The 144,179-nt window shown below is 43.0% G+C and overlaps 1 protein-coding gene across 2 annotated transcripts; it reads right to left on the bottom strand.

Annotated features, from left to right (window-relative positions):
* Nucleotides 1–91,233: 91,233 nt before the first annotated feature.
* On the bottom strand, nucleotides 91,234–120,805 carry MDFI (MyoD family inhibitor). 2 transcript variants are annotated; one of them, XM_043962885.1, is made up of 5 exons: nucleotides 120,680–120,805; nucleotides 118,096–118,206; nucleotides 98,831–99,022; nucleotides 94,851–95,099; nucleotides 91,234–92,371 (listed from the first exon to the last, which is right to left on the bottom strand). In XM_043962885.1, the coding sequence occupies exons 2-5, from the start codon at nucleotides 118,193–118,195 to the stop codon at nucleotides 92,115–92,117; spliced, it is 798 nt and encodes a 265-aa protein (XP_043818820.1). In that variant the 5' UTR covers nucleotides 118,196–118,206; nucleotides 120,680–120,805; the 3' UTR covers nucleotides 91,234–92,114. The 2 variants fall into 2 exon arrangements, with proteins under 2 accessions (XP_043818820.1, XP_043818819.1); XM_043962884.1 differs by lacking the exon at nucleotides 120,680–120,805 and adding an exon at nucleotides 118,655–118,690.
* Nucleotides 120,806–144,179: the final 23,374 nt, after the last annotated feature.

Raw genomic sequence — 144,179 nt, 5'->3', positions numbered from 1 at the left:
ATAGACATATGTGCAAGTACAAAATGGGGATATATGGCTAGACAGCAGTTTACCTAAAAGGGATCTGGGAGTCTTAGTAGACTACAAGCTTAATAGAAGTAGGCCACTAAACAAATATAATTATCAGCTACAATAAGTGAGGCACAATGTCTGGAATGAAGGTGGTGCCTCTATTGTCCTTTAACCTGGTCAGATCATATCTGGAGTATTGAGTGTTCATTCCTGGGCCCACATTTTAGGAAGGATTTGACAGACTGGAGCATATCCAGAGGAGGGGGAAGAGCATGGTAAAGGACCTCAAGACTGAGGACATTCAGTCTGGAGAAAAGAACGTTAGTCTTAGATGGGGCATGGTGGCTGTATCAAAGTATATGAAAGGCTGTCGTGTGGAAGAGGGATTAGACTTACTATATTTGGACCTAGAGGGCTGAACTAAGAGTAGTGGGTAGAAAACAACTAAGCTTAGCACCAGGAAAAACTAACTTAACAATTTTGTTGTTCAGTTTTGTCCAATTCTTCATGACCTTATTTTAGATTTTCTTGGCAAAAATACTGGAGTGGTTTGCCATTTCCTTCTCTAGCTCATTTTATAAATGAGGAAACTGAGACAAACAGGGTTAAGTGACTTGCCCAGGGTCACACAGCTAGTAAGTGTCTGAGGCTAGATTTGAACTCAGGAAGATGAGTCTTCTTGACTCCTGGCCCAGCACTGTATGCACTATGGTGCCACCGAGATGCCTAACATAACAATTAGAGCTATCCAAAGGTAGAATGGACTGATGAGAGGGGAAATGGATTCCCTCTTTTTGTTTTCCTTTTCTTTTTCTTTTTTAGTGAGGCAATGGGGGTTAAGTGACTTGCCCAGGGTCACACAGCTAGTAAGTGTCAAGTGTCTGAGGTCGGATTTGAACTCAGGTCCTCCTGACTCCAGGGCCAGTGCTCTATCCACTGTGCCACCTAGGTGCCCCCTTTCTTTCTTTCTTTCTTTCTTTCTTTCTTTCTTTCTTTCTTTCTTTCTTTCTTTCTTTCTTTCCTTCTGATTCTCTTTTCTTTGAGATTGTCCAGTCAAAATTTGTTGGGGAGATGGCAGAGCTGATGTCCTTGTTCAGCAACAACTTGGACTTCTGAGGTCCCATCCAACTCTGTGATTCTATGAAGTCAAAGAGTTTTTAATCAATCAAATAAGCAAGCATTTGCTAAATGTCTATTTGTGTGCCAGGCAGTGTGCTAGACACTGACGATACAGGGACAGAAATTAAACAGTCTCTGTCCTCAGGGATCTTACATTACATTTTATCAGGGGAAACAACATGCACCTATATAAGTAAATGCAAGAAGTATACAAAATAAATACAAGGAATTGTGTGTGTGTGTGTGTGGGGGGCCTCTAGGTGGCATGGTGGGTAGAATTCCAGGTCTGAAGTCAGGAAGACTCATCCAGCCTCAGACACTTACTAGCTATGTCACCTTAAGCAAGTCACTTAACCCTATTAGCCTCAGTTTCCTCATCTGTAAAATGAGCTGGAGAAGGAAATGGCAAACCATGCCAGTATCTCTGTCAAGAGAACCCTAAATGAAGTCACAAAGAGTTGAACATGACTGAAAGATAACTAAACAACCACAAAATTGTATGTGTTGGGAGCAATATGGACCTCCCTCAGCAAGTTAGACTGTTGTTGTCCTTCATTCTTTGTGTGTGTGTGTGTGTGTGTGTGTGTGTGTGTGTGTGTGTGTGGCAATTGGGGTTAAGTGACTTGCCTAGGGTCACACAGCTAGTAAGTGTTAAGTGTCTGAGGCTGGATTTGAACTCAGGTCCTCCTGACTCCACGGCTGGTGCTCTATCCACTGTGCCACCTAACTGCCCCTGTCATTCATTCTTGAAGAGGGTGATGTCATGACTTTCACTGAACTAGATTTAAGTGAGGGAGGGCTGTGCAAGGTCACCAGCCAAACTCTCTCCAAAGCCCTCTGGGTCCAGTGGCAAGATATACATCAGAACAACTGGAGATGGCCCTGCATGTTTTAAGGCAATTGGGGTTAAGTGACTTGCCCAGGGTCACAAAGCTAGTAACTGGTGAGATTTGAACTAAGGTCCTCCTGATTTCAGAGCCAGTGCTCTATCCACTGTGCCACCTAGCTGCCCCAGCAAGTTGGACTACTTTTTCCTTAAAAGGCATTGAAATCTTCTTTAAGATTTGATTGGCTCAGGCTGTTAACGTTATTTTCTCATCACCTGAGTACAAAGCAGTCACAAGGAGCTCGAGGCTTATTTTTTTTAATGCTTGTCTGATGGAAAAATGATAGGTGACTCAGGTAAAGGAGCATTTCTTAACTGAATCATCTTGAAGAGTCTTCTATTCCTAACCTTGCTGAATATTTGGTATCACTAAGTAAATCTCCTTCTGTTAACCTTTGAATAATCTACAAGTGTCTCATTTTATTCCAATATTGAACTTAAATTGCCAGGGGACTGAACCCAAGACAGGGAAGGGAGCAGGGAAAGAGGAAACCCTAGATTCTCACACCCTGTGCTCTCGATGTTGTACTTCCACCAAAGTAGTCTTGGAGCCCATCAGCTTGTGGGACTGCTGAGTCACACTGTTGAACTGAGAAGCCATGAACACCCCCCCAAAAAAACCACACACACACACACACACACACACACACGCACGCACATTTCAATTCAGTAAACAGTATTAAGCACTCACTAAGTGCAAAGAAAGGAACGAAGGGAATAAGCATTTATTGAGTGCCTACTGTGTGGTAGGCACTGTAGTAAGCACCTTACAGATATTGTCCCCTTTGTTCTTCACAGCAACCCTGAGAGATAAGTGGTAGGTGGGGAGGGACCAGGGAAGGCCTCAGGTTGAATGTGGTGCTTGAACTTAATTCTGAAGGAAACTAGACAATCTAGCAGGTTGGAGGTAAGGTAGTACATTACAGGCCAGCTAAAGTCAGCCTGGCTGAATCATCAGGGCCCTCTGAGGGAGAGACAGGAGGTGGCATGTGCCAGACCACCACTACCAATTTGACCACCATCTCCCATCAGACCCTAGTGGAGATAGCTCAGGATTCTGAATCCAAAAGTCTTGGGAAGAGCAATTCTTCCAGTCCAACCCTCTATTACCCTGGGCAGCAGCCCCTGTGGAGAGGCAGCCTGGCTACTATTCCTTCAGGGGTGGCAGCCACAGCTACTGAAGACTTATCACCTAAGTCCTTGGCATTGTCAAATAGTTCAAGATCAGAAACCAAAATGATTTTAATCGTGTAAAAGGCATTAACAAGGAAGCATTAGCATCTGCTTTGTACCCGAAGGATCACGGGATCTTTCTATCTGATTTACAGTTGAAATGTTCTATATGTGTTGTCTCCTCCATTAGAGTGTGAGCATCTTGAGGGCAGGGACTGTGTCACTTTTCAATTTGTATCCCTAGTGCCTAGCACAGTGCTTTCTATGTAGTAAATGCTAATAAATGCTTCATTCGTTCATCCATCCATCCATCCATCCATGCATTCATGCATCCATCCATCCCTCCATCCATTCATCCATCCATCCACTGCAAGTATGGGTCTATGCAAAGGTATAAAGATAGGAGATGGGATATGGGAGTTGTTGTGAAGATTAAATGAGATAATATTTCTAAAGCATAGAGCCTAGCACATAATAGATGTTTAATAAGTATTTATTAGGCAGCTAGGTAGTGCAGTGAATAGAGCTTGGAATAGAAAGACTCATCTTTATGAGTTCAAATCTGTCCTCAGACACTTACTAGAAGTAACACCCTGGGAAAGTCACTTAACCCCTTTTGCTGCAGTTTCCTCATCTATAAAATGAGCTGGAGAAGGAAATGACAAGATACTCCAATATCTTGTCAAGAAAACTCTAAAATGGGCTCATGAAGAGTTGGATGTGACTGAAACAATTGAACAATAACCACCACTACTACAACAAAAAATGCTTATTTCTTTTTATTCTCTTGAGGAGCATAAAAGAAAGCTAATTTGACTGGAATGGAGAGTTCATAAAGGGGTGAAATGTATAATAAGGCTTGAAAAGTTGGGTTGAAGCTAGGTAGTGAAAACAACTTAAATGTTGAACAAAGGAGTTTGTATTTGACCCTAGAAATAATAGAAACTGACTAGAGCAGGGCTTTGATGTGTTCAAACCTATACATTTGGGAATATCCAGTCTCAGACACCTTCTAGCTGTGTGACCTTGGGCAAGTCACTCAGCCCTGTTTGCCTCAGTTTCCTCATCTGTAAGATGAGCTGGAGAAGGAAACAGCAAACCACTCCAGTATCTTCACCAAGAAAACCCCAAATGGGGTCATGAAGAGTTGGATTCAAGTAAACAGGAGGATTTGTGATTTCATCAGGGTGGGGAATTCTCTGTGGCAGGGATACTGGGGTGGGAATTCTTTTTACAAAAGACATGTCCATGCCAGGGAATTAGTTAGTTACTTGAGATATATAAAGGTTGGGGGGCAGCTAGGTGGTACAATGGATAAAGCACTGGCCTTGGATTCAGGAGGACCTGAGTTCAAATCCAGCCTCAGACACTTAATACTAGCTGTGTGACTCTAGGCAAGTCACTTAACTCCAATTGCCTCACCAAAAAAGCACAAAAACCAAAACCCTATGGAGATATATAGAGGTTATGTGACTGCCTAGGGTCTCACAACAGTGAATCCAGGTCATGCTAAATCCAATTTTCATGCTGTATTTACGTTCCTTACTATCATCACCAAAACATACTAAGAATGAGTCTTTGTATTTTATAAGATACTTTATGGTTCACAAAACACTTCCATATTCTTTATCTCATTTTATATTCAAAAATAAGGAAGAGAAAGAGATGCTTTTCTCATTTTGAACATCTATGTAAGGGAGCCATATTAGAAGGAAACTGAGACCTAAAGGTGAAGGGTCAAGGTCACTCATCTAATCAATGAAAGAGCCAGACCTAGAATCAAGGGCTCTTCCTGAATGACTACTGGGGCAAGGATGTGAGAACCAGAACATAGTTCCTGCTCTGAAGGAGAACTTTTTTTTTTGTGAGGCAATTGGGGTTAAGTGACTTGCCCAAGGTCACACAGCTAGTAAGTGTCAAGGGTCTGAGGCCGGATTTGAACTCAGGTCCTCCTGAATCCAGGGTCAGTGCTCTATCCACTGAAGGAGAATTTTTAATCCAGCTAGAGATCTAACACTTCCACAGATGAAAACATGGCTGATCATACAAAGCCTTACATGCCAAACATCCAGCAAGTGATGTGACCAGTCTATGTTCCAGTATCTCAGAATAGGGAGAGACCCCCACCAGCTGGGGTAGTCAGGGAAGGCTTCAGGGAGTTGGTGGGTATTGAGCTGGGCCCCAAAGGGCAAGAAGGACTCAGATAAAAGGGGAAAAAAGGGAGGATGCTATGGAGGAGGGAAGTAGGAAAGAGCACGTGTCAGAAATGGAGCAACAGACAAGACCACACACACACACACACAGATGCCTCACACCCAGAGGACTCTGTACATTAGACTGTAACAGTTTTCAGATAATGAGCAGGGGGTGGGGGTAATGATACTGACCTAATTGAGGATGTCTCTTTCATAAATACCTAGGACCTCACCAACATGTTGGGGGTGGAGTGCTGACCAAGGAGTGGGCATTGATGGAGGTATCCCAAGGCATCAGAGGGTACTCAGTGGGCTCCAGTTCATTTCCCCACATCCCCTCATTGCCTCCCCCATTCCCTTCCTGTCTCAGAGCTTGGGGCAGAGATCTGACCTAGTTAGAAGAGAGGTGGCATCCTGGGTTGGAGCGGTTGGGCCTGAGGGACCAGGCACAGTTCTTGGAAGAGGACCTGGGGAGATGAGTAGATGAGGGGAGGGAGAGAAACAGTGGCGTAGGAGAAGCCGTAGGAGGAAGCAGGCAGGGAGCCAGGAAGATCAGGATTGACGATGGAGAGAAGGGACCTAAATCCCTAGTTCTGTTCTGGCTCCTTCCCCAGCAGGGATTTCTGTTGTCCCTGGGGGTGTCAACACTATGAGATTGCAGTGGGATTTTAAGCTGATCAATTTAGAGATCATATAGTCATGCCCCTTTATTTTTCTTTTAACTTAAAAAAAGTTTTATCAATGCTCTTTTCTTTAAAAAAAATACTTTCTAATGATTCTTTCCATTATAGAATCCTCTTTGTAACAAATAATAAGCGCTAACATTTATATAGTGCCTACTATGTGTCAGGCACAATTATCATCTTATTTGATTCTCACAACAACCCTGAGAGGCACGTGATATTATCATCTCCATCTTATAGATGAAGAAATTGAGGTAAATAGAAGTTAAATGATTTTCCCAAGGTCATATAACTCATAAGTGCCTGAGATTGGATTTCAATGCCATTATTCCTGGTGGGTAGAATGGATAGAGCACTGGACATGGAGTTAGGAAGACTCATCTTTCAGATACTTTCTAGCTGTGTGACCTTGGGCAAGTGACTTAATCCTGTTTGCCTCAGTTTCCGCATCTGTAAAAAGAGCTGAAGAAGAGAATGGCAAACTGCTTCCATATCCTTGCCAAGAAAACCCTAAACAGGGTCACGGAGAGCTGAACACAAACTGAGAAACAACTGAATAACAACTTCCTGACTCCAGGCCCAGCACTCTATCCATTGCACCATCTAACTGCCAAATAATTGCAGTCAATCAAAACAAATCAACAAACCAACTAGTACTGAAAACGTGTGCCTCCTTCTGCACCTCCCATCCACCGCCTTATTGCAAGGCAGAAAGCATGCTTCACCTTCAGGTTCTGTGAAGTCAAAATTTAAGCCCTTTATTTTGCAGAGGCTAGTCAGATCTTGTGAATCAAAATCCCCTGTTCTTTCCCTCACATCATGCCCTTAGCACCTGACCCCGAGATGCTCTTGAGAGACTAGAAGTTGAATCCCAAAGTTGCTGCCTCAAAAGGTTGGTTATGAGCACAGCCTTCTTCCCTCTCAAGTCTCTTTTATATTCAGCCACTCACTTCAGGCAAGTAATTGTTTCACTCAAGAGCTGTTTGACCTTAGCCCAATCACTTCTCCAAATCTGCATCCCAATTTGCCCTTCTTTAAAATGAACGGGTTGGATTACATGATTTCTAAGATTTCTTCCATCCCTCCCAGGCTATGAGTTGGGTTTTTTTTTAGGCCTATGATTTCATTAGGGGCAGGGAATTAATAATGAGGACCCTCTTTTTGCCAATACAAATGGGTACCTGCACCGCAATTTATAGTCCTAGAGAATTGTCTGGGGGTGCAGAGAGGTTAAGTGATTTGCCCAGGGTCACAGAGGCAATATGAGTAAAAGGCAGGACTCAAACTTAGATCCTTCTGACTCAGAGGCCAATTCTCTATCCACTTTACTAGGCTGGCTCTCAGCAACTGGAGGTCTATAGACAATAGCTACCAGAATTTTAATTGGATGGTAGAGATGAATAGCATGAGCTTCAGAAGGCAGGTTTTCCTGAGTGATGGAGGTAGGGAGGGAACCTGGAAGTGGCAATAGGGAACTTGGAATAAATAATGCAACTACCTTGCCTCAACCATTGAGTCAAGGGGAATGAGTGAAGATGTAGCCAGGACTGAAAAGGGTAGCCAGGAAGGCTGTACCATCAAGAGAGAGCCAGAACTTGGTGATTATAAGAAGATGGAGTCACAGAGGAAAAGATTTAGAATGAAGGGCAGTTTGTTGCCTATGGAACAGGCATCCCAGAGGGCACAGTGAAAGTGAAGGGTGTCTTTTGGTTGGAACTTTGGGACAAAAGGGTTGGAGGGGAAGGTAGTAAAGAATCAGGTGGTGAGGGATGGGGAATAGGGTTTTCTTTCTTTTTTTTTTTTTTTTTTTGGTGAGGCAATTGGGGTTAAGTGACTTGCCTAGGGTCACACAGCTAGTAAGTGTTAAGTGTCTGAGGCAGGATTTGAACTCAGGTCCTCTTGACTCCAGGGCCAGTGCTTTATCCACTGTGCCACTAGCTGCCCAAGGGGAATAGGGTTTTGATGAGGACCCACAGGGCTTATGAACAGTGGAAGGTGCCACTCCTTTTCCCAAAGGCGACTGCAGACAAGGGCAGCATGGGATGGAATGCATACAGTCAGATGGGCAGATGGGATACTCTATTTTATTATTCTTTTTTCCCTCCAAAACCTGGAGATTAGGCAAGAAACCGGGCAGCAGGAGGTAAAAGCAGAACCCATGCCATAGGAGAAGGTAGTCCAGCCTCTCACTGACTCTCTCCTTCTTCCCTCAAGGGACAGGTAGAGCAGGAGATGGGGGGCCTGGGGTCAAAAGGAGGGTTGCTCCTCTTTGCACTAGGAGTTCTCCACATCTCTTATAGGAGACCAGGCTGGCGGCAGGAGATGGAAATGTCTTGTGCTGTCACAGACAGAAGTCGGTCCTGCCTAGTCCCTTGCCACCTTCCTTCAGGGGACACAAGCAGCAGGAGATGGAAAGCGTGTGGTCAGAGGAAAGTCTGATTCCTCTTCTGGAAGCTCAGGAAACAGCTAGTCATCTGGTTTGGCTGGAAAGGAGAGTGTATAGAGGAGAGTGATGTGAAAGAAGGCCAGACGGAGAGATTTCGGAAGGTCTTAAATGTCAGGCTAAGGACTTTGTGCTGGATCCTATGAGCAATGGGGAACTGTTGAATATTTCTGAGTAGAGGAGCAACAGGGTCATTCCTGTGACTTAGAAAGATTATTTTGGCAGCTGTGTGGAGGATGGATTGGAGAGGCAAGAAACTGGAGCCCAGGAGGCCAATGAAAAGGCTGCTGGAGATGTCTAGGTCAGAGACACAACTGGTAATTCTGTCACTTGAGTCAAGTACCACAAAATGCACCTACGTCAAACTGTAAGACAAATTCAATTGTGTGTGTGTGTGTGTGTGTGTGTGTGTGTGTGTGTGTGTGTGTGTGTGTGTGTGTGTGTTCCTAGGGAGAGACTTCAGCCCTAGAAACATTAGGCTCTGGAAGAGGAGACATTGGGACACAAGGAGGATGGGCCTGGAGAAAGAGCAGGCCAGGCCAGGCCAGGCTACAAGAGGTTATCTGGAGTGTTACAGGAAGGGGGAAGTGGAAAAGGAAATCTGACATCTGGTAGATTCCTCTTTTAACTAATTATTCATGTTAAATAGGTGTTAATCTCAGTTGTTTCTAACACAAACCACAGCCCAGGATTTAGAGCCTTCTACAGTCTGGTTCAGAAATACCTTTTTTTTTTTTTGGTATTACTTCCCTTTTTGTCCTCTCTGGTCCATTCAAACTCATCTGCCAGTAATTCTCCTAACACAATACTAACTTTGCTTTTCTTTGCTTTTGCACTAGTGGTTCCCCTATGTCTAGAAAGGGGTTCTCACCTCTGACTAGTAGAACCCCTAGTTTCCTTCAAAGCACAGGTCTGGTGGCACCTCATTTGAGAGGCCTTTTCTGACTCCTCCCGTCACTCTTTCTTCCTCTTAAAATTACTTTGTACAGAGGAGGCAGTGTGGCATGGTGGGTAAAAGGCATCAGGAAGAACCGGGTTCGATTCCTGTGTGTGACACACAGTGATACATACTACCTATGTGACCATGGGTAAGTCAATGAACACCTTAGAAGGGATGGGGAAAGGAAATGAGTAAGCATTTATTTAGTGTCCACTATTCACCAGGCACTGTGCTAAGTGCTTTACAAATATATCATTTGATTGTCACAACCCTTCGAGATGTGTGCTATTATTATCATCCCCATTTTATAGTTGAAGAAACTGAGGCAAACAGAGGTTAAATGATGGGTCACATAACTAGTCCCTGAGGTTGAATTTGAACTCAAGTTTCCTGACTCTTAAATTCGGTGCTATCTCTACTTTGAGACCTACCTGCCTTAGAATGCCCAGACAAGCCTCTAGAACTCTAAGTTATAAGTTTTGCCATCTACATCAATGGAAGAAGGTTCTACAGTGGGAGTTCCCTATACTAATTAAAATCAAAGAAAACAAAACACAAAGACCGCCCCCCCCATAACTTTGTATATACTTTGTACCTTGCATTCCCAACAGGATGTAAGCCACTTGATTGTAGGGATGATTTTATTTGTCTTTGTCTTCTCAGTATTTTGCTTAATAAATATTTGTTTAATGAATTGTTGAATTGAAGAAATTTAGATTTTTTTGTTTTTTGTATCTTTTGGTGAGGCAATTGGGGTTAAGTGACTTGCCCAGGGTCACACAGCTAGTAAGTGTCAAGTGTCTGAGACCGGATTTGAACTCAGGTCCTCCTGAATCCAGAGCCAGTGCTCTATCCACTGTGCCACCTAGCTGCCCCAATTTAGATGTTTTTAACACCCTCTAAATTTTGGTGTCCTTAGGCAAAGCCTTGGATCCCTACCCTCCTCACAATTTTCTCAGTAAAGTAGGTGGAGGTATCAACATCTGCTGAGAAAGTTGGATCAGCTAGGTAGCACAGTGGTCCTGGAGCCAGGAGGACCTGATTTCAAATCCAGCCTCAGACATTTATTAGCTGATGACCCTGGGCAAGTCACTTAACCCTAATTTCTTCCACCAAAAAAAAATCTGCTGACAGAGGGGTGGTGAAGGAGGCACTGAGGGCTTGAGGAGAAAAGGTTTGGAGTAGTTACTGAGAATAAAATATTTGCCACATATCAGTGAACACCCCATTGAGATGAAAGAATGTTCATTTGTAGGGGATCCAGTAGCCACTCTAGCTTCATTCAGAAGCTTGGGAGTATGAACCAGAGGGCAGATGATGGGGATGAGCCAAGGTTGACGTTTGGCAGGTCATGTGTGACAGTAGGACAAGGGGGGCAGGGTATTCAGGGCTAGTTCAACTGCTCAGCTACAGAGGAATGAGACTGTGAAGAATGGAAAGTGAGGTCTGCCAAGAGATCATGTGCCCTCTTTTCTTTAGGACAATGGGTGGCAGGGGAAGCCAAATGATATAGAGACTCAAAGGTCTGTCCTTGCTTCACCTCCAAGAAGTAGAAGCATGATCACATGCAAGATATTTTCAGCTCTCTGTGGCTTGGTTTACTCAATTGTCAAATGAAGGAATTGGGCCAGATATTTTCTAAGATTGTTTTTGTCTTTCTTCTTCTTCTTTTTTTTTTTTTGGTGAGGCAATTGGGGTTAAATGACTTGCCCAGGGTCACACAGCTAGTAAGTGTCAAGTGTCTGAGGCTGGATTTGAACTCAGGTCCTCCTGACTCCAGGGCTGGTGCTCTATCCACTGTGCCACTTAGCTGCCCCTTGCCTTTCTTCTTATGCTTAGTGATTAGCACAGTGCCTGTTGGTCCTGGCACATAAGCATGTATTGATTGATTGGTGATTGATTGATCAATTTCTCCCAATCACTTCAATTCCTACCTCTGGGGGCAAAAGTCTTTCTAAATGATGATTATGTGGTAACTCAGCATCGACATGGCAAGAAGGAACAGAGAAATTCCATTTGCAAGACTTATGTGTCCAAATGAGGTGTATTAGAGGTTATTCTGTAGAGCCAGCTATGGTCTCTGGAGGGCTACAGATAGAAGATAAGTGTTGAGGTCCTCCAACTCTGAGTTCAAACTGAGGTGGTGCTGTGACAGCTCCAATATGACTTCCCAACTTTCCCTTTTGTACAGGAAAATCTTCATCTCTGGTGTGTGTTAGCACTCCTTCCTTTTGGGGGGGGGGGTGGAGGCTTCAGAATGGTAATCCATGGAGCTAGATATTATGTTATTTCTGCTTCCAGACTTATGTTTTGGAATCTTTAAGAACAACATTTTATTGAAGGAATAGGAGAATATAGGACGGGAATGTTTCCCCATCTTCTTGCGGTTTTTAGGGGTAGAAAAACAAAAGAAAATGAGAAGTAATCAAAACTACAGAGGCATACAAGATAGAAGTAAATTAATATGGCCATGAATCTTTCCAGAAGTTCTGCCTGGCCATTATTGAATGGATGGTCTTGGTCTGTTCCCTCAAGTCAGGATCAAAGGCCTTCTTGTGGAGGTGCTTAGATTTCTCCCAAGGAATTCTACAGATGAGAATGCTAACCCAGATTTTATAGGGGAGGGAGGTGGAGAACAAATTTCCCATACACCAAGATCATGATGTGAAGGAATAGGACTCAGTTATGAAAATGGTTATGTATAGATGTGTGTATGTTGATTTTCTAGTGAGCTAAATATTAGTCCATTTATATTCCCTAGGAAGGAGAACATTCAAAGTTACCAAATTCTGAGAGACAAACATATCCTTATGTGCAGCATAAGAAAGGTCACAGGAGGCAGCTAGGTGGTGCAGTGGATAGAGCACCGGCCCTGGATTCAGGAGGACCTGAGTTCAAATCCAGCCTCAGACACTTAACACTTACTAGCTGTATGACCCTGGGCAAGTCACTTAATCCTAATTGCCTCACACACACACAAAAAAAGCTTCCCCTCTTTTAGGGGCAGCTAGATGGCACAGTGGATAGAGCACCGGCCCTGGAGTCAGGAGGACCTGAGTTCAAATCCAGCCTCAGACACTTAATACTTACTAGCTGTGTGACCCTGGGCAAGTCACTTAATCCCAATTGCCTCACACACACATAAAAAAAGCTTCCCCTCTTTTAGGGGCAGCTAGATGGCACAGTGGATAGAGCACCGGCCCCAGAGTCAGGAGGACCTGAGTTCAAATCCAGCCTCAGACACTTAACACTTACTAGCTGTGTGACCCTGGGCAAGTCACTTAATCCCAATTGCCTCACACACACATAAAAAAAGTTTCCCCTCTTTTAGGGGCAGCTAGATGGCACAGTGGATAGAGCACTGGCCCTGGAGTCAGGAGGACCTGAGTTCAAATCCAGCCTCAGACACTTAACACTTACTAGCTGTGTGACCCTGGGCAAGTCACTTAATCCCAATTGCCTCACACACACATAAAAAAAAGCTTCCCCTCTTTTAGGGGCAGCTAGATGGCACAGTGGATAGAGCACCGGCCCCAGAGTCAGGAGGACCTGAGTTCAAATCCAACCTCAGACACTTAACACTTACTAGCTGTGTGACCCTGGGCAAGTCACTTAATCCCAATTGCCTCACACACACACACACAAAAGCTTCCCCTCTTTTAGGGGCAGCTAGATGGTGCAGTGGATAGAGCACTGGCCCTGGATTCAGGAGGACCTGAGTTCAAATCCAGCCTCAGACACTTAATACTTACTAGCTGTGTGACTCTGGGCAAGTCACTTAACCCCAATTGCCTCACAAAAAAAAAAAAAAGAAGGTCACAGGAACCACAGCCTAGATATCATGAAATGAATTGCCATTAGAGTTTAATGGGGCCCTACAACAGGGTGGAGTATGCAGTGTGAGGATAGGCTTGACAGGGTTCAAGGAAGGTATAGCCTTAGACAAGGGAGAATGGGGGATGGGTTTTGGAAGGTGCTGCCTCTGTATCCTGTTACTTTTGGTCCAGAAAGACTTCCTAGATTCTTCTGGAACCTCTTGAATGAAAGAGATTTGGTGAATTGTGTTTTTTTGTTTTGTTTTTTTTTGCAGGGCAAGGGGGGTTAAGTGACTTGCCCAGGGTCACACAGCTAGTAAGTGTCAAATGTCTGAGCCCGGATTTGAACTCGGGTACTCCTGAATCCAGGGCTGGTGCTTTATCCACTGTGCCACCTAGCTGCCCCCCCCCCCATTTGGTGAATTGTGAAGAAACGATCAAGGTATTGGGATGGAGTGAGAAACAAGAATAATAAACCATATTTCTCTAATATTTTAAGGTTTACAAGGAGCCTTCCTCACAACCTTGAACTAGTGGGTAGTATAAATAACTCTAGCAACTCCATTATACAAATGAGGATATTGAGATTCAGAGAGGATACCCAACTTGTCCATGGTCACCCAGTAAGTATCCAAGCTAGGCCTAAGGTTGCTGTGGAGTGCTCAGAGCTTGGTCAGACATAAAAGATACCAATGTCATCCATCGCATCCTGACTTTTGCCTTGCCTCTGGATTTTGATGACTCTGAGAGAGTGAAGTGGGGCAGCTAGGTAGCACAGTGGATAGAGCACTGGCCCTGGAGTCAGGAGTACCCGAGTTCAAATCCGGCCTCAGACACTTAACATGTACTAGCTGTGTGACCCTGGGCAAGTCACTTAACCCCAGTTGCCTCACTTAAAAAAAAAGAACAAAAAAAGAAAGAAAAGAGAGTTAAGTGGATGACTGTTCTACTCTGCTGCATTTATATCCAATTCACATGTAAGTCTTCATCACCCTGTGATGTTATTGGTCTTTGAAAGTGAGAGATAAACAAATTACGCCTAGGATCTTCTAACTTTCATTTTCATGTTCTTTATGCTTTTCCTACTGAATAACGGTGCCTTTCTCAATCTTCCTGGAGACCCAAGAATCCAGAAACTTGGGTTCCAGTTCAAAGTCATCCAGTGGCATCTTGGGTTACACTGAGCAAGCTCAGGCTGTTGAACTAGCTCAGGAGTTGAACTCGATAGTTCTGAAGGTCCTTTTCAGTCCTAACATTCCATGCTTTCTGTTCTAAGTTCCCTTTCATAAATATGTACAAGAATCCTTTTCAGCTCTAACATTCCATGCTCTATGAGGCCTTCCTAAAACAAAATATAGCCCCATCTTAGCAATGGTTTTTGCTGTTGACAGATATGCATAATAAAGGCAGCTGCACTGATTAGAGAAAAAATGGGTGGAGAACAATAGCCTTGTTTCCTTAGCTTGTGTTCTTTGGTCCCATTCCTCTGCTCAAAGGAACCCAGAATCTGCCCCTAGTACCCTAGGCTCTAATAAGTCAGCTGCTTCTTCATCTTGCGTGGAAACAGGCCACCATTTCATTTGGCTATTTCCAACTACGTTGCCACACATGGACTCACAGCCACCTTCCTTTCTTTCCAACTCTATTTCCCCTGTATGTGCTGTCTTTCTGTATTAAAAAGCTCCCTGAAGGCAAGAGCTGTCTTTATTGCTGACAGGGTTTGCAAAGCATTTTACGTATATTATTTGATGTGGTCCTCAAGACTCTGTAAGTGCTTGTATGCTTAGCACTGAAAACATAATAAATGCTTTTTCATTCAATTGTTATACCTCAGATTCATCTGCATGCTAATCTTGAGAGCATTTTTGGAATTTCTAACCCTATGTGAGGAAGTTATCTGGAACAGAGGGATTTAATAACTTCCCAGAAACAAGGGCAAAAAGAATATTTAGTCTTAGCTCTAGGTGCAGGGACCAGAAATAAAGAACTATCTGTATGACTTTTATTAGGGAGTGTTCTAGCTAGTAAACTGGAACTAAAATGACTGTCAGATGGCCCTGAAGAGATGAAACCCATAAAATGGTAACAGGGAAGCCAACAATCTCCACCATGGGTCAGCAGAGCCAAGCCTAGCAAGATGACCAGTGTGCCCACCAGAGACAGACACCATACCTAATGAGGAACAGGTCCAGCAAAAGCAACACAGTGATATTAACAGAAGACACCAGTAGCATAAGAAAAGACCACTTTGGGAGGAACGAGTTGTCGGTTTCCCTGGAAACAGGTGTTCCCTCTTACATGATTCTGATGTGTGCCCACTTTCTGCACTGATAACTTGTGTGGAGGTGGAAGAGTGAGCTCCAAGCCTAAGTGGGGGGATGTTCTATAGTTAGTCTGGTAGTGTCAAACTCAAATGAAACAAGGGCCACTAAACTGAGCATGAGGATTCCTTTGACCACATACTGGCTTAGAAAACTTGTATTGGGGCAACTAGAACACTGGCTCTGGAGTCAAGAGGACCTGAGTTCAAATCCAGCGTTAGATACTTACTATCTGTGTGACCTTGGACAAGTCACTTACCCTTGTTTGACTCAACAACAACAAAAGAAAACTACATATTAACATTCTCTGTGTTTAAGTGTTTTATTATTTATTTTGTTAAATATTTCTATATTATATTTTTATTAATTTTAGTGAGGCAATTGGGGTTAAGTGACTTGCCTAGGGTCACACAGCTAGCAAGTGTTAAGTGTCTGAGACCGGATTTGAACTCAGGTACTCCTGACTCCAGGGCTAGTGCTCTATCCACTGCGCCACCTAGCTGCCCCTCTATATTACATTTTAATCTTGACTGGGTAGCACTGGGCTGTGTTGCTGTGGCCCTATATTTGATACCTTTGGTGTATTGGATAGAGTTCTGAACCTGGAGTTAAGAAGATCTGAATTTTGACCCTGTCTCACATACTTTATAGCCATGTGACCTTGCCCAAGTCACTTAACCTCTATGAGCCTCAGTTGCTTCATCTATAAAACAGCTCAACTTACAGAGTTGTAAGGACCACATCAGATAATATATGTGAAAGGTTTTGCAAACCTTCAAGTGCTATATTTTTAGCTATTATTTTATTTTGTTTTTTCAGGGCAATGGGGGTTAAGTGACTTGCCCAAGGTCACACAGCTAGTAAGTGTCAAGTGTCTGAGGTCGGATTTGAACTCAGGTCCTCCTGAATCCAGGGCTAGTGCTTTATCCACTGCACCACCTAGCTGTCCTTAGCTATTATATTATTCTAACTTTTCTTACTAATGCCTTTCAGACCCTAGCTCACCTTCATCTTTCCAGCCTTCTTACACTTTATAGCACCTCCCTCCGCCAGACTTTTTGACCCAATGTCGTTGGATACCTTGTTGTTCCTCAAACAAGACACTGCATCTCTTGTCTCTGGTCCCCATGCCTGGAATACTCTTATTCCTCATCTCTACCTCTGGGCTTCCCTGGCTTTCTGCAAGTCCCACCTTCTACAGGAAGCCTTTCCCAGTCCCTGTTAAGTATAGTGCCTTCCATCTGGTGATAATTTCCTATTTGTCCTGAATTGTTTAGACCTAGTTGTTTGCATGTGATCTCCCCTATAAGACTGTGAGCTCCCAGAGAGGATTGTCTTTGCTTTTCTTTGTATGCCCAGTACTTAACACCGTGTCTGGCACATAGCAGTCACTTAATAAATACTCCTTGCCTGACTGACTAATGCAATTTCAATGAATGCGTCTGCTTTGAACTAATTACATCCTCTGGACAACCAGAGAATAAGTTTTTAAAAAATTGGTTGAGGTTCATAGATGTGGCCCCACAGAATCCCTTGGTAATGATTCTGGAACCCCATGTGTGAAAGGGGTGTGCTCTTAGTATTACATATGTTCTAAGGCCCCTCCTAGTTCTGACATTCAGCCTCCTACAAGAAGGCTGAGTCAAAAGCATGACTAGACAATGGGTGGGGTACTGAACGGTTTGTCTAAAAGCCATAAGGAAATGAGGTCATCTAGGGCAGCTGGAGGGCTTAGGAGCAGAGGTGGATGATCTCAGTTCTAATCCAAAGGTTAGAATAATTGGGGCAGGGAAAGGGGGAGGACACACAAACATTGGCAGCAACAGGTATAGCAGAGGGGTGAGCACTACCTGGGGTGGTTTTGAAGGATGTTTTAAGCTATGCCTGTTCCCAAGTCTCTCCCCTATTATGGCGGTACCCTAACCTCTTAGTTTTTCTGAAAACCCCTGCTCCCTGCCCCCAGTTAGTATCATAGGATCTTGGGATTTGGAGCTGGAAGCAGGGATATGCTGGAGCCAGTTCAAACTGGTTCCCCAGAGTCAATTGCATTTATGTTCCAGAAACAGGCAAACACCACAAATCAGGGTTTGATTAATGTGCCATTGGTTGTCTAGATTTAAGAAAATTATAGAGAAAGTGTAATGCAGATTAAACTTAGAAGCATGTCATGCATATATCCATTCATCCATCCACCCATCCACCCATCTATCCATCCACCCATCTATCCATCCATTCATCCACCCATCTATCCATCCATTCATCCATCCAACCATCCATCCATCCATCCATCCATCCATCCATCCACCCATCTATCCATCCATTCACCCATCCAACCATCCATCCATCCATCCATCCACCCATCCATCCATCCATCCATCCATCCATCCATCCATCCATCCACCCATCCATCCATCCATCTACCCATCTATCCATCCATTCATCCATCCAACCATCCATCCATCCATCCATCCATCCATCCACCCATCTATCCATCCATTCATCCATCCAACCATCCATCCATCCACCTATCTATCCATCCATCCATCCATCCATCCATCCATCCATCCATCCATCCACCCATCCATCCATCCACCTATCTATCCATCCATCCATCCACCCATCCATCCACCCATCCATCCATCCACCATCTATTCATCCATCTATTCATCCATCCATCCATCCATCCATCCATCCATCCACCCATCTATCCATCCACCCATCCATCCATCCATTCCTGTCTGTCTGTCTATCCATCTATATATCTACCAATACACCCCTGGTGGAAGTGACTTATTTACAAACCCCCTATTTTACATAGGAGGAAACTGAGACTCCAAGAGGTTTACAATGCCTTCTCTGAGGTCACAGAGGAATAATAGGTATTAGAATCTAGTTCATCTGATTTCAGTGTACTTTTAGGGTGGACAACAAAGGTGATGGCATTATTTCCTTAAAGAAATAATTTCCTTAGTGTAAGTAGGTCTAATAGTCCTGAACACCCAAATTGCATATATTCTCTTCTCAGCTCAACTTCTTGAGAAAGCTGTCTACAATCCATGCCTTGATGTACTCTCCCATCTTATCACTAAGGATTTTTAGTGTTTCCTTTCTGTCTTCCACAGGCCTCATTTAAAAAAAGAACATGCATTTTAACATGTACATGCCAGTAAATATCTCATGTGCTGCCCACACAGGGGTGGAGTCTATCCCTATCCCCTTTACCCCACCCCAACAGGCTATCCTTTTGCACTTTTGAACTGTCACTGACCGTGGACATCACCCAAGTCTGTGCTTTTAAATAAGTAAGTTAGTGTCAGTCCCTGTCACCTGCATCACTAGTTGTCTTAATTTTGTTCTATCCCTTCCCTTTCACCTTCTCTCCCTTACCCACCCACTTCCAGACATAGGCTATAGTTTTATTTGATTCTTTGGGATTTTCACCCTGCCCAAGGCCACTGTGTCAAGAAGAGAGATGAGGGGGCAAGCAGGGTAGGTTTCAGAGAAGAAAAAGGGTGAACAGGAGACTGGAGGCCAAGCCTCTTGAGGAATCTTTGGGGAATTTTCCACCCTAAGTCTTTTGGCATTATCTTGGATCATTGTATTGTTGAGAAGAGTTAAATCTATCATGGTTGATCATCACATAATATTATTGATACTGTGTACAGTGTTCTCTTGGTTTTCTCTTTATTTTCTAACTTGAGATCAACTTCTATAAGTTCAGTTACCATTTCTATAAGGTTGACTCCCAGATCTATATATGTAGTACTAGTCTCTCCACTTTGGTTGTTGAGAACACTGTTGATGGCTCTTCTGACCTTTGAAGATCCCAGGGTCCTAACCTGGTTCCATACTCATTCACCTAAAATCAAATCAAGTGGATAAAGCACTGGGCCTGAAATTGGGAGGACCAGAGTTCAAATCTCACCTCAGACACTTACTGGCTATATGACCCTGGGCAAAGTCACTTAACCCCAATTGCATTAAAACATCTTGGGCCATCTCCAGTCATTTTGATATCTATCTTGTCACTGGACCCAGTTGGCTCTGTGGGAGAGAGTGAGGCTGGTGATTTTTCACAGCCCTGCCTCACTTAAATCCAATTCACTGCAAGTCGTGACATCATCCCAATGTCATGGTCCTCTTAGAGAATGAAGAAGAAACAACAACAATAACAACAGCAACTAAAATCAGGAAAGACTAAAACAACAGAGACAGAAGGAACAGAGGTGGCCATGTGTTCACAGTCCCATAGTGGCCAAGTGAGAGAAAGGCCCAAGGTTCCTCCCCTATCTGGAGACAAGCAATTCCTGTATTGTGCACCACCAGGAATAAGCCACCAATTGCCTATGAACATTTAGAATTGGACATCCCCTAAACATCTTTTTTTTTTTTTTTGGTGAGGCAATTGGGGTTAAGTGACTTGCCTAGGGTCACACAGCTAGTAAGTGTTAAGTGTCTGAGGCTGGATTTGAACTCAGGTCCTCCTGACTCCAGGGTCGGTGCTCTATCCACTGCGCCATCTAGCTGCCCCCCTAAACATCTTTTTAAAAAAATCTGTGAAAGTGAACTCTATGCTTTCCCTAAACTTACCCCTCCTCCAACCTTCCTTATTACTATCAAGGGCACCACCATCCTCCTCTAATCAGGTTCACAACCTTATTGTTATTTTTGACTTCTTTCTTCTACTCAGTGTCTTATATTCAGTTAGTTGCCAAATCCTTTTGTTCCCACTTCCACATCTTTAGTGTGTATTTCCTCCTTTCTAATAATTCATCCACAACCCTAGTTCAGACCCTCATGCTTAGATAAGAGGTATCAGACATGTGGGCCTAAATGTGGCCTACAACACTGCCCAAGTGTGCCCCAAACCAGATTAAAATGCAATTGGTGGGGGGGCAGCTAGGTGGCACAGTGGATAAAGTACCAGCCCTGGATTCAGGAGGATCTGAGTTAAAATCTGGCTTCAGACACTTGACACACACTAGCTGTGTGACCCTGGGCAAGTCACTTAACTTTCATTGCCCTGCAAAAAACAAAAACAAAAACAAAAAAACCCAAACAAAAAAATGCAATTGGGAAATATTTAACAAAATAAATAAAAATACAACAGGGCATAGATAATGTTAATATGTGGTTTTCTAAGTCAATGTGCAATGCACAGAGATCTTTACATATGATTTAGTGGTTCTTGTTTCTATTTGAGTTTGGCACTACTGACCAAGGCAATTGCAAGAATAGCCCAAATCTCTTTCCACTCTGAACCATCTTCTACATAACCTGACAGTGATTTTCCTAAAGTACAGGTTCAATCATGTCACTCCCCTACTCAAATAATTCCAGTAGCTCCCTCTTACTTTACATATCAAATATATTGGTATTTAAAAGACAAATACCAAAAATACCGGTATTTGAAGTTCTTTAAAACCTGGCCCCTGCCTATCTTTCCTGTCTCACACATTAACTCCCCGCCCCACCCCCCCACATCCCCATACTCTATGGTCCTGTCATATTGGCCTATTTGCTGCTCCTCACATATCATGCTCCATCTCTTATCTCCTCATCTCTGACTCTTTGAATACTTGGCTTCCATTGATTCTCAGTGTAGGCTCTACCTTCTGTAGCAGGGCTTTGACAGTCCTTCCCAGTGGCTAGTGCCTCTTAGCTACTTTGTAGGTGTCTTCTACCATAGAAATCTGTGTGAGTACAAGTCATCTCCCCCATTAGAATGTAAGTAAGGTCTTTGAGAGTAGGAGTTATTCCATCTTTGTCTTTTATTGTCAGCACTTAGCAGTGGAGCACCATCTGCCTGGCAAATAGTAAGTGATAAATAAATGCTTTCTGATTGCCATATTCTTGTTCAGAAAAACAACAACAGGGAAAGACCTATATCTTTAGCATAGATGAGTTTATCAGAGTAGGATCATGGGATTTGGGATTGGAAACCACCTTAGATATCATCTAGTGAAATTTACTCATTTTATAGAAAGAGAAAACTGAGCCCAGAGAGTGAAATGACAACTCTATACTATATCTCTCTACTTTTCATCTCTCATCTATCTGACTTACTTAAGGGTACAGGTTGTATGTTGCAAGGTCAAGATTTACACCTTTGTAATCTGATTTCAAATCCAGTGTCCTTTCCAAGAAGTGAGTTTGGAAGGCACAGATTGTGGATTTCTGTGAGGGGCATGAAACACAGTACCTAGCATGGGGATTATACATGATGACTGTTCAATAAATGTTTGATGAATGAATACGGAATTGGTAAGTTTCAATCTGGGTAGAGGAGGAGGCAGCTTATGAAGTATGACAGGACAAGCCTTGGGTGGCAGTTGAAGAGAAGGATGTGGTGTGAGATGGAATGTCTTCTTCCTTCAGGGGAAATTACAATTATGTCTCTTGTAGTCATTGTGTATTTAGTCAGTTAATAAACATGTATTAAGCACCTGCTATGCACCAGGCTCTGTGCTAAGCACTGGAGATGCAAAGAGGCAAAAGACAGTCCCTGTCCTCAAGGAGTTCACAATCTTATAGAGGAGACAACAAGCAAACAAATATTTACAAACAAGCTTTATTCTGTACGTACAGGATCAAGAGGAAATAATTAAAAGAGGGAAGGCACTAGAATTAAGAGGGTATAAAGTCTTCCTGTAGAAGATGGGACTGCTATCCTTTTAACACTAATATTCTTCTGGTGATGCTATATGATGGTGAGTCACAGAATACCACATTCTTTGAAGAATTGAAGTGGGGAATGACTCATGAGGCAAGGAAGAACTGCATGGGAGTCATGTAGCATGGTTACCAATGAAGAAGTATACAGAGATGTTAAGACCAGAAAAGGAGGTGAACTGGTTATGTAGTGAAAAAAAGGAACAACCTTTGGATATCTCACATGTTCCATTGGTATTCCTCCAATATAGAAATAGCTAGAGGATGGGTTCTAGCATGTTGGTGGGGGGCGGCGCCTCCATGGAAGAGTGACAAGAGGATATGGACAAGAGTCTGGAGGATGGGCTGGGATCACAGATACTTTGAAGCATCAAAGATGACAGTGATTTGATTCTGGGAGGCTACTCCCCTATAATACTCATCTGAGAGATGAATCAAACACAAAACCTACAGCTGTGGTTAGAACTGGTAACTTGAGGCAGGAAAGGTTAAGATTCATAATTACTGGCTCAAACACTTCATGATGATTTATGAATGCAAAGAACTTTATTAGATATAAGCTTGATTCCATATTTCTTAGCAGAAGGCATCACACATCTATTTCCAAAGGACTGTGAACATTTGCGACACCTAAAAGTAGTATATGCCAATCATGCATTTATTTACTTTGTAATAAGCATTCATATGTATCACAAAAAGTCTATAAACATATGTATCACAAAAAACTATAAACACTTATGAGAAAATAAAATATCAGATGAGGAGCAAAATGGGGTTTTCAAAAAGTCAAGGCAATATAAAGGGAAACATTATTGATTTGGTAATTATGGAACATGCTCCGCAACATGTACCCTTTTCTTTGTGGATTATAGCAAAGTCTTTTGCTAGTTTGACACTTAATGGCTTATTCGTGTACTGCAAATATACAAAATAAATCTGTGTACATAGTGAGACTATTAGAGTGTTTGATGTCCACGTGGAAAACGATTCTCTCTTTAAAACATGCCAGCAGCACAATAATGTCAAGAATAATTCATTTTTTTTAAAATGGAATTTTTCATGAAGTTAGTTTAAACCCGTTATGCTTATTAAAAGAATACAGCAGGGAGGGACTGAACTATGCCTGCTCAGAGAAACTGCTGCAACTATGATGAATGTACTGCACTCTCTGCTTCTCCCATCTGTTTTATTACTACACATATTGAGCAGCATTGTTTATTACTAAATGTTTCTCTCTTCTTCTAAATTTGCTTTCTGGTTATATTTTTAGTGATGGTTTTTCTAGATAAAGATAAGATCATTTTCATTGTGTCCTGTGTCTTTGATACAGAGAAGGTGGGTGGAGGCTGGGGAAGAAGGCTACCTAGAATCTAATTGGCTGGGAAATCTCATTTCTAACCTGATGGCCAAAGATCACTTGAGGATTCAGAGCTTTATGTTAATATTTTGTTAATATGGATTTTTAAGCTTTCCAACTTTACAGTAAAAAGCTAGTACTTTGAACCAGGACCCTTGTCCAAGATTAACACTCCTATGAGCTAATCTTTTTATCTTCCAGATAGCAGGTTGCTTTGAAAATATAGACTTCAAGCTTTCATCCCCCCCCCCATTCCCTGTTTCACTCTCCATGGGAGAGTAGGGAGAGGGAGTAAGGGTGGGGACCTCAGGAGATTAGACCCCCAAGCCAATTCCAGTGGATGGAGATAAGCATGGCAAGGAAAATTCTGTTCCACTTACTCCCCCTGAACAGAAGTGGAGAGAAGTGCTCCCCAGTCAAACTACCCTCCACAGTTATATTTGCTAGGTTATACATAGGTGAGGAAACTGAGACTCCGAGAGGGTCTTAAGCATCTTGCTTAAGGTCATATAGCAACAAAGCCAGGGTTAGAATAGAAGCCTGTGAATCCAAATCTAATTACTTTCCTCACTACACCACGTTGTTGAATGAATGTCATTTTGGCAAATTGACTTATAACCCAGCTGCTCAAAGAGTGCAGGAGCATTCAATTATTCATTCATTCATTCAACATTTATTAAGCACCTCATATATACAGGTCCCTCTATCAGGTGACAAGAAGGATACAAAAATAAAAAAGAGGCATCCATCCTATAGGTAGTCGGTAGAAAAGCCAAAACTTAGCACAGTGCCTGGCACATAGTATGCACTTAAATGCTATTTGTCTGACTAATTGAAGAGTTCCAACTCAGGTTCTCCAATTCCAAATTTAGTACTTTCCTCTCTCTCTCTCTCTCTCTCTCTCTCTCTCTCTCTCTCTCTCTCTCTCTATATATATATATATATATATATATATATATATATATATATATATATATATATCATACTGTCTCTGGACAAATGCCTGAATAACTTTGAATTAAGCTGCAGAGCAACCCCTCCAGTTCAACAATCCCTTTTCACCACAGAGAAACATTGACAAGTTGCCGTTTCATTCAATATTCAGTCATTTGGCAGACATTTATTAAACACCTACTGTGGAGGAGGCATCTTGGAAGGTACAAAGATAAATAAAAAAGGTTTCCTGGCCTCAATATAGTCTATCTAGAATAGGAGAGGAGAAGGGAGAAGATAATAAGGCATGTACATAGATAGAACATGTAGTTGGGGAGATTTGGTTCACATACCCAGACTATCTTGTATTTAAGAACTTTGTTATTAATTTTTATTTATTATTTTAGAGGGAACTAGGTGATTGGATAGAATGCTACAACTGGAGTCAGGAAGACATCAGGAGTTAAAATCCAGCCTCAGACACTTGCCAGCTGTGTGACCCTGGGCAAGTCACTTAAACTCTGTCTGCCTCAGGCTCTTCATCTGTGAAATATGGATAATAACACTATCTCTCAAGGTTATTGTAAAGATAAAATGATATAATATTTGTGAAGCATTTTTCAAACCTTAAAATGCTATATGAATGCTGGTTATAGTTAGCTATCATATTTATTTTCTATATATTTATACATGTACTTGTCTCTGCCATTAAAATACAAGCTTCTTGAGAATAGGGATTGTTGGGGGGGGGAGTTGGTATTTGTGTCTTCATCCAGAGCCCAGTACCAGTGCCTGGCACCTAATAGGAGCTTGAGAAATGGTTGTGGATTGATTCATTGACATTGTTAGGTGTTACCTGAATGAGAATTTTTCACTTGCTGGGATATACTATATATACTGGCACAGCCAAATGGATGAAGAATACCTACTAGCTAGATTATGCCAAGAAGTTGGATGGATACCCCATAGAGTTAGTCTGATTGATATCTTTTGGATAGGTGCTGCTGATGGATGATAAGATAGGCCCAGAACTGGATGAAAGGAGAAGGAGATAATGTTGGTTTATATTCTGAGAAATTTATGAAAGGGAAGATTTATGGACATGTCATATATTAAACAAGATGAGTAGGCAAGGATAGGGTTGTAGTCTGCTCTGGAGAAGGGAGTGCCCATATGGATGGGATACCTTTGAACTGCTGAGGCTAGTGACTGGCTACTAAGCTTGTGCCACCTAGGCAGGAAAGGTGACTTGGGGGAAATAGTAAGCAAATGTAGAAAACCATTAAGGTTCCTTCTGATTCTGAAATCCTGTGATTTTGTGATAATGCAGATAAATGTAAAGTCTTACAGTTGGGTTCAAAAACTCAACTATATAAGTACTAAATGTGGAAGACAACCCTAGACAGCAATTTTTCTGAAGAAGATGAGGGCAGGGGGGGGGGATATGATTTATGCTATGAGTGAAGGCTGGCTTAGCATGAATCTACAATGTAATTTGGGAGTCAAGAAGGTGAATGCAATCTTAATCTGAATCAAGAGGCATAGCATCCAGGAATATGGAGAAGATAATCATGCTACATTCTGTTCTGGTCAGACCACACGTGAATTATCATCTTCGATTTTAGGTGTTTGAGTATGGACCTTGATAAACTTGATAGTCTTCAGGGGAAAGCAATTTGAGTAGTGAAGGTGATTAAATTACTACAATCTCAGATTGATTGAATGAACTAGGATGTGTAGCCTGAACAAACCAAGATAGTCGTTTTCAAGATTTAAAGGGAAAGATGGATTAGATTTGTTCTGCTGGAATTAGGCAAAATTAAGAAAATCGTATACACAGCTAGGTGGTGCCATAGTGCATAGAGTGTAGGGCCTGGAGTCAGGAAGACTAATCTCCTGAGTTCAAATTCAGCCTCAGACACTGGTTGTATGACCCGGTGCAAATCACTCAACCCTGTTTGCCTCAGTTTCCTCATCTGTAAAATGAGCTAGATAAGGAAATAGCCAACCCCTCCAGTATCTTTGCCAAGAAAACCTAAAATGAGGTCACAAAGAATCATACATGATGGGGCAGCTAGGTGGCTCAGTGGATAAAGTGCCAGCCTTGGATTCAGGAGGACCTGAGTTCAAATCTGACCTCAGACACTTGACACTTACTAGCTGTGTAACCCTGGGCAAGTCACTTAACCCTCATAGCCCCACAAAAAAAAAAAAGGAAAAAAAAAGAATCAGACATGACTAAAAAATGACTGACTACACAATGACTACCACAATGTAAATAAAAATAGCAACAACCAAAAAAGTGAACTTTGTTTTTTCAATTCTATTTTATTTTATTTTCAGTTCTTGGTTCTCTTCCCACCTCCCCTTTTGCCACCCATTGAGAGAGCAAGAAAAACAAAACCTGTTACTGATATGGACAGTTAAGCAAAACAAATTCTTATATTAGCCATGTTTAAAAGAGAAAGAGAGAGAGAGAGAGAGAGAGAGAAGGAAGGAAGGAAGGAAGGAAGGAAGGAAGGAGAAAATATGTTTCAAATTTTACTGAGTCAATCAATGCTTTATCTGAAGGTGACGATCATTTTTCATCATGAGTCCTCTGGAACTGTGGTTGCTTTCATTGCGCTAATCAGTTCCAAAGTTTTTCAGAGTTGTTTGTCTTTATAATATTGCTGTCATTGTATAAATTATTCTAGTTTTGCTCACTCCATTCTATGTCAGTTCATATAAATCTTCTCAGGTGTCTCTAAAACCATCATTTTCATCATTTCTTATAACACAATAGTATTTCATCACATTCATATACTTTTTTCAGCTATTGCCTGGGTGATAGGCACCCCTCAGTTTCCAATTCTTTACCACCATGAAGAGTTGATACTTTCTTACATATGAATCATTTTCTTCTTTTCTTTGATCTCTTTGGGGTATAGACCTAGTAGTAGTATTGCTATTGATTGGTCAAAAGATATGTACAGTATAATAGTTTTTGGGGTATAGTTCCAAATTGCTTTTCAGAATGGCTCTACTACCTGCATTCACTCCTGTTTTCTCATAGGCCCTGGAGCATTTGTAATTTTCCTTTTTTTGTAGGGGAGGAGCACTTGCCACTCTGATAGGTTTGAGGTGGAACCTCAGAAATCTTGAACTCTTTGTAATCATAAGAATCGAGTTTTGCCAAGAAGTTCAAAGAAATGAGAATGCAATTTTCTTGCCTTTGCAGAAGTGAAGAACGATGGGTATCAAAAGTTACATATATTTTTGTCTGGAGTGGTGTTAGTTTTGTTGAACTGAATTTTTTTTTCTTTTTTCTAGTTTATTATAAGGAATGGCTCTCTGGGTAAAGGAAAAGAGATGTATTAGCAAATGAAGGTGATTTATAAACAAAAGATATCAATAAACAAATGATAGGAAGTTTTTTTTTAAAAGAAGATACCTGAGAAATATCCAAACTTGCCTCAGTTGAATTAAGTGGAAACATTTTTTCACATCCAGGGAAGCAGAAAGCGGAGGGGGGGGGGTTAATATGTAGAATCAGAGAATCCTGAGCATACTGGTTCCAGAGCCCAGAAGAAGAGGGTAGAGCTTACAAGGACGAAAAGTGGAAAGTCAGGAGGAAGAATTATTACCTACATAAAATGGGAATAATGGTATTTTCACTAGCATCACAGATTTGGAGCTTGGAGATCATCTAGTCCCACACACTCATTTTGCAGATAAGGAAATCAAGGCCCAGGGGACTCAGGTGATTTGTTCAAGGTGATAGACTACTTACCTTACTTGGTTCTGTTAACATCAAAGTGTTACAGAAAGTTGATTCGTTTTCATCATTAGCAACCACCAGCCCCCAATGAATGGAGTGTCCACAGGGGTCAGAGGTGTTCCTGAGTCCATGTATAACAGAAGTTACAGGTTAGTTAGAAAGGATTAAGGGCAGCTGGGGAAATAGTGGGATGAGCTCCTAGAATGGTTTTGTAGTGGGGAGATAGGTAAAAGTCATCTGCTCCTAGAACTGGGGTCAAGGGAAGTAAGTAGGAGAAAGGGTTTACCAATTCTCCCTCTCTGTCTCTCTCTCCCCCCACCTCCTTGTCTCCTTCCTTTCCTCTCTCTCTGTCTCTGTCTCTCTGCTCCCTGCCCCTCCCTACAGTGCTCTCCCCACTCCAAAGTCCTTCCATTTCAGAAGCCTTCAGCATGGGGGTCTTTCAAGCTTCCCTGACAAGGGGGACTAATTAAATCTTAACTGACACAGCACTAATTAGCTTCTTAATTACATGGAACCATATAATTAACTACACAGTCTACACTAATTGTTAATTAAGAAACCAGTCATCCCCCTCCCCACACTGATTCTCTCCTTTTCTCCTCCTTCTCCTCTCATACAAGGATTACTACTTCAAGGAGTCCAAGAAGAAGGAGGTAATATCTGGGATCAGGCTTGGTACCTATTAACTCCTTCCTGTGCCCAGTTGTAAAGCCCCCAAATCAGTGGGGGAAGATGGACAGTTCTTCCCTCCTATATTGGGCAACATTAATCTTGCCACTCCCCATCAGGTTCAGTTCCTTAGTTTTTAACCCTGATTCTTATCAGAATGGAATCCAACCCTACTACTCCTGAGCCTCTGAATTAGAGCCCACAATAATGGTGGACTCTGAAGGCTTTTCCATCTGTGCTAGTTAGGTCTGGGATTTCGATAAACAGAGGCAAAATTTCAGGGAACTTAGCTACAGGCAGTGGCATAACCACTGAACCTGAGAAGTAGCAGATGTGGAGAGGGGAGGAGAACCATGTGGTCCAAATGGTGGGAATTCCCAAGTCCCAGCTTTCTGGGATCTTTGCTGTTACTATGTTATTTGGATGGAGCAGTTCTGATGGGAAAAGGGAGTGCCTTTCTGGCAACCTCAAGTTAATTTTAGGGGGGCCCATGCTATCAGGGGAGTCCCATAAGGCTGTATAGATCTCTTATCTATATCAGTTTCCTGTATAGAAGTGGGACTCACCAGAATATCAGGTGGTTTCCTATGTAGAATTCTTTTGTTTGTTTGTTTGTTTGTTTGTTTTTGCAGGGCAATGAGGGTTAAGTGACTTGCCCAGGGTCACACAGCTAAGTAAGTGTCAAGTGTCTGAGGCTGGATTTGAACTCAGTTCCTCCTGAATCCAGGGCTGGTGTTTTATTCACTGTGCCACCTAGCTACCCCCCCCCATGTAGAATTCTTAAGTTCACTGTTCTTCCAGAGGGAGTCCCAGATGCCCATATAGGTCTCTAGGGTGAAAGTGGAATCTACTAGATTATTGAGGGATTCACCCTTTAGCAATGCATCATTTATTTCCCTTCTGTAGCAAGGGCATAGAATCTGATCCCCCTCCCTCCTCTCTCCCCTCTCCTCCCCATCCTTCTCTCCCCCTTCTTCTGTTTCTGTTTTTCTGTCTCTTTCTCTCTCTTTGTTTCATCACTCAACCTGAACCTATGCTGGCAGGTTGAGGATTACAAAGGTATTGGTCATGGCAACAACTAACTCTCAAGGTCATGATGGTAACCCTACTCAGTGGCTATATACTCCTGCTACTGTACACCTTAACACCTAAACTCCCACTTGTATGATTCCCATTTAACAAATCAGCCAGGTGAATAGCATTAAGTCTTCATCAGAAACATTTATGATACAGAAAGCAAAGCAAAAAGAATAACAGCATAACATTCTAGTCATAAACTGAGGATACACTTTCCCACTGAATTCCTCAGTTTCTGTGGGGGGATAAAATGGATACAAACTTATAGAACCATAGCTGTAAGAGGACACATGTATAGGGAACACATGTGCCATGGGCATCTCCCAGCTTGGTACTATAGGTCCTGATGGCTTTTCTTTCTCTCAGGAAGAGTCTATGCAATGACTCACTGATGGGCGGGGCTGCTTCTCTGCTGGCTGCTTGAATTCTTTCTTTCTTTCTTTCTTTCTTTCTTTCTTTCTTTCTTTCTTTCTTTCTTTCTTTCTTTCTTTCTTTCTTTCTTTCTTTCTTTCTTTCTTTCTTTCTTTCTTTCTTCCTTCCTTCCTTCCTTCCTTCCTTCCTTTCTTTCTTTCTTTCTTGCTTTCTTGCTTTCTTGCTTTCTTGCTTTCTTGCTTTCTTGCTTTCTTGCTTTCTTGCTTTCTTGCTTTCTTGCTTTCTTTCTTCCTTCCTTCCTTCCTTCCTTCCTTCCTTCCTTCCTTCCTTCCTTCCTCCCTCCCTCCCTCCCTCCCTCCTTCCTTCCTTGGACTATTGAGGTAGAACAAAAGGCAGAAACGCTTATGATCTGCCTGCGGAGTGTCTCCAGGCTAGTTCCCTTGGTTGGATTCCAAACAGTCTCTACCCCAAGCAGTATATGGCAGAGCAGAGGAAAAGAGGCAAAATGTATGAATTTGTTTTGCTTGACTATTCATATTTGTTATAAAATTTTTTTTGAATGGGAGTAGGGATAGGTTATAGGGCTCGAGGGAGCTGGGGTTCAGGAATAGGATTTCCCAGGGAAAAAAGAGAAGAGAACAGAAGTAAGGCAAAGAGGAATCACAGACAGGTAGGATGGGTTTGAAGGATATGCCTTGAATGTAAAGAAAAGCAAACTCTACATAATAGAGATCCATGGTTTCAGGTATAATCCTTTCCTTTTCTACTTACTTATATGGAAATACTCATTTTATGAAAGTCTGTCAAGTTCATAATTTCAAAAACCAGAATTAAAACCAAAAAGTTTTAAATTTTTAATTGTTTTAAATGGAAAACTTTTGTTTTTAAAAAAGGAAAGCCAAAACCTTTTTCTTCCACCAGTCAGCTCATCTAAGCAGCAGGTGGCAGTGTAACCTCTGAGGTCTCTTCCTAGACTTGACAGTTTCTCCCAAGATCAGCATTTAGCTTCAAGCTTTTCTATGAGCTCTAAGTTTAGTTTAGTCTAGATCAGCTCATTTCAGCTTAGCTCATCTTGGCTCAGCCAATGCAGCCCTAATATTCCAAAACAGTGTCTTTTCAGTTAAATGATTCAACCCTATCTAAAGGTGATAAATAAAAATCTAATTTTTCTCATCTACAACATAACTAGGCAATATACATTTGTCCCATAGTCACCAAACCATAAAAATCAGGGTTTCCCAGATATTATCTTTAAAGTCCTTATGTCAGTCGTATGTGAGTTAGACAATAGGAAGCAGGACACTTAGGACATCTTTATCCAAAGTGCCTTTTTTTCCCTTCTGGGGTTTCTTTCATTTTTTTCTCAATGTTTCTGCCACAACTATGCCTGTATAGTCTCCTTGTCCACACCTGAAAGGGGCACCCCTTTGTATTTCCAAGGGAGATCCAAAACACAGGATGTTTCTATGAGTCCAAAGGATGGAATAAGCCCCAAGGGAAATAATGAAACTCACTAGAGAGGGAAAGGGAATCATATAAACTATTTATAGGCATTATAGGTTTTATTCACCTGCCCTCATCAGCAGTATTCCCTTCTGCAGCCCAGACTGTTTCCTTAGAATTAACAAACTCCCACCTCACTTTACTCTTCTAATCCTGGTCATATTGAATCTCTAAGTGCTTAAAAATGAATACTTCTCTCCCCAAGAACCCCTTCCTGTTCTCTCATTCCCATCCACTTCAACCGTACTACACCAATGACTCACTCCAGCTCTGCTTACCCCTTCAACTGGGCCATCTGAGATTCCCTATCCATATATGTGTATATATATATATATATATATAATACAACAATAACTTCTTTCCATCTTTAGACCTCTTCCTTTCATGACCCTACCTTCTTTTGGAATTCATTGAGACCTAGCTTCCCCTGAATGACATGATATCCCTGGTCATCCTTTCCAGGACTGGTTGCACTTTTTCACATGTTGTCATTGTTCAGTCATTTCAGTCAAGCCCAACTCTCCCATTTGGGGTTTTCTTGGCAGAGATACTAGAGTCATTTGCCATTTACTTCTCCTCCTCATTTTACAGCTGAGGAAACTGAAGCAAACAGGGTTAAGTGACTTGCCCAGGGTCACATAGCTGGTAAGAGGCTAAGGCTAGATTTGAACTTTGGTATTTTTGTCTCCAGTCTCTATCTACTGTACCACCTAGCTGCCCAATTGCCCAACCTTCTCACATACCCCCTGAGACACTGATCATAGACAAGTAGTCAACATACTCTTTGTTCCTCATTGCCACTTTCATGCTATTTGCCAAAAACACTCAGCAAGGGGGCAGCTAGGTGGCGCAGTGGATAGAGCACCGGCCCTGGAGTCAGGAGTACCTGGGTTCAAATCTGGCCTCAGACACTTAACACTTACTAGCTGTGAGACCCTGGGCAAGTCACTTAACCCCAATTGCCTCACTAAAAAAAAAAAAATCACTCAGCAAATTCTCCTTTGGGATTCACTGTCTCCAAATTTGTCACCCAATTCAAATCCAAGTGGCTATTAGTCTATGAGCCCTGAGGTCATTCTCTCTCTTTTCTTGTGAAGTTCACTGCTTGTCTCACAGGCTTTCTCTCTAACTTAACTCCTGCTTTTATACTAAGATACTTCAACCTATATGTTGGTGCTTCCTGGAACATGTTAGCCTCCCAGTCTCTCAGTCTGCTCAGCTCCCATTGAGCTGATCTACTCTTCCACTCTACCCTAGCTATACACAATCATGGTCACACCCTTTCACATGTCACTACCCATGAGTGTTCTAATTTCATGATTAAAACCTCTGAAATTCCTTTATCTGATTATAACCTCCTCCTATTCCATTTCTCCCCTGCCTTACTCCACCTAAACCAATTCTTCATCTTTCCCAATTCCTCTTTCCCTCGGAACTTTGCCAAACTATCACCCTTACTCTGACTTAACTGTCATCTCTTCCCAATCCTTTTGGTTCCTTCCTTTTGGTTCATTTTATACTATCATCTACTCTCACATTCTTTGCTCCCTTGTTCCATCATCATCATTTGCATTTTGTCAAACACCTAATCCTGGAATGTTCTTCCTTGTCTCTGACTGCTGACCTCCTTGGCTTCCTTTAAGTCCCAACTAAAATCCCGCCTTCTACAGGAAGCTTTCCTCAACCCTACTTAATTCTAGGGCCTTCCTCCTGTTAATTATTTCCTATTTATCTTCTATATAGTTTGCTTTGTATATATTTGTTTGCATGTCGTCTCCCTATTAGATTGTAAGTTCCTTGAAGGCAAGGGTGTTTTTTGTGCATGATAGGTGCATAATAATTAATTATTGATTGATTGATTAATACTGGATTGCTTCCACTACCTTCCTCCTCTACCCTTACTTGCATGCTATTGAATGTAATTAGAGAAAGTCATGAGACCTATTCAACTGAATCCACCATAAATTTATGTTTGTATGTATCTAAACTTTGGGGGGGACTCTCAACTGGGTGGGCTGCAACAAAGCCCCCTAATTGATTTCCTGTCCCACTCCCCAAAGAAGCTGATGAAAACCTTCTCTTCTATAATTAAGCTATTCACAACTTACTCTCCTGCTACCCTCATAGTTAAAGGCCTTACCTAATACTTGACTGAGAAAATAGAGGCCATTTGCTGTGAGCTCTCTTCTCCCCACCCCCTCCCTACCTCCTTCTCTTCATCTCATAAACCCTTAACATCATTCCACTTTATTCCTTTACTCAGACTCTGAGGAAGAGGGGGCCCTTCTCAAAAAAGTCACTCCCTCTTCATGTTTACCCTTTCTCTTATTCCCACCTACAGGTTGCCTCCACATTCACCATGCCATCTGTCTAATATTTTTTTTCTTCTTTTTATTGGCTCCTTCCACATGGTATACAAATATGCTTGTCTCCCCAGCTTTAAAAACAGAAAACAGAAAACACTAGACCCTATCATACACTCAAGCAATCATCCCATCTCTCCCATTTCTCAGCCAACCTACTTGGGGGGAAAAAAAGCACTTTATGTTCTTTGCCACCAAATCTCCAACCCTTTTCAATCTGGCTTTCCACTCAGTCACTCAAGTGATACTGCTCTCTCCAAAGTCACCAATGCCCCCCCCTTTTTTTGAGGGGCAATGAGAGTTAAGTGACTTGTTCAGGGTTGCACAGCTAGCAAGTATCAAGTGTCTGAGGCCAGATTTGAACTCTGGTCCTCCTTTATCCACTGTACCACCTAGCTGCCCCCAACCAATGCTCTTTTAATTGCTAAATCTGATTGTCTTTTCTCAATCCTCCTTCTTACATCTCCTTTTGAAGACTCAACCCTCTCAGGGTTTTTTGTGAACTTAATTTCTTTTAAGTGACTGCTTGTCTTAGTATCCTTTCCTTAATCATTGTCCAAATCCTGCTCCCCAACTCTGCTCTAGAACCCTTTTCCTTCTCTGCACTCTTTCTTCGTTATTTCATCAGGGCAAATTTTAATTATCATCTCTAAATAAAGAAGGGCATCTAGGTGTCACAGTGGATAGAGTACAGGGCCTGGAGTCAGGCACTCATCTTTTTGAGTTGAAATCTAGCCTCAGACACTTTCTAGCTTTTTGACCCTGGACAAGCCACTCAACCCTGTTTGCCTTGGTTTCCTCCTCTGTAAAATGAGTTGGAGAAAGAAATAGCAAACCACTCCAGCATCTTTGTCACGAAAACCTCAAATGGGATCATGAAAAGTCAGACACAACTGAAATGACTGAACAACAACCAAATATAGATTACTCTCAGAACAATATATTCAGAGCTAGTCCCTCTCCTGATCTCTAGTCCATCACAAACTAAGCATTGGACTTTTTGATAGATTTAAAAAAAATTTTTAGCATGGGACATTTTTAACTGAATGTCTAATAGATATCTCACACTTAACCTATCCAAAACTGAATTCATTATTTTCCCCAAAAACCTAACCCTCTGACAAACTTTACTCTTTATGTACAAGGTACCTCCCTCCTTCCAGTCACCCAAGTTTGCAACCCCATTGTTATCTCCAAATCCTGTAGTCACACAACCAACTCTCTAGGTGAGTACCTCACCTCACCTCACTACCTCTATCCTGGGCTATTGCAATTGTCACCTAATTAATCTCACTGCCTCTTCTTTTTCTACTTCAATTTATTCTTTACATTGCTACCTAAGTGATTTTTTTTTTTACTAAATAGTAGGTGTTACTATGTCTTCCTTTTATTAACTACTGTAGCTCCCTATTATCTCTAGGACCAAATATAAACTCTATTTGACTTTTAAAGCCTTTCAAAACTTCCACAACCTACCTTTGCAGTTTTCTTATACATTACTCCCTTTTACCTACAATATAGTTCAGGCTAACTGGTTTTCTTACTGCCCCTCACATATGGTATTCCATTTTCATCGTCTCTCCCTTTGCATTTGCTGTCTGTTCATAGCTAGCCTCACTCCTTACCTTTATTTCTTAGAATCCACCATTTCCTCCAAGGCTCAACTCAAATACTACCTTCTCCATGAAGTCTTTCCTTATCCCTTCAGCTGTTGGTGTCTTCTCTTGAAAAAAAAAATCACTTTTTAAACTAATCTGCATATTTTTGTATGCATTTTGTACTCACGTTGTTTCCTCAGGTTTTATATCCCCAGCACCTAGCACAGTGCTTGGAACATATTAGGCACTTAATAAATGCTTGGTTCTTTTCAAGAGAGTAGACTAAAGGCTATCCTGTATCTTATATGCATAACTTCCTTGAGTGCTTATATAGGATTTGGGCAACAAACTAAAAGTATAGAGGGCTAGACTTGGAGTCAAGAAGATCAGACATTTACTAGCTTTGTCACCCTGGGCAAATTACCCTAAATATGCCTCAATTTCCTTGTCTACTAAATGAGGGAGTTAGACATAATAGCCTAGAGGCCATTAAGTCTAAGATCCCTTCCAGATCTAAATCTATGATCCTATGACATTTTTACTGACATCTATGGTCACCTGGACACAAGATTTATTCCGTGATTTCCTAACAGAAATTCTGGGTGGCAGCCAAATGAACCATAAAGCTACGACCTGGGAGGAGCCCCTTAAAATTGGACCTAATTCATATAAGCTCAGAGTCTCCTGTTCTGGGGCATGGCTTACATATGAACTTACATACATTTGATTCTTGCAATGACCCTACTATGAAATAGATATAAACATGATTTCCCTCATTTTACAGATAAGGAAACTGAGGTTGAGAGTTTAAGTGACTTGCCCACATTTAGCCAGTAAGTTTTTTCATTTTTTGACTGAAATTTGAACCTTTATCTGTTCTGACTCTAGCTCTAACATACTTGTGACATATCATGCTACTTCTCACTAAGCAGGAACGTGAGGCTCCATAAATGTCTGCTATTGCTCTGATGTTTTTTGAACAGAAATAAGATACATTGGACCCACAGACTGCTGTCTGACAGCTATGTGGGACAATGGATACGCGGCTTGGAGTCAGGAACACCTGAATTCAAATCCAGACTCAGATACTTCATTAGCTGTGGCCCTAAGCAAGTCATTTAATTTCTGTTTGCCTCAGTTTCCTCATTTGTAAAGTAGAGATAATAGTATTACCTGATTCTCAGGATTGTTGTGAAGATCAAATGATATAGACTTGCCTCAAAGATATTGCAGGTTCCGTTCCAGACCACCACAATAAAGCAAATATTGCAATAAAGCTCGTCACACAAAATTTTTGTTTTCCCAGTGCATATAAAACTTATGTTTACAAGGTATCATAGTCTATTAAGTATGCAATAGTATTATGTCTAAAATGTATATACCTTAATTTAATAATATTTTATTGTACATTATTGGTGGAGTCATGAACCTATCCAACCATTCTGGAAAGCAATTTGGAACTATGCCTAAAGGGCTATAAAACTGTGCATACCCTTTGACCCAGAAATACCACTACTAGATCTATATCCCAAAGAGATCATTAAAGGGGGGGGGGAAATGATGCACACATACAAAAATATTTATAGCTGCTCTTTTTGTGGTGGCAAAGAATTGAAAATAGAGTGGATGCCCATCAATTGGGAATGGCTGAACAGGCTGTGGTATGTGAATATAATGGAATACTATTGTGCAATAAGAAATGACAAGCTGGTGGGCAGCTAGGTGGTGCAGTGGATAAAGCACCGGTCCTGGATTCAGGAGGACCTGAGTTCAAATACGTCCTCAGACACTTGACACTTACTAGCTGTGTGACTCTGGGCAAGTCACTTAACCCTCATTGCCCCGCAAAGAAAAGAAAAGAAAGGAAAGGAGAGGAGAGGAGGGGAGGGGAGGGGAGGGGAGAGGAGAGGAGAGCAGAGGAGAGGAGAGGAAAAGGAAAAGGAAGAAAAGAAAAGAAAAGAAAAGAAATGACAAGCTGACAGATTTCAGAAAAACCTGGAAAGACTTAAGTGGGCTGAAGCTGAACGAAGTAAGCAGAACCAAAAGGACATTCTACATAGTTACAGCAACATTGTGTGATGATCAATTGTGATAGACTTAGCTCTTTTCAGCAATATAATGATGCAAGATAATGCCAAAAGACTCATGATGTACAATGCTCTCCACATCCAGAAAAAGAACTATGGAGTCTGAATGCAAATTGAAGCAGACTATTTTCACTTTTGTTGTTGTTGTTTTGTTTTTTCTTTCTTGTGGTTTTCCCCTTTTGTTCTGATTCTTCCCTCACACCTTGACTAACGTGGAAATATGTTTAACATGATTGTACTGTATAACCTATATCAGGTTGCTTGCTGTCCTTAGGATGGAGGAGGAAAGGGAAGGAGGGAGAAAAATTGGGAACTCAAAATCTTACAAAAATGAATGTTGGGGCCAGCTAGGTGGCACAGTGGATAAAACACTGGCTCTGGATTCAGGAGGACCTGAGTTCAAATCCAGCCTCATACACTTGACACTTACTAGCTCTGTGACCCTGTGCAAGTCATTTAACCCTCATTGTCCCACAAAAAAAAAAACGAATGTTGAAAACTATCTTTACATGTAATTGGAAAAAATACTATTAAAATACTTTATTGCTAAAAACGCTAATCATCATCTGAACCTTCAGTGAATCATAATCTTTTTGCTATTGGAGAGTTTTGCTTCAATGTTGATGGTTGCTTCCTGATCAGGGGGGTGGTTGCTGAAGGTGGAGTGGCTATGGTAACTTCTTAAAATAAGACAATAATGAAGTTTGCAGCATCACCTGACTCCTCTTTTCACGTGAACACTTAAGGGCCATTTTGGGGTTATTACTTGGCCTAATTTCAATACTGTGTGTCTCAAGTAATAGGTAGGCCCGAGGAGAGGGACAGAGACAGGGATGGCCTGTCGGTGGAGCAGTCAGAACCATACAAAATTTATCGATTAAGTTTGCCATCTTATATAGATGTGGTTTGTGGTGGATCAGAACAATTGCAATAGTAACATCGAAGCTCACTGATCCCAGATAAACATAACAGATATGATAATAATGAAACAGTTTGAAATACTGGGAGAATTACCAAAATGGGACACAGAGATGATGTGAGCACTCGCTCAATGCAAGGTTGCCACAAACCTTCACTTTGTAAAAACAAAAAAGCAATATCTATGAAGTGTAATAAAGCAAACCTCAATAAAACAAGGCATGGCTGTATAATAATTGTAAAGCAAGAGGTCAGCTAGGTGGCACAGTGGATAAAGCACCAGCCCTGGATTCAGGAGGACCTAAGTTCAAATCTGACCTCAGACACTTGACACTTACTAGCTGTGTGACCCTGGGCAAGTCACTTAACCCTCATTGCCCCACCCCAAAATAAACAAATAAACAAATAAATTGTAAAGTACTCCACACAATAATTGGCATAAATGTTAGCTGTTTATTATATTGAAGAAGGAAGAGGAAGAGGGAGAAGCAGGTCCATCCAGCATGCTCCAGAGTTTCTGTGCCCCTGTCATTGGACAACTGAACAGTCTACAGGTATGAGGTCAGGTAGTATATAGCACGATCTATTTAAACCATCACTGATGGATGATGATTGACAGCTCAGGCAGCCAGTGACCTAATTCTTTCTGGGTGTCCATTAGTACAGAACTCCTGCATACATTCCCAGCTGGTTCCTTAGTCTTCCTGAGGACTACCTGGGTACCAGGCACTGTGAGGGACACTGAGGAAAAAAGCGACCCAATTCCTCCTCTTGTGGGGTTCTCAGTCATATGGAGGAAGAGACAGAATACACATTCACTAGCTCATCTCAAGCTGGTGACTGAAATGAGATACTATATGTAAAGCTCTTTGTGATCTTTAAGGTCACTACTTATATAACTGCTATGATTATTCTGTTATCACAAGGAAATGGGAGTGTATGTTCAAAGGACTTTGTAGATGGCTTTCCTATGCACACCCTGATTCCTTCCCTTGGGTGCCTATGGGCTTCTGGGACAAATTTCAAAATGAATTCAAACACTAAGCCTACTTCAGCCTTGGCTTCTTTACTCATTTAAACAGAGGTGGTGTATGTGTGTGGGGGGGGGAGGGGATGTGAACATGACACATGAGCATATAGAGGTGTGTGCATGTGTAGCAGGCATGAATCTGGGTTTTTTGTTTTGTTTTTGCAGGGCAATGAGGGTTAAGTGACTTGCCCAGGGTTACACAGCTAGTAAGTGTCAAGTATCTGAGACCGGATTTGAACTCAGGTAATCCTGAATCCAGGGCTGGTGCTTTATCCACTGCGCCACCTAGCTGCCCCAGTAGGCATGAATCTGGAGGAGATGGTCAGCTTCCTCCCTCTCGTGTCCTCTTTACAATGTCTGAATTCCCTAGAAGAGGTAGAACTTCTCCTTGTCCTAAGCACCTCATTGACCAGGTCCTTGTCCTGGCACTGATTCAAGTTGCCAGTTCGTTCACGTGCCTGAACTATACTCTTGGACTTGGACCTTGAAGACAGGGCTACAGAAAGCTAATCTGCTGTCATTCAGGGAACATAGTTGACTTCCTTTATCCTCACTGTCATCTTCATTGTATCAAGTCAAGCTTGCTTGGCTCTGAGGAAGGAGCTTTGGTGTGGTGGAAAGAGTGCTGGTTCTAAGGTTAGAAGACCTGGGTTACAATCCTACCTTGGACATTTGATATCTGTGTGACCTTGGGGAAGTCACTTGCGGGCAAGCCCATTTCCTGGACCTCAGTTTTCTCATTTATAAAATGAGGGGGTTGCACTAGATAGCCTCTGATCTATAATCCCAGCATCATATCAGTTGAGACAAGAAGTAAGGGAAATTGGGGTAAGGAAGGGGGCAAGAGGGGATAATGGTGGAGAGGGAAAGAGAGGCCCTTTTAAATTGCAACCAACAGCATGAGCAATGTACAGAAAATCTTTTCAGCAAAACCCTCAGGGGGCAGCTAGGTGGCGCAGTGGGTAAAGCACTGGCCCTGCATTCAGGAGGACCTGAGTTCAAATCCGGCCTCAGACACTTGACACTTACTAGCTGTGTGACCCTGGGCAAGTCACTTAACCCTCATTGCCTTCCCCCCTTCCCCCCCACCCCGCAAAAACCCTCAACCAAAGTAGGAAGGGAAAAGGCTTTAATGTGAGAGTCAACCTATCAGGCAAAGTGGCTGGGGGCTCAAAGTCCTGCTGCTCTTCCTTATCTACTAAAAAATTCCATAGATCCTTACTCCTGAACAAAAAAAATTTCCATAGTCCCCTACTCTTGAGTAAAAATTCCAAATCACACTAAACTCAAACTACTCTATGCCAAAGGAAGCTTCAGACTCTCCCTCTATTACTTCAAGAATAAACAAAGGTGGACAACTCTAGGTCCACTGGATAATATTTTCTTAATGGCTCTCTGAATTGTTAAACTTCATTCTTTTTTTTAGGCAATTGGGGTTAAAAACGACTTGTCCAAGGTCACACAGCTAGTAAGTGTCTGAGGCCAGACTGCAACTCAGATCCTCCTGATTCCAGCACCAGTGCTTCATCCATTGCATCACCTAGCTATTCCCAAATGTCATTCTGTAATCAGATAGCTCTGTATTCTATACCCTTATCAAATTTTGATGGCATTCAGTAAAAGTCACAGGAGATCTGTTCCTTTAAAAATTGTATAGCTGGGGCAGCTAGGTGGTGCAGTGGATAGAGCACTGGCCCTGGATTCAGGAGGACCTGAGTTCAAATCCCACCTCAGACATTTGATACTTACTGGCTGTATGACTCTGGGCAAGTCACTTAACCCCAACTGCCTCACCAAAAAAAAAAATGTATAGCAGCTACCACTTTGTTCCAAGATGGTAGAAACAAAACTAGATTAAGTTGAAGGATTTATCTTGGGATTCTTTGGTTAAATGTCCTAAATTTATTTGGTATTTTAGAATTTAGCAAATTCTTCTGAAAGTGTAGATCAAGCAGATGTGAAATATTGGAGTGGACAAGTTGAAACAGAGAGTTCACTGTTTTAGTCAATTAAGCTCCTACTGTGTCAGACACTATGGGATTTATAAGAAAGGGAGAAGGCATGGTTCAAGGAATTTATAATCTCAACAGGGAGACCAGATACATACACATGAAAAAGAGAACTAGACATTATATATGATTAGGTGCTAAACTTTAGGATGCATATACTGAGTGATCCAGAAGTCTAGAGCAGGAAAAAAATCAGTGGAACCCAAGGGGTCCAAGAAGGATTCATGGAGGACATAAGACATGAGCTGGACCTTGAATGATGAATATTTGATGGGGATGGCTGGAGAAATGCAATAGTGTGTAGGGTAGGAATAGTATGGGAAGAGGGAAGAGCAAAAGCAAAGACAAGGTAATAGGAATGTGACATTTGTACAGACCAGGAGGAGACCATTTTAATTCAACCAACATTTTAAAGGGTTTCTTAAAATAGCATTTCATTTTTTTCCAATTACATGTAAACATGATTTTTAACATTCATTTTTAAAATAAAATTTTGAGTTCCAAATTTCCTCCCTCCCTCCACACCCCTCTAAGACAGTAGGAAATTTGATGTAGGTTATATATGTGCAATCATGCAAAACATATTTCTATTAGTTATGTTGTGAAAGAAGAAACAGAACAAAAGGAAAAACCATGAAAAAAATAAAACAAGAGTGTGCTTCACTCTGCATTAAGACTCCATCAGGGGGCAGCTAGATGGTGCAGTGGATAAAGCACTGGCCCTGGATTCAGGAGTACCTGAGTTCAAATCTGGTCTCAGACACTTGACACTTGTCAGCTGTGTGACCCTGGGCAAGTCACTTTACCCCAATTGCCTCACTAAAAAAAAAAAAAAAAAAAAAAAAAAAAAAAGACTCCATCAGTTCTTTCCCTGGATGTGCATAGAATTTTTCATTATGAGTCTTTTGGCATTGTCTTAGATCATTGAATTGCAGGGAAGAGCTAAGTCAATCATAAGTGATCATCAAATAATATCGCTGTTACTGTGTATAATGTTCTACTGGTTCTGCTCATTTCGTTTTGCATCAGTTCACGCCTTTCCAGGTTTTTCTGAAATCTGCTTGCTCATCATTTCTTATAGCACAATAGAATTCCATCACAATTATATATGAAAACTTATTCAGTCATAGTTTCTTACAGCACAATAGTATTCTATTACATTCATATACCACAATTTGCTTAGCCATTCCCCAATTGATGGGCATCCCTGTAATTTCCAATTCTTTGCCCCCACATAAAGAACTGCTATAAATATTTTTGTACAAGTGGGTCATTTTCCCTTTCTTACAATCTCTTTAAGATACAGACCTACTAGTGGTATTGCTGGGTCAAAGGGCATACACAGTTTTATAGCTCTTTGGGCATGGTTCCAAATTGTTTTTCAGAATGTCAACCAACATTTATCGAGCACCTCCTATGCTCAAGGCAGAGTCAGCATGGTGTAGGAGCTAGAGGTCAATCCTCAGAGCCAGGAAGACTTGTTTTCAGGTCCTGTCTCTGATGCAAACTGGCTGTGTGACCCAGGACAACTCACTGAATCTCTCGGTACCCCAGACAACTCTTTAAAACTAAAAGTTGAAGGGGCAGCTAGGTGGCGCAGTGGATAGAGCACCAGCCCTGGATTCAGGAGGACCTGAGTTCAAATCCGGCCTCAGACACTTGACACTTACTAGCTGTGTGACCCTGGGCAAATCACTTAACCCCAATTGCCTCACCAAAAAAACCCCAAAAACTAAAACAAAAACTAAAAGTTGCAGAGAAAATGTTGACATGCATTGATGTAGGCAAATTTTGACCAAGAATCATGAAATTGCAGGTGTAGGAGGGCAAAAAATGCCCTAGACATTGAGCCAGATACTGGGAATGCAAAGACAAGGACAAAATACCATCTGCCCTCAAGTACCTTATAGGGAATATAATATATATATACAAGTAAGTAAATGAAGCATAATTTCAAGAGAGAGTGAATATTATTAATTATAGGGAGTCATAAAATGCCTCTTTTGCAGGGCAATGAGGGTTAAGTGACTTGCCCAAGGTCACACAGCTAGTAAGGGTCTAGTGTCTAAGGCTGGATTTGAACTCAGGTCCTCCTGAATCCAGGGCCAGTGCTTTACCCACTGCACCACCTAGTTGCCCCATAAAATGCCTCTTACAGGAGGTGATGCCTATGCTGATATTTGAAAGTAGCTTAGGGATTATACCAGAAGACCAACTAGATTGGACTGGAAGGGCATAGTGGGAAATAAGGTCAGAGAAGATGAATTGGGGTCAAGAGATGGAGAATCTTGAATGCTATGTGTTGTTTCTACAGGAAATAGAGATATGCAATTCTCTCCTCTCCTCTCCTCTCCTCTCCTCTCCTCTCCTCTCCTCTCCTCTCCTCTCCTCTCCTCTCCTCTCCTCTCCTCTCCTCTCCTCTCCTCTCCTCTCCTCTCCTCTCCTCTCCTCTCCTCTCCTCTCCTCTCCTCTCCTCTCCTCTCCTCTCCTCTCCTCTCCTCTCTCTGTCTCTTGCTCTCTATATAATTATGTAGAATCCTAATGGAAATTCGGGTGTGAGTCCAGATAGTCTGGGACCCATGAATTTGGACAGTGACTGGCATGTAACTATTGGTTTTGTCATTTAGAATCATAGATATTAGAAGGGACCTTAGAGACAAACCATTTAGTGTAACCTACTCATTTTGTAGATGAAAACCCAAAGGCCCACAGAGATGAAGTGACTTGGCTAAGGTCACACTGTGTAGAGTCAGTACTGGAACCCATGTCTCCTTATTGGTAATCCAGTGCTTTGGGGGGATGCTAGTCCCTGCTACGAAAGGATCAAGCACTCTGTGTCTGTTAAGTACTTTTAGCAGTGACGCTGTCAAGACTGATTCCATGGTCTTCTAACTCTTTTTGTCCCTACTCTGGCTCCAGTTGTTCAAGCCCTTGGGAAAGAAGAAGGGCCAGCTGTGAGGAAAGAAAGAAAAGGAAAGAATTTAGCTGGAGGGGAGGGGAGAAAAATAAAGTGAGGATAACTCATAATTTTTCTAATTTGATAAGGGGTTTTCCTAATTAAGGTTCAATTATGTCCTCAGATGTCTAATTGGGGTCTGGGTAGATTCTGTGGCATGCTAAGTAATTACTGGCCAGGAATTCTATTAGGATGGAAATTTGGAAGAAACACCTTATTACCACATTTGAATTCTGGCTGTGCTTTAGGGCTAGTCCAGAATCAGGGAGCTAGCTGCTCTATGCAGGGATTTCAGGGGGGAAAGGAGAATTCACCATCTTGTCTGTCTCTCTGCCTGCCTGCCTGCCTGCTTGCCTGCCTGTCTCAGTCTTTCTCTTTCCCCTCACATCCTTTCCTCTTTTTTTCTTTTTGGGGTCAGTACATTCCCTGTGTAGTTGTTGTTTATCTGTCTCTCTGTCCTCTTTTCTCCTACAGGCACATTCTTTCTCTTCTCCTCATAAGATCATAGAATGAGGCCTGGAGGGAACCTTGGAGTCTCTCTAGTTCATTACCCTCCCATCTTATGAGCAAACAGGTTCAGAGAAGAGCAGGGCTTGGTAAGGCTCACAGAAATAGTAGGTAGACAGCTGGGATTTGAACCCAGGTTCTCTGGATGAATCCAAACCCAACTTTCTTTCTCTTCCACCATGCTGCCTTTGCCTCTTCTTCCTCATCCCTTTCTCTCCATCTGTCTGTATCTCCCTCTTTTTTTAAAGCAATAAAACATTTTTAATTATAGCTTTGGATTCCAAATTTTATCCCTCCTTCTCTCCGTCCCCTCCCCCCTCCCTGAGGTGGTAAGCAATCAGATATAGGTTATACATGTACAATTATGTAAAACATTATTACCATATCAGTAATTTTGTATATGAAAACTTGAATAAAAGATAAAAGAAAGAAAGTGAAAAATAGCATGCTTCAGTCTATTCCATTAATATCAGTTCTTTCTTTGGAGGTGGATAGTATGTTTCATCAACAGTCCTTTGGGATTATCTTGGATCATTGTATTGTTGAGAATAGTTAAGTCCTTCACAGTTCTTCATCAAATAATATTTCTGTCTCTGCACAATGTTCTCTTGGTTTTTCTCTCTTCATTATGCATTGTTTCATGCAAGTCTTTCCAGGTCTTTCTGAAACCATCCTGCTTGTCATTTCTCTCCGTATCTCCCTCGTCCTTTCTCTTCCTTCAATTAGTACATGAATACCTGTAATGTGCATGGCCCTGTTTAATGGGGTTCCAACACATTTTGCTTGTGGTTGTATCCACAGAAGGAGCAAGAACTCCAGAATGGCAAAGAGAAAGCTGGGTTCAATGTTTTATAAGGGACTAATGGAATTGGTATCAGAATTTCTTGGAGAGTCAGCTAGGTGGCACAGAGGATAAAGCACTATCCCTGGATTCAGGAGGATCTGAGTTCAAATCTGGTCTCAGACACTTGACACTTACTAGCTGTGTGACCCTGGGCAAGTCACTTAACCTTCATTGCCCCGAAAAAAATAATTAAAAAATAATAATTAAATAGTAGCACAAAGCAATGTTTGTTTAATTGTCAAGAAAATGGTACCAACAATAAATGATTTTAAGGGATTCAAGGATGGGAGAGATGGTTAATATTTGGGAATGGTCATGAAGGATGTGTGGGATTTCTATAGATGAAGGGTAGGAATGGGGAAAATGGCATGATTAATTTGGAGCTGGGAGGAAGCTTGGGGTATTTGGACTGATAACTCCATAAGAAGAAATGCCTCCTGTTGAAGAGAGGGTGGGGTGGGATGACTGTCTTAGGCTGGGATATAAAATGACTTCAATTCAATTCAATTCCATAAGTATTTCTTAAGCACCCTACAAGGTGGCACAGTGGATAGAGCATTGGCCCTGGAGTCAAGAGGATCTGAGTTCAAATCTCACTTCAGACACTAGGTGTGTGACCCTGGGCAAGTCATTTAAGCCCAATTGTCTTAAACATCTGGGACCATCTCCAGTTGTCCTGATATCTATCTTGCCACTGGACCCAGATAGCCTCCGGAGTAATGAGTGAGGCTGGTGACCTTGCACAACCCTCCCTCATTTAAATCCAATTCACTGCAAGTCATGACATCACCCCAATGTCCTAGTCCTCTTCGAGAATGAAGGACAAACAACAACAACCAAATGGGAAAGTTGTACGCTTTGATGGAGCATACATGCTGGATTGCTGTGAGCAGGAAGAAGGAAGGGTACCCAAGAGAAGAGAAGAGAAAGTAAGACCTAGGAGGTTGGTTTTAGAGAAGTCTACCCACTCCGGGTCCTATAACAATAGCAGCAGAAAATTATCTCAGGCAAGTGGCAACAGTAGAGCATATTTGGGAGCAGTTCTTGGCTGTGGGCAGGAAAGAAGGTTGCCTGACTTGGTTAGAGAGGATGGGGGGATGGGGCTTAGGACCCAGAGAGGGCTTGTGGCCTATAGCATGGGACTTGAGAATCCAGGAGGATAGATAGATGGAGAGCTAGGAACTGGAGCAGGGGGGCAGATGAACCTGGGGTGGCCAGCAGAAGGACTGCTCCCCATTCATCTGGCACATGGCAATTATTGTTATTATTATTATTATGAAGCGTCTTGCGGCTCCCAGCTCATCCTGGCCTGGCTGGGCCCCCCTAATGGCTTCATAAATCCTGGCCATAAAGAGTAATGGGGGGAGACAAATGAGATAATTAGGAATAAATCTCAGCAAGGTCTCTATTCATCAGCGTCCCCGGAACTGGCCAATCTTCCAAGCCATTAGCGTGGCCCCTAATTAATGCCAAGCTGGCTTAGCCCTAATGAGGCTCAGGGGGTATAAGGGAACCTGGGGTTGGTAAGGAAGCAGCTTCCCTCTTGGGCCCCCAATTCCTGGGCTTTGGGAGGTAACTAAATGACTGAGAGTCTGCCATTCTTTCTGCGTGTGTGTGTGTGTGTGTGTGTGTGTGTGTGACTGTCTTTGTGTATCTGTTTCTGTCTCTCTCCTCCCCTGTTTTCCTACCTCAATGTCTGTCTGCATCTCTGTATTCCTTTCTCTGTGTCCTACTCTGTGATTTTTTTCTTCATTAACTTCTGAGATTCTCTTTTTTGAAACTGTCATTGACTCCACTATCTCAGGATCCCAGGATCCCAGAAGGGACTTCAGAGATGATCTAAACAACCTCCCAGCCAAAACAAGAATCGGATCCTGACAGGGGATTGATCATCTGGCCTCTGCTTGAACACTTTCAATGACAGGGAGCTCACTGTCTCACCAGGTAGTCTATTCTGTGATTAGATAACTCTAATCATTAGGAAGTTCTTCCTCCTACTGAGATGAAATATCTTCATGACTTGTTCCTATTGTTTCTGTGATCTGCAGTTACACAGGACAAATCTGATCCTTCCCCGCCCCCCCCCACCCCAAGCGTTCAAGTATTTGTAGGGAGCTTGCGTGTTCCCTGCCCCCAACCCAAGTCTTCTCTTCTTTGAGGGATTGGAAATCAGACCATATAAATGATTGATGGAACTAAAGGTATTTAGCCTAGAGGAAAGAAGACTTGGTAGAGGGCTTGTGGAGAGTGAATGTGATGACTATCTTCAGGTATTTATAGCTGTCTTATGCAAGAGGGATTAGACGTGCTTGGCTTGTACCAGAAGGCAGAACCAAGAACAATGGGCAGAAGCTTCAGGAAGGAAGGTTTTAGCTCTACACAAATGAAAAACATCTTAATAACCTCACAATCAGAGCTGTTCAAGAGTGGAGTGAGCCACTACAAGGGCACTAGTTGAGTTTCCCCATCACTGGAGGTCTTTAACTAGAAGATGGATATCCATCATTTGGTCCCCTTGTTGTGGAAAGGATTCCTATCCAGATATAGATTTAACTAGATGATCTCTGAGATCTTCCAAATCTAGGATTCTTGTGACCTCTGGGTTAAACCACTAGAGACCTTGATACAGGTTCTGTTCCATCCATTAATCAGTGTTCTTTGGATATATTGTTTTCTTTAATTTTAAAAATGAAAATAAGTTTATTTTATCTCCATCCCTCAACCCCCCCACCAACCTCCCATGGGAAAAAGAAAAAGAAGACCTTTGTATTTTATTTTATTTTTATTTTTTTAATTAAAAAATGTAATAAACATTTTTATTTATAGTTTTGGGTTTCAATTTTTATCCCTCCTTCCCTCTTTCCCCTCCCCCCTCCCTGAGGTGGTAAGCAATCAGATATGGGTTATACATGTGTGGTTATGTAAAACATTACCATGTTAGTCATTTTGTACAAGAAAACTTGATTAAAAGAAATGAAAGAAAATGACAAATAGCATGCTTCCATCTGTTCCATCAATATCAGTTCTTTCTTTGGAGGTGGATAGTATGTTTCATCAATAGTCCTTTGGGATTGTCTTGGATCATTGTATTGTTGAGAATAGTCAAATCACTCACAGTTCTTCATCAAACAATATTGCTATCTCTGTGCACAATCTTCTCTTGGAAGAACACTCTTGTAACAAATATGTGTAATCAAGCAAAATAAATTCCCTCGTTGACCATGTCCAAAAAACCCCCACCCATATCTCATTCTATATTTGGATGGAATTATTCAAACATCAATAAGCACATTTAATTACACTATCATCCAGTCTATATTTTTTCAACCTTATTTCTCCACAATGAAATTGCTACAAACCAAAAGCAAAACCAAACAAAAAAACAACCTACAAAAAAAGGATTTTCTGGAACCTAGATGTTCTTTGTCTGTGGCACTTCCCCGATCTACCAGACTTATGGTCATAGATTGAAAGTTTTAAGGACCTTAGAGGTCATCTAGTTCAAATCCTTCATTTAACATATGAGAACCAAAGCCCAGAGAGGTGGCTGACTTGCCTAAGGTTAGTTGGTCAGTCAACAAACACTTATTAAGAGTTTACTATAGGGGGCAGCTAGGTGGCAGCTAGGTGGCAAAGTGGATAAAGCACCAGCCCTGGATTAAGGAGGACGTGAGTTCAAATCTAGCCTCAGACACTTGACACTTACTAGTTGTGTGACCCTGGGCAAATCACTTAACCCTCATTGCCTTACTGCCCATCCCCCCCCCACCCAAAAGAGTTTATTATATTCCAGGTACTGGGATAAGTGCTGGGGATACAAAGAAAAACAAGACAGTTCCCGCCCTCAAGAAGCTTACATGCTTAGGCATATGGGTGGTAAGAGGCATAACCAGAACTTGAACCCAGGCCCTCTGACTCCAGGTCCAGGATTCTTTCCACTGTACCATTCTACTTCTAGCCTGGTATCCTGGGAAAGAAAAGAGACATGAGCCTAGCCAAGCATGATTTCTTAGTGAACTTCTGCTGGCTCTTATTAATCACCAATTCCTCTTCTCGAGAATCATCCATTCAGTGTCCTAGAATTTTTTCCAGGGAGAATTGTCAATCTGACTAGTCTATAGTTCCTGGGATCAGCCTTTATCTCCTTTTGAAAACGGACACTTTTGTCCTCTTTAATTTTCTAGTACCTCTCTTATTCTCAATGATTTCTAAAGATTCCCAAATGATTCTGAGCTTCCATCTGCGGATTCTTTCAGTCCCCTGGTGTGTCATTTATTTGCACCAGGATTCTTCTTTAGACACCCCCCCACCCCCATGACTACAGAGGAATTACCCTTTAGATTTTTTACTAGAAGCAACTGATTGTCTCCAGGGGCCCATGACCAATAGCTTCCTTCCCTCCGTAGACTTTACCCCTTTAATCCCAGCCTCCCTGGGACAACCTCTATGTAACTACTAGACAGCTCCCCTTCCAGGCTGCCCTTATTGTGTTAATGGCAGGAGCTTTGTAGGTCTTGTAAGTGTGGTGTGAGGGTGAGGTTGGGCAGGGGGCAGGGGACGGTCCTCTTCTGATACACCTATTGCACCCACTCTGCCCCCGCCCATCCCCACAATTAGACCAATTAGAATCACCTCTCACCTAGAAGTCCTCACTTCTTTTTTTTTTTTTTTTAGTGAGGCAATTGGGGTTAAGTGACTTGCCCAGGGTCACACAGCTAGTAAGTGTTAAGTGTCTGAGGCCGGCTTTGAACTCAGGTACTCCTGACTCCAGGGCCGGTGCTCTATCCGCTGTGCCATCTAGCTGTCCCAGTCCTCACTTCTTCTTCCACAATCCTTTTGGATTTAACCAGCCATCAAGGTGAGAAGAGGCAGTAACCTCCATTTTGTAGATGAGGGAACCGAAGCTCAGTGATGTTAAGAGGTTTGCCCCTGGTCTTCTGGCTAGTAAGTGCTGGTGCTGGAATTTTACGAGTTCCACTCCACATCCTACACACTTTCAATAGCATCATGCCACCTCTCTGACAGGAGTTCTATAGGACCTCCTCATCAACAAGGAAGGAAACCCCTTCCCTATTGTCCTCTCCACAGGACATCCTCCATTACAGTGGCCAAGACCTCTGGCAAGCATGTGTCTTCCTGTTCAACATCTTGCTCCTTACTGATAATCAAAAGAGAAAGTTAAATGAGATAATGAATATAAAGGATTTTGCAAGCCTTGAAGAACTATGGAAATGTTAACTAGCTCTGAAGTTGCATTTATCAAAGATTTTGAATGATTTTAATGTATGAAAGAAGGCTCCATAGCACAGTAGATAAAGAACCAGTTACAGAGCCCAGAAGACCAGGACCCAAGTCTAGCCTCTGACACATACCAGTTATGGGACCCTGACTAAGTAATTTAACCTCTCATCAGTGCCTGAGGCTGTTAACAGATGAGCTGCTTGGCCTACATTCAGGTAGGTAGGATATCAGGAAAACCTGGGCTTGGATCTAGCCTCAGGCATTTTTCAGTTGGATGACCTTGGGCAAGTCATTTAAAGTCTATAAGCCTCAGTTTCCTCATCTGTAAAATGGGGGTAATAATAGCACTAACATCACAGGGTTGTTTTTAGAACCCAATGGGATGATACATATAAAGTACTTTGCAAACCTTGACAAAGCAATATATAAATTCTAGCTATGATGATGATGGTGGCAATGGTGGTGGGGGAGTTTTGACACAAGTATTTTCCTACACAGATGAAGTCACAGGTCTGGAATCACTAATGGAGACACTTTAAAGCCATATTTGCTCAATCTAGTCAAATACCTTTTTAAGATTTGGTCATCAACTGTATCCTGTATTCTCCATGACTATAAAGATGCAGTCTATTTGGAAAAAAAAATGCTTGCCAAAGCCTAATTATTTTGTTTTTCATATTGAGGAACTGCTGCTGGGCCCACAGAAATGTAGCATACTGTACCCACTCCCTGTTCTGGACCCAGGAATGTGGTTTGGATTTTGATTTGAGTCAAGTCCTGGGGGAGCGTAATTGCTAAAGGAGAAGATGGGGTTTGGGTCCCTGTTCTCACACTCTTTGGTTTATTCAATGCCCATCCAAACTTCTGGGAACAAACTTGCTTATCACTTAGGTTACAGCTCATATCCAGGCTTTCTCCCCAAAAGGGGAAGTTAAAAGGTACTTACTTGATGTATAAAATGAACCAGAAATGAGACAGGTAACTTATTTGTATATACAAAAGAAATGCTAAACACAAAAAGTTCACAGAAAATGACAAAAGAAATCCAAACGTTTAACTTATAACTACTGTTACAATCTTCTGAGAAACTGATACTTAAACCTCATCAGAACATAAAATCGTTTTCTGGACTAACTGAGCATTTTACATTTCATTTCAACTTTATATTGTCAAACAATTCCAGGCACATGTCTTCTGATAAAATGTCCAGGCTCAAGCTCTCTCTCTTCTTGTTAGTGGTCATCTTCTCCCAGAGCACTGGAGTAGTTTCCAGAGATGGTAGCTGAGTTCAAATCCAGCCTCAGACACTTGACACTTACTAGTTGTGTGACCCTGAGCAAATCACTTAACCCTCATTGCCTTACTGCCCATCCCTCCCACCCAAAAGAGTTTATTATATTCCAGGTACTGGGATAAGTGCTGGGGATACAAAGAAAAACAAGACAGTCCCTGCCCTCAAGAAGCTTACATGCTTACCATCATTCATTTCTGGGCTGATGGGAACCAACACCTCTGGACTCTTGGACTTAAAAAGTGGCCTCCAAAGCTGAAAAAGCCCATCTCAGGGTACTTATTCAATTAAGATTAGGAAAGAAAAAACCCAAAATCAAAAAAGGGAGCCAGGGACCTTGGTCTAAATTCACAAGGAATGCATTCCTTGTGAATTTAGAAGATGACCACTGACAAGGGGCATTGAATGAGCCAAAGAGTGTGAGAACAGGGACCCAAACCCCATCTTCTCCCTTAGCAATTACGCTCCCCAGGACTTGACTCAAATCAAAGTCCAAACCACATTCTTGGGTCAAGAACAGGGAGTGGGTACAGTATGCTACATTTTTGTGGGCCTCATGTTCCAATGGAAGTCTCAGAGTAAAAATAATGATGCCACTTGAAAAGCTAGAGGAAGAGAGCTTGAAGTGGAAACTCATGCAGCATCCTGCTCCATTGCCACTCTCATGGGGTTGGGAAATCCAAGAAACCATTCTGGGTTTGTCATGTCATACTAAAGTGCAAAGTCCTTTCAGTACTGGGTCATTATATGGTCCAAACAGGGCAAAAGAGGCCTTAACCCTTGTCCCTGGGGAAATGAGGTAGAGAGAGAGGGCAGCAACAAAGGCCAGGCGTAAGTGGGGTAGTGAGAGGACCATACCTTTGAAGAAGAAAGAGGAGGAGGAGGAGGAGGAGGAGGAGGAGGAGGAGGAGGAGGAGGAGGAGGAGGAGGAGGAGAAGAAGAAGAAGAAGAAGAAGAAGAAGAAGAAGAAGAAGAAGAAGAAGAAGAAGAAGAAGGAAGAGGAGGAGGAGAAAGGAAGAGGAGGAGAATGATTAATCTGGCTCTCAAGTGGCTCCTGCTTATTAGAGAAAATGTTTCTTGGCATATTAGTCTCATGCTGGCAGTAATTAACCCTCCCTCAAAGCTTAGAGGCAGCATATTTTCTCTAGTCAAAGTACTCTCTCTGGAGTCAAAGAACCTGGAGTCAAATCCCTTTATCTCTCTGTCCATCCGGTTATGTATTTTATAAAATGAGGAGGTTGGATAACATGGCCTCTATGGTCCCTTCCAATTCTAGATATATGATTCTTAAGTCACCGGGTTTTTTTCTCTTGGTGGGGAGGTAATCTGCTTTCACTGACTTTAAATACTTATGATGATTTCCAAATGTGTCTCTTCCTCTAGCCCACATTTGTTGCACATCTGTGGGCTAGAAGTAGGACAACACATCACAGGATAGTGTGAAAGCATTGATTTACTGCCCTGGGAAGATCTCAGCTCAACGTCTCTGTGGCCTCTGGGGTTCAAGTATAAGACTGACATTTCAGCTATCCAGTAGTCTACAAGGTGTGGACAAAGTCTTGACTCCTCTTGAGTGTGACATCAGGCATGTTGAGTCATGTTGAATGATAATTCATAACATCACTTTGGGTCAAGCTATACTCATGTTCATCAGTTAGGGATAGGGAAAGAAACAGGACCTGTGATTTCATTGGTTTAGGGAGCTCTCAGGTGAAGGAGCTCCCTCTGTCAATGCAGGGTTGGGACCTTCTTTGCAACTTAGAGAGTTGAATAGACCACCGAGAATTAAAGTGAATTGCCCAGGGTCACACAGTCAGAGGCAAAACCTGAATCCAGGCACTCCTGACTTTAAGGTCAACACTTCACCCACTCTACCATGCCACCTCTCCATCATCAAGAAAAGGGAAGGACAGAGGGCAGATAGGTGGTGAAGTGGATAAAGCAGTGGCCCTGGATTCAAGAGGACCTGAGTTCAAATCTGACCTCAGACATTTGGCACTAGCTGTGTAACCCTGGTCAAATCACTTAACCCTCATTGCCCCACAAAGAAAGAAAAGAAGGAAGGAAGGAAGGAAGGAAGGAAGGAAGGAAGGAAGGAAGGAAGGAAGGAGAAAAGGAAAGGAGGAAAGAAAAAAAAGAAAAAGGAAGGGCAGGGCACACTCATCTCAGTGTGTCAGGGGATGTCCACAATGTCAAACAAGTCTGGGATGGATATTGACAAAAACCAGAAAGAGTAGGCAAGAAGAAAAATACCACTTAAAATTATGTTAGTGCATTAAAGTTTGGGGAGTTAGCTTTTTTCAATTGCTCTTACTCCCTTCCCTCCTTTGGCCATGCCTGTTTTACCTACCACTTTACCCCCACCATGCTAGGGTTTCAGGTACACAATGTTTTCTAGAACCCTTGCTCCCTGCTTTAGTTTTCACTGTGTATTGGTTCGAGTTTGGAACTGCCACGTTGGATACATCTAGCATTCTTTATGGTGGGGTAGTATTCCATAACATTCATATTTCATAATTTGTTCAGGCATTCCTTAATCATTAGGCACATATTAAAATATTTCTAGCTTCTCATCATCACAAATAATGCTACTACAAATATGTTTGTACATATGGATCTTTTCTTATTGTTAATAACCTTTTTAAATATAGTCCCAGTAGGGGGATATCTGGGTCAAAGAGCATGAGTTATTTTGTAATTTTGCTCACAAATTCCAAATAAATTCTCAAACAGTTCCACCCAAATTAAAATCATTTATCTATCTTCCTATAGACACCCTTCCAATATTGAGTCTTTCCATCTTTTTTTTTCTTTGTGGCAAATTTGATAGTGGTGAAGTGATAATTTGCATTTTTCTGATTATTAGCAATTTTAAACACTTTTTCAGGGCATTGTTTTTCTTTTCCAGGAGTTTGTTTTCTTGTATTTAACAAACTCTAGACCACTATGTGTATTTACTTCTAAATCTTACTTATCTATTTTCCTTTTTATCGGACAATTTTGATAATTACTGTTTTGTAATATTTTAGATCTATTATATTAAATACCACTTTCCTTTACTTTTTCATAGTTTCCATAGGAAACTTTCATATTTCATGTTTTTCATATGAATTTAGTTATATGAAATATATGGATTGCTAATCTTTTGTCTAATGTAAATTTTCCCCTTGGCATTTTTGATTAGCACAGTATTTAATCTGCAGATTATCTTTTTTTTCAGGGTAATGGGGGTTAAGTGACTTGCCCAGGGTCACACAGCTAGTGAGTGTCAAGTGTCTGAGGCTGAATTTGAACTCAGGTTCTCCATTATCCACTGAGCCAACTAGCTGCCCTCTGCAGATTAATTTGATTATATATTGTCTTTATAATATTATCATAGTATAGCCATAAACAGCTAATACCTTTATAATTATATAGGTATGTCTTAATTTCTGTATAAGTTGTTTTCTGTTAGTATTTATATGTGTAATGTTGGTAGGATAACTCCCAAGAACTTAATGCACCATTATTTTAAATGCTATTTTTCTTTTTTAACCACTCTTTCTGGTTTTTGTCAATATGCAGAAATGCTGATGATTTTTGTGGATTGATTTTATAACCTACTACTATTTTGCTAAGAATTTTGGCATCTTCTTTAATATTTTTTGTTTATTCACTTAGGTTTTCTAAGTAAACCATCATGTCACCTATAAGGAGAAATTTGGCTCATTTTTGCCAGTACTTATTTCCTAATTTATTTTACTGTCATATGGCCGAGTGACATACCATATTGCATCATTTGTGGTCTGAATAAATTATACTCATCACCAGGTTGACCACAGAGGGATGCATTTTTCAGGAAAGCAACTCCCAATAACCTTCTTTTAAATAAGTCACAGAGAAATTGCAATATGCAGCTATAGACGGAAAACCCACACTGATCAAATCACAGGTCATTGGGGTATTGAAGAAAAATTATTATAGCTACCATTTCTAGTGCTATGTCAAATTGTAGTGGTGAGAATTAATATCTTTGGTTCACTTCTGATCTTAATGGGAAAATTTCTATCCTTACTATTACAAATAGTGCTAGCCCTTGGTTTTAAACATTTTCAGTCATATTAATATGTCCCTTTATTTCTATGCTTTCTAATGTCTCTACCATAAATGATTGCTGTGTTTTATCAAATACTTTTTGTACATCTATTGATATAATCATGTGGTTTTGCTGTTAATTATATTTATTATGAAACTAACTTTCCAAATATTAAACCATTATTGCATTCCTGGTATAAGTGCACCCTGGCCATAAGGTTTTAGAGATATTACTGTAATCTCTTCCCACTATTTTATTTAGTATTTTAGAAGCAATATTCATTAGTGATATTGGTCTATAATTCCCTTTTTCTGAATTATCTTACTCTAGTTCAGGTAGCAGGATTGGAATTATATGAAAAAAGGAGTTTGGTTAAGTACTTTCTTTCCTTTTTTTTTTTTTCCAAGAACAGTTTTAACATAGAGATTATTTGTTCTTTCCATGTTTTCTAGAGTTCTAATAAATCTGTCTGGTCCTGGAGTTTCCTTCCATGGAAGTTCATTTATAGCTTGCTCAATTTCTCTTTCTGAGATTGAGTTGTTTGGGTCCTCTGTTTCCTGTTTTGTTAATTTTTATGTTTTGTTTAGAGAGTCATCCATTTCATTTAGATTTCCAGTTTTATCTGCATATAATTGGATTGGGCAGTTTCTAATATTTTTTCCTTTCCATTCATTGTGAATTCTTTCTTATTTAGATTTTGGTTATTTGTTCTCTCTCTGATCAAAAATTCCAAGTGATGTTCTAGTTTTCTCAGTAGTTTTTTGACTATTAATTAGCCCTCTCCATTACCTCCACTACACCGTACTGTTTTCTTTTGCTTCTCATTCTTATTTATCTCGTCTGTTCCATTGATTTGTATTTCCCATTTTTTTTAACCAGTACCAAACAGTTTTGATGATTATTGCTTTATAACATAGTTGAAGTCTGGTAATGCTATGGCTCCTCCTCCTCTTTGATCTTTGCAACAATCTTGTGAGGTAAATAGTTTATTATATTTTCCACTTTAAAGATGAGGAACCCAAGATCCAGAAAAGTAAAGTGATTTACTGAAATTTTCTCAGCTTGTGAAAAGTAGAATTGCACTAGGCTCCAACCTAAAACTTATTTCAAGTTCAGTGTTCTTTCCAGGTTGGTGTTGAGGAGGTAGATACACATTTTTTAGAAACAAGATTCAGTTTCTTTCAATTCAACAAACAAACTTTTAAGTGTCTACTATGTGTAAGGCACTGTATGAGAAACTAGACATATAAAAACCATAGGAGACTTATCATTGGAAGAGACCTCAGAAATAATATAATCTAGTCCTTACATTTAAAGATGAGGAAACTAAGTCCAGAGTGACCTGTCCAAGGTGATAAAGATAACAGAGTTTAGATAAGTATGACACAGAACTTACAGTTTTGAGGGAGGAATGCATGGAGATATATACACAGATAACTATCATGCAACAATAGAGTGTTAAGTGCCAAAGATGGCGATACCCCCAAAAGAATCATTAGAGAGAACTGGAAGTGACCTCAGAGGTTGTTTAGTCTGACTTCCTTACTTTATAGATAAAGAAACTGCCATTTCCACTATGATCTAGATGGAATGTCTGCATACAGGTGATCTAAAACCCTTAGGAGTCTTGGGTATCAGCATGGTCAGGAGTGGAGGTTGTCGGATACCCTTTACACCTCCAATACAAAAATGTTCCAAATTCCCTGGATAGTTGAAGAAGAGTTAACTCTGGGAAAGCTACTGAAGCCCACTGCTAGTGGCAAAGTGGATACAGTGCTAGACCTGGAGTAAGAAAGACCTGAAGCCAAATCCAGTATCAGACACTTTCTGACTGTATGATCCTTAATAAGTCACTTAATTTCAGTCGGCCTCCATTTACTCAACTTTAAAATGGGTAAAATAATAACACCTCCCTTCCAAGGCTGTTGTGAGGATCAAACAATATAAAGTACCCAACACAGTGCTCAGTAGTGCTCATGGGGCACATAGTAGATGATTAATGAAGGTTTGTTTCCTTCCTTCTCACCTACAACCCTGAGGTAAGTGGGAGGAAATCAAAGGATCATGTAATTTTAGGCTATACGGTTCTATAGAGATCACTTCATTTCACATGGAAGTCCATAGAGTTTAAGTGATTTGCCCAAAGCCATGAAACAAGCACTGTGGAGTGCTTAGAGTGTGGTCATCCAACAAAGACACCAAGGCCTTCCACTGCATCCTGGACCATCATCTGTTGTTCTGAGTTTTGTTTTGCCACTGGATTTCTTTTCTTTTTCTTTTTTTTTTTTTTTGTGGGGCAATGGGGGTTAAGTGACTTGCCCAGGGTCACACAGCTAGTAAGTGTCAAGTGTCTGAGGCCAGATTTGAACTCAGGTACTCCTGAATCCAGGGCTGGTCCTTTATCCACTGCGCCACTTAGTTGCCCCCTTGCCACTGGATTTCGATGACTCTGGAAGAGAGACCAAGGCAACTTTGGCCCACTTAAATCTAATTCATAAACAAATCAAGGTATCACCCTGTGGAGTTATTGGTCCTCTGAAAGGAAGGACAAACAACAACTAGTTGAGTGGGAGAAGCAGGATTCCACCATCCCCTTGTCCCTAACTCAGTGCCCTTTGCATCCCCCCTGCTCCTTCCCAGTGGGAATGTCATGGTCAAAGAGAGGGTGGCTTGATAAATCTTGGGGGTAGTCAACTTACTTGTAGTAGAGCAAGGAAAAAGAAGAAACAAGAGCCTGCCCTTGTCTCTTTGCTGGGAACCACCCCTCTCCCTTCTGCTTGCGTCCAGAGATACCAGTTAGTCTTCATTTTTCTAGCATTAAGGGACCTACCAGTAAGAACAGTATATCAGCACACCTGGACTATAATTACTGAATCATAGAGCTTTTAAAACTCAGAGAAAGCTTCAAGATCTAATACAACCTTCTCCTTATAGAGATGAGGGAAATGAGGCCCGTAGAGGAGACCTGACTTGCTCAGGTTAACTGGCTGAATCAGTGCCAGAGCTGGGACTGAAATCCAGGTGTCCTAACCTCCAACTCAATAGTCCTTTTCTTTTACTACAGTTTCATGATTATTTACTGAGAGTGTACACCAGGGTGAATGTGCCAGAAAGGAGTGAAAGAAAAGATGTCCTAAGTTTTACAGTGTTTTCTAGACTTCAATTCAGAATCCAATACAATTATCTGGGTGTAACATTCCTGCTCCACCTCCAAAGGCTTTCAAAGGGCCCATGATTGGTTGTGATTAATCTGGGGGCAATGAGGCAGGGCACCAATGGGTGAGTGAGGCTACAGAGAGAAGTGGCGCCTAGGGTGGGGGGTTGAGTTCAAGGATGGTATTTCTAGGGGTCACCATTATAAATTATCCTTTGAATCAGCAGCACCTTCAAAAGCCCTGAAGCCTGGAGTAGTTTATTACTGCGACATTTATGATTCATAGAGCCCTTTCTCCGTCTGGTGCCCTTGAATCATGTCGTTTTGATGCCGCTATCTTTAAGCTTATGGAAGGAAAGAAAGTGTATCACCATACTAATTTTCTGGTGTGTTTGTTGCCCATGTAGGTTATGTGTGTCCACATGGGTTTATCTACATGTGGTTCCCAAGGAGTCGTGAATAAATATCTCTAGAGTCTCCTACACCCATCCTTCTCCAAGGGAGACTTGGATTCTTGCCAGGAGGGAAAACAAGAGATTGGGGCCATGAGGCTAGCTCTGCTCTACTCAGAGAGAGAATTCAGGGCTAGAATTATATCTATTCCCCCTCCCAATACTGTTAGTCTAGGGAAAACAATCTTTAGATTTAAATCATTCTCCTGATCCCTTAACAGGAAAGGTTATATCCAAGAGCTTGACTCCCCACCAAATACCAGTTGCACAAAGACTATCACATGTTGCTCTAACAAATAAACCCATTTATCTAAGCCAGTAACAAAGAGTAATCAGTGAAGCTGTACAGATGAGGATATACCAGACAATACACAGAGTGGATGAGCTCTCCCACTAGGAGCAAGATCTAAGCTCAACCAAGTGAGACTCTTCAATATCACCCAAGGGGGACAGTCCCTAAAGTCTCTAGGGAAGTAAACTAGGAAAAGTGACCTACTTGAGGCCCTGACTCCCCGACATAGGCTGCTTCCAGGAGTCTTTCTCTTTCTGAGGAGAGCTTAGAACTATATGTATCTTCTATTGAGGCTGGAAGTCAGAAGAACTCAGATCTCTCTTGCCCCAAATTCTAACCAACCAGAATCACACACCTCACACAAACAGAAAGCTTTGAGAAATCATTCTCCACAGAAGAGAGTCTTAGGCAAATAGGCTTGAGTTCCAGGTTACATTCCTTTTCTGGGCTGAAACTTTTTGCAGTCCCTTGCAAAATCAATTGGGCCAGGCTTGAGACCTGTGACTATACAGTATAAACACAAATAGTGCTTTAAAATAACAAGGATGATTTTCCTGGTCCCCCAAGTAACCAACTTGTGCTACCACTGAAAACAAAATAAAACAAATGTGCATTAACAGTACATGCAAAAGAGTTGGCACTGTGCAGAGCATCATCTGAGAGATTACTACAGTGACAACATTCCTAACTATATCCAGGACAACACATGCACCTCTCAAAAGTACATGCATATTCATAGTACAACATGCTATAAAACAAAGTGAGCTACTCACAATAATAACACAATTAGTAAGCCTATTTTAAAAATACAGTGTATATACAAAATAACAGACATTTCTCGAGTATGAATATGCTACAAAAGAGTCAAATGAACAGAATGGCAAGATAAAAAAAAACAAGGAAAAGCAAATATTCAGTAATTTACAGGTGGAGCAATAAATATATGTAATTATATATAAAGCATATTTTACATGGACAATTTCTAGTATCATCACTTAGCTAAGTATATGACTATTTCTTCAGGTTTACTTATTATAACTTAGCCTAATGACTAAACATTTACTAAGTGACTACTATGTACCATTCACTGTGCTAAGCACTGGGGATACAAAAAGAGGCAAAAGACAGTCTCTGCACTCAAGGAGTTTACAATTTAATGGAGGAGACGACTGCAAATAGATACAAATCAAGCTATAAACAGAATAAATAGAAAACAATTAATAGAGGGAAAGCATTAGAATTAAGAGATGTTGGGAAAGACTTCCTGTAAATGATGGGATATTAGTTGAGACTTAAAGGAAGCCAGCGAAGGGCAGCTTGGTGGCACAGTGGATAAAGCACAGACCCTGGATTCAGGAGGACCTGAGTTCAAATCCAGCCTCAGATATTTGATACTTACTAGCTGTTTGACCCTGGGTAAGTTACTTAACCCTCATTGCCCCCCCCCAAAAAAAAAGGAAAAAAGGAAGCCAGGGAAGTTGTCAGTAGGCAGAGTTGACAAGATGCCTTTGGGTTCAATTTTCCTGCCCTGTATTAAGATACACAGGCTCCTTCACTAAATGCATCTTTTTCAGACCCATACTTGAGCCAGAAAATGTTTGTACAATGGGTAAACAGTCTCTTTTTCCCAGCCTTTGCTGAGGCAAGTATCCAACTAATTCTCCCATGGGCAATAGATCGTTGCATTTAATAGTTCTAATAGGGCCCCTAATGTTCTCTAGAGCTATTTTGTAAACAAGCAAATTGCCCAGTCTCTCAATAGCTTTGTATGTGCTATCTTTCTGTCAGCTACATTATGAGTCCCTCAAACACCTTTTATTCTCCAAATAAGATATCTGAATTGCCCACCAGATGGCATTCTACTTGAACCACCAGCCTAGGGATCTCATCTGAGTTCATCTAGAAGGATAACCTTCTTAAAATTTTTCAGTTTCCCCACTGGTTATCAGAAGTTGCTCAGCTTGTAGATGCCTAGAGTGGTCTTCCTACTCCTAACCCCAAGGCCTCAGAAGCAGTATTGTCTGGTTCCAAAATTAAGTTGGGGATTGAAATGGAACATTACTCAAAATATAAAAAAAATGAAATACACAGTATCTACACAGCTCTACAGCCCCTACCCCAGGCTTTTCTTCTTCAGATCACAAATCTACAAGACTCAGATATTTAATATATGGGGATAAGAGTTTACTGAGCATGGCAACAATGAAAAGAAATAAGTTATGCATCCCCATATTTTTCCATCTGCTTCTAGATGTCTCCTAAACCTCTTCCCAATTGTCTTCTCAATTCCAGGCGGGGAGGTGGGGGGGAGGTGGAAATTACCTAACTGCCTGTACCCCAGGGAAAGGAATAAAGGTAGAACGATGCACATGTGTGTCTAGGATTCTGTCCTTGGATCATGGACTATAACCAGGAAAAGCAGGGGAAAGAGCATTGAGAGAAATCTCTCTCTCCTTCCATGAAGAACAAGTCAAAATAACTGCCATTCTCAGTATTCAGTACATCCTATATTCATCCCTGCTCCCAAATCAGGTGGTCTTCGGCAGTCTTGTTTACTGGCTAATAGACAAGCTTTATCAGTAGTGGCAATTAGTAACCACCCAGGCCCCATTACCCATAAGACAATCAGTAAATGAGAATCTTGAGGGCTGTAGAAGGAAGGGAGAAAATCAAAACTATATGCTAGCATTCAGATTGTGTCCCCTTCTATCCCACCACATAGCGTTTTGACTCAACAAAAGGATATGGATTTCTTTAAGGAGTTAGAGGAGAAGGACACAGGCCAATGATAGGATAGATCTTGGGTGGAGCGGGGACCTGGACAGAGGCATCTGGCCTGTTTGTTATTGTTGTTGTTGAGTCATTCAGTCACGTCCAACTCTTTCTGACCCTGTGGACTATAGCATGTCAATACTGTCCATAGGGATTTCTTGGCAAAGATACTGGAGTGGTTTGCCATTTCCTTCTCCAGGGGATTAAGGCAGAGGTTAAATTACTTGTCCAGCTAATAAGTGTCTGAGGACAGATTTGAACTCAGGTCTTGCTGACTCCAGGCCCAGCACGCTATCCACTGAGCTGATTTTTTTTTTTTAATTTTAAATTTTTTATTTGTTTGGGCAGGGCAATGAAGGTTAAGTGACTTGCCCAGGGTCACACAGCTAGTAAGTGTCAAGTGTCTGAGGCCATATTTGAACTCAGGTACTCTTGAATCCAGGGCTGGTGTTCTATCCACTGTGCCCAGGGTCACACAGCTAGTAAGTGTCAAGTGTCTGAGTCCGTATTTGAACTCAGGTACTCTTGAATCCAGGGCTGGTGTTCTATCCACTGAGCCACCTAGCCGCCCCCCACTGAGCTGAATTTTAAAAATAAGAACAGATTCCAAGAACTCCTGTTCAGCTTAGAGTACTCTATATCTCCTTTCCCCAGGCTGAAGATGCTCCCTTATTCCTGTGCATCTTGGATCTAGGAGGCCCAGCCAGGATTGTAAATTAGCATGGGATGAATAGAGATTTACCCCAGATTATACATATCCAGAGAGGTATGCATCTTCTCTACAGATGCAATTGTCTCTACACCTCTATCTGAGGTTTTCTGCCAACAAGTCACTGTGTAGCATAGTAGCCCCCAGGTCTGCCTTCCCAAGAGTCACCATGGTACCATGGTCTCTCCTAGAGCCTCCTTCCTTTCCTGATCCCTGTAGGGGTAAGAAATGGGGAATATCTCATCTCTCTGGGTGTAACTGAACCCAAGATTGTATTATCCTCTGAACCACTTCAGGGTGGAATGCAACTCCAGTTTTTTGTTTTATTTTGGTTTTACCCAAAGTAACAAAAAAATTCCTATTCCAGAAACAGTCGCCTATCTTGTTGGGACCCAATTGGCTGCTGGCCCTAGGATGGGATAATTCTAGAATTGGGAAGAATATATTCTCCATGAATGAGGGGTAGAGACCTCCCACATCCTGGTGAGGAGTCAGTCTTCTTCATTCGCAGTCCCTGCCCTGGTGCTAGAGAAAAGGAAGAGAAGTTGTTTTCTTCTACGATCTCTCTTCCTCTCCTCACTTCCCATGGCAGCCAGTAACCTATAACCCAATCAGTAACTCAGGTAAAGTGAGAGAGGATCATGGGAGTTGAGGTGGCCAAAGATCTGGGAAACTCCAGTGTCAGGAGGGTAATAAGCTTAAATATTGAATACATCAAAGATGAGAAGGGGTGGGGTGGAAGGAAAAATTCACAAACTGAACCTGACTAACCGATGAGTGGGCAGAGCAATATGCATCCTTTTTGGCCTTGTCTTTCATGAGGCCCTATTTTCCTTTCTTCCCCTAGACCTGTGAAATCCTAAATAATTCCCATTGGATGCAGCCTCTGAGGATCATATATGATTCTTTAGAAATCATCTAGCCTAAGTCCCTTATTTTACAGATGAGGAAATTGAGGCTTATAAAAGTCAAAGTGGAGTACCAAAGATCACACAAGCAGTAAGTGGCAGAAGAAGGACTCAAACTCAGGTTCTTTGACTCCAAATTCAGTCATCTTTCCCCCTGCATTATAGGAGTTGGAATTGGGAATCTTCATCCTATCCCCAAGCATTCCATGTCAAGCCCCAACTTCAGGTAAATCCCACCATCTGCTGCCTTTGCTCCTATTACCTTACGGCTAAACCGAGCTGGAGAAAATCAACTAACAATTCTGACTAGGTCCACTACAAATTAATGGGTTTTTTTTGGGGGGGGTGTTGTTTTTTGTTTTTTGCAGGGCAATGGGGGTTAAGTGACTTGCCCAGGGTCACACAGCTAGTAAGTGTCAAGTGTCTGAGGCTGGATTTGAACTCAGGTACTCCTGAATCCAGGGCCAGCACTTTAACCACTGCGCTATCTAGCTGCCCCACTACAAACTAATGTTACACAATGCAGCAAGGCAATCTTTTTTTTTAAACCTCCCTAATAGATTCACTATCCCATTCATCACAACAGTTATTCCAGACATTTCCATCCTTCCTCAAACCTACCATACCCTCTTAGCTGTCAAGACTCCATGAGAAGGCTGTTTACCCTGGAGAAGCTGTCTATGTCTCCACCTCCTTTCTTCTCACTCTCTTATAAGCTCTCTCTAGTCTGACTTTTATTTATTTATTTATTCATTCAATCATTCATTCATTCATTCACTCATTCATTCATTTATTTATTTAGAGGCAATTGGGGTTAAGTGACTTGCCCAGGATCACACAGCTAGTAAGTGTCAAGTGTCTGAGGCTGGATTTGAACTCAGGTCCTTATGAATCCAGGGCTGGTGCTTTATCCACTACAACACCTAGCTGCCCCTCTAGTCTGACTTTCAGTCTCATCATTTAACCAAAACTGCTCCCTCTCAAGTTATCAGTGATCTCTTGGTTGCCAAATTTAATGATCTTTTCTCAATCCTTATCCTTCTTGGCCTCTCTGTAGCTCTTGACACTGTCAATCACCCTCCTTTCCTTGATGATTTCTTCTTTCTAGGTTTTTGTGGTTCTCCTCCTATCTGTCTAACTATTCTTTCTTATTCTCCTTTACTGAATCTTCATCTAGGTCATGCTCACTAACAATGAATCAATTGGTCAGTTAATAAACATTTATTAAACTGCTCTGGCCTTGACCCTCGTCTTTTCTCCCATCTTACTCTTTCATTTGGTGATCTCATTAACTCCCATGGATTCAATTATCACCTCCATGTATATGATTATCATATCTATTTATCCAGCCCTAACTATTCTGCTAAACTCCTGTCTGTCATCTCCAACTGCCTATTAGACATCTTGAACTGGAGGTCCCATAGATAACTTAAATTCAGCATTTCCCAAACTGAACTCTCTCCGCCCCAGTCCCATCTCCTTTTCTTGTCATTTCATTATTGTAATTGTTTAAATCGTTTTTCAGTTGTGTCCAATTCTTCATGACCCCATTTGGGATTTTCTTGGCAAAGATACTGGAGTGGTCTGCCGTTTCCTTCTCCAGCTCATTTTACAAATGAGGAAACTAAGGCAAACAGGATTAAGTGACCTGCCTAGGGTCACACAGCTAGTAAGTATCTGAGGACAGATTTGAACTCAGGAAGATGAGTCTTCTTGACTCTAGGATAAGCACTCTATGACATCACCTAGCTTCCCTTTTACTATTGAGGACACCACTAGTCTCCCAGTCACTCAGGTTCTTAACCTTTCTGTCTTTCCCATCTCTTTATTGGCACTTTCCCCATATATCCAATATGTTGCAAGTCCTGTCAATTCTATTTCCTCAGTATCTCTCTTTTTTTTTTTTAATTTTTTTTTTTTTAGTGAGGCAATTGGGGTTAAGTGACTTGGCCAGGGTCACACAGCTAGTAAGTGTTAAGTGTCTGAGGCTGGATTTGAAATCAGGTACTCCTGACTCCAGGGCCGGTGCTCTATCCACTGCGCCACCTAGCTGCCCCCAGTATCTCTCAAATATGGATCCTTGGGCCATCTGACAGCTTCCACTGTGGTCCAAGCTCCCTCCACCTCATGCTTGTACTATTACACTAGCCTCCCTGCCTCAAGTTTCTCCCCACTCCAGACCATCCTCCATTCAGCTGCTAAAGTTTCCTAAAACACTGATCTGGCTAAGACTCTCCCCTACTCAATAAATTCCAGTGTCTTCCACAACCTCCAGGAACAGAAATAGTTCTTGATTAGGCCTGCCCTGTTGCTATTGTGGGGACCAATTTTTAATTGGGGAGTGTTAGCTAAGCGGCTCGCCACAATATTGGGGCAAGGAAGGAGACCGGCAGCCTCTCTCAAAACAGAACAGGATTTGTTTTAACAGGAATGTGCTTAAAAAAAACAAAACACAGGGGCGGCTAGGTGGCACAGTGGATAAAGCACCGGCCCTGGATTCAGGAGTTCCTGAGTTCAAATCCGGATTCAGACACTTGACACTCACTAGCTGTGTGACCCTGGGCAAGTCACTTAACCTCCATAGCCCTGCAAAAAACAAAAAACAAAACAAAAAACAAACAGGATCAGTAGGATCAAGGGAAAGGAAATAAAATGGGGAAAGGGAAATTATATAACCTGAAGAAATACCACCACCCAGGAATCAGCTGAGAATACACAGCAGAGCTCCTGTCGCCTTCCAGCTTCCAGCTAGAATGGCGACTTCCTGGTTCCGAAACCCCACATAGCCCCCAACCAATTGTCTGGCCTCTCTGACAGTCACATGACTTCCCTCACTAGGCTTCCAATCATTATAATTTTGCCAGGCCCGTGTAGGTGTCAGTGAGTGGTGATGACGTGAGGTGTCAACGCCATGACAACGGCTACAACCAGTGGGTGGAGCACTGTGCAGTTTTCGGAGCCCCAGGCCAGTGCGTGCCAAGGCATAAAAACCTCAAATAACAATTAATTCTTTACACTATCTTTGTAGTCTTATACCATGCCCTGTATTCTGTGGACTGTTCCTCAAATAACACTTCTTCACTGTACTCCATGCATTTGCATAGAATCGTGTCCCCCATGCCTAGAATTCTTTCCCTTCCCTTCTTTACTTGCTGACTTCCTTCAGGGCCCATCTAAAACCCCAACTTTTGCAAGAAGACTTATTTGGTTGCCACTTTCCTTCTGTTGATTATCTTCAATTTGCCCTGTCTATAACTTGTTTGTACATAGCTATTTTTCCGATTTAGACTAGGAAAGCAGGGACAATCTTTTACCTTTTTTGTGTCCTCATCACTTAGGCCAGTAGCTGACACATAGTAGGTACTAAATAAATACTTGTTATCTACTTGAACTCACCCTTATGGCAACCATCCAGTACAGTTTCTGGAAGCTTCCATCTTGACAGGCTAGATCCTACACCAGACTGGTTATTGGCCCAATAATCATCAAATTTCTCTGAAGTTCAGAGTTGCCAGCTTTTTTGAAATTCTTAGTTTCTTTTATTGGTCCATGCAAATGAGTGGATGAGAGAAAGCAGAAGCAGTCAATGGCCTGGGGCAAATTTATTGTCTCAGTTGGAGTTCAGATGCTTTCTTGTTTTTTTTTCATATGCAAATGCTCTATTAAAAAGCAAGGTGCAAAGTAATCTACTCAAATCTGCAAGCTCACCTTTTACAGGGTGCTAATGGAATCCACCTTACAGAATCCGCCTTACAGAAAGAATGTAAAATGTATCTTTTAAAAATGTTCAATTTTTTATTATGATCTGAATTTAAAACACTACAAATAAGATGGATCGTAAAATGGAAGACATCTGATTAAACCAGAATGAGAAGGTGAATAATAAGGAACTGCACCGGGTGGGAAATGTTCCTTGCCCCTATAAACAAAATGGTTGCCATCTCCCACGGATCTAGGGAAGCTGATACTTAAATTCTCATTTGCTCTCTCTACTTTCCCACCATAGTGGGAGAAGGACTTAGTGGTGTAAAATCATCCCCTCTGTGCCATCTGCCTATTGAGTTTCTTTCTCTCCAGGCTCAGTCGGACAGGCTTAGAGAGTGCTGATGATGACTGACAATCACCGAAGGCCCTCGAGACAGCTCTGAAAACATCACACGGTGGCCAGACCACAAAGCGTCCTCCAGTGTATTCTTCCAGTACCCTGTATCTGCTAAGCCCAACTCTCAGATCTCTTTCCAGAGGCCTGTTCTCTCTCATCACACAGCTAGATCCCTCTGAGAAGGACCACAGCTTGCTAATGACTTCTCCAACTCTGTCGGCATCTGAGCCTTCTGCCCTCTCTCAGATTTCTTAAATCTTAAATCCAATGCACTTCCCAGGACACGCCACTGCCTTTCCTTAATGCGATGTGGTTATTTAAAGCAGAGAGTTCTTGCTAAAGAGACAGAGAGAGAGATGGTTCTTGCTAGGGAGTGAGAAAGGCCCAGAATCACACTGGTCATCACAGGAGTTCAATATAAAACCTCAGGAAAGCTGGTTAGGAAATGAATTTTGCCATCTCTTCAAGATGTAGCAAACTTAAAAGATTTTCATGCTGCCTAGGGTAAAAAGCACAGGTTTTTTAAGTTAGAAGACCTGAGTTCAAATTTCTCCTCTTATGTTTCCAACCTGTGTGACCTTGGGTAAGTCATTTAATGTCCCTGGGCTTGTTTCCTTATGTGTAAATTGTGGTTGAACTAGATAACCTGTGAGTCCTTTTCCGTTCTAGATCTATGCTCCTGTGACTCATTTGTTTTTCTCAGTCTATTTCCTTGTAGTAATTGCTGTTGTTCAGTTGTGTCCAGCTCTTTGTGACCCCATTTGGAGTTTTCTTGGCCAAGATACGGGAGGGATTTGACATTTCCTTTTCCAGCTCATTTTATAAATGAGGAAACTGAGGCAAACAAGGTTAAGTGACTTGCCCATGATCACATCAATCATAAGTATCCAAGGCCAGTTTTGAATTCAGGAAGATGAGACTTTCTGAGTCCAGGATTGGCCCTCTATCCACTGTGCCACTTAGCTACCCCAGCAGCAAAAATCCTTAGAAATCCTAAGTGCCTACATGCTTATTTAAGAGACAGGGGTGTCAATGGACCAGAATCAACCTCTAATCTGTGAATGACCTGGGCTAAACAGAGCAGGCTAGAGAGAGGTGAGTCAGGAATTAAAGAGAAGTTTTATTTTCAAAGTGAGGAAAACAGCTTGCGAGCAAGGATACACGAGCCAGCGCTTGCCCCTAGTGGGGAGGCCCAAGGTAGTGTGGGGAGATCTTAATACTAGTGGCTGTGCAGTGAGCTGCAGCCCTGACAAGGAAGGGTGACAGCAAGAATGTGATAAGTTTGATTCATTGCAGGACTTTCCGAGTTTGTCCTGTGCTTGTCTAGCTCAGAGAACACCTGGTAAATTATGTGATTTTGCCAGAGTGAGATCATCCAGAGGATGGGTGCAAAGGATTGTTGTTTTGCCAAGCTCAGGGCACAGCTAGCTTGCTGGGCCTTAGCTCTGGAAAACAGGGGGAGAGAGAGAGACAGAGACAGAGACAGGGAGAGACAGAGACAGAGACAGGGAGAGACAGAGACAGACAGATACACACACAGAAACAGAGACAGAGACAGACAGAAAGGGCAGTACTGTATTACTTTCTAGTTTCCCAGGAGGAGCTGGGAAAAAATAAGTCCAGATCCACATATCTAATGGTAGCAATAAGGAAGTGATTAGATGGTGCTATTTGGCATTTAAGTCTCTTCACAATTTGGACTTTTCTATTACTGCTGTCAACACCCTCTGAGAGCCAGCCATGCTGACCTACTTGCTGTCCCCCACAGAAGATGCTCCATTTCTCTCTACAGGCCTTTGCACCAGCTCTCCTTCATGCCTGGAATCCATTTCCTCCTCATCTCTGTCCCTTGGAATCCTTGCTATTCTTCTACACTCTGCTCCAGAACATCTTCCATAGGAAGACTCTTCGGATCTCCTCAGATACTAGGACCCTCCCTTCCCAAACTATCTTATATTTGTGTTGTTTATATTTTACATGTAATCTGGGCCTCCAAACCCATTTGTATAAGACTTTCCTCATCAATGGAGGTTGATTACTTAATGCTCAGTGCCTGCATAAGGGAGGAATGGAGTTGGTAAAAGCTTGTGAGAAGAGAATACATGATCTTTTGGTTTCCAGCGTCCATTCACTTCAGGTCCCTGAAGGGGGGAAAGAGTCTGGGAAGAAGCTAACAGATCCAGAAGCCAGAACTTTGATCATGTCCCTGTTCCCAGCTTATACCACTAGAAATTTCAGAGAATTTCCACTTGAATGAAATATGAGATTCTTTTTTGGTTGGGCTGAGTTATATCTATCCTCATAGGAGAGCTCATTCACTCTGTATTGTCCGGCATATTCTCATATGATTACCTTCTCTAATTTCTATTTTTCTATTGATTTGAATAATGTATTTACTTACTATTTTATTTACTATTTACCATTCACTATGTATATTCTTTGTAGAGCTGGCATTTAGAAGGAAGGAAGTCAAGCCTTTGAAATATCTATCCATCTATCCATCCATCCATCCATCCACCCATCCATCCATCCATCCATCCATCTATCTATCTACTTCCTTATTGTTGGTCTAGGGGAAATAGTTTTTAGGTTCAAGCTGAATTCTTAAATTCTATCCCTTAATGAAGGAGTCACCCAAGAAATATATCTTGGGGGATATATTAGATACATATCTTGGGGACTCCTTTATTAAGGGATAGCAATCAAGAATTGAACCCCAAAACAATTTGCCCTAGACCAAGAATAAGGAAGCAAATAAATAGACTTCTAGCCCAGTTACCATTTCCTACCTCTACCCCCAATGAAAGTAAGGTAGCCAGTATTTGGCCTTAATATCCTGCTTCCTAGGGGGTAGCTAGGTGGCACAGTGGATAAAGCACCAGCCCTGGATTCAGGAGGACCTGAGTTCAAATACAGCCTCAGACACTTGACACTTACTAGCTGTGTGACCCTGGGCAAGTCACTTAACCCTCATTGCCGAGAGAGGGGGAGAGAGAGAGAGAGAGAGAGAGAGAGAGAGAGAGAGAGAGAGAGAGAGAGGGACAAAGGTAGAATTTGAACCCAGGTTCTGCATGTTACTGAAGGAACTATGGAGCAGCTTTGGAGGTTACAAGGAAAAGCCACCAGCAATACCATCAATGAATAATAAGCTTTCAACTTGGGAATAAAAATTACATTTGTAGAAAGGTTCTGTCTATATGCAGACCAAGGTGATGGGTGACAACTGTGCCTAGAGCAAGAACTATCGCCATCTGGAGGGACAATGCAATCGATGACACGGCCTTTGTGTGGGTTCAGATTGTTTTGCCTGATTTTCAGAGTAGCTGTGATGGAGGATTCTAGTGAGGTGGTGAGGTGGCACAGTGGGTAGATTGCTGGACCTGGAGTCAGCTAGTCTTGAGTTCAAATCTGTCTTCAGATGCTAACTAGCTCTGTAACCCTAGGCAAATCATTTAACTGCAGTTTGCCTCAGTTTTCTCATCTGTCAAATGGGGATGATTATAGCCCCCCCTCTCTCTTTTAATCTCACAAAAAAATGAGATCATATTTGTCAAGCACTTTGCAAACCTTAAAGTATTATCTATAAATATGCTAGTTGTTGTTGTTGTTGTTGTTGTTGTTGTTATACTTGGGGAGTTTTGAAGGAGAAAGGAAAGAGAGGAATGAGAGCTAGAACTTTGGGAAGAGAATTCCCACCTTGTCAAATAAAAAAGAGTTTTAATAATTGATGTAGCCACAAGGGTTGGGCAAGTTTGGGCAAGTACTGTTTTGTACACATGCATGAATAGGAGTTCAATAAAAATGCATTCTCTAAGTTTGGAGAAAACGGCATTTTTCAAAAAGAAAGAAAGAAAGAAAGAAAGAAAGAAAGAAAGAAAGAAAGAAAGAAAGAAAGAAAGAAAGAAAGAAAGAAAGAAAGAAAGAAAGAAAGAAAGAAAGAAAGAAAGAAAAGAAAGAAAAAAGAAAATTGCATTTTTCAAAAAAGAGAAAGAAAAAGAAAGAAAGAAAAGAAAAGAAAGAAAAAAGAAAATGGCATTTTTCAATGACCATGGTAGTCAAGATTCCTGATATTAGCTATTCTCCAGGCAAGCAGCATTAACAACCCACTTCTGAGAGGAATTTCCTTAGCTAGTATGTACCACAAAGTACATAAGGGACAGACAGTTCATATGGACAATAAGAGTGTCCTGGAATTAAATTATAAGCCTTTAGGAAATTGCGAAGTCCTATTGATGTCCCTAAACTTTCCATGATACCAAGTTCCTGCCAATATAGACATATGGCAGTGAGACAGAGAGTACAGCAGTCTTTGAAAAATTAAAAATTAGTATTATTCCGAGGCTAGAGAGAGATGCATGGTCGGCATAAGAAAGCTTCCACATTAAACCAATGAGGAACTTCAAAGAAGAATAAGAATAAAAAATGGCATCAAGAAAATGTATGATAGGAAGAGAATATGAACTGGTCAAATAGCAAGGTCGAGGGATGACAGGTGGACAGCCAGAGTGTTCCACTGATATCCTCACAATGTCAGGAGAAAGCAAGGGAGGCTTCCAGTCCATTGGGTTGATCCTCTATGGTGAACTTATGGAGAGACATGTACAAAAATGGTACAGAAAGTGCAGCCATGGATGAATTTTAACCTCCAGCAATGCAGGGAACTCCCAAATCAAGGAGATCACAGATCCATTTGAATATCTGTGAAAGGTCTTGATCTCTGCTTGTGCTGTGCACTGAGGCAGACCTGAGGGAGTCAAATGGGGCTCCATTGTAGGCAGGGATTTTTGCCTAAAAGATTAAAGTTTGAATGGATTGTTAGAAAAATCAACCCCTGCTAATTTTTTTATTTTTATTTTTTCTTTCTTTTTTACTTATTTGTTTTAAACTTAAATACAAAATGACAAGGAAGATCAAAATATACCCTCAGAAGAAGATAACAAAGTCAAAGCTGCTATATCCAAAGCTTCCAAGAAAAATAAGAATTGGTCTCCTAAGAGATTGGAAGCTCCATGAGGGTAAGAGCCCTATCTTATGAAATCAAACTAGTAAGAATTTATCGAATACCTGTTATGTACAAGTCACTCTTTTAGGAACTGTAGAGAATAAGGAGCAATAATAGAAACTACTTCATGTTCTCAACATACTTACAATATAGCTGAATATGTCTTTTTATGTCATGTGAATATGTCATAGTTCTTGGCACATAGGTGATATTCAACATTTACTTAGAATTATACAATGTTAGAGACAGGAGAAACCTTAGAGACCCTCTAATCCAGGGTTTCTTAACTTGCGATCCAAGGACAAATTCCAGGGGCCCATGAATTTGGATGGGAAAAAATTATACCTTTATTTTCACTAAAAACCCCTAATTGAAAATGAACATTTCCTTCGATTTTTGTAAACTTCATTATGAAAATGGATCCCTAGGTTTCACCAGACTAACAGTAGGGTCCAGGACCCCAAAAAAGGTGAAGGCCACCTGCTTTATACCATGAAACCATACTATGCAATTTGTCTGTTGCCTGAGTGAAAAATAGGATAGCTGAGATTCTATTTGACCCCACTTTATATAAGGACTCTGGGTAAATCAATTTTCTTCTCTGGACCTCAGTTTCCTCTTCTGTAAAGATCCCTCTCAGCCATGATACTCTCAGCGTGGCAGCTTTAGATATGGATTTGTAAAGTTTTAGCATCTCTAGTCCCTGATTGTTACTTTGATATAGTGGACAGTAAAGTGAATTATGAGTTAGGAGACCTGCCTGGGTTTGAATGAATATTCTGCCACTAACCGTCTCATGAGAACCTAGATTTCTGCTTCTATAAAAAGAGGGGGGGGCGGCTAGGTGGTGCAGTGGATAAAGCACCAGCCCTGGATTCAGGAGTACCTGAGTTCAAATCCGGCCTCAGACACTTACTAGCTGTGTGACCCTGGGCAAGTCACTTAACCCCCATTGCCCCGCCAAAAAAAACAAAAAACAAAAAACAAAAAAACAAAAAAAAGAGGAGCTTTCCAGCTCTCAAGTTCTATGACTACATCCTGAGAACACAGGACCAAGACAATGACCTTTATGTGCAGACACGCACTCTTTCCCTTTTAGCTCCAGGAATCAACAAAGGTCTGCCAATACAACTTGCAATGCAGTTACTCACCACTAGGTGGACAGTGTTTCCTGGCTTCCAGACTGAAGGGTGGAGGATAGGGTGGTTAGATTAGTCTTCTGAGTTTAAGATTAAGCATGCTTTCCTGCCAAATTAGATGTTTTCTTCTTTTGTAACAAGAAATCTTTATTAGAACACATGTAAACAGTAGATATCATGGTTTTTTAAAGGGACTAAAATTAATTTCCCTACACCGTGGGTGTGTGAGGCGGGGAGGGGGGAGTGTGTGTGTGTGTGTGTGTGTGTGTGTGTGTGTGTGTGTGTGTGTGTGTGTGTGTGTGTGTGTGTGAGAGACCTCAGTTGATCTCATTCAGGAAGAGGAAGGCTGGATGATTCCTTCTCTCATTATGGATTACTTGCTTCTTTTAAAAGTGAATTCACCCCAATTGAGAAATGGTCAAAGCATATGAACAGGCAGTTTTCAGATGAAGAAATCAAAGCTATCTATTTGCCATATGAAAAAGTGCTCTAAATCACTATTGATTAGAGAAATGCAAATTAAAATAACTCTGAGATACCACCTCACACCTATCAGATTGGCCAATATGATTAATTTTTAAAAAGGAAAATAATAAATGTTGGAGAAGCTGTGGAAAAATTGGAACATTAATGTATTGTTGGTGGAGTTGTGAACTGATACAACCATTCTGGAGAGCAATTTGGAACTATGCCCAAAGGGCTATAGGACTGTGCATACCCTTTCACCAAGTAATACCACTACTAGGTCTGTATCCCAAAGAGATCATAGAAAAGGGAAAAGAACCCACATGTACAAAAATATTTACAGTGACTTTCTTTGTGGTGGCAAAGAAATGAATTCCCATCAATTGGGGGATGGCTAAACAAGTTGTGGTATATGAATGTAGTGGAATACTATTGTGCTATAAGAAATGATGAGCAGGCAGATTTCAGAAAATCCTGGAAAGACTTAAGTGAACTGCTGCTGAGTGAAGTGAGCAGAACTGGGAGAACATTATACACAGTAACGGCAACATTGTGTGATGATCAACTGATAGACTTTGCTCTTCTCAACAGTGCAATGATCCAAGACAATTCCAAAGAATTCATGATGGAAAATGTTCTCCAGAACCAGAAAAAGGAACTGTGGAATCTGGATGCAGATTGAACCATCTCATTTCTACTTTTTGGTTGTTTTTTTTCTTTTTTGAGGTTTTTCCCTTTTGTTGTGATTCTTCTTTCACAACATGACTAATGCAGAAAAAAAATGTGAATTCAAGGATTCTTTGAATCAGGAAGGACTTTAAAGACCATCTAATACAAACCCTTCACTTTACAGGAAGAAGCTGAGGCCCAGAGAGGAAATGACATGCCTCTACTCTAAGCTAGATCCCAGACTTTCATCAGTGTCCCCTGAATCACATCCTGGTGGGTTTGCCTCAATAATCTGATGCCACCCTTGGCCTGGGTTTACTGCAAAAAGCAGGGTATGAGATTGTGGGAAGAACCCTGGATGTGGCATCAGCAGAATTGGATTTAAATGGTGCCTCTGCTAATTACTATCTCTGTGCCTTTGGGCAACTCATTTTCCCTCTCTTCCCCTCCATTTCCTCCTCTGTAAAATTCAGAGGTCTGGCTATAAGACCTCTAAGGTCACCTCCTTATGGACCAACTGCCACAAATAGGCTGATTGGCACAAGAGCCCTAGGAGTGGCAGCATCTCCCAGACCACCAGTCCTACTTCCAGCCCCATCCTCATAGCCATCATCTGAGAAAGCAGCTCCTGTGGAGAAGGGGCCAGCCATCCATATCAATTGTCAACTGATCACCATATACTGGGCAAGCAAGGCAACCTAGCTGAAACAGCAAGGCACCCTGGGTAAGAGAGAGGAAGCAGTATATGCCAGACAAGACGCCGCCACCACCACCTTAACCACCATCTCCCCTCAGATCCTAATGGTATTAGCCCAGGACCCTGAGCCCAAAAGCCTTGGGACAAACAATGCTTCCAGACTGGTGCCCTCAGCCATCATCCTGGGAAATATCTGACACAGAGCTGCAGCCTGGCCACTGCTCCTGCAGGAGCTACTGCCATAGCTACTGAAGACTTAGGAAAGAAACTTTTCTCCACTAAAGTCCTTAGCTCTGTCAAGTGGTTCACCTCAAAAAACGGCTTTGTTTTTAATCAGTGGCACTGATATTAAAGAAGAGGCATTAGCATCTGCTTAGCTGCTGTACCTCTTAGACCTTGGGATCTTTCCATCTGACTTGTGGTTGAAACTTTCCATGTGTGTTGTTTCTCCCATTAGAATGTGAACTCCTTGAGGGTAGAGTCTCTTTACTATTTGAATCCCTAGTGCTTTGCACATAGCAAGCACTAAAACACTTCATTCATTCATTCTTCCAGTTCTGATGGTCTATGTTCTATATTCTAATATTCTATTTCCTAGGGATTCTTCTACTTCTGAGTCTGTTTCCTAACATTCTATGTCTTAAAAGTCCTTTCTAGTTCGGATAGATGTGTTCTAACATATATATTCCAAGAATCCATTCTATCACTCAATCAGTTTTATTAATTGCCTATTTTGTGCCAGGCAATGTGCTAAGCCTTGAGAAACAAATACAACAGCAAAACAACCCTGCTCTCAAGAAGCTTGCATTCTAACAGAAGATACAATTTGTACATATATGATTATATACTGAATATGTATGTAGTGGATATATGGTAGTTGAGGGAGCTAGGTCTAGCACTGGATAGAACAGGGCTTCTTAACCCTGTTTGCCTTGCTTTCCTCCTTGTAAAATGAGCTAGGGAAGCAAATGACAAGTCATGCCAGTATCTTTGCCAAGAAAACCCTAAATGGGGTCACAAAGAGTTGGACACAACGGCAAATGACTGCATGATAGCAGTTAGAGCAGAGGGGAGCAGTAGCAGCTGGATTGATCAGGAAAGGCTTCACATAGGTGAGTCTTGAGCTAAATTTTTCATGAAATCAGGGATCCTAGAACTCCAGGGTGAAGAGGAGCAGCATTCTAGGCATGGGACTGGGATGTGTGGAGTATGGAGGGACGGTACAAAGGAAGCAGCTGACTGGAGGCTGGATTGGAGGGGAAAGATGCTTGAGTTAAAGAGTCCATGTAAGGAGACTTGCAATTATCATGGCTAGAGGTCATTAGGGCTTGAAGTAGGGTGGTGGCTGTGTAAATAGAGATAAGAAGGTGTATGCAAGAGACATGGAGACAGAAATAGAAAGATTTGGCTACCAATTGGATATGTAGGATGAGGGAGGGAGAGGAGTTAAGAATGACATTATTATTGTTTTGTAAGTGTGTATATATATATTTGCATATGTACATATGCACATAGGTATACACATATACACATATATGTATATATAAACTTATATGTGTATATATACACATGGAGCTTAATACCCTTTTCTCAATTCTCCATATATTATATAACATATAATATATTTATGAAATATAATGATAGATGATAGACAGACAGATAGATGAGAGAGAGAGAAAGAGAGAGATAGGTAGATGAAACTTGAGAAAATGCTACCAAGCTTGGTAATAAAATTATCACTGGTAATTTTGGAGAGAAGAGTTTCAGTTGAGTGATGAGGTTAGAAGTCAAATTGCAGAAGGTTCAGTAGAGAGTGAAAGAAGAGGAAGTGGAGGCAGCGAGTACAGTTGACGTTTTTAAGGAATTTGGCTGATGGAAGGAGGACAGATATGGGACAATGACTGGTCATAGTCTATGGACTATGGTCAAGCATGGTGGAATCTATTGAGGGAATTGTTTTAAGTATGAGAGAAACTTGGGTGTGTTGTAGGCATTAAGAAAGGAATCAGTAGATAGGGAGAGACTGAAGATGAGGGAATGTGAGAAAATGGGTAGTTGTCTCATCTCAATGAGGATATAACAATCGATCATATTCCTCCTAACATGTTTTTAGGACAAAGGTCTCAGATTCCCTCCTCCCCCTCTGGCTAACAGAATCACATGGTTCAAGGAGCCCTGGTCTCAATAAGGTTCGCTCTGGAGTTGTGTCCATAAGGAAGAATAAGGTCCACTCCTGAGTTATGCCCATATAAGGAAGAACTGATTAGGGATGGTTGTGATTAGGGATTCGTTCTGATTAGCTAGTTTTTTGCTCGTAGATTGTAACCCTTGAGTAACCGGACCAATGATGAAAAAGGGGAGGGTCCATTAGTGTTAGGGACTAAGGTATAAAATAGTGCCTGTGAGCCCCCTTTCTTGGCACCCATTAGCTACACGCTAGTGTGCCTCCTTCTCACGAGAAGGAAATAAAAGAGCCTTTGTCACATTGCTGCTGAGTTCCTGAGAATTATTGAGAAGAGGATTGTTTTCCCTCACAAGGAAAATGGGAGGGGATGGGATCCAGGGTATATGTAGAACTGGTCTTGAAGGGGAGAAGGGATACTTCTTTATCAGAAACTGGAATAAAGGAGAAAACATGGAGAATGAAATCAAGAGTGTTAACAAAAGATCCCCAAGCCCATAAAGGGACTTCAAATAAAACAGTCTGATCACCTATTAAAAGCATTTATTGTCTGAGAAAAAGACTCGTAGAGGAGAGAAGATCCTACAAAGAAGCAGGGAGGAAGAGAAAGTTCTCAGCTGCTCAAAAGGAGTGGAAAAATTATGAGTTATTCTAGTTTCTCGAGGCTTTGGGGCAGGGAGCAGGGGTTAAGAAAGAGGACATCTGTAAACATAATAAGCCAGACAGCAGGATGTTTAGAAACTCCCAGGCAAGGTCTTGAGTCTGCAGCTTCTGCTCAAGGTTGCCCATGAGCTGATCAAGGCTGGTTATGTGGTTTCTGGCAGCTACAGGCATCTCCAAATTCTGCTAGAGTTCATTCACAAAGGATGACTGGTATGTCAAGTAGCTCTGAGCCTCAGAAAGCCTTCTAATGGACTCATTGTTGTATAATCCCATTGTCCTGCTCCCCTGTGAAGAAAGGCAGTTCTAACATATAGTGTAATCATCACAGAGCCCGTGTTAACAAGGGTTTGTGAAATGAAGGAGAGGAAGGAAGAGATAGCTCAGAGAGAGTGGCCTTTATTCTTTCAGTAAAGTGTGAGGGTTTCAGTTGAAAAGGTAGAAGAAGGAGGTGCCATGGAAAGCTTGAGAAGAGGGCAGCAAGGTGGTGAAGTGGATAAAGCACCGGCCCTGGATTCAGGAGGACCTGAGTTCAAATCCAGCCTCAGACACTTGACACTTACTAGCTGTGTGACCCTGAGCAAGTCACTTAACCCTCATTGCCCTGCCAGAAAAAGAAGGAAAAAGAAAAGAAAAGAGAATAGAAGAGGAGAAAGTCTGAAACTGGCATTGTGAGGAGTGGGATAAAGAATCATCTAGGGATGTGTAGAAGGAGGACCCAGCTGAGATCAGCTGAAATAAACTTGTAGTAGACCCAATCAGCACAGTAGAATGACTTTCTCTAGCTCAGTTCAGCAGAACCCTTCCAGAACTAATCTAAGGTTAGGGTTTGGCAATGCAGGACTGGCATTGGAACAAGGGATTTGAGAGTAAAGTTGAACTGGTTCCTTAAAGGAGGAGAGTAGAGTCAGAGCAGGATAAGGCAAAACACTTGGCAAAAAGTAGCCTGAGAGGTAGAGGGGACTGGAGGTCATCATGAGGAAGGACAAAGAATTGGTTTAGGAGGAACAAGGCCTAGGGAGCAACGGAATGAAAGTAGTTTTTGATCAAATAAAAGGATTTCAGAGGTTTTCATGACAGAAGTGGAACCTTTGGGGGTGAGGACATGCACAAAGATATCATAACTGAGCCAGAGTGAAAAAGTAGGTTGGACAGATTGAAAGACTGGGAGGTTGTAGCAACATGTATATTGAGGTATTATGAGGCAGGAGTTGGGTGAGAGGGGGGAATAAGGGGAAGTTCTCCTTGCAAGTGTTCTCCTTGACACAAGTCTCACAGATGAGAGATGGGTCCTGGATTGCACTAGCTTCTTTAGTAACCCAGCACAGATCTATCATGTAGGAATCTGTCCAAACTTTGGGGAGATCACTGGATTAGCTGGTACAAGCCATCATCACCTCATGCCTCGATTATTACAATAGCCTGCTGGTAGTTCTGCCTGCCTCTAGTCTCTCCCCACTCCAATCCATTCAGTCACTAAAGTGATTTTCCTAAAGCACAAGTTTGATGATGTTGTCCACCCTACTCAATAAACTCCAGTGGCTCCCTGTTGTCTTGAGGAGTGAATACCAAATGCTCTGTCTGGCATTCAAAGCCCCCTCCTACCTTTCTTACCTTCTTACACTTTACTCCTCAACACATATGCTTCAATCCAGTGGCACTGACCTCCTGGCTTGTCTACGATCCTTCATCTCTTGGCTCTGGGCATTTTCCTCGATGTCTCCCATGCCTGAAACACTCTCCCACCTACGCTCCAACTACTGACCTCCCTGGCTTCCTTTAAGTACCAACTAAAATCCCACTTTTTTTTTTTTTTTGCAGGGCAATGAGGGTTAAGTGACTTGCCCAGGGTCACACAGCTAGTAAGTATCAAGTGTCTGAGGCTGGCTTTGAACTCAGGTCCTCCTGAATCCAAGGCCAGTGCTTTATCCACTGCGCCACCTAGCTGCCCCTAAAATCCCACTTTCTACAGGAAGCCTTCCCTAACTCCTCTTAATTCTAGCACCTTCTTCTGTTAGCTCCTATTAATTCTGCACATAGCTTGTCTTGGATATATTTGTTTGCATATTGTCTCCCCCCATTAGACTGTGATCTCCTTGAGAGGAAGGACTGGTTTTTTGCTTCTTTTTCATCTCTAGCACTTTGCACAGTTCCTGGCACATAGTAAGTGCTTAATAAATGTTGATTGATTAGCTGTCAAGAGACTGATTTTGCCACACTTGATGCGTGATGTTACACAAAACCCTTCGTTTCTCTAGCTCGCTAAAGGCCTCCCATTATCCTTCCAGCTCTGACTGTGTGCTACCAATGAAATACTCTACATCCTAGTTCATTCAACATGAAGCAAATTTATGAACAAGAGGTAAATTTATGAACGTGTCATCTTGTGACCTGCTGCAAGCTGAAAAATCTCAAGAACTCTCCCCAAAGTTTGGACAGATTCCTACAAGACAGATCTGTGTTGGATTACTAAATAAGCTAGTGGAATCTAGGACCCATCTCTCATCTGGGAGAACACTTGTGGCCTCCTACCTCTTGCCCATGGGGAAGGTGGGACTTTGGTCTATTGGAACGAGGAGCTGACCTTGAGCTGGAGTTTTGACGGGCTTATGTTCTTTTTTTTTTTTTTGATTATTATTATTATTATTTTTTTTTTTAGTGAGGCAATTGGGGTCAAGTGACTTGCCTAAGGTCACACAGCTAGTAAGTGTTAAGTGTCTGAGGCCGGATTTGAACTCAGGTACTCCTGACTCCAGGGCCAGTGCTCTATCCACTGCGCCACCTAGCTGCCCCAACGGGCTTATGTTCTTAACGGGGAGGCATTAGCCAAGAATGGGTGCCAGCTCTTTTCTTCTCGGAGCAAAGGCAGGCAAACAGTCAGACCCTGGCAAGCACTCTTGGAGAGGTATGTAGTAGGGAAAGCCCAACTCCTTGTACACCCCGTACCCCACCCTCCACTGCAGAGAGACAGAAACGTGACAAAGAGCCAAGACCTCTGGCCTTGAAAACATAAGACTTAGGTTCTATCCTCTACCAGCTGAGTATCCTTGGGCAAGATCCATTTCCCCTCTGGGCCTCAGTCCCTCACTGTAAACCAAAGGGCCTCGAAGGTCTCTACTTCCTTACTTGTAAGTCCATGAGCCTCTGCCTTGTGAGAACTTTAGCAAACACTCTGATTTTCTGTTTCCTGACTTTGATGGGGAGGGGAAAGGGACCGCATTTGGAGAAGGGGTTGATTCTCCACATTCTTGGGCCACGTGGGAGCAGAGGCAGCCATGTTTTTCTACTTCTGGGCAGCCCAGGGGTCTTGTAGTCCCTTTTCCAATGACTTTGCCATCTCAGCCTAAGAACAGTTCTCTCCCCTGACCTACCTTGTCTGGGATACAGAAATGTCACTACATTGGGAAGAGTTGACCCTCACCTGCCCCAAAGCATCTCTCCAACTTGTTTCCCTTCAATGTCACCCTACCCTCCTGTTGTCGTTCAATCATTTCAGTTGTGTCTGACTCTACATGAACCCATTGGGGGTTTTCTTGGCAGAGATACTGGAGTGGTTTACCATTTCCTTCTCCAGTTCATTTTACAGATAAGGAAACTGACTTGCCCAGGGTTACATAGCTAGTAAATTTCTGAGGTCAGATTTGAATTAGGGAAGAAGTCTTGTGCCCCTATCCTCCTACCTAGACCCAAATTTCTACCCTTCAAGTCATTCTTTGGTATTGGGCAACAGAGATGGAAACAATGTCTCTAGAAGGCCCCAGTGAAAATGCCTTAGGAGGTAAAAGGAACCCAGGAAGGTTATTTCTCTCCCATGAACACATCCACAGAGATTATGTTGAGTAGATGAGAAGTTATATAGTTACAGAGATTAGGTTAAGTAGAATGTTATAGCTGGGAAAGACCTTAGATCTTATCTAGTCTAATCCTGACTTTCCCCATTTTACAGATGAGATGGGGCAGCTAGGTGGCACAGTGGATAAAGCACCGACCCTGGATTCAGGAGGACCTGAGTTCAAATGCAGCCTCAGACACTTGACACTTACTAGCTGTGTGACCCTGAGCAAGTCACTTAATCCTCATTGCCCTGCAAAATTAAAAAAATAAAAACAAAAAAACAGATGAGGAAACTAAGATGGAGAGAATTCATTTGTCCTTGTGGAGTTGATGGCAGAGCCAAGTCTCCTGACTTGGCAGTATTCTCTCCACGTTGTCCTCTTTGCCAGGAAGGAGGCAGCAGGAGAAGGGTTATAGGGATTCAGACTACAAAGGTCACAGAACCATCAAATATTAGAGCTGAAAGGAAATCTGGAGATCATCTATCTGGTCCTTCTTCCTCCTTGTACAGATGAGGAAGTGGTTTCAGAGAGGGAAAGTTGCAGAATCATAGAGCACAGAACAAGAAGGGAGGGGCAGCTAGGTGGCACAGTGGATAAAGCACCAGCCCTGGATTCAGGAGGAACTGAGTTCAAATCCAGCCTCAGACACTTGACACCTACTAGCTGTGTGACCCTGGGCAAGTCACTTAACCCCCATTGCCCTGCAAAAAAAAAAAAAAAAAGAACAGGAAGGGAGCCAAGTCTAACATCCTCCTATTGAAGGCAAGGAAAGTGGAAATGACTTACCCAAGTTCACACAGCTAAGGTGTGAGAGAGGTGTGAAAGACAACACCTTGAGAAGAGTTAGGATGGATGGAGAAGGGAAGGTCTAGAACAGGGGTTCTTGACCAGGGAGTCATAGACTTGTTGTTTTTTTGTTTTGTTTTGTTTTTTGGGTTTGTTTGTTTGTTTTCAGGGCAATGAGGGCTAAGTGACTTGCCCAGGGTCACACAGCTAGCAAGTGTCAAGTGTCTGAGGCCAGATTTGAACTCAGGTCCTTCTGAATCCAGGGCCGGTGCTTTATCCACTGTGCCACCTAGCTGCCCCTACTTGTTGGTTTTTTTCATACACTTTGAGAACTCCATTTCAATACAATTGATTTCCTTTGTAATGCCATGTATTTTAATCTATGAATTTTAAAACATTACTTTGAGAAGGGGTCTGTAGACTTCACCATGCTGGCAAAGGTCTCTACTAATTTTTTTTGTGTCTATGACATAAAAAGATGTAGAAATTTCTGGTCTAGTACGTGGGTGGCTGCCTAGATGGAAGGAGGAGCAACTCAGGAGCTCTGGGAAGGGAGACAGCATCTGGCCGCTGGGAGCCTGGAGGAGAATGATGTCTCTGAAAGACGAGGGGCCAAAGACAAGTCTTCCTGTTCACCGGTTTGCCCAAGGCGGTCTCTGTGGATGGGGCAGGGGAGAGGCAGGACAGGTCTTCCAAAGTTCACTTTGAATGTGAGCACAGAGGGGATGGTACATCAATCTTTCCAACCTCATCCACACACAAACAAGGACCTTCAGTAACATCGCTCTGCATGTGAAAGACGCCATTACCTTCCCTGCCCTCACCTTGAGTTAACCCCTAGCCCTCCTGTCTCCTAGATGCAGTTCACTTTGCCTCACCACACCCACTGTATAAACTCAAAGGAAAAAATCACAGCTGAACAGCCACTGCTCCATCATTCAGTGTTGGGGGTGGGTGTTGTCCCTTGGGTACTTGCAAGAAATGCTTAGTTATCCACAGGTCTCTTCTGTGGGTTTAGCCACATGTTTCTTTTGTTGTCATTGTTGTTGAGCCATTTCAGTTGTGACTTTTACTCCCCCTATTTGGGCTCAGTATATATTTCTCAGCAGAGATACTGGAGTGGTTTGCTATTTCCTTCTCCAGTTCATTTTACATGTGAGGAAACTGAGTTAAACAAAATTAAGTGACTTACCCAGTATCACGCAGTTAGTAAGTGCCTGAAGCTGGATTTGAACTCAGGAAGAAGTCTTCCTGACTTCAGGCTGGGCTCTCTATCCACTGTGCCACCTAGCTAGTCCAAATTCTCTTTCTTGCTCCCAAAACCTGTTCTAAACTCACCTCTTCCAAGAAGCCTTCCTTGATGACATCCCTCCTTGCTTTCTTTATGGTCTTAATAAGTTTTCTCCTCATTGGACTGGATGATCTTCCAGGGCTAAACCTGTATCTTCCCATCAGACATGAAAAACCCTAAGGACAGAGATCATGTCTTCTGAATTAGATTGAAGACTTTCTCAGGACAAGGAGGTATAAAGCACCTTCTTCCTCTGAATCTCCCCAGAAGATCCAGTAGCAAGCTATAGGATTGAACACCCAGGGAACAGTCATTACTCTACTGCTGTGTGTGTGTGTGTGTGTGTGTGTGTGTTTTCCTTCTGAGCTCCTCTGGATTCAATTGGCCAGTCCTGGCCAGAGTATCAAGGGTTACTTAAAAATGTGTGTTGCAGATTGGCAGTGGGATTGTTCATTCATACTGCAAGGCTCAGTGGGTGGTCCCTGGTGAGGGTGAGGTTCTATGCATGCATGTTGTATCTCTGGAGAGCAATTGGTATTTGGGTATGAATGTGAATTCTTGAATTATACTAATGCTCACATACCTGTGTGTACATGGATGTCTGTGTGAATATCTGTCAGGTCCCACCTAGTTATTGCACAATGGATAGAGGACTGGACCTGGAGTCAGGAAGATTCATCTTCATGAATTCAAATCTGTCCTCAGACACTTAATAGCTGGGTGACCCTGGGCAAGTCATTTATCCCTGTTTGCCTCGGTTTCCTCATCTGGAAAATGAGCTAGAGAAGGAAACGGCAAACCACTCCAGTGTCTTTGCCAAGAATACTCCCACACTAAAAAAACCACAAACAAACAAAAAACTATCACTTAACACTTACTAGCTGTGTGACCCTGGGCAAGTCACTTAACCCCAATTGCCTCACTAAAAAAAAAAAAAAGAACACTCCCAAATGGTGTCAGTAAATGTCAGACATGATTGAAACAACCCAACAACAGCAGCAGCAGCAGCTAGTTATATGACCCTCAGCAAATCAACTTCTCTGAACCTCAGTTATCTTATCTGTAAAATGGGAACAGTCATATTTTGACCACAATACCTCGTAGATTTGTTGTGAGGAAAACACAACGTAAATACGAGCTGTGATGATGCTGATGATGTTAGTAGGAATGTCCTGTGTGTTGGAGTATATTTATATGAATGACAGCGATTTTGTGAGCTTGTGGATTTGGGGTCAGAGGACCTGAGACTGAATCCTGGTTCATCCCAACTTCCTGCTGATGAGCTTTCAGGGAATCCTTAGGTCTCTCTGAATCTTGGCTTAGTCATCTGTAAAATGAAGTACTTGAATCGGAAGATCTCTGAAAATCCCTTCCAGCCATGCCAGTCTCTCTGCTTTGTGTTCTAACATTCCATTCTAAGGTCCCTTCCAGGCCTCACATTCTGTGCTCTGGGTTCCACATTTCCTTCCAGCTCAGACTACGGCTCTATGGAGCATCTTTGTGTATCAGTGTCTTTCCGGTGTTTGTGTAGATGAGCATTCCCCTTTGGGATTTCTCAGTCTTTTTCTAGTCTCCAAGAGTTTTCTGTGACTCAGTCCTGTGTTTCCAAGTTTTTCTTTGTACAAGTCTATGTATGTGTGTGAGTGTGTGTGTCTGTGTATGTGTACTGTCTGAGCCCTATCCCCCAGTGAGTCCCCCTAGTCCCAGTCTGCCTCTCTCCCTTCCCCCTCCTGGCCTCTCTGGTTTCAGTCACCATCCTAAAGAAAACAGCTCTGAGTCTGCAGCAGGAAATCACTATTTGGGCTTCAGAGGTGCCTCTTCCTGAGGCTGAGCTCTGAGCAGAGGCCTGCCCCCACCTCACAATTCCTCTCTGAGCCTCGGGCCTGGGGTTGGGGCCCCAGCGATCTCCCTGCTGACCCCATTGTGGACCTGAAGGTCGCATATCAGCTTGAAAAACAGACCTTTCAGTCTCTATGCCCATGAGGTTCCCAATGATGGGGGAGCCACAATTTTAGTTGTGAGGTCAGCAAGGAAAGTGGGAGGGAGAGATGAGGCTCAGAGGCCCTTTGATACCACTGCCTCTTTCAGGCAGCTCAGTGGTGCAATGGATAGAGTGAGGGGCCTAGAATCAAGAAGACCCAAATTCAAGTATGGACACACTTCCTTACTAGCTGTGGTACTGGGCAAGTCACTTAACTTTTGTCTGTCTCAGTTTCCTCAACTATAAAATGAGGAAAATAATAGCGTTTCTCTTGTAGGGTTGTTGTGAAGGTCAAATGAGATAATATTTGTAAAATGCCTGGCACATAGTAGGTGCTTAATACTTATCCTCCCTCTTCCCTCCCCCCCCCCCATGGGAGCAGGAAACAGTGTGTGGTGAAGTTGAATGAATGTTTGAATGGGAGTCAGGAGATATGACTTCAGGTTCTCATTCTGCCAGTAACTCACTATATGACCATGGGTGAGTCCTCTCTGGGCCTCAAGGGCCTCAAACATATTTTGTTGCAGTCATTTCAGTTGTGTCTAACTCTATGATATCATTTGGGGTTTTCTTGGTAAAGGTACTGGAATGGTTTGCCATTTCTTTCTCCAGATCATTTTACAGATGAGGAAACTGAGGCAAACATGATTAAATGACTTGCCCAGGGTCCCATAGCTAGTAATTGTCTGAGGGAAGATTTGAACCCAGGTCCTCCTGACTCCAGGGCCAGTGCTCCATCTACTGTGCCATATACCGAGTCTTCTTATCTGTACAACCAGTCCATTATATTATTTCAAGGATTCTAAACATGGGGTCTATACTCTTGTTTTGTAAAATATTTTGATAACTATGTGTCTATATAATTGGTTTTGTTTGTATTTTGTTTTCTGCATTGAAAAGCATTCTGAGAAGGGGTGTTTAAGCTTTGCCAGGCTGTCAAAGGGCAAAAGGTTAAGCATCCTATGTCCAGAGGGTCATTGTAGCTCAAGAATTCTAGACTTCTATGTTTGGCTCTGGAGGCTGAGAGATTTTCTTGTGAGACTTGAGGAGGCTGGGAAATTCTTTTTTCTAACATCGCATCCCCTCTCCTTCTCATTCTCATCCCTCCCATCTTACTCCATTGAATGAAGTCTCTTTAGAGATTGACCTGACCCCATGTACCTCAATCCTATCCATCCATCCATTTGTTCATTCATTCATTCATCCATCCCTTCATTCATTCATTTATTCAACAAGTTTTCATTGTGTGAAGCACTATGCTAGGCCACAGGACACATCCATGAACATAGCATAGACCCTGCTCTCAAGGGGCATGCAATCCAATAGGGAGGGAAAGAAATGTGCAAATAACTATGATGCAAGAGAGAGTCAGATAAAGGGAGGAAACATGGTATAGTTGGAGGGGAGAAGGGAAACAGGCTCTGGACTTATCAGAAGACCTTGCTTCAGATCCTATATCTGACACTACCAGTGTGACCTTGGACAAATCACTTAACCTCAGTTTCGAAGCAACCCTGGGAAGTAAGTGCTATTATTATCCTATTTCATAGTTGAGGAAACTGAGATAGAGATTAAGTGACTTGTGCAGGGTCACCCAGCTAGGAAGTGCATGAGGCTGGATTCCAACTCAGGTATTCCTGATTCCAGGTCCAGTACTCTATCCACTGTACCACCATCTGTCTAAGCCAGACTAGTCTAAGTGAGAAGAGATGAACATAAGCTCTTAGAGGTTTGTTTTCATTTGGTTTTGTACCCCAGGGTCTGCCTTAGTGCTTTACACAAGGTGGGAGCTTAACAAAAGCTTTTTGGATTTAATTGGATTAAAATGGGCAGTGAGACTTGAGAGAAATCAGAAGAGTAAGGCCTGGCTCAATTCTACCCCTTATGTGAAACTTTCTCTGTTTATCCTTGTTCCCGCTCATTTCTTCCCTTACCTGAGCTTCTTCCACTGCCAGGATCAGTTAAGGTCTATGTTATTTCTATTATTTCATGTTAGTCCAGTGTCCTAGTTTTATTATAAGCTACTTGAGGAAGTTCATCTTTCTGCTTCTCTGTATCCCCCTCCGCACCTTGCCCTCCCTTGCTCCCCCCACAGGGCCTAGCTCATTGTTGAACAGAGGGTCAGTGATGGTTGCCTTTGGTAGATTGGGCCTCCTTCCTCAGCTTCCTCTTTTCCAGGCTGAATAGTTCTTATTCTTTTTACTTTTTTCAGAGCTAATTCACCTACCAGAACCTGGTTATCACTCAAGGGACAGACCCTTCTGGGTTTAGGTGAGGGACTCTGTCCAGGGTGGACCTCATTAAAAAAGATCACCGGGGACAGCTAGGTGGCACAGTGGATAAAGCACTGGCCCTGGATTCAGGAGGACCTGAGTTCAAATCCGGCCTCAGACACTTGACACTTGCTAGCTGTGTTACCCTAGGCAAGTCACTTAATCCTCTTTGCCCTGCAAAAAACAAAAACAAACAAACAAAAGATCACCTCCCCAGCACTTTGAGGGCATCTTCTAAAAGAGAAGAGGGTGGAGATTTTTCAGTAGTTCTACTTCCAAACATGCCATTATACTCAGCCTTCTTCCTCCCCAATCCCAGCCCCAGTCAGGGACAGGGGCTGGTTAGGTTGCCAGCCTAGGGCCTTAGAGGAGGTGCCAAGGCAGGGGTCAGCCATGTCCCTAGGCACCATTCCCCTGCTGGCATGGGAATTGCTTTTTGCCTTGGAAGAAGGCATCCTAAGGAACAGGCTCTGAAAAGTTGGAGTCAGCAGGAGATTAATTAATCGAAACCAAACACATCTGTTGTTAATTAAATTCCATGCCAGGGGTTAACTCCTTCCTCCCAGACCCCTGGATGTCTCCTGCAGCCAGACCCATTCAGAACTATTGCTTTTTTGTGGGAACAGGGAAAGTGACCTCGGGTATTCAGCCCTCTGGTCTCTCACACCCACCCCATAGACAGTGAGACAGAATTGGGACTGGAGTACTGAGCGCCATCTTGTTTGTAAATTGAAAGAGTCATGACCTTAGAGTCAGAAGACCCAGCTCTGTGCCACTGGGCAAACCGTAGCTTCTTCATCTGTAAAATAAGGGAGCTGGGTTTAATGATCTCTCCCGCCCCTTCTAGCTTCATAGATGTGGTTCTAGAATGAGACACCGAGGAAATGTGAAACAGCAAAGCTATTTATTTACAGCATCTAACAGGCCTGACCCTCCCCACCATTTCCCTCCCCCCACCCATTCCAGTCTCTTCCATGTGGTTCCCCACCCCCTCCCCTTTCCACTGTAATCCCTCTACACGCACCCAATCTCTAGGCTTTGCCCTGCTCTCCTAGGTTATTATTTGGGTTAGAATCCTAGGGAAGCCTGGGAGAGGGAAAAGAGCAAAGAGAGAAAGAGAGGGTGGTGATGAGTACCCCAATTGAAGTGTCTTTTTTTAAAAATTCTTCACATTTAGCTGCCCCAGAGGCTGGGATAGAGTCAGAGAGAGTCTGGGGCTGGGGTGGTGAGAGGTAGAGAAATTCAGGACTCTTTCTCTTTGTCCCTTCTTTCTTCTCCACCACCTTCTATCCGGGTCCATCCGAGTCACATTCTAGGGAGCCCCTCCCAACCCCCAGTTCCTCAAGCTGAAGATTACTGGTGCCTGGCAGGGTCCCTTCTTCTCCAAGGCTCCTCTCCCTTGACTTTCACAGTGTACTGAAGCCTGGTCCCAAGGCCTCCAACACAGAAGACTTGGTGTGATCCCTTCTAGGATTTCTCCTCCGTTATGTTGATGCAGGGGCAGAGGACAGGCCCCTAAGACCTTAGACTAATAAATACTTATTGATTGATTGACCAACTGTCTGGGACCCCTGGGTCTCTAAGTCCATCCCCACCTGGGATTCTCCCATATCAAGGCAGCATCCTTAGTCCAGGGTAGTGGGGGTTGAGGAGGAAGGCGTGAGGGGAAGGGGATGGCTATGGTGCCCTCCTGTATCTCTCTCCTCCACTGGCTCTAAGCTGGAGTTGACTCTGCCCACCGTGCCAGTCTGGAGCTGGAGTCAGCCCCAGTTGAATCCTTGGCAAGGAGGCAACTTGATTTGGAGTGGGGATGAATGGGGTGGCGGTTTGAGTTGGGAGCACCGCCTCTACCCTTTGCCCCCAGTCTCCCTCAGTGCTTCTCCTGGGGCCAGGGGCTAAGAGGAGAAACAAAGCCCACAGCATTCCATGCAGATCTCCAGGCAGTCGGCCGACTCGCAGCAGGCGTCGATGATACCGCAGTCCATGTCGCAGGGCAGGTCACAGTCGGCGCATTCCCCCGACCCTCCGCAGCAGCAGCAGCAGATGCACGAGTCCTCCGAGCATGAGCCGCAGGTGGCACAGTCCAAGACAATGTTGCACAGCGTTAAGAACTCACAGAACAGGCAGGAGAGGATACAGTGAACACAGCAGTCTGGGTGAAGATGGGGACAAAAGAGTGAGAAGGGAATGAAATAAATGCTAGAGCCTAAGATCCTAGGGCCATAGCCCTGAAACTGCAGGGGACCTTCTCGCCTGTCTGACCTAACCCCTTTATTTTATAGATGAAGAAACTGAGGCCCAGGGAAACAAAATGACTTGCCCAAAGTCATACGAATAGCATGTGACAGGGCTAGGATTTAAACCCAGGTCCTCTGACTCAAGGGTCAGCCAGGTGGATAGAGCATTAGAGCCTCAAGTCAGGAACACTCATCTTCCTGAATTCAAATCTGGCTTCAGACACTTATTAGCTGTGTGACCCTGGGCAAGTCACTTTACCCTGTTTGCCTCAATTTCCTCATCTGTAAAGTGAGCTGGAGAAGGAAATGGCAAACCACTCCAGGATCTCTGCCAAGAAAACCCCAAATGGGGTCACAAAGAGCCAGACACGACTGAACAACAACTTCTGACTCAGAATCCAACTCTCCCCTGTATCATTCTACTTCCCAATTCTAGACTCAGAGATCATTAGAGCTGGAAGGGCCCTTACAAGTCGGCTAGTCTGACCCTTTCATTTTACAGGAAACCGATGCCCAGAGAGGGGAGGTAATTTGCATAAAGCCACACAGTGGGTCGGTAGTAAAGCCAGGAGTAGAAAACTCGGGCTTCCTTGCCAAAGCAACAGCTAGTAATTTTGGTAAGCAGAGCAAGCTTCAAACAACACAGCTGGAATAAACAGCACAAAATGTGTCCTCAAATCAACTTTTAAAAGCTAAGTTAGTTGATTGGAAGGGAGAAACCCTAGAAACTCTGCTGAGGAGGCTTCTTTTGGGAGTGAGGATAAAGGGGAGCAGGCCAGGACTGGTTCAGAGCTTCCTTTGGTTTTAAGCAGACTCCAGGAGAGGAATTATCATGTAATGGCTTCCCATTTGAATTTATTGTTCTTACTGGTTTGGGGACTCAGGTGATTCAGCTATCCGTTGAAAATGCTATCAGGGCCCTCTAAATTTTGGTGCCCTAGGGAAAAGCCCCAGTCACCTCCTCCTAGTTCCAGCTTGGTTCCTGACTCCTGGCTCAGTGCTCTTTCCCCTACCCTGGCCTAGATCTTTATCAGTATAGTGGCTGGACTTCTGCACGTAGGGCTGACTGTTCAGAGGGGCCTTACAAAGAACACTTCTATAAAGTGAATTTTTTTTTTCTGATTTTTCTGAGCTCCAACCGCATTTACATTCTGCTACTGAGCCACAAGTTCAGCACTTGATTCTATACTGCTTTATATTGTTCTTTGATGACTTTTCTCCCACTAACCTTGTTTCTCAATTTGTGTGATTCAATTGTTAGTGTGTATGTGTGTGTGTGTGTTGGGGGGGAGAATAACTATTTATATAGCAGCTCTTATGTGCCATTCACTGTGTTAAGCACTTTAAGGCATCTCATTTGATCCTATTAATAACCCGCAAGGTAAGTGCTATTATTATCCCCATTTTACAGATAAGAAAACTGAGGCAGGCAGCAATTAAATGACTTGTCCAGGGTCACACAGCTAGTAAGTATCTAAGGCCAAATTTAAACTCTGATCTTTCTGACTCTAGGCCCATCATTTACTATCCACTGATCTACCAGATGCCTCAAGGGCAGGGAACCAAATCTTCTACTTTTCCCAGAAACCCCCACAGGGGGCTTCCAGCTGTCTTCAAGTAGAGTACACTGGTAAGAAGAAGGGGGACAGAATCATGGGATCAGAGATATTAAACAACAAGGAACCTCAGAAATTATCGTTCCAATTCCTCATCTTACAGATAGATAAGGAAACGGAGATGCAAGGAGCTATATTTGAACTCAAGTACTTACTATGCAGCTAGGTGGCACTACAGTGGATAGAGTGTCAAATCTGGCCTCAGACACTTACTAGCTGTGTGACCCTGGGCGTGTTACTTGACCCTGTTTGCCTCAGTTTCCTCATCTGTAGAATGAGCTGGAGAAGGAAAGGACAAACCCCTCTAGTATTTTTGCCAAGAAAACCCCAAATGGAGTCATAAAGATTGAGACATAACTAAAAATAACTGAACAACAGAACTCACTATGATCCCAAATTCAACTCTCATTACAGTATATACTATTTAAAGCTGAAAAGGGTCTTAGATAATATTGAGTAAAACCCTTCCCTCTTATTTTTTTTTTTTTACATAGGATGCTACTAAAGATCAGAAAGAGCATGTGACTTATCCAGGGTCACACAGTAAAGACTGAATTCAAACCAGTTCTACCAATCCAGTCTCCTTTTTGTTATACTTTACTGGTCCTGGTTATACTGTGATAACAACAGGATATTTGGGGGTAGAAGAGCACACTCCCCTAGCCCCCATTTTCAAGCAACTGGATATATAGAGTACCATGATTTACTTTTCCTGAAAGGGTTTTGGAGTAAGATTATTTATTATTATTATTATTATTAATTATTATTATTATTTTACCTTCCTGAGCCTCAATGGGGATCTGGGAGGCCGTTGACTTTGTGCTTCCTTTGCTCTTCTTGCTGCCCTGGCTGGCGAATGATGAGTGTGGCTGTAGCTTCCGGTGGGTTCTGGGGCCACCCAGTGTGCCGTTCCCTGACTTCTTGGGACCACCCACCGCCGGGGAATGGCCAGCACCATTGGGCAAGAGCGGGGTAAAGCTGGAGGGCCCAGGAAGTTCCCTTGGGGAGGGAAGACCCTGAGGCTGACCTGGAGAGAGAAGGAAAAAGGGAAGAGGCTAGGGAGCCTCCAGGAGCCCCCATGGGCCCAGGATACCAGATTAGTCCCTAGGAGGGTCTTCTTACTTAGAATTTATAGGTTCATAAAATCATAGCTGCCTAGAACATCAGAACTTGGATGGACCTCTTGATATAGAATGTTCAAATGTGGAACCTTAGAACCCAGAATGTTTAAACAGAACACAGAACGGCAGAGTTGGAAGGGATCTTGGAACACAGAATGTTAGAAGTGAAAACACAGAATGTCGGAGCTTTGGAGGGCCCCTTCCACATAAAGAACGTTTAAACACAGAACACAGAAGGAATGGGAGGGACCTTAAGAGACCATCTGGTCTAGACTGCTCATTTTATAGAAGAGAAACATCAAGCCCACAGAGGGAAAGTAACTTGACCCAAATCACAAGATGGGTTTGCTTCGGAGTTTGGACTGTGACTGGGTCTCTCGACTGGGACCTAGTGTTTGGTGCAGTAGGCCGAGCTGCCTCATCCCTCGGGATGACTGGCTACTTAGGGCTAGAAGAGATAAGATATTCAGCTGCATAGCTTTAAGTATTGTGGATTTGGAACTCACCCTACCAAACTGTGCCTGGAGATTGACCCTCATTTGTCTGGACCACACCTGCCCTAAACTGCTCCGAGAGCTATTTTCTCCCCCTGAGAAGGAGACAAAAAGGTGGGAGTTCTCAGAGGGCAGTGGGGAGGAATAGGAATGGAAGCAGTTAACCAACAGCTCCTCCCTGCCTCCCCCTCAAATCCCCCAGTCATTTCTGCCCTTCACGTGATTGGGGGGGGGGTATTGGAAACATCTGTTTGGAGAGGAATGCCCTCCCCACCTCCTCTTCTCCAGCCTGTCCCTAGAACCTGGGGCTGCCCACTCTCACACTCTCTCATCTTCTCTGCTCCCTCCTGAGCCTCTCTGCCCTGGCCCAAGATCAGAGTCCATACGTAGCAGCACTTCTGATGGAAGGGAGCTTAGGGGGAAAGGGAGGGAAGGAACCCACTAAAGTTAGGGCCTATTGGGTTGAGTTTCAGGTGGAGTGACTAGATACAGTATCAAGGAGAGAGGGTCTGGTTAAGCTCGGGAGCCACTATCCCAGCCCCCAGTCTGCCACTTGTCCCTCCAGAATCTCCCCCACCCTCATGGTACCCACACTTCCCCTGAGGTTAAGAAAGCAGTCGGGTTGTGGTTGAAGGCTAGAGGCTGCTCACAGGGGCTGGAGGCTGCTCAGAGCTCCCGGCTTTCTACTTGCAAAGGCTTCCTTAGTCCTGAGTTAGGCAGGTCCTTCCCTCCAGTGACTTTGGAGCTTGGGGACCTGGGAACTTGTCTTGCCTGAAGACACAAGACGGATGGCTACCCAGGTGCTTAGCTCCCCAACACGCCCTGTTCTGGCCATCCTTGTCGTAGCTTGGGTTCCTTGTAACTTGGAGCTGGGGCTAAGAAGGAGAGGTGAGGGCCTGGGGGAGGGATGCTGGGAGCTAGGTTCTAAAGGCTAGAACCTAGGGGACTGAGCGCTAGGGGTGGTGAGCCAAGAGATTAAGAGACAAGGCAAAGAATAAGGGAAAGGGGGCTAAGTAATACTGATGTGGGAACCACAGAACAGAGACTAGGGGACAGAAGACACAGCCACAGACAGGAAACTAAGGGATAGGGGGATAACAGATGGGAATAGAGAAGAGTCTTGAGACCCCGGCGGGGGAGGGGAAGGACTGAAGAAAAGAGCCTGAGAAACAGAAAAATGATAGAAATGAGGACCCCCAAACAGGGCTAATAGGACAGAAATTGGGGGAGAGGAAGCTAGAATACAGAGAGCTGGGGCACACTGGAGGGAAAAGACTGGAGACAGGCTTCATGCTAGGGACTCTTTGGGGGAAATTCCTCAAAGATGTCTGTGTGTCTATGTGTCTATGTGTTTATTGTTTGTCCTTCATTCTCAAAGAGAACCATGACATCAAGTGATGTCATGAACTGCACGGAATTGGATTTAAGTGAGGAAGGGCTGTGCAAAGTCACCAGCCTCACTCTCTCCTCTAGAGCCATCTGGGTCCAGTGGCAAGATATAGATCAGGATGACTGGAGATGGCCCCAGATGTTTAAGGCAATCGGGGTTAAGTGACTTGCCCAGAATCACACCATTAGTGTTGTGTCTGAGGCTGAATTCGAACTCATGTCTTCCTGATTCCAGGGCCAGTGCTCTATTCACTGTGCTACCTAGCTGCCCCCAGATATGTATGTATGTACTATTCAGATATATATCGATGTGTATATTGTGTACATGTGTGTATACACACATGTTTGTGTGTATGTACACATACATATGGGGTTTACACCATCTGGAATTCTCAGCTCTGTTCAGCACCCCTGTCCTTCTATCCACTATGGTGGGAACAGCTACTACCCATAGTCTTTGAGAGTTCTCCCATAACCCCTTGCCCTGCCTCCCGCACCACAAATCTCTTTTTTGGAACCAAATGTGTATGTGGCCAGGGCTTAGGTGGGAGGAGGGTGAGTGTGTGGGAGGGAGACACAGAGGCTGCCTATGCTTTTGGAGGTGGGGATGGGGGACAGGGAGCTGAGTCACAGAGCAAACAGCACAGCCTACTAGACACAAGGGGCATCTGTCTAACTCTGACCCCAGGCTACCCTCCCCTATGCCCAGAGAGCTGACCTCTTTCTCCCTTCTGTCCATGGTTCATGTTTGGGAGGGAGCAGGGAGACAGGGCGATAGAGCCCCCCTGATTTCCAGAATGCCAAACAGAGCCTTGGTTGTGTGATTGAGCACTCCACCCACCCAGCCCCAGGTAGACTTGCCCATCAGGTACATGGGCTAGATTCAGAATCCTGGAGGGATAGGAATACCCCTTTTCAATTTCTCTCCCCCTTTCCTCCTCCCTCCTTCTCATGATCCTTCAGAATAGGAGGGCAGGGTTTCACTGCCCCTTTATCCCCTAGTTCACTTACAAAGGAAAAGGTCTTATTATATAGTTATATCTATTTATGTATATATGAATACACTGATGTATAAATAGATTTGTAAATACATTTTTAGAATGGACCTGTGATTTCATTCACATAGACTTTATAAAGGGGCAGCTAGATGGCGCAGTGGATAAAGCACCGGCCCAATCTCAGACACTTACTAGCTGTGTGACCCTGGGCAAGTCGCTTAACCCTCATTGCCTCGTGCAAAAAAATAAATAAATAAATGAAACTGTTAATTTAGGGCAGCTGGGTGACTCAGTGGATGGAGCGCTAGGCCTGGAGTCCGAAAGACCTGAGTTCAAATGTGACCTCAGACACTTAATAGCTATGTGACCCTGGATGGGTCACAAAGACTTTATAGAGAATGCATCTCTATACCAGAAAGATTACCACCTGCTCTGCAATTTATAGTCTTAGAAAATTGTGCCTCAGACAGTATATGGGTCACTCAGAAGCTAAGTGACTTGTCCAGGGCCACACAAGCTCTAACTATGAACGCATACATGTATGTGTGCATATGTGTATATTATTTTTTGTGAAATATTTGTACAGTGTGTTGGGGAGGGGTGTGCCTCCCCAGCTAGTCTCTAAGCTCTTTGAAGGCATATGCCTTGTTTTCTATTTCTATCCCCTCAATGTGACTAGCACTGTGTCATACACATAAGAGGAACCCCATAAAAGTTTGCTCAATTCATTTGTATGCCTCCCCCCTCTAGACTCACATGTCACAGCTTCTGGAGGACTGGCAGTTTCAGTGCTTTCCAGGGCCTGGGGGGGCCCTGGTCCATTACCCTGGGGCATAGGGGGAGCTTCTTCCTTTAGAAGGTTCTCTTCCAGTGCAGCCTCTGAAAAGCGTGGAGACGGTGCTACCTCCAGTTCAGGCAGGAGGGATGGAGACGAGCATTTGTCTTGGGCTGATAAGAGAACAGGAAACTCAGAAACATTTCCCAGGGGCCCCCAGGAGAAGGCACATTTTTGTGTCTCCTACGAGGCCCCCTTGCCCACGGATGCCTGAGGGTCCTCCCATTCCCATCCTTCCCACTGCTCTCCACCCCACCCTTCCCTGCCCGCCAGCAGCACCAGCCTCAAAATAGAATGTTCCCAAACCACATTGTCTGTGTTATGTGGAGGGGGTGGGGGTTGTGGCCCAGAGCAGGGGCCACAGATACAGCAGAAGGAGAAAAGAGAGTTCCGGAGTGAAGAGGAGGCAAAAACAAAGAGAGAAAGGAGAAACCCCCAAGAGGAAGAGAGACTGAGAGATGAGACAGCGTAAGCCTCAGACAGAGAGTAAAAGGAGCTCTGGGTTCTAGTTCTGCTGCTTGTTGGGTGTATGAACTTGGACAAAATGACCTCCCAAAGCTTCTGTTTCCTCATCTGTAAAATTAAATAAAGTATCAGGCCGATCCAACAATTCAGAACAGACACACAGGGGTCTATGAACTTGACTTTTAAGAAATATATATTTGGGGGCAGTTAGGTGGCGCAGTGGATAGAGCACCAGCCCTGGAAGTCAGGAGTACCTGGGTTCAAATCCGGCCTCAGACACTTAACACTTACTAGCTGTGTGACCCTAGGCAAGTCACTTAACCCCAATTGCCTCACTAAAAAAAAAATATATATATATATATATAAGAAATAATATCTATTTTGATAACTATCTCACCAGTTTCTTTTATAAACCTATGTGTTTTATTTAATGCACTTAAAAATTCTGGGAAGGGATCCCTCAATTTCACTAGCCTGCTAGAGGGGTCTAGGATACAAGTAAGGCTGAGTACCCCTGACTGAGAGGATCCCTGGTGCTCCTTCCCCCTCTGAATCTATGTCTGAGATAGAAACAGTTATAGAAAGAAAAGGGGAAGGAGAGGAAGGCCGACTAAAAAAGAAGAAAGACATAGCTAGACAAAGAGAATAACAGAGACACGATGACAAAGAAACAGATAGGGAGTTGTGTAGAGAAGGGAGGGAGTAATGGGAACAATCGTTTATTTATTTGTTTGATTATTTATTTGGTTTTGGGTGGGACAATGAGGGTTAAGTGACTTGCCCAGGGTCACACAGCTAGTGTCAAGTGTCTGAGGCCAAATTTGAACTCAGGACCTCCTGAATCCAGGGCTGGGGCTCTTACCTACCCACTGTGCCACCTAGCTGCCCTGGGAACAATCATTTATTAAACATCTGCTGTGCTGTATTTTACAAATATTCTCCCTTTTGAGAATGCCAGAGAGAGAAGATGAGAGACAGATACTACCTCAATTTTCCTAGGTCTCAGTTTCCTCATTTAAAAAAAAAAAGATGGAGGGGGCAGCTAGGTGGCACAGTGGGTAGAACCCCAGCCCTGGAGTCAGGAGGACATGAGTTCAAATTTGACTTCAGACACTTACTAAAAGTAAGTATCTTTACTAAAAAAGTAAAGAAAAAGAGGGATTTTTGACTAACTGGCCTCACTAGGCCTGTGACCTTATGGTCTGTTCTTTAAGACAGACAGAGAGATAGACACAGAGTGCAGAAAGAAGAAAAAATAGAGCAAGAGAAACGAGAGAAAAAAATCAGAGAGAAAAAGAGGAGAGAGACAGAGAGATAGCAAGAGTCAGAGGAGAAAGACGGGAGTGAGACAAAAAGGAGAGACAGAAAGAACGAGAGGGCTTGCAGAAGAACTTGAGCTGCCGCCTATAATTATGGAGAATGACCCTCGGCACAGTGGGCGGAAGTGGGAGAAACAGAGCCACCCCCATTCCCACAATTACAGTGGCTGGAGCAGAGATCCTTGGAGAGGAACCAGCCTGGAAGGCATGGGAGAAAACGAGGCTGATGCCCCACCCCCGGGCATGAGAAAGCCCTCGGAGTAGAAGCCAGAGGAAGAGGAGTTGGGGAGCCAGTGGGACAATGGGTCACCCCAAGCAGCAAGCGTGGAATGGGGCAGCCTGGGCCCCCACCAAAGCAGATCACACATGGAGCCTCTGAACGGCAAGGTCCAAAGGGAGCTTGGGCCTCCCCTCCCCATTTCTCTCATGGGAGCAGGGAAAGACACCTCACCACACAGGTTCAAACAGACCCAACCGACTCATAGGAGACAAAGTGAGAGAGAGAAAGCTCTGGGATTAAAAGACAGACCGAGACAGGCAGATGTTGAGTCAGGGATAGAAACTAAATCAGAGCAGGCCAGTGGGGCTCCCACACTACCTCTGACTAGCCTCTAAGTGCAGAGAAAAACAGGCAATTAGAGAAACCAAGGAGGGAAACAGGATCAGGCCACCATACCCTGGCAATAAAAAGCTGCCCCAGCAAGAGAGAACAAGTTTCTCTGGGGCTAGCTGTTCTTACCTGGGAGTGATTCCTATTTGGGCTAGAGAGTTCCTGGGGCCCCCTGACTTTGGGTGATCCCTGGGATGCCCCTGGCCTGAGTGAGGTTCCAGTGCCCGATGGATGGCTAGGTATCTAGAGCTCAGTGCAAGGCAGGTACAGGCTTGCCATACTCACACCTGCCCAAGGCAAATGACGGTCCTGCCCTGAGATTGGAGAGCTGGGGTGAGGAAGCAGGGTGGGACCTCTGAGCTGGCCAGGCCCCTGTGGGCCCAGAGTGAGCCTGCTGCTTCTGGGCCTTGCTCCTGGAGGATGGGGGAATGGGGGGGGGTGGGAAGGAGCAGGGCTCTCATTCCTTTCATCTTGGGATGTGCTATCTCTAAAGTGTAAGGTCTGGTGTCTAGGGAAGGGAGGGGAGTTTCTTCAATTACTCCTTCAGTCCCTCAAGACTTGTCTCAGACCCTTCTTGTAACAGAAAGAGGAGAGCTGGGCAGTATCGAGAGGGAGGAGAAGGAAAGCTCAAGAGGTTGGCAATAGGCAAGAGAATCAGGAAGGAAGGGGACAAGGGATTCATCACGGAACAGTGGAAAAGGCACTGGCTCTGGGTTCAAATCCTACTTCAAAAGCCTATAGTAGAGGGGCATCTAGATGGCACAGTGGATAGAGCACCGGCCCTGGAGTCAGGAGTACCTGAGTTCAAATCCGGCCTCAGATACTTAACAACATTCTAGCTGTGTGATTCTGGGCAAGTCACTTAACCCCAATTGCCTCACCAAAAAACCCCAAAAAGCCTATAGTCGGGGCAGCTCGTGGATAAAGCACTGACCCTGGATTCAGGAGGACGTGGGTTCAAATCTGACCTCAGACACTTGACACTAGCTGTGTGACCCTGGGTGAGTCACTTAACCATCATTGCTCCACCAAAAAAAATAAAACCTACTGTGTGACTGTGGATGAATCATTAACTTCCCAGGCCTCAGTTTCCTCATCTATAAAATGATAGGATTGAACAAGATGGCCTTAAAAGTCCCTTCTAGCTTTAGATCTATGAACCTTTGAATGCCAAACAGGAAAGAAAAGTGTCACTGCCAAACACAGAGGCCGGGCTCAAAGGGTGGAGATGCCTTTTGGCCATTCTGTCCTATAAAGTGAATTCTTCCAGCCTATAGGCTTATGATCATGCTCTTGAACCCCATGCTTTCCCCTAAAGCTGAAGAAGTGGTAAAGCCAGGCCTGGGGTGAGAGCTGGCCACAGGGCAGAGGGAGGGCAGCTGGAGCTGGAAACTGGACTGGACTGGATGCCATCCAATGGACTTATTTACATTTAGTCTGAAATTAATGCATGAGAGCTACAGGGTCAGAGAAGATGAGCTGGGAGAGACCGAGGAAAGAAGCAGAAGGAGAGTAAAGGAGGGGGCAGGAGACGGAGACAGAGGGATGCAGAAAGAGAGGAAGCAAAAGGGAGAGGGAAGGGGGGAGAAGGGAGGAAGAGAGAAAGGGAGGGTAAAGAAGTATAAGAAAGAGTGAAAAAGGAAAGAAGGTCAATGATGAGGAAGCAGCGAAAGGGAGGGAGGGAGAGTGTGAGGAAGAATAAAAGAGGTGAAAATTAATCAAAGAATGCTAGAGCTGCAAAGGATCCTTAGAAATAATAACTTTCAGGGGGCAGCTAGGTGGCCCAATGGATAAAGCAGGGGCCCTGGATTCAGGAGGACCTGAGTTCAAATTCGACCTCAGACACTTGACACTTACTAGCTGTGTGACCCTAGGCAAGTCACTTAAATTGCCCCACCAAAAAGAGAAAGAAAGGAAAGAAGAAAAGAAAGAAAGAAAGAATAGCTTCCACTTCTGTATTTATATTTTGCAAAATACCTCCCTCACAAGTGACACTGTAAAGTAGGTAGGGCAAAATGATCACTCCTATTATACGGATGAGGGAACCAAGGCTCAAAGTGTTTAAGTGATTCGTCCAAGGCCACACAGCCAGTAGCTCTAAATCTATGAGAGCAGAAGGCTGGAAATAGAGGTCAAAAAGGAGGTGAGACAGGTAGTTGGAGAGAGCACCAAGAGAGGGAGGAGGCAAATGGAGAGGAAGCAATGAGAAATGGCATGAAGAGATCCAGCCCCATAGGCTGATGACTCGGATAAAGACTCAGGGGTAGCATTCCCCAGAGACAGTAATAGCCCTGCTGTGTTGCACGCACACACTGTAGATTAGCTGCTGGGTTTGCTGGTCACTGAGACCTTTCCAGCATGGAATGTGCTCCAGAGACCATCCTTTAGCAAGGAAAGGGATGAGAAAGGCACCAGACTGAGGAGTAGAAGAAGAAGAGATTACAAGAACCTTATTAGGTAAGGTTCCTCTCAACCCTCCCCATAGACAAAGGGAGAGAGCAAGAGAAATAATCTCGGAGAAGTCAAATGGCTTGCCTAAAGCCATACAGCTACTCCCAAAGTCCACAGCCCCTTAAACCACCCAACTCCCACATTTCAGAAATTGTTAAAGATCTGGGATTGGGGGAAGGATGGGGGAGGGGAAGGGAGCAACCAAGAAATAATAACACAGTATGCTGGATGGAGACTCTTCCAACCAAGCTGAGGCCTATACCAGGCCAATAAAGTTCTTTTAATTGCAAAGACCAAACCGGCAGAACCGGGAAGCTCCCAAACCAACAAACAGCAGAGTCCTAGCTGGATTGTAAGACTCTCTGAAAGGATGGGGGCCTTCCTCACCCTAGAACCACCTTCAGAGTGAGACATGGATTTGCAGCTGCTCTAGGCCCCACTCCAGGCTGAGACCCCAACCCAGAAATCCTGACTCAGCCACCCTGCTTGTGTTGTCTTCCCCCGTTAGAATGTAAGGGGGGGGTGGGGCAGCTAGGTGGCGCAGTGGATAAAGCACTAGCCCTGGATTCAGGAGTACCTGAGTTCAAATCCGGCCTCAGACACTTGACACTTACTAGCTGTGTGACCCTGAGCAAGTCACTTAACCCTCATTGCCCTGCCAATAAAAAAGAAGAAGAAGAAGAAGAAGAATGTAAGGAGAGGCACTGTCCTTCTATATGCTTGTATTTGTATCTCCAGCTCTTAGCATGGTGTCTGGCACACAGTAAGGGCTTAATAAATGCTTATTGTCTACCTGCCAGTTCTGGATGAAACTAAGGCTTTTGTTGTTATGGCAGGTGAAAATGAGGCAGGAATAGAAGTCTGGGGAGAGGTAAGACAAGAGAGAGAAGGAGCTGCAATGAAGAGGAAAGAGATATGTGCTGGAATCAGAAGAGCAAAGTTCAAAGCCTGTCTCTGCTGCCTCCCATCTGACAGATTCTGAACAAATTACTTAATCTCTCTGGAGGCCTCAACACTAACCTCTAAAAAGAGGGGATGGGGTAGCCGCATCTAACTTGAAATCTCTGATTCTGTGATCCCTCACCCAAATTTCTTCAGCGTCCTCCTCAGTCCAGGCTAATAACCACTGGATTCAGAGGCTTGGCCATGAGGCCTGGACATCCGAGAATCACAGAATGGGGAATTTCAGGGAATGGGACCTTAATAAACCATCCAAGGTGCCTCATTTTACAGAACAGGAAGCCAAGGCCCAAGGAACTGAAAGTGATTTGCTTAAGGTCACACAGGCGGCAGACCTGAGATGTCCTGACTCCAAAATGAGTCAGTCAGTCAGTCAGTCAGTCAGTCAACAAGCATTTATTAAGTGCCTACTATGTTTGTTCTATGCTAAGCCATTGCTCTTTCCACAACATCTGATCTTGAAACCTCTTACCTAGTCTGGATTCCTTTCATGCTCACAGGAAGGCGTCAGCCAAGGAGCCGAAGAGGGCTGTGCAAAGGAAGCTTTAGGAGAGAAAACAATAGAAAACAGGCTTCGGAAGTGCAATGGGGAGGAAGGTCTCTAGAAGAAATAGCAAAGGACTGCTGACTGAGCCTTGAGGAAACAATACAAAGAGCACAAAGGGATATTGTCCCTAACACCTCTAAGACATGGGAAGTAGAAAGGGAAGCCTCCAGGAAGACGGGATGAGCAAACAAGAGTGTTGCCAGAAATGGGGAGAGGGCCCTACGACCTTGATTCCAGGTAGACAAGGGACAGCTTGCCTGAGGAGGAATAGAGTTGAAAAGAAAGTGAAAAATAAAAACGACTAGAAAAAAAGAGACATTTTCATGAGTCTCCATTTTTTCTCTTCTCTGTCTAAGAGATGTGATACTGCACTCATTTCAAGTTTTCTAAAGCTCCTGGCTATGACAGGGGGGAAAATTCAACACAAAAACTACTTCTCTGCTTTGATGTTCCAGTGGCTTGTAACGTTAGCTGTCCAGAGGGAGGGGTGGGTGGGGAGCAAGGTGCCACGGAGCACAGAATCATGAAGCCCTAACTCCCTTCCCCAGGAGACGATGTCTCAGGAAAAGACTAGAGCCTTTCAAGATCAGCTACTTTCAGGGGCAGCTAGGTGGTGTAGTGGATAAAGCGCTGGCCCTGGATTCAGGAGGACCTGAGTTCAAATCTGCTCTCAGATACTTGATACTTACTAGCTGTGTGATCCTGAGCAAGTCACTTAATCCTCATTGCCTCCCCCCAAATGTTGAAAAGAAGATCTGGTTTTATCTTAGATGGGGAAGATGAGGCCCAGCTTGCCCAAGGTTTTGCAGGTAATAAATAGCAGAGCCAGGATTCAAACCCAGGTCCTGTGACCCCAAATCCTCAGTGCTTTGCCCACTTCTTTTTTTTTCTTAAGAATACTTTTCATTTTCACATTCCTGTCATTTCTGGACATGCCCTCCTCCCCCAATCCCAGAATTGAGACAATCTTTGTTGGAAAAGAAAATTTAAGCAAAAACAACTGATAGTGTCTGCATTTCATAATAATAGCTAGTATTTATACAATGCTTTTCAGTTTACAAAGCGCTTTACAAACATGATCTCATTTGATCCTCACAATAACCCTGAAGGTAGAAACTACTGTTATCTTAATTTCATAGATGAAAAAACTGAAGCAGATAGGGATGGAGTGACCTGTCCAGGATCACACAGATAGGAAGTTTCTGAAGGGTAGATTTGAACTCAGGTCTTTATCATTCCAGATCCAGTACTCTATCTACTGCCTCTCCAGCTAACAATGCATGCAATGTGTTACCCTGGTAGTATCCCCGCCACTCTGGGGGTATGATTCAAGACGGATGCTTTGCCTACTTCTAACCTGTCTCAGCCCCTGCCTGATTATTTTTCTACCTGACCCTCCTATCCCATGTAGGTATCTCTTCCCATTCTTACTCCCTTTTATCTGCTGTCTTTCTCCATTAGAAGACAAGCCTCTGGGGCAGCTAGATAGCGCAGCAGATAGAGCACCGGCCCTGGAGTCACAAGTACCTGAGTTCAAATCCGGCCTCAGACACTTAACACTTACTAGCTGTGTGACCCTGGGCAAGTCACTTAACCCCAATTGCCTCACTAAAAAAAAAAAAAAAGAAGAAGAAGAAGACAAGCCTCTTCAATATTATAAAGACAAACCACTTAGGGATTCTGATCAACACAAAACCAACCACAATTCTTGAAGATTCATGATGAAACCCGCTGCCCATCTCATGATTAACAGCTTATGGACTTAGAGTGCAGATTGAGGTAGATATTTTTTTACATAGCTAATGTAGGATTTGTTTTGATTGACTATACATGTTCGTAAAAGGAGTTTTGGTTTTCTTATTTTCCCAATAGGGAGTATGGGAGGTGAGAAAGAGAAAATGTAGATCTGAAAATAAAATGAAATTTCATGAAATTTTTTTTAACAATGTAATCTCCTTCAGGTAAGAGACTGTCTTTCTTTTGCTTATATTACTATTACCAATACTTAACACAATGCCCAATATGTAGTAAGCATTTAATAAGTGGTTTATCTAATATAATCTTGCTGAGAAGTAGTAGCTAAAGTTTCAGAGGGCCTTCGTTCAAATTCTACCTCTGGGGCGGCTAGGTGGCACAATGGATAGAACATTGCCCCTGGAGTCAGGAGAACCTGAGTTCAAATCTGGCCTCAGATACTTGACATTTACTAGCTGTGTGACCCTGGGCAAGTCACTTAACCCCAATTGCCTCACCAAAAACAAACAAAAAAACCAAATTTTACCTCTGTTACTTACTAGCTCTGTGACCTCAGACAAGTCTCTTAACATATATTATTCTTAGCTTCCTCATCTGTAAAATGAGGGAGCTAAACTAGATGACCTCTCAGGATCCTTCCCACCCTAAATCTGTGACTGTGTCATCCTAAGTTCCCAAGCATTGAAAAAACCCTTCCTTTACTAATTACTACATAACCTGGGTTGGCTAGAAGTCCAGTTCACTCCCTTTCCACATAGTTAAAATTGTCAGCCTCAAACTGAATTAGAAAATCCATCTTTAGGTGATACTCCTAACTTGACCATATATGTGTGTGAGAGGAGTTTGGGGTTTCTTGTTTTCTCAATGGGAAAATGGGAGAAGGGATAGTGGTAAGGGGAGAATGTAGATCTGAAAATAGAATAAAATTTAATTTTAAAAATTCACTTTGTTGGGAAAGAATCAGTTCATCAATTGGGGAAAGGCTAAACAATGTGTAGTATATGACTGTAATGGAATATTATTATGCTATAAGAAACAATGAGCAGGATGCTTTCAGAAAAACCTGGAAAGACTTACATGAACTGATACAAAGTGAAGTGAGCAGAACCAGAACACTGTACACAGTAACAGCAATATTTTACAGTGACCAACTGTGAATGACTTAGCTCTTCTCAGCAATACAATAATCCATGACAATTCCAAAGGAATCATGATGAAAAATGCTATTCACATCCAGAGAAAGAACTGATGGAGTCCAAATGTAGATTGAAGCAAACTATTTTTCACTTTCCTCATTTTTGGTGGGGTTTTTCTTGGTCTGTGTTTTCTTTCACAACATGACTAATATGGAAATATGTTTTGCATGATTACACATGTATAACCTATATCAAATTGCTTACCATCTCAGGGAAGGAGAGAATTTGGAGATCAACATTTTTTAAAATGAATTTTTAAATTTATTTTTACATGTAATTGGGAAAAAAGAAAATATTTTAAAAATTCACCCTGTTCACCAAGCCACAGAGGGTTTTAAATCTTCAGTGAAAGAGAGAGTATTCATGAGAATGAAATCTTGGATCTTAACAGAATTGCCAAATCACAGAATTGGAAGAGACCCAAGAAACTGTTGAGTTCAATCCATCCCTGACCAAGAATCCTTTCTAATACATCTCCCAACAAGTGGCCGTTTAGTCTCTGCTTGAAGACCTCCAGTAAGAGGAGACCCATTACCTCCCAAGACATCCCATTCTACTTTGGGATGGCTCTAAATGTTAGGCAGCTATTACTGACATCGAGCCTAAATCAACTCCCCTGTGACTTCTTGCCATTGCTTCTAGCTCTTAGCTTGGCCTGTGGGGACAAGAAAATAGGTCTTGTTATACTCCTTCTGAAGGACTGTCCTCAGTTCTGAGCACCTCATTTTGAGAAGGACATTGGTTGGGGGAGCTAGGCAGTACAGTGGATAAAGCATTGGCCCTGGATTCAGGAGGACCTGAGTTCAAATCCAGCCTCAGACACTTGACACTTACTAGCTGTGTGACCCTGGGCAAGTCACTTAACCCTCATTGCTCCCCCCCCACACACACACACACAATGAAGGACATTAATAAAGCTAGAGAATGATCAGAGAAGGGAAACCAGAATACTGAGTAAACTGCAAAACCCATCACAGAAGAATGTATGAGTTGAAGATACCTAAGGGAAGATTTACTAGCCCAGAAAGCTTAGAAACAGCATATTAATAGATGCAAAGCTTAGACGGACCTTGAACAACATCCAGCCCAACTCATACAAGAGGATGCCCAAGGTCACACCGGTAGTAGGCATTAGAGATATGATTTGAACCTAGGTCTCTTTGCTCCTGAAAGAGCCAGTGCGCTTTTGATTGTACACAGGTGCTTCTAAGATAATGGTATGATGTCAAAAAAGGATTGGGCCCAGAGGATGGATCTAGGAACAATGGTAAGAAATGGCAAGGAAGCTGATTTAGGCTTGATGTCCAAAAGAGCTGCCTAACATTTAGGGCCATCCCAAAGTAGAATGGGATGTCTTGGGAGGTAATGGGTCTCTCCTTTCTAGAAGTCTTCAAGCTGAGACTAAATGGACACTTGTTGGGAGACACTGTAGAGAGAATTCTTAGTCAGGGATGATTTGAACTAGACAGCCTCTTGGGGTCCTTCCAATTCTGAGAATTGGTGATTCTTTTAAGATCCAAGATTTCATTGCCATGAATACTCTCTTTCCTACTGAAGATCTAAAGCCCACTGTGGCTTGGTGAACAGTTTTATGAGTTGCTATAGCCAAAATAATTAGTCATTCAGCAGGCAAAATCCTGGTGATGTCTTTCCATACTTGGCTAGACTAGACTTTAGACAATAGACACATGGGACCTACATCCATCATGGGGCCTGTACCCAAAGCCTTTCCAACTTCAAACGATAGGATGCCCCAAAGTTTGTATTCTCTTGGCATGTCCTTGGAAAGTCCAAGGTCATCTCTATATCCAGATAAGGTATTAGGAAAGACTTTACTGTCTTAGAGGGGATGGTTAAATATCGTATTTAAATACAGGATGGTAGCATGTGAGTAGCAAGAGCCTTGGAAAAGAAATCAAGATGGGTTTCAGTCTTGGTTCTGTCACTGACTCAGTGGGTGAGCCCTCCATTGTAAAATGAGAGATTGTGTGAGCTCCAAGGTCCCTTCTGGTGCTGACATTCTAGGGTCTATGAGTCTACAAGAAAAGAAAGAAAAGCAAAGATGGTCTGGGGCCAAAAAGCACATACATGGGCAAAGAGCAGAAAAGAGAGAGACTTTTCAACTCCCCAAAGCTGCTGTCTACTAGACTGAAGCAGGAAGGTGGGGGTAAACCTTGGGTACAAAGGTCCCTGGGCGGAGATTTGCAGAATATAGATGTAGATGTGAGTTATTAGGAATAACCATCTTCAAAATGGGCCCATTGGAAGAGTTTGGGCAAATCCATCTCCCATCTCCACACCTTTGCACTGCTTGTCCCCACCCCCCACCCCACATGCTTGAAATGGACTCCACTCCTCATCTCTACCTACTGAAACCTCTGGTTTCCTTAAGACTCAACTCAGGCATCACCTTCTACATGAAGCTTTTCCTAGTTCCTCTGCTCCTCCCAAGATTACTTTGTAATAATAATAATAATAATTAAAAATTATAATAATAGCTAGCTGGGGCTGCTAGGTGGCACAGTGGATAAAGCACTGGCCTTGGATTCAGGAGAACCTGAGTTCAAATCCGGCCTCAGACACTTGACACTTACTAGCTGTGTGACCCTGGGCAAGTCACTTAACCCTCATCGCCCTGCAAAAAGAAAGAAAGGAAGGAAGGAAGGAAGGAAGGAAGGAAGGAAGGAAGGAAGGAAGGAAGGAAGGAAGGAAGGAAGGAAGGAAGGAAGGAAGGAAGGAAGGAAGGAAGAAAGAAAATGATGTCTAGGATTTATTAAATTGTTTTTCAAAAAAATGTAAACAGGGGGGGTGGCTAGGTGGCGCAGTGGATAAAGCACCGACCCTAGATTCAGGAGTACCTGAGTTCAAATCCGGCCTCAAACACTTGACACTTACTAGCTGTGTGACCCTGGGCAAGTCACTTAACCCCCATTGACCCACAAAAAAAAAAATGTAAACAGTCTGAAATGGAAATTCTTGGTTTTATATTGAATCCTCTGTGTTGTGCTGTGTACATGGAAATGCGCTCACTCTCTCTCTCATCTTTTTGTATTTAAGTTCAAAACAAATAAAAATTTTGTTTAAAAAATATCGTGGTTTAAAACCAAAAGACATCAATAAAATGTTAAGGGAAGAAAAAGAAAATCACAGAAGAATGTATCTTTCAGTGCTGGATGAGGGAAGGATGGAAGAGAAGAGCAGAGGAAGCAAAAGCAATGGCAGAGTAGCTTCTTTCAAATAGCTCTAAACAACCACCCAAGAAGTTAGAAATGGTTTTGATGGTTGATAAGAAATCTCTGGCAAAAGCTCTTGACGTAGCATCAGACCTGATATTACAGGAAAGGAACTAATTCCAAACTAAAGATTGGAGATGAAATGGGGAGGGGGGGCATTCTAATGATCAGATGCAGCATCATGGGAGTGAAAGATGATTTGTAGTCAGGAAGTGTCAAGTTCAAATCCTGCCTCAGATGATTACTAGCTGTGGGGCCACAGTATAACCTCTCTGGTCTTCACTTTCCTCATCTGTAAAATGGGGATAATAATGTTTGTCCATGCCTATCAGATGAAATGATGAATGTAAGGTGCTCCACAAACCTTTAAACACTATATGACTATCAGCTATGATTACTTTATGGTCTTATTAAGGTCAAATGAGATGATGGTTATAAAGGCACTGGGCACTATATATTGTGATTGTTGTTGAGTCGTTTCAGTTGTGTCCCACACTTCGTGGCTCCATTTGGGGTCTTCTTGGCAAAGATACTGGAGTGATTTGCCATTTCCTTCTCTGGCTCATTTTACAGATGAGGAAACTGAGGCAAACAGGGTTAACTGACTTGCCCAGGGTCACACAGCTAGTAAGTATCTGAAGCCGGATTTGGACTCAGAAAAATGAGTCTTCCTGACTCCAGGCTCTATCCACTGAGCCACCTGGCTGCCTGAGCACTATATATAAATGTCTGTTGTTATTGGCAATAACATTATTGTGTCCAGGTTAAGCAGTTTAATTGGTCTGAGGTGGTCCACTGGCATAGGTTAAGATATTATTGACACTGGGGGGCAGCTAGGTGGTACAGTGGATAGAGTACCGGCCCTGGAGGACCTGAGTTCAAATCTGGCCTCAGACACTTAACACTTACTAGCTGTGTGACCCTGGGCAAGTCACTTAACTCCAATTGCCTCACCCGAAAAAAAAATTAAAATAAATAAATCGGAGGCCTGGGGTTGAATTTCAGCTCTGGCACTTACTATATTTATGACCTTGGATAAGTCCTCCCCCCTTTCCTGGGGCCCAGCTGCCTCATCTGTGAAATGAGGAGGTTGGACTCAGGGGTCTTTAAAGTTCTTCCTACTTCTAAATATATGATCCCTTACAGCACCCATAGTTCTCATCTCTCACTTTTTTTGGCTTAGCCCATATGGCCTTGGCTTGTCAGTGATATATTTACAGAGACTATATATCTTACATCCTCAACTACACTGGAGATTACTGGAGGGCAGAGATGGTGTCTTCTACTTCCCAGAATCCCCCACAGAACCTATCACTGTGCACACAGTAGGCACTCAAGGGCCATCAGAGAGCAGAAGGTCAGTAAGCAGGAAGGACTCCTTCCTTCCTTGCCACCCTCCCCAGGTCTGACACAATTGTGAGTCTCTTACCCTTTCTTCCCCTGCTTCTCTCCATCTGCACCATTCCCCAGCCAAACTGAAGGATTCCCTGCCTTACAACCACAGCCCCACAGCTCCTTCCTGCCTGCCTCTGCTGGGCATCTTTCTATGCCTGAAGTGCTGTCCTTGCACCCCACCCCCATCCCTAAACCACAAACCACTGTTAGAAGCCTTCGCTAATGCTTTTCCTAATCACTACTCGATCTATTGCACTACATGTGAACCTTGAATTTTATATCAAAACTCTATGATGGGGCAGCTAAGTGGCACAGTGGATAAAGCACTGGCCCTGGATTCAGGACAACTTGAGATTAAATCCGGCCTCAGACACTGGATACTTACTAGCTGTGTGACCCTGGGCAAGTTACTTAACCCTCATTGCCCAGCAAAAAAACAAAACAAACAAAAAAAATTAACCAAAAAACAAACAAGCAAAAAACCTCTGTGATATACTTAGAGGTAGCTGCTGCTCAGTAGATAGAGTGCTGGGCCTGGAATCAGGGAAGACCTGATTCAAATCCAGCCTCAAACACTTATCAGCTGTGTGAGTCTGGGCAAGTGACTTAATCTCTGTCTGCCTCAGTTTCCTCAGTTGCAAAATGGGGATAATAACAGTCCCTACCTTGAAGGATTGTTGTGAGAGTCAAACAAGATAATATTTATAAAGTGCTTAGCACAATCCTGGTATTTAGTTTTTGTTCTTCAGTCATGTCCAATTTTTCATGACCCTATTTGGGGTTTTCTTGGCAAAAATACTGGAGTGGTTTGCCATTTCCTTCTCCAGCTCATTTTACAGATGAGGAAACTGAGGCAAACAGGGTTAAGTGACTTGCCCAGGGTCATACAACTAGTAAGTGTCTGAGGCCAGACTTGAACTCAGGAAGATGACTTCAGGCTGGGAACTCTATCCACTTTGCCACCTGTTTTGTAGGCGATATATAAATGCTTATTCCCTTCTCCCTTCCCCCTTCCCCACATTTATTGGCTATTATTTTTTCTTACAATTATCTATATGCGGGCAGCTAGGTGGCGCAGTGGATAGAGCACCGGCCCTGAAGTCAGGAGTTCCTGAGTTCAAATCCGGCCTCAGACACTTAACACTTACTAGCTGTTTGACCCTGGGCAAGTCACTTAACCCCGATTGCCTCACTAAAAAAAAAAAAATTATCTATATGCAAGTCCTAGCTCTCTACTGGTCTAAAAGTTTCATGAGTGGGAACTGTGTCTTTTCTAAACTATGTGCCTGAGTCTGTGTGTGCTCTACATACCATAGGAATTGAATAAAGGTAGAAATGGTGGAAGAGCCCCAGTAGTGAAGGGACAGATCAGAGAATAGGATCACAAATGCCTACTGGGCAGAGGTAGAGCTCTGGGATAATCCCAAGAAGGCCTGAGCTTGTGAGGAACCCCAGTGGTGCCAATGAACATCCTAATTATTAAATACAATTCTTTTTTTTTTTTTTTTTGGTGAGGCAATGGGGGTTAAGTGACTTGCCCAGGGTCACATAGTAAGTGTCAAGTGTCTGAGTCCGGATTTGAACTCAGGTCCTTCTGAATCCAGGGCCCGTACTTTATCCACTGTGCCAGTTAGCTGCCCCTATTAAAGACAATTCTTAAGAGAATCTCTGTTTTATGGCCCAGCCAGACTTAAGGCTCAAGTCCAGGGGAACTGGAAAATATCCCACATAGAATGAGGTCTGAATGGTCTTGGCCTTCCAGCCTGGTCTGAAGCCTGCCACTCCCCAAGAAGCTCACTGGGGACCAGAGTAAAGACTGGGAGCCTCTCCCTTGAGAGGCACTAAATAGGATCATAGATTTGGAGAAAAAAAGGGACTTTGGAAAGGAGATGGAGGGGTCTTCTAGTCCAGCTTCTTAATTTGACCTTGTGCATTTACTCTGAGGCCCCAAAATAATAAGTGACTCACCTAAAGGCGGCACCAAGATTTGAACCCAGGATCTTCAACTCCAAAACTAGTACTCCTTCCAATATGCCACAAATAATAATATGTTCAACTTTAGGGATTTCCTCACAAAAATCCTATAAAGTAGGTGGGTATTATTTACTGTTCTCAATTTATAGATGAAGAAACAGAACCTTAGAGAAGTCAAATGATTTGCCCAAGGCCATACATCATCTAATGGGGGCAGAGCTCAGGTCTTGCTCCATTGCTCTTTCTATTATCCCATGAGGCCTTGGTGTGTCATGCAGTTCTGCCTATGGTCTACCTCAAATCTCAACCTGCTGTATTTGGAGTTGATCACGAGCTGGTAGATCGGATGTTAGTGCCTCTCGATGCTAGTGACTCTGTCTTCTCTACTTCCTACCTCCTATGTTCCACTTGGAGTATATCCGTAGAAATACCCATCTCCCTTTGGGTCTGAACTTGAACCTGGGTCTTAGACTAGTACTTTCCCAACTATACTATACTATGCTGCTTCTCAAATTCAGGAAAGTCCAGACATTGTTTGGAAGCATGGTCTGTGGTCCTGAGATTCTAACCTGAAGGAGGAAGGCTGGGACTGTAGTCTTGGGAGGATGGATTCTGGGTACTGGGAGGGTAGAGGATTGGGGGAGATTACCCACCCAAGAAATGGAAATCTGCCACCCCCTTCCAAAAAAACCATGGAGAAGTCCTGAGTCCTTCTCGTTGTTCCTTATAGCCCTTGGCTAATTTCAGAATAAGAAAAAAGGAGCGTCTACTTGGGGTGGGGGTGGGGAGAAGAGGGACCTGGGATTGGATTCCTTGGCTGATTCAGGGATGGGGGATGGGGTGAGACCCAGAGAACCAAAGTGTTGGGGCCAGTGTTTTGTCAGCCCTCTTGGGCGTGGGGGATTCTGGTCCGGGATTCAGGCGTCTGTGGGGTTTTGGCCGGGCCTCCTGCGGTTTGGGCTTCCTGGGCAGCTTGTTCGTTCTCCCAAGGCTTGGGCAGGCATCAGCAAAGCCAGCCCTTGTGCTATGAAAGCAGCATTGTCTGAGTCCATCTGGGGCTTGGGGAGGGGGCATATTTGGTTATGGGGGGAGAGGAAGGTGGGGGTAAAGGGGAGGACTGTGGTCTGAGTGCTTCAGGTTGTGAATGTTGGGCCCCTGGTCCCTAGCCAGCCAGCTTCTTCTTCTTCCTGCCACCAAGTAAGTGGAGAATGCAGCTGAGGCCAGATGTGGGGGTGGTCAGAGAACATGGAGAGATGGAGGGAAGGGGAAGAGGGCATTAGAGTGAAATGTGAAGGGGAGTCAGAAAGAAGGGAGAAGTGGAGAGTGATGGGGTGCTGGGAAAAGGAAAACACAGGGCAAGGAGAACAAAGGGGGGAAAAGAGGAAAATGAGAGGAAGGGGGACAGAGATGAGTGGAGGACAGCTAGTCCCAGTACTTTGGCTAAGAGTTCTTCCCAGACTGGGAACCTAGAACTAAAATATTCTTCATCTTTCTCTTCTCCAGACTGAAGAGGTCCAGTTCTTCAAATCTCTGTCTCCTAGACTACTTGACTAGGGATATGAGAGGCTCCCGTTAGAGGGCCCAGGGAGAGGCAGAAAATCACAAATTAGGGGCTTCAGAAACGATCAAGTCATAAGTTCACAGGACTGGGAGCTGGAAGGAACCTTCAAGTTCAGACAGTTCAATCTCCCTGTTTTTATAGATGGAGAAACCCAAGCCAACCCAAATCACACAGGTAACAGGTCAGATTTGATCTCAGATCTCATGATGATAGTGATGATCTCATGATCCAGGATTCTTTCCACTATACTAAGCTTCCTCCTCAACCCCCTCATTCCACACAGGAGAAAACCTGGGAGCCGATGCAGGGAAGTGACTTGCCTAAGGTCACATCTCCAGCTATTGTCTGTCACTGCCAAGCCTAGAACCCGGGTCATAAGATCCCCAGGCCAGAGTTTACTGAAGAGAAGAGAAAGGCGAAAGTATTAAAGTGGCGCTGAGGAAGGAAGGGCAGGAGGAGGATTCCTTCATAGAAGTGGGGAAGTGGGAATAAAAAGCTTTGAGAGGAAAAATTAGATCTATATCTCTTCCCCACCCCCCACCCCCACCTCAAAACCGGCCTTTTTGAGGTTGAAAAAGCCCCACCAAAGAATCAGACCCATCCTGCCCACTGCTCCCTGCTCTGCTCTCCTCTCCCTCAGGTCAACTTAGAAGTGGGGCAGCAGGTCACAAGGGCTGTGGGACAAGGAATGTCCCCATTTTGCAAAACATCTGTTCAGGGAGGGGCGCCAGGAGTGAGAACTGGTGGTGGGGAGGGCTTATTTGCCGAGGAGTAGAGGTGCAAGCGAGGTGAGGGAATGGTGGGTTGTGGCCGGGTATGAGAGGGCGCGTGGCCAGGGGCGGGGGGGGAGGGGGGTGTTAGGGGGGAAGACACAAGCAGACGGCCCAGGGAGCAGAGGGCAAGGGCGAGGGGGCGGGATCCTGGGGCGGCTAACTGCGGCGGCCGCCTCCGGGAGGCGAGGCAGCGAGAGCAGACAAAAGTTTTCGAGTTTTCGGGAATAGCTCGGCTCTGGAGGGGCGGGGGAGGGGAAGGGAGAGCCAGAGACTGACTCTCTCTCTCTCTCTCTCTCTCTCACACACACACACACACACACACACACACACACACACACACACACACACACACACACACACACACACACCAAGGTGTTTACACTGGACGGGCACCGCGGGGACAAAAACCGACAGAGAGACGCAGGAAGACAGACAGAGGCAGAAACAGACAGAGGCACACAGAGAGGTTTTAGTATCTCTCTCTTTCCTTTAGAAGTGTGCGTGTGTCTGGGGAAGGGCGGAGGGGGGCGGGAGAGCGCTGTAGACTTGGAGAGAGCCTGGTGCCGCAGGACCCCAGCCCTCCCTGAGATCCTCCCCGGATTCCCGCCACCTCTCTCGGAGCCCACAGTTTCCCAGCAAAACGAACAGTCAGTAGGGAGCTCTTGCCGTCCAGCCAGGCTTCTAGTTGTCCCTTTCCACGCCTCCCCTTTGCCTCGAAACCCAAGCCCCTGGACCTTCAGCTCCGTCGATGTCCTCCAGACCTTGGTCCCTGGTCTCCAAGAACCTCTCCCCAACACACACACACACACACACACACACACACACACACACACACACACACTCTTCTTGAACTCCCCCCCACCTCCCCCCCACTGAGATCCTACCCCACCTCCAAAGCTTCATCTTCCTCTCGTGCTTTCCGCGCCCCCCCCCCCAGTCATGCCTACCTGAGGCTGAGTCCAGGATGGGACTGGGGGGCCGACCCAGCCTGGGGTCTCCATAGGACGCGTCGTGGTGTCGGGAGAGCGAGCCGTTCACCTGGGACATCTGCCCGGGACCTGCAGAAGACCGAGCTGGAGCAGGGGACGGGGAAAAGCGGACGTCCCATCCGACCCCTGTTCTCCTCTTGCTTTCCCCCGATTCCCCCACAGAGCCAACCAGCCGCTTGGGGACGGAGATGGGGAAGAGGCGGGTGGGGGGCGCAAAATGCCCAGGAGGGCGGGACGCGGTTTTCAGACTGTCAGCACTCCCTTCTCCCTTTCCTTGTCCCCTGCCTGAGTCAGTGGCAAACTTAACTAGACTTTATGAAGCTCTGGGTGGCCACCCCAAAGGGCCAGTGTCAGACTGGGGACTTCCTGGCCATGGGCGCCCAACTCTACTCCCCACCCAGAAGTTTGGGCAGCCAGCCTCCTTTCTTCTGGTCCATTTTCACTCCCTCCCCCCTTCTTTCTTCCCCCTCCTCCCTTCTATTCTCTTTTTAATCTCCCCTTTCCCTTCTACTCTCACCTCCTTCTTTTCTCCTTTCTGTCCCTTTCCCCTTGCCCTTCTTCTTCTTCTTCTTCTTCTTCTTCTTCTTCTTCTTCTTCTTCTTCTTCTTCTTCTTCTTCTTCTTCTTCTTCTTCTTCTTCTTTCTCTCTCTCTCTCTCTCTCTCTCTCTCTCTCTCTCTCTCTCTCTCTCTCTCTCTCTCTCTCTCTCTCTCTCTCTCCCTGTCTCTCTCTCTCTCCCTGTCTCTGTCTCTGTCTCTGTCTCTCCCTGCCTGTCTCTCTGCCCGTCTGTCTGTGTGTCTCTCCTCTCCCTACACTCTTCTCCCCCCCTTCCCCCCTTACATCTCCGCAGTCTATGATCTTCCCCCACCCCCACTTGCTTTGCTGGCTTTCCTGGGACGATTTCCCTTCAGGGCCCGGTTCGGCCCCCCTCCCTCCGCCCTCTTCCACGGGTCTAGGACCGGACACGTCTGTGCGCTGGGCCGGCCCCGGCCCGGTGGTGCCCCGGGCTCCCACAGGAAGCTCCACTAGGTCCGTTTCCTCCGCGCTGCGGAGAGAGGGGCCTCCGCCCCCCTTCCTTCTCCCCCTCCACTCCAACACACCAGTCCACCACCGAGTCTGGGAGCTGAGCCCGGATGGGGGAGGGGGCTGGTCGCTTTCCCCTTCCCCCACTCAACGAAAGTTTGCAAAAGAAAAAGTTGGGAGAGAGGAAGGGAAAGGGCGAGGGGGAGTAATGGAAAGTGGGGGAACCACCTAAAGAGAAAGAGTAACTTTGGACTTCTCTCTGTGGGGCATTTGTTCAGGTAATTCAGGCTGCTAGACGATCCTGACTACGGGACGGGGGTATTTAGGATATTGTAGGTTTAAGTGTTTGAAATCTGTGACTGAAACACCCCACTCTAATTCCCCTCGAGCCCTGGAAAGGATGCTCAGAGGTTTGGCCGGGGGGGGGGGGGGCGGAGGGGGGCGGCAATAACGGAGTTGGACTGCAAAAATTCATCAAGAGACAAAGGGAAATTTCTTCAATGTGGCCCCCACTCTCTTCTCCCTCGCCAGTCTTTACCTCTCACATACACCCTTACCACCACCACCCCCACTCTCCAAGGGCTCTAAATAGAGATCTTTAATTCCCGCTACACGGACGGGCTAGGGGAGATGGAAAGGGAGGGATGGACAGGTCTACTACACTGGTCCTTAGGTCAGTCACCAATGGAATCAGCAACGAAGGTTTCTTTAAAAGGAATGGGGGATGGGGGAGAGGCAGAGGGAGACCCAATAGTTTAGTCTGGTTAAAACTCGCTGAAGAGGAGGTTAGGGGTGGAGTGGGAGAGGGACCTTGGATGGGGTGGGGGAAAGGGAACCAGAAGAGTAGGTTAGGGAGAGGAGAAGGGTAAGAGGGTTCTTTCTTAGGAGGGGATCTAGCTGAAGAAGGGGGCCGGTGGTGGAGCACATCTGGAATTGTGAGCTGGACCAATCCCCTCCTGGGGTGCCTTGGGTGGGGAGGGGGAGGAGGGGAGAAGGGTGTTTGGTGAGGTGGCAAAGAGGAGCATCGGTGCCCTGTAGGTCTGGGTTAGTGTGAGGACCGACTCTGGGTCAGTGTGACAGTCCGGCGCCTCTTGGGAGGGGTGTGTGAGTGTGGCGATGAGCGACACTCCCCATTCTGAGACTGAAGAGGCTATTCCGGCTGGGTTAGTTGGCAGACGGAGGCGTCCTGTCACTCACTATAGGGTGACCGTCTGGAGGCTCCGACACACTGGGGATTGGGGGAAGGGTGGAATCAGGTCTTCCTTCGGTTCAGCACCTCGTGTACTTAATTATAGTAGCCTACACCTCCAGACTCCCAGACTTCAGAGTGCACTTAATTAGTGAGTAGGCTCCTAGAATCAATCGCTCACCATTACCCTAACTTGGAGAGCTCCAGTTCGCCTCGGCAGCCGGGGCTCGGCACAAGAATCCGGGGGTTTTCCCTGGGACTGCCCCTGACTCCTGCTTGTCCCTGGATGAGTATCTCCCTCCTAGGGTCACCAAGGGGGCTTGGATACTTACGGCACTTGGAGATCTTCAGTAGCCGTTTCGCTGGCTCTTTCCCAATCAGTCCGGAGGGACGCTGCCCCAGCAGAGTGGACTGGGTGGCTGCAGCCTCTGATGAGCGCGAAGCGGAAAGGAGTCGGGGGCGGGGGTGGGGGTGGGGGTGGGGGGCAGGGAAGAAAGGGAGTCCCGCCCCGAGACCAGGCAGTGCCGGGGCAGTGAGAGGCCCGGGGCAAGCGTGGCCCCTGACCCCGAGCCCTAGGACCCGGCCGGCCGGCAAGAGAAGGCTGCCGTGACTGAAGAAAGACTGGGGAAAGGGGGTGGACCTTGGGCTTTCTGGCAGTGTATGAGTCACCTGGGACGCCCAGCCACGCCGGGCTCGGCTGCTAGCGCATTCCTGCCGGCTTACCTGGGACACATGTGCTGTGCCCTTTGCCCCTCCTCCCTCTTGAAGACTCAGGCGGAATACTGCCGAACGTCTTGGTTTCCCCTCCAACACACACACACACACACACACACACACACACACACACACACACACACACACACACACACACACGTCCTCTCTCTTAGAGCCTTCTTTCCCCAGTCATTTCTCCTGGTGGGGAGGCCCTTACCCCTAATGTTACTTTTTTATATGTATTTAGAATACAAATTTTGACATCATTTTTTTTGTGAGGCAATTGGGGTTAAGTGACTTGCCCAGGGTCACACAGCTAGTAAGTGTTAAGTGTCTGAGGCCAGATTTGAACTCAGGTACTCCTGATTCCAGGGCCGGTGCTCTATCCACTGGGCCACCTAGCTGCCCAACATCAACTTTTAAAAAACTTTGAGTTCACCCCTAATGTTACTTAACAGATATTTAATCTAAGGTAAATAACTTCCCCTTCCTGGACCTCAGTTTACTCACCTGTAAAATAAGGGAGTTTGGTTAGATGACTTCTTGGATCCCTTATAGTTAAAACATCCTATAATTCCTTCTTTACAGACACAGGACTGACAGTTTTCTGCTCTCAGGCCTTCAAGGACTCAAACCCTCCAGCTTTTGTTGACTTCAAGGCTTTGAGTAAGGGTCCATTGGCCTAGGCAAATAGAAATCACATTTTGAGGTTTTTCTATATCTCTTCCCTCTCCTCCAACAACCATTCTCCCTATGAAATTGAGTTAAAATCTCCAAACTTCAAGTTTGAAATGAATGTTAGGAAACCCCCAGTTGAGTGGTTCTTAACTTGAAGCCCATAAACTTTTTTTTTTGTTTTGTTTTGTTTTTGGTAAGGCAATTGGGGCCAAGTGACTTGCCCAGGGTCACACAGCTAGCAAGTGTTAAGTGTCTGAGGCCAGATTTGAACTCAGGTCCTCCTGAATCCAGGACTGGTGCTCTATCCACTGCGCCATCTAGCTGCCCCGCCCATAAACTTTTTAAAAAATGGTTTGATAAATGATTTCAATATAATTGGTTTCCTTGTAATCCTGTGGTTTTATTTAAGGCATTTGAAAACATTATTCTGAGAAAGGATCCAAGGACTTCACCAGTCTGCCAAGAGAAAGGTTAAGAACCTCATTCTAATCCAGCTCCACCCACCCCCATTTTACAAAGGAGGAACCTGAAATCCAGAGAGGGGAAGTGTCTGGTCATAGCAAATGACATTCAGAGCCAAGCCAAGAAGCTAGATCTATTGCCTCCTGACCTGGTGCTCTTTCAACCCAAAGGTGAAGATCACTGCAAAGCATCCTTCTGCTTCAGGGATATGTATGAAAGTGCATGTGTGTTAGAGAGGGCTGCTGCTAATTCTTTTTTTTTTTTTTTTGAGTGAGGCAATTGGGGTTAAGTGACTTGCCCAGGGTCACACAGCTAGTAAGTGTTAAGTGTCTGAGGCTGCTGCTAATTCTGGCAGGAAGACCTAGTCCTTTTCCCCAGCCTCCTTTTCTAACTGACTGGACAGGAGCCCCTCATGTCTGTAATTCAATTCAGTTCATCAAAGATTTACTGAACACTGTTGGAGATTTTTAAAAAATATTAGTCCTTGTCTTCAAATGCTTACATTCTACTTAGGAAAGAAAGGGTAGTGGAGGATACATATAAATAAGTAAATATAGGATGCTGTTGTTTGTCCTTTGTTTTCAAAGAGGACCAAATGATATCATGGGATGATGTCTTGACTCCTCTGTGAATTGGATTTAAGGGAGGCAGAGTTGCACAGTCATCAGCCTCACTCTCTTCCAGTCATCAAAGGCCAGTGGCAAGGCAAGAGTCAAGATGACTGGTGATGGCCTGGGCTGCAGTGGATGACCTTGGCATCTTTGATGTTTAACCAAGTTCTAAAATTCTCCATAGGGCCTGTCTTCATGGTCATTGCAACAAATTGTTCTTATCCACCCATCCTGACAGGGGAAGTCTACCCATGTTCGGGGTAGACATTCCCCTAACTCACCAGTGGATTTTAGGCCTGTCAGTCACCCTCAACCTAATTTAGCCTGTCTGCTGTGTCCATTTACCAGGATGTTGGCACTGCCCATGCTACAGCTTCTTGGAGCCACAGGTGAGAGCTGGGTGACAGATGGACACTAAAGGTGATCACAAGCAGCCCTGAAAAGGACTTGGTAAGCCCTCACACCAGAGATCCTAGTCCTCCCTGAACACCCTATACACCCCAGTATAAGTACAAGATAATAATCTAAAGAAGGACAGAGGAGAATAATTGGAGGGAGGGCCTTTAAAAAAAACACACTTGTGGCATCCTATTCTCCCTTTACTCCAACTTTTGACTTCCTACAGATCCATGTGCTTAGTTTGGTTGGGATAGGAGACCAAGACACATTAGTCACCCATTAACAGTTCTTCCAGAAGACACCTTAGTACCTTTCCGCACTGGCCCTTTACTCTGTCCCTGGGCCTTGCCTAGCTCCCACCTCTATGAGGAGAGAGCTAAAGCAGTCTATGGAAGCCACAAGGCAGGACCCACTCTGGTGTCCAAATTCCAGATCAATATCCCTACCACACACCCCAAATAGAGAGATTACATAAGCTATCCAGAGATGGAAAGAAAGTGGCCTGTAAGACCATAGGATTTGGAACTGCAAAGGACCTTAAATAGCATCTTATTGTAGACAAGGACAATCTATGCCTTATACATCTTTATACTTAGAATGACACCTTGGGTATAGTAGATGTTCAATTAATTCTTGTTGAATGAATGAATGTGTTGAATGAAACTAGGGTTGGGAGAGCTTTGTAGACTCTATTGACTTTTTTGGGGGTGGGTGGGAGCTGGGCAATGAAGGTTAAGTGACTTGTCCAGGGTCACACGGCTAGTGAGTGTCAAGTGTTTGAGACCAGATTTGAACTCAGGTCCTCCTGAATCCAGGGCCAGTGCTTTAACCACTGTACCACCTAGCTGCTGTGCCCTATTGACTTTTGACAAGTCAACTCATGGTAGGGAAGAGAATCAGTTTTGTTTATAGAGTCCTAAACTTAGAGGCAACAAATCTGTAGGATATCCTCTAAGCTCTATCACTCACTCACCATATAACCCTGGTAAGGTCACTGGTCCACTCTGTGTCTCGATTTCCCTTCACTCCCCCATGCTGTGGATTTCATGCCCTTAATGGTAGTACATTTTTCTTCATGCTTTAATAAAGGCTACAAACTACCACTGCACTCTACCCCCTGGATTCTCTCTGGCCTTCCTCATGTCCCTATGTTCCTGGCATAGGAAGGAAGGAACTGAATATAAAATGTCAAAGGTGGATTGTAAAAAGATGAGACTTGTCTCCTGCAAATAATAATACTAGCTGAACATTGTCTAGTTATTATGACCATAGTCTCAAAAAATAAATGGAGAGGTGGGAAGTCCATGGGTGTGGAACATCGCATATACCATTAAAGTCAGTCAGTGTGTTGTCTAATACTTTTGAACTTAAAAAGAAAATTATAGGGGCAGCTAGGTGGCGCAGTGGATAGAGCAACAGCCCTGGAGTCAGGAGTACCTGAGTTCAAATCTGACCTCAGACACTTAACACTTACTAGCTGTGTGACCCTGGGCAAGTCACTTAACCCCAATTGCCTCACTAATTTAAAAAAAAAACACTATAAATTAAAAGAAAATTATATGAGAAGGTTCTCTTAGTAAGGGAGGGGAAGGGATAAATTTGGATACGAAGGCAATGTAACCACAACAGGAATCAATAAAATGCTGAGACCAAATAATAATACTAAGGCTAAGAAGATCTTGAGCCAATTAGTGTGCAGCTGTAGGTTCCTCCAGAGAACCAGGTGGCATAGGGAAGTATTCCTGGGAACCCTGAGGGCAGAAGTCAAGGAACCAAAGACCTGGAAGGAACCTAAGAGATGATACAGTCCAGCCCCATTTAACTGAGGAAGAGATATTTGGGGCCAGACAGGTTGAGTAACTTGGCCAACATCACATAGCATTGGTGCCGGAGTTGAAACTCGAGTCAATATCCTGAGCCTTAGTTCAGGGCTCCTTCCACAGAACCAGGAGTTCCTTGTTCCCCTAGAAAGGCTGCCAGGCTATTGCTGCCTTGTCCCTGCAGTAAACAGCTCCAGAGAACTAGAGGGTCTCCCCGCCCCTCTCCAAACCAATGCTCCCAGTTCTGGGCTCCTCTCCTCACCTCCCAGCCCTGCAGTGTGGTTGTGGTGGTAGCCCCCATCCTGGCATACTACCCACATGCTCTGGCTATACTCCAGACCAAAGGCCCTGGCCCTCAGCCTCCATCAGCAGTCTGCTTTCCCACCCCCCATCCCCACCCCAGCGTCTGGCCCGCATGCAGATTGCTTCCTTGCTTCCTGTCTTAGGCAAGCAGGCGGGTGACTGGGCTGCTACAGCTGGATGCCAGCTGCTGCTGTTGACTCCCAAGGGAATGATGGTGACCATAGCCCTGGCCAGGAAAAGTCCAAAAGGCAAGTTTCCTATCCACTTCTATCTATCTTCTTCCCCAGGATAGTTGTTAGATATACTATGGGCTTAGCCTCCAGCAGTCCTCAACTTGACCCCATCCCCAACACAAACACACATCATGAAGGACCCCAAACTTAAGGGAATTTAATGGCCTGCCAGCCCAATCCCTTCATTTTACAGTTGATAAAATGGCAGCTCAAGTGACCTGCCCAAGGTCACACAGGTTCTAAGTGTTAGATTGAAACCCTAGTCCTCTGACTCTAGGCCCAGTGCTTTGGCCTCCCCAGAGTGGCCAGAGCCATTCCATCTCCTTAGTTGGCATCAAGTGGGATATCCTGGGTGGCTCTGGTGGCTAGAGGGCAACTTAGATCAGAACCCCAAAAGAGGAAAAACAGGAAGCAGGGAAGTGTCATGGAAAGAGCAAAGAACCTAGAGCCAGGAAATCCAAGTTCTGGGTCAAGCCCTCACTAGATGTACAGAATTTAGCAAAGTCCCACGATTTCTTTCAACCTCTTTAAAATGGGAACAATAACATCTGTCTGACATACCTCCCAATCAAATGGTAAGTGCAGTAGAAATGTGAGTTATTGCTCCACAAGGAGAAACGGGGCTCCTTCACTCTCTTCCCTCCCCAGACAAAGAATTTCTTGGACATTAAATAAAGACTCTTCTTTCCCCCTTTTCTCCCCCTCCAGCTCTCTTGAGTACCTCAGGAAGAGCCATTAAAGACACAGCCCTTTCCCTTCCTGTCCTGTTTCCCTGGTGCTCAGGGTATCAAGGCTTTTCCAGCTCCCCTTCTCATTCAGCCAAATAATAATAGCTCATATTTCTAAAGCTCCTCATATATATTCTTTGGTGTGGTTTTTTTTGGGGGGGGGAGCAGCAATGAGGGTTAAATGACTTGCCCAGGGTCACACAGCTAGTAGGTGTCAAGTGTCTGAGGTCAGATTTGAACTCAGGTCCTCCTGAATCCAGGGCCGGTGCTTTATCCACTGCACCACCTAGCTGCCCCCCATATATATTCTTTGATACTTGAAAACTCCTGTGGGGTAGGTGGTGAATCCAATTACCTTCATTTTGCTATGGAGGAAACTGAAATCCAGAGAACAAAAACACAGGATTAGTCAGTGCTGGAGGCAAGATTCAAATCCATGTCCCTGGACTCCACATCCAGTGCCCTATCCACCATCAGTCCCCCTCAGTTGTACACAAGGCTAGGCACACACTCGATCTCACCACCGCTCACATGTACTATCTTCATGACCCCAAAACTATGAAATTCCTTTATCTGACCACAACTTCCTATCCTTCCATCTCTTCCTGTGATTCCTGTTTTTCCTCTTTTGGGGTTCTGATCTAAGTTGCCCTCTAGCCACCAGAGCCACCCAGGATATCCCACTTGATGCCAACTAAGGAGATGGAATGGCTCTGGCCACTCTGGGGAGGCCAAAGCACTGGGCCTAGAGTCAGAGGACTAGGGTTTCAATCTTTCCTTTCCTAAATCCAATTCCCACTCAGTGATCAGGACTTCTGTGTCCTTAATCCTGAATGCTTAGACCCCACCTACTGTGGCATTCCTATGCAGTCCTTTCCCTGGCCAACTTCCAACCTTCTGGCTTCACAATGATGACTCTTAACCAACTGTGTTGGAAAGGATCTGCTAGGCTAATTCACACTATGATGGTAGTGACAGATAATGGCCCAATATGTTGTGTTCCCAAGGGGGTTGCATCATGATAGAGCTTTAGTATCCAGGGTATCAAACTCAAAATACATTTTGTTTTTAAATGTATAACATTTATCGATTTCATAAATCATAAAATATAGTATAGTTCCAAAAGTCTTTGTGCATTTTTAAGCTTTTAATAACAGAAAATTGCACTAAGACTTTTGGGACACCCAGCTCTAATGCTAGAAGGGTCCATAGAGATTATTCTGGTTCTTTATTTTTAAGATGAGGAAACTGAGGGGGCAGCTAGGTGGCACAGTGGATAAAGCACTGGCCCCTGGATTCAGGAGGACGTGGGTTCAAAGCCGGCCTCAGACACTTGACACTTATGAGCTGTGTGACCCTGGGCAAGTCACTTAACTATCATTTCTCCGCAAAAGAAAAAAAAAAGATGAGGAAACTGAGGCCAAGAGAGGGGAAGTGACTTGCTTAAGAGCATGCCACTAGTTAGTGGTAGCACTATGACTTGAACTCCAAGTTCAAAGCCTTATTGGATACTAGAGGCTTCCTGTCACAGCTCCACCCTTCCCACATGCAAACCAATTGAATTAAGGTAATATGCAAGCCATATCTATATTTTCCTTTGGATTTAGAACTGGAAAGAAACTTAGAAATCATTTAGTCCAGCTACTTCCTTTTACAAAAGGACAAGAGACCCATTTATGTGTTCCCCATTAGAATATAAACTCACTGAGGGCAGGGACTGTCTTTTTGTTAGGATTTGTATGCCTAGCACTTAGCAGAGCTTAAAAAATTCTTGTTGATTTGACTTGACTTTTATCAATCCTCATTCTCCTTGACCTTTTGGGAGGCCAGATGTGAAATCAGGAAGATGAGTCTTTCTGACTGCAGGCCCAGTGCTCTATCTATCTATGCCCTCATCTTATACATAACATGTACAAATCAGAATTAATTATCTTCATCTCTAAACCCATCCCTCTTCCAAATTTCCTATTTCATTGGAGAGCTTCCAGTCATAAAAATTCATAACCCAAGACTCATCCTTGACTCTTTTCTTTACTTCACACATCCAGTCAGTTACCAAGTTTCATCAATTTTACCTCCACAATATCTCAAATTTTTCTCATTCTGCCCACTCTCAAATCCATCTTTCTAGTTAAGACCTCATCACCTCTACCCCGGCCTTCTACAATAACCTCCCCAACTGACCTTGCTGATTCTACTCTCTCTCTCTCTGTCTCTCTGTCTCTCTCTCTGTCTCTCTGTCTGTCTGTCTGTCTGTCTGTCTCTCTCTCTCTCTCTCTCTCTCTCTGTCTGTCTCTGTCTCTCTCTCTCCTTTCCCCTACACAGTAAACAAAATAATCTTCCTATGGCACCATTTGCTTCCATATCTCTGGACTACTCAAATCTTCAATGGTTTTTCATTGAATATAGGACAAAATATCTGTTGTCATCACTCAGCAAACTCCTAAAGCCATATTTAATTTAAGACCTTTCATAATCTGGTTCTCTGAAAGGTGTCAGGGCACATGCCTTCCTCTAAGGGAGGTGCCCTTAAGACAAATGTCCACACCCTGCAATCCCATTATGTTGATTGGGTCTGTGTCTGGTGTATCACCTAGTTACTAGGTCCCAACAGAAAGTAGACTCCCTGAGCATCAGGGAGGGTTTTGTTTTATTTTGTATATCCTATACCTAGAACAGAGCCTGGTATATAACATACCCTTAATAAATATTGCATGAATTGAATTGAATTGTGGCAGTTAAGGAATCAATAGAAAGAGGAAAATCAAAGAATTCAGCAAAGTGGCAGGATTTAGAATGTCAACATAAATCATCCTGTATGTATATTCCTGTACGTCACCAACAAACCCCAGCAGAAAGAGTTAAAGAGAGAAATGCCATTCAAAGCAACTATAGAAACTATAAAATATTTGGGAGTGTATCTACCAGTATGTATCTAGGAACTCTATGAATGCATCTATAAAAGACACTGGGCAGCTAGGTGGCACAGTGGATAGAGCACTGAGTTTGGAATCAGGAAGACTTATCTTCCTGAAGTTCAAATCTGGCCTGAGACATGTATTACCTGTATGACCCTGGTCAAGTCACTTAACCCTGTTTGCCTTGGTTTTCTCATCTGTAAAATTAGTTAGAAAAGGAAATGGCAAACCACTCCAGTCTCTTTGTCAAGAAAACCCCAAATGAGGTCATGAAGAGTCATACACAATAGAAATGACCAAACAACAAATAGAGGACACCTTGAAGAAATATAGAACAAGGTAATTGGAGAAATATCAATTACTCATAGTCAGGTCAAGCCAATATAATAAAAATGACAATTCTATCAAAACTAATTAATTTATTCTGCTTTGTGTCAAACTCTGATATTGCCACCACTCTCATGCTGGACCTTATCACCTCACATTTGGTCCATTGAAATAGGCTGGTTGGTCTGCCAGTCTGAGTCTCTCCTTGCTCTAGTTCATCCTTCATTTAGCTGTCAAAGTGATCTTTCTTTTGAAAGCCCAAGTCTGACCATTTTACTAATTACTATTTGATAAATTCTAGTGGTTCCCTATCAGCTCCAGGGTCAAATCCTCTGTCTGGCATTCAAAACCCTTCATGACCCAGTTCCCTTCTAACCTTTCCAGCCTTCTTATACCTTAGACTGCCTCCTCCCCACAATCATTGCAATGCAGTGATACTCCTTGCTCTAAAGACAAACTCCTTACTGTTCCTTGAACAAGATGCTTCATCTCCACACTCTGGGAATTTTCACTGGCTGTCCCCTATGCCTAGACTACTCTTCTTCCTCATCTCTACCTCCTGGTCTCCTTTAAATCCCAACTAAAATCTCACTTTCTACAGGAAGCCTTTTCTGATTCCCCTTATTTCTAGTGCCTTTCTGTTGATTATTTCAAATTTATCTTGAATATAGTTTGTTTGTATCTTTGTACATAGTTGTTTGCATGTTGTCGCCCCCTTTAAACTGTGAGCTCTTTGAGATTGGGATCTATCTGGTAGTGGCTAAGAAATCGAGTGGTAGATCAGTACTTACAATATACAGCAGTAAATGGCCATGGTAATCTAGTGTTTGGCAAACCCAAAGATCCAGGTTTTGGGGGCAAAAACCAGCTATTTGACAAAAATTGTACATTGAATATTGTACAGTTACAGCAATATTTTAATAACAATCAACTGTGAAAGACTTAGCTACTCTGATTAATAGAATTATCCAAGACAATTCCAAAGGACCCATGATGAAAAGTGCTATCCACATCCAGAGTGCTGATGTGTTTGATGAAATCTGAGTGTGGATTGAAGTAAGATATCTTTTTTTTTTTTGCTTTTTTTCCAATATTGCTAATATGAACATATGTTTTGCATGATTTCACATGGATAGTGTGAAATTTCACATGTATAATGGGAAAACTGGAAAACAGTTTGGCAAAAAATAGGCATAGGCCAACATCTCATGCTGTATACCAAGATAAAATTTTTTTTTAAATGGGTCCATGATTTAGATATAAAGGGTAACATCATAAGCAAATTAGGGAACTATCATATTTGTAGATGAGGGAAGAATTTATGACCAGAGTCAGAGAGTATAATGGGAAGTAAAATGGATAATTTTGATTACATTAAACTAAAAAGCATTTGCACAAACAAAACCAGTGGAGTCAAGATTAGAAGGAAAACAAGAAACTAGGGGGTGAGGGGATTTTACAGCAACTTTCTCGGATAAAGGCCTAATTTCTCAAGTATGTAGGGAACTGAGTCAAATTTATAAAAATAAATGCCATTCTCCAATTGGTAAAGTCAAAGGATATAGACAGGAGGTTTTCAGAAGAAGAAATCAAAGTTATCTGTAGTCATATGCAAAAAAATGCTCTAAATCACTTGATTAGAGAAATGCATATTTAAACAACTTTGAGATAACACCTCATACCTATCAGACTAGGTAATATGACAGAAAAGGAAAATGACAAATGCTGGAGGGAATGTGGCAGAATTGGGACACTAATGCACTGTTGTGAACTGGTCCAAACATTCTGGAAAACAATTTGGAACTGTGCCCACAAGGATATCAAATTGTGCATACCCTTTGCTCCAGCAATACCACTACTAGGTCTGTATCCCAAAGAGATCATAAAAAGGGGAAAAGAACCTACACGTACAAAATTATTTATAGCAACTCTTTTTGTGGTGGCAAAGAATTAGAAATTGAGGGGATGCCCATCAACTGAGGAATAGCTGAATAAGTTGTCTCATATGATTGTGATGGAATACTATTGTGCTATAAGAAATGAGGAGCAGGCAGAGTTCAGAAAATCCTGGGAAGACTTACATGAACTGATGCAAAGTGAGCAGAACCAAGAGGACATTGTCCATAGTAATAGCAATATTGTAATGATAATCAGTTGTCAAAGACTTATTCTGATCAATAGAATGATCCAAGACAATTCCAAAGAACTCATGATGAAAAATGCTATCCACCTCCAGAGAGAGAGAACTAGTGAACTCTGAATGCAGATTGAAGTATATTTTCTTTATTTTTTGCAACATTGCTAATAGGTAAATATCTTTTCCATAACTTCACATGCATAATTTATATCATATTACTTGTTTTCTCCATTGGTAGGGGAGAGGTTGGGGAACTTTAAAAAATAAATGTTAAAGGGGCAGCTAGGTGGCGCAGTGGATAGAGCACCAGCCCTGGAGTCAGGAGGACCTGAGTTCAAATTTGGCCTCAGACACTTAACACTTACTAGCTGTGTGACCCTGGGCAAGTCACTTAACCCCAATTGCCTCACCAAAAAAAAAATGTTAAAAATTAAAATAAAATAGAAACAGAGACACCAGGGTATGCCATCTTCTTTTCTTTATATCCCCAGTGCTTAACACAGTCCCTGACACTAAGTAGGTGCTTAATAACTGTTTACTGACTGACTTACTGACAAAGGAAAGTTTTATGGAGGTAGGAAAAACAAATTCATATAAAGGAACAAAACATCAAGAATTTCAACAGTAATAATGAAAATAAGTGGGGAAAGGAATCTGGTAGTACCATATTTCAAGCTATACTACAAAGCAATAATCATTAAAATTATTTGGTACTAGTTAAAAAATAGATAGGTTTGGGGGCGGCTAGGTGGCGCAGTGGATAAGCACCAGCCCTGGATTCAGGAGTACCTGAGTTCAAATCCGGCCTCCGACACTTGACAATTACTAGCTGTGTGACCCTGGGCAAGTCACTTAACCCCCATTGCCCCGCCAAAAAACAAACAAAAACAAACAAATAAACAAAAAACAACCAAAAAATAGATAGGTTTATCAGTAGAACAGATTAGGTATACAATATACAAAAGGAAACAAACAAACTAACACAGTATTTTATAAACCCCCAAACCCCAGTTACTGAGGAAAGTACTCACTATTTTATGAAAAGTGCTAGAAATCTGGATAGTGGTCTGGCAGAAATTAAGTTTAGACTTGCATCTTACACCATATATCAAGATAAGCTCCAAATGGCTACATGAACTAGATATAAAAGGTCATATCATAAGTAAATTATAGGAGGAAGGAAGAAATGACTTTTCAGATCTATGGAGAATAGAATAGTATATGACTAAACAGGAAATAGAGAAGGTCACACAAAACAAAATGGATAATTTTGATTATATAAAATTTGAAAGTTTTTGTAAAATAAGTTTAATGTAATTAAAATAAATAGGGAAATAAGTAAATGAGAAAGATAATTTTGCATCAAATTTCTCTAATTAAAGTCTCACATCCAAAATATATAAGGAACTAATTCAAATTTATAAAACTAAGAGTCATTCCCCAATAGATAAATGGTTATAATTTTGAACAAGTGGTTTTCAAAGGAAGCAATCCAAGCTATTAACAACCATATGAAAAATGCTCTGTCAGTAATACTTAAATACATATACATACCCATCAAAGTGACAAAAATATCAAAAGAAGAAAATTACACATATTGGAGGGACTGCAGAAAAACTGGTAGACTGATTCACTATTGGTAGAGCTGTGAAATGGGTCAGCTATACTGGAAAGCAAGAACATATATGCACCCAAAACTTATTATCCAGTTCATATTCTTTGACCCATATATGCCACTATTAGGCCTATATCACAAAGAGATCAAAGAAAGAGGAAAAGGACATATATGTACAAACATATTTATAATAGCTCTTTTGGGGATAGCCCCAAACTGGAAATTAAGGCCGTCCTTTTATTGAGGATCGGCTAAACAAAGTATGATATATAAAAGTAATGGAATATGTAATGTAATGGTGTATGTTTATAAATGTAATGGTGCCATAAGGAAATGACAAAATGGACAATTTCAGAGGAAACTGGGAAGACCTCTATGGACTAATGCAGAGTGAAGTGACAGGAACTAGAACAATTTATGCAATGACAACAATTTTGTAGAAAACAACAACCTTGAAATACTCTTGAACTCCAGTTAATATAATCATGAGTCCAGAAGACCAAAGATAAAACATGGCCCCCACCTCCAATGTATCCCTTGACTTTCAGTGCCTGCAATTATAGAGATTTAGAGAGGATCAAATGAGATAACATCTATAAAGCAATTAGCAGAGGCAGCTAGGTGGCACAGTGGATAGAGCACCGGCCCTGGATTCAGGAGGACCTGAGTTCAAATCCGGCCTCAGACACTTAATACTTACTAGTTGTGTGACCCTGGGCAAGTCACTTAACCCCAATTGCCTCACTAAAAAAATAAAATAAAATAAAATAAAATAAAATAAAAGCAATTAGCACAGTGTCTGGTACATAGCAGCAGCACAGTGGATAGAGCACTGAACCCAGAAACAGGAAGACATATTCATGAGTTCAAATCTGGCCTTGGACATGTGAGTGAGATTTTCCTCACCCCTTAGTTATAAGAGATTTAATTATGATAATAATCAGTATATCAATATAAAATTATTATTTTCTATATCTAAATATTTTATTCTATTTGATTATTTGATTAAGGGAATAATAGAGCTAATCTCAATGTTGGATGATCAACAAATGTTGTATGATTAGCAGTGCTGTATGATCATCAAGTCTTGCTAGAAACTAACTCTAGCCATCATCTGTAGCTTCTAGCCAACATCTATTACATCACAGTTTGCAGATCGTGGTATTCCCTCTAATGGCAAAGTTAGTGGCTAGAAAGCAAATTTTGGCTGATCAACCAATGATTGCAAAGTTGAGAAGAAGTTTGTCTAGAATTTGTAAGCCCTATGAGGGTATAAAACCCTGGTGAGCCCCAAGCTCAGAGTCTCTCAGGACCTACCTCTGCTTGAGACCAGCTTTATTGTAAGACCGGACCTCTCTCAATAAATCTATTTTCTTCATCTTGGAGACTTTGTTGTTTCTTTCCTTTGTTGGACTTAAAAAATTTCATGACACTGACCAGCAATGTGACCCTGGGAAAGTCACCTAACTTTGTTTGCCTCAGTTTCCTCATTAATAAAATTATCTGGAGAAGGGAAAGGCAAACTACTCCAATATCTTTGCTACAAAAAAAAAAAAAGAATAACAAAGAGTCAGACACAACTGCAAATGACTAAACAACCACAACAATCTGTATAACTTTTAAAATTTTTGTTCACTACTTACTCTGATAAAGAGGTTTATTGGTTATCTGTGATTGCCTTTTGAGTAACCAGAGTTTAGAGAGAGAAAGCGGAGCTAGTGAGAGTAAGCTAAGTGTTACCTTCCCCTCGAGAGTGATCAGGGAAAGTAGTAATTATCTCAAACCCCAAAAGAATCATACCCCTAGACTACCATTATATCCGGCATGGCAGATAGATATAATTCTAGCATAATTTCCCTCTTGGAGATAGATGAGTAAAGGAATAAACATTCAGCCATGGCCCTCTTCTTGCTACCCATAAAGGTGGAAATTATAGCCTCTCTTGGAGATGGGGTAGGACACATCCCAGATCAGTTAACTATTCATGCCATATTCAGGCCAATTATTTTATGTTAAATGTATCCACATCTGTGTTATGTGTGCATCAGGAGAATAACGTTATGTCTACACAAGGAAGAATCACAAATGATAAGGAGAAGAGACTTCTGTAATCCTTTCAAGCTTCATTTTTTATTATTAAAAATTGTAATGGGGGCAGCTAGGTGACGCAGTAGATAAAGCACTGGCTCTGGATTCAGGAGGACTTGAGTTCAAATCCAGTCTCAGACACTTGACACTTACTAGCTGTGTGACCCTGGGCAAGTCACTTAACCCTCATTGCCCTGCCCCCCCCCCAAAAAAAAACCATAATGGCTTAATTCATGTTATTGTTTTGGATCCTCAAAACTTAAAAGAGAGTTTGTGTTTTATTCTATTTTTGTATATTCAGCACTGAGCATATTTTTAATGTTTTTTTAATTTAAAAAAATGCTTCTTGAATTAAATTAAACAGCCTTATGGAATAAATAGGTCAAAGACCTGTTACTGTCACTTTATAGGTGAGAAAACAAGGTCAGAGAAGTGAAGTGGTTAAGAATATTGAACTTGAGTGTCACATGATCTGAGTTTGAATTCTTATGTGACCTTGGGCAAGTTGTTTAACCTCTGTGGTCCTCTGTTTATTCACCCCTAAAATGAAGAGATTGGACTAGATGCCTCTAAGGTATTTCCCCACCCCACCCCCAACTTTAGATTTATGCTCTTCTGATTCTCTTAAGATCTTTAACAGAGTCCATAAAGATAGTGGAGGACAGAAGGGCCTAGCATGCTATGATCCACGAGGTCTCAAAGAATCAGACTCCACCAAACAATATACGTACCAGTCAGTAGGAAGGACTTCTGACTGAACTACACCATGCTGCCTAAATAATTGTAATTTTAATACTGTTGTCCTTGCCTTTGAATAGTGCTTTATTTCAGTACACCATCCCCTACATTAACTCATTTTGTTCTCATACACCACTATGTTGGTAGTTATGCAAATGAAGAAACAGTGTAAAAGTCAGCAGGTAAATGTCCTTGAGGGCAGGGACTATTTTTATTTTTATTTTTTTGTTCTGTCTGAGGATCCTGGCAGTATTTGTTGAATTAAGTTGTTTTTCCAAGGTCACACAGCAAGGGAAGGATGGGATTAGAATCTGTTTGCACTTGTAGTCCAATGCTATCTCCACTGGACCCTACTTCTTGACTGTGACTTGGTATCTGAGCAGCAGAGAAGAGAGTTAGTGGATGGTGGAAGTCCCAGTCCAGTAAACACTAGGTTCCTCCGTTCCAGGTAAAATCCCTGCATAATGATTTCAGTAGCTCTTCTTTCACATCTCTGTGGGTTTCCTGGAACATAGGACTAAGCTAGTCCTGGTTATCTTGGAGGGGAGAACCCAAATATAGGAGTTACTTCAGGTTGCACAGCAGCTTGAGTCATTAGGAAGGCTCCTCCCATCAGGGTCTGTGGATAAGGCAAATGAAAGGGCTCCAATTTAGAAAAACAGTCTGAGGGAAGAGACACAGCTTTATTCCTCAGGGGTTTACCAGTTTGGTGGGAGAGACAGTCCCTGCCTTCAGGAAGCTACCAGTGGGGTTATAGGAACAAGGACAGACTTGTACTCATGCATTCCAATAGAATCTGAATTTCTCAAGGGGACACATGGTTTTTGTTTGGTTTTGCCTTATATTTGACCACTTCATATATATCTTCCTTTATTCATTTTATATTTATACTGCCTATATTTTTATATGTATTTGTCTGCACTGTTAAAATGTTTCTTGCATCAAAGACTGTTTCATTCATTCATTCAGTTTGTATCTCCAGTGTCTAGTATAGTGCCTGGTACATATTAGGTACTTAATAGATACTTGTTGGGTGATTGATTAATTTGTATCCTCAGTGCCTAGCTCAGTGTCCAATACATAAAAGGTTCACAGAAGTGTATTGAATGAATAAATATGTTACAATAAAAATCCTCTGCTGGGCTTAGGGTGGCTAAGTACATCGCACTCTCTTCCTTTCCACTAAGGCATGGTTCTCTCAGCTGTGGAGCACATGTACCAAGGCAGCCTTGGGGAAGGAAATCCAATCACCTGAAAGAAGGAGCAGGTTTCTTCTTCTTCTTCTTCTTCTTCTTCTTCTTCTTCTTCTTCTCCTTCTTCTTCTTCTTCTTCTTCTCCTTCTTCTTCTTCTTCTCCTTCTCCTTCTCCTTCTCCTTCTCCTTCTCCTTCTCCTTCTCCTTCTCCTTCTCCTTCTCCTTCTCCTTCTCCTTCTCCTTCTCCTTCTCCTCCTCCTCCTCCTCCTCCTTCTTCTTCTTCTTCTTCTTCTCCTTCTTCTTCTCCTCCTCTTCCTCCTCCTCCTCCTCCCCCTCCTCCTCCTCCCCCTCCCCTCCTCCCCCTCCTCCTACTCCCCCTTCTCCTTCTACTCCTCCTCCTTCTTCTCCCCCCCCATAGCCTTTGACTCTTTAAATCTCCCCAGAGCCCCAAATCCAGAGAAAGAAGTTCTTAAATCTTAGGTTTTAGTTTATGTCAAGGGTGTCCTTAAAGGAAAGAATAGAAAGGCACTTAGTCTACTCTCAGGATCAGGTATAAGATAGATGTATGTCTCTTCCACATAAAATAAATGGTAAATGCAAAGACTCGCAAGTGCTTTTTGATAATCTTAAAAAAGGATGTAATAATAACTTAAAACTACTGTCATACTCTCCCAGGTGGTTGAAACTTAAACATCTAAATATGAGGCAATTTATGGTACTACTGAATAGACATTTTACAATTCACCTAGGCTCTGCATTGTCTAAATAATCCCCTAAGGTTCATATCTTCTGGCAGGCTAGACCAGGAATTGGACCTATCCTTTATTTACTTACTTATTTATTTGTTTGTTTATTTACTGTTTTTTAATCTTTCATTTTTATTTTTTTGTGGGGCAATGAGGGTTAAGTGACTTGTCCAGGGTCACACAGCTAGTAAGTATCAAGTGTCTGAGGCCGGATTTGAACTCAGGTACTCCTGAATCCAGGGCCGGTGCTTTATCCACTGTGCCACCTAGCTGCCCCTGGACCCATCCTTTAAGCAGTGGTTGTTTTTATCAGTTCCAAAAATCCCTTCTGCTCCACAGTTTGGTTGAGTATGGGATAAAGAAAATAGGAATTGAGTTGAAGTTAAGTTGGGGATCAAGGTCCTCGTCTCTGTTTAACCAAGTTTCTCTTGTAGATATGGTCAACCAAAATCTAGAGGTCACTGAATACATCCTTACATAGGGAAGGGAACAAGCCTATTTAGTACCTATTGTGTGTCAGGCACTATGGTAAGAGCTTTATAAATATTGTCTCACTTGATCCTCATGATAACTCTGGGAGGCAAGTGCTTTAATTATCTCCATTTTACAGTTAAGGAAACTGAGGCTGACTGAGGTCAAGTAACTGACTCAGTCATATAGCTAGTTAGTATCTGACAACTGGATTTGAACTTAGGGCTTCCTGACTCCAGGCCCCATGCTCTAACCATTGTACAAATCAGCAAAACAGTTAAGCAACAACAACTGATACAGTATATTTGATGACACATGCAACGTCGTGCCCATAGTATCAAGCCAAAGGAGGGAGATGTATTTCCCCATTTTCTTCTCCAGGGCCAAGTTTGGTCATTCTAATTGCATAATGCTCCATATGGGCATAATCTTATTATTCTTTTTGTTTACATTGTTCCAATCTTTGTGTAAATAGTTGTCCTCAGTCTATTCACTTCATTCTGTATTAATTCATATAAGATTTTTCATTTCCCCCTCTCACTTCCCTATAGTCAACATTATTTATGGCACCATAAATCTATGGAGCATTATGTACCTAAAGAAAGTGCAAACCTCACAGTCTGGAGATCATCTGCTAACACAGTGGCTAGAGTGCCAAGCTGATTCATCTTCCCGAGTTCAAATCTGACTTCAGACACTTCCTAGCTATGTGACCCTGTTTGCCTCAGTTTCCTCATCTATAAAGCGAGCTGGAGAAGGAAATGGCAAACCACTCCAGTATCTTTGCCAAGAAAACCCCAAATAGGTTCATGATGACTCACACATAACTGAAATGACCAAATGACAACATCAGGCCCTTCTGGGACTCCTGGAGTTCCTTCCAGACTCTCAGGTACAGAAAGAGAATCTTTCCCCAAGTTTTACTACTCCAACAACTCAGATTTAAGCACCAGAGACCAGCCTTTTTCTTAGTAGGAATAGTAAATAAAAATAAGCTGTAAGGGCAGCTAGGTGGTGCAGTGGATAAAGCACCGGCCCTGGATTCAGGAGGACTTGAGTTCAAATCTGGACTCAGACACTTGACATTTACTAGCTATGTGACCCTGGGCAAGTCACTCAACCCTCATTGCCCCCCCCCCAAAAGCTATACAGGGCTTGGATGAAAAATTGTTTTAAAACAATAGACATTTCGATTATGCTTTAAGGTTTTTGAAGTGGACATATGTTAATTTATTTGATCCTCACAATAGCCCTGGGGGGTATGCACTAAAGGTTTTATTCTCTGCCCCCCTCCCATTTTATTGTAACAATTGGAATGATGCCACCTGCTGGAGACTTACTGTAGGAAAGCTCCAACATGAGGAGAGGGCCTCTGAGGGCAGGACCATGTGTCTTTTCTTTGGCATCAGGAAGTGATGTTTGCTTGTGGGAGGAAGAACTGGGAGGCTGGCACGCTGGCTCTCTTTCTTTCCTGAGGACTCTGGTGGAGAAGGGAGCTAGGAATGCTCTCTCCCTTTAATAGATAGATGAATCTAGGCCTTTCTCTTTCTCTTCACCAAATCCTAATGCTCTTTAATAAATACTTAAACATTTAAATACTCTTGCTAAAGCTTATAATTTATTGGCGACCACTCATTAGATTTTAGATAGTATAGCCCTTACATTATAGATAAGAAAATTGAGGGTCAGAGAGATTAATTGACTTGTCCATGGTCATACAGCTAGTTATAACAACAGGATCGAATCCAGCCCTCTTCTGAATCCAGACTCTTCATTCTTTCCATTATACCATACTCTATTTTAAAAAAAAATCCTCTTTTCCCCTTTCAAAATTAGTCTACATTATCCCTATCTTTTCCAATGAATTTGTAACATCTAGAAGGGACTTTAGAGATCATTTAATACAACCCCCTTATTTTACAAATAAGTTAAGTGAGGGGCAGAGCTGGGAATCAAACCCAGAGATTTTGAAAATTCTAAATTCCATGTTCCTTCTACTACACCAAGTTGCCCCACTAAGAGGCTGTAATCTGCATTACTCTACCTCAGACATCCCTCAAGAGTATTTGTTTCCCTGGTTTCATTTTTTTCCATGTGTTATCATAACCTGGTACCATAAGCTCTGGGCTCAGATGACATGCTTAAGTCTTGGGGATAGCACTAAAAACCATTCTTTTTATCAGTTCTTTCTCTAGACGCAGATAGCAACTTTTTACATATGTCCTTTATGGTTAATTTGGGTATTTATAAGAGTCAAAATGATTTATTCATTCAAAGTCATTCTTGAAACAATATTGCAGTTACTGTATACAATATGCTGCTCATTTCTCCATTATTTTGTGCAAGTTTTTCTGTGTTTTTCTAAGATCATTGAGCTCATCATTTCTTATGGCATATTAAAGGTTCTATTCCTCCCATTTTATAGGTAGTTCCATCACAGTTATATACTATGGGGGGCAGCTAGGTGGCACAGTGGATAAAGCACCAGCCCTGGATTCAGAACCTCAGACACTTGACACTTACTAGCTGTGTGACCCTGGGCAAGTCACTTAACCCTCATTGCCCCACCAAAAAACAAACAAACAAAACAAAACAAAATAAAAACAATCATATACCACAACTTGTTCAGCCATTCCCCAATTGATAGGCAATCCTTCAATTTCCAGTTTTTTGTTACCACAAAGAAAGCTGCTATAAACATTTTTTTTCTTTTTTTCTTTTTCGATGAGGCAATTGGGGTTAAGTAACTTGCCCAAGGTCACACAGCTAGTAAGTGTCAAGGGTCTGAAGCCGGATTTGAACTCAGGTCCTCCTGAATCCAAGGCTGGTGCTTTATCCACTGTGCCACCTAGCTGCCCCCTGCTATAAACATTTAAGAACACATAGGTTCTTTTCCTTTTTCCCTAGTCATCTTTGAGACCTAGTAGTGGTATTATTGGGTTAAAGGGTATAGGCAGTTTAATAATTCTTTGGGCATAATTCCAGACTGCTCTCCAAAATTGTTGGATCAGTTCACAATTCTACCAACAATGAATTGGTATCCCAATTTTTCCACATACTCTCCAACATTTATCATTTCCCCCTTTTATAATTTTAGCCAATGGGGGGGAGGGAAAAAATTTACATGATAAATTTGTTGTATATTTAGAGGGGAAATCAAGTTGTACATAATGGATTTGCAGTTTCATATGCAATCATCTTTTTTATTGTACTGTGTTATGGAAATGTTTGTGTTATTCCACAAATTAAAAAATAAGTTAAATTTTAAAAAACATTATTTTTGATTCATATTGATCCCATCAGAAGTTGCTCTGAACTATGCCCAAATGGCTATGGGACTGTGAATACCCCTTGACCCAGTAATACTACTACTAGGTCTGTATCCCAAGAGATCATAAAAAGGGGAAAGGACCCACATGTACAAAAATATTTATAGTAGCTCTCTTTGTGGGGGCAAAGAATTGGAAATCAAGGGCATGCCCATCAGTTTGGGAATGGCTGAACAAGTTGTAGTATATGAATGTAATGGAATACTATTGTGCTGTAAGAAAAGATGAGCAGGCAGATTTCAGAAAAACCTGGAAAGACTTAAGTGGACTGATGCTGAGTGAGAGGAGCAGAACCAGGAGAACATTGTACACAGTAATATTGTGTGATGATCAACTGTGATAGACTTCTCAGCAATACAATGATCCAAGACAATTCCAAAGGACTCATGATGGAAACAGAAAATGTTCTCCACATCCAGAAAAAAAGAACTGTGGATTCTGAATGGAGATTGAACCATACTGTTTCTTCTTTTCTGTTGTTGGTTTTTCGGGTTTTTGGAGGTATTTCCCTTTTATTCTGATTCTACTTTTACAACATGACTAATGCAGAAATATGTTGAATGTGATTGCACATATGTAACCTATATCAGATTGCTTTCTGTCTTGGGGAGGGGGAGGGAAGGGAGGAAGGAAGAAAAATTTGGAACTAAAAATCTTATGAAAACAAATGTTGAAAACTATCTTTACATGTAACTTGGAAATAATAAAATACTTTTATGAATTAAAAAAAAGAAGTTACACCTAGAAAATCTCAGGATAAAATATATTTCGTGCCTAGGCTTCCATAATGTAAACAGAAAGGAGAACCCCAGTTCTTGATATGCATATCTAGGAAAAGATATGCATATCATTTATTGAACAGCTTTTATCTCATTCATCAGAAAATAAATAAGGGACCCACAATAACCTCTCAATGACCAATAAAATTCTTGTCCTCGTTACCACCACTTAGCATCCCCAACTTCCTTCCCAGTTTAGTTCAGGGGGCACCCCACATATGAGGCCTTTTCTGACCCCTTTATCAAGTGTCTCTACCCCTTAAATTACCTTAGTATGTATTTATCTTGTATATATTTTTGTAGAGCTAGGACCTGAACCTATGATTTCCTCGGCATAAGGAATTCCTTGGTGAGGAAACTCCCTCTAAATATAAAGGTCGTCACCTTCTCTAAAATTATAATCTCAGAGTTGCTTTGAGTGTTGAAGGGTTAAGTAATTTTCCCAGAATCACACATATAGCATGTCTCAGAGCACAGGTCTTCCTGGCTCAGAAATTGTCTTTCTATCCACCATCCTTCCTATACACACACAAACATACATATACATAAACACACATAGGTATATATGTATATCCACATATTTATATTATACATATATGTATATATGTTGTTTCTAACAGAATCAGTAACATTTAAGGTGGCACAGTGGATAGAGCGCTGGGCTTGGAATCAGGAAGATGAGAGTTCCTGAGTTCAAATCTAGCCTCAGACACTTCCAAGCTGTGTGACTCTGAGCTAGGCACTTCATCCTGTTTGCCTTAGTTTCCTCACCTGTACAATGAACTGGAGAAGGAAATGGCCAACCACTACAATATCTTTGCCAAGAACACCCCAAAGGGGGTCACAAAAAGTCAGACACAACTGATATGACTCAACAACAACTACGTGCCTGGCACATGTTAGGTGCTAGGTTTACAGAAACAAAAATGAAATAGTTCCATAATGTAACCTCCTTGAAGGCAGGTAGTGTCCCCAGGTTTTGGACTTGCCTGGAAGAGAAACCTGCTTGGAGATACCAGGCAGGTAACTTTCTTATCTTGGACCTCCATTCTCCAAACAGAATAAAGTCCAGGTCTATCGCTTCTCCATATCAGAGGCTAGATTCCTCTGTTGCAGCCACAGCTTCAGGGCCATGTACATAATGTTCCTCTCTCTCTAAGAGGCTGGTGCTTCCCAATAAATACCTCTTATCTTTCTAGAAGGCCAGGTTTCAGAAGTCTTGAACCTGGGGTTGCCACCTAGGCAACCCAAGGCCGATGCTACCCAGGAACTCCCTTTCTCTCTAGAAAGCTGGATTCCAGTATCATTGCCCAGGACTGGCCCCCTCCTATATCTAGAGGCTTGGATTCATGAGCTCCCACCACACAGACCATTTGGTTCTTCTCTCCATGACTTTCACTATGTTGAAAGCATATGTAGTGGGGGATATTCGATTTCCCCTTTCCCCCAGTTCATTGGATTTAATAAAAGAAAGTAAAGGGCAGATAACAAAGTTAATGAGGTGTTAACATATTAATGAAGTGCAAAGACCTTCTACACTCTA

This window comes from Dromiciops gliroides, chromosome 4, assembly GCF_019393635.1.
Source record: "Dromiciops gliroides isolate mDroGli1 chromosome 4, mDroGli1.pri, whole genome shotgun sequence".
NCBI lineage: Eukaryota > Metazoa > Chordata > Mammalia > Microbiotheria > Microbiotheriidae > Dromiciops > Dromiciops gliroides.
Note: the sequence above shows the minus strand (reverse complement) of the source record. Positions and strands in the feature narration are given on the sequence as shown.

Bases quoted from the DNA above. Each gene is read 5' to 3' on its own strand.
- MDFI (XM_043962885.1), bottom strand. From the start codon at position 118,195: ATGTCCCAGGTGAACGGCTCGCTCTCCCGACACCACGACGCGTCCTAT. The intron at 99,023-118,095 runs GTAGGCATGACT...TTCTCTTATCAG, and splicing joins CATCCTGGACTCAGCCTCAG to CCCAAGACAAATGCTCGTCT. The intron at 92,372-94,850 runs GTAAAATAATAA...ATCTTCACCCAG, and splicing joins CCCCATTGAGGCTCAGGAAG to ACTGCTGTGTTCACTGTATC.